Source organism: Sinocyclocheilus grahami, unplaced genomic scaffold (genome assembly GCF_001515645.1).
Source record: "Sinocyclocheilus grahami isolate Dianchi unplaced genomic scaffold, SAMN03320097.WGS_v1.1 scaffold30.1, whole genome shotgun sequence".
Taxonomy (NCBI): Eukaryota; Metazoa; Chordata; class Actinopteri; order Cypriniformes; family Cyprinidae; genus Sinocyclocheilus; species Sinocyclocheilus grahami.
The window spans coordinates 112116-230807 of NW_015505209.1; the positions used below are offsets into that span (position 1 = coordinate 112116).

The window sequence follows — 118692 nt, forward strand, 5'->3', positions numbered from 1 at the left end:
CCTTGCAAGACGTTCAGCTGCTCTGCTGTGGAACTTCAGTTCACTGCACTCAGTCAGTCAAGACAGGGGGCGGAGTTATGAGGTTTGACTGACAGTTTGAGCGAATCCAACAAGATTGAGTCACAAACACTTTTTAATACCTTTCATTCGCTAAATATATTTGTAAAACAGACAGACAGACGTAAAGGGTGACCAATGGCATTGATTTATCGAAGAACAAAAAAAAAAAAAAAATCTTTACAAAAAGGGCACTTCGGAGTGTAAGGACAAAAAGGGCATGTGCTCTGCACAGGTTGAAACCTACCTGTGCACGTGCCTGCCTGGGAGAGTAGACTACAATGCCGGCTGTTCTGACTCAAAGACTGTAAGTACGTTTTTTTATATTTAAAGCGCTTTTATATTTAATATATTTAAAGCAAGTTTCTTGGGCAGTGTAGAGTAGGGCTTGTTGTTTGTCATTTCTCCGATCACAAATGCAGACATGGTTTTATGTTTACGCGGCGCGATGCAACGCAACGCGTAAAAAGACAGTATAAGTCATTATAATCCATAATTATGTCCCCACTGGATGCAACGAATGCCTCGTTTATAATGGGTTTTCATGTTTTTGAATCATCGCTCCGGCCTGACAGGGCATCATCAGAATATGGAAAGGGGCGTAACATTTCCATCACACGCTTTAGGTATTCGGCCAATCACAAAGCACTGGATAGCTGGCCAATCACAGCACACCTTGCTTTTTTAGAACGAGGAGCTTTGTAAAAATCGATGCGTTTCAGAAAGGCGGGGCATAGAGGAGAAACAATAATGTACAGTATGTGGAAAATAATGTGTTTTTTGAATGTTAAATAATGCTCTTTTTAGCAGCATTATATGACCCCTTTAATACACTGTCTGACTATGTATGATTATTCAATAAAGTCATTGCCCCATTTGTAATCAAGCCACCAAATGATGTAACTTCAAGAGAACTGTAGGGCAATGAGTGAATTTTCTTTAGTTTAGACCTTTCAAAAAGTCAATAAATCCCTCCTGCCCTACCCAAGCCAACTCAGCTGAGGCTGCAGAGAGATAACAAGGTCGATATGACCATCCCAGAGGGACATATCAATAACTTCCATTCCGAAATCTCGGGTGAGGCCGTCCACATCAGCTGACCCACATTTTACACATGAACAAGCAGCTAGGACTCATAAACATGCTCATTAAAATGAATAAGACTAAGACATTTGAAATCTGATCCTGGAGACAAGAGATTCCCAGTTCAAATATACAAAAGATATAGATGTTTGTTTTAAGAGGGGAGAGAAAGGGGCACCAAAGTGTGGAGACAATGCAGTGATTTGATTTGTCCTTGTGTTGTCTGATGCAAATAAGGCTCGCTCACAGTCACGAACAACCTGATGATGCATACAAATGTCAACTCCAATATTCTAAATATAAGAGCTCATGGATTATCAGAAACCAGCACTCTTTATATGACAGCATAAATGCATTAATGTTCATTATTTATGTTTCAGTCTGAACACCGGAAATAATCTTTGTTCAAATGTTTCAGATATTGACATCCGTGACGTGAAAACTCATAACTCCCCAGGCTACAAAAAAAAAACAGATGAAACCTGTTCAGTCCTCTTTAGGATGAATAAATGGAAGAATCTGTAATAAATGGAAGAAGCATTATAAAAATGACATCCCTGGGGGAAAAAAAGACATATTTGTAAGGATAAAGAATTAATGACCTTTATGAAGTTTCAAGAAAGAAACAGAGTAAAAAACAATAGAATAAATTGATTTATTGACCATATACCAAACTCAAATATTGTTTATACACAAAAATATTACAGTAAAAAGTTCACAAGCAATTTACACAAGTCTCTTAATAACACAAACATACATGCATGTGTCGCACTTTCTCACACACTCACAAGAAAGTGTTCTTAGTCCTTCTTTGTAATCTTTTGGTCTTTCAGGCCTGCAGGTCTGTAATTTTCCTCTTTCTATAGTTGATAACTAGACTAGAGGCAGTGAGGTGAGAAGACCGGCCCTTTTCCCACAGTTGGAAACTGTTTAGTCCACTCTGGCCTGCCTTAAACAAGCTCCTCTCTAAACAGTCCAAGCGTTCCACCAGCGCTGATGTGTCTTCATTGTAGGTGTTCTGGGACGAGTCCATGGTCCGACGGAAACGACCGATGAAGGTCTGATAAGAGAGATGGGGATAGTATATAGATTTTATGGAGGCATACATAGGAAACAGGGACAGTTGCAAAATAATTCTCTATTTTTTTTTATTAGTTAAAACAAGCATTCAAGTCTGAAGAGCTGTGAAATAGAACTCCTAAATTTGAATAAAAATGGCAGTAGAAGTTATCAAAATAAGTAGACTTCATGACTAAAACTAAAAGACTAAAAAACATTTTGTATTTGAAATTTAATAGACATAATCGAAGAATTCAGCCATATTCTTGCTCAAAGTTCAAAGCTGCTTGTTGTATTGTAATAATCAATATACAGTACTAGCCATAATAACTATGCAGTAGACTTTTAAAGCCCTAAATTATGCCCTGAATTTTCCCTGAACTTAACATGGAGCTTTAATGGTGTTCACTGATGTAGCACTACAGAACTGTACGTCCTATTCAAGCTGGCATATCAGTCTGCCCAGCAACTGGTCAGTACTAGTAATGATTTTAAACGTACTGCTCCCTCTACTGGTTGAGGTAAGAAACAGCAGATGTATTATTACACATCCCTCAGTTATTTAACTGACATGATTTCAGCATGTGAAGCTGTGTACCATAACACCAAGCTAGCTTTCTTCTAACCACCCATTACTAATAGGTTAAGGTAAATGAAACACAACTCATCATATCTTGTATGGTTAACATATACATATTATTTAGCTTGAATTTGCATGCTTTTTTCAGCCATAATTGTGTATTGTGTGACTACCTATCTAGACATGCTCACCTGGAGGATGGTATTAGCAATCTCTGGGTTTTCTGGGCTGTCAAAATGTAGCATCTGGGAGCCTAAACCATAGTAATATGGCCCCATTTTGTGCAAGTCTACAACAATGGGATCTGCCCCGAACACTGTTCTCCAACCCTCACGATACACCTTTGGCAGCTCCACGGACAGCACTCGCCTCTTCCTTTCATACAGGCCCTTGGCCAGCCACAGTGGCATCTCCATCTTTGTGCCCTGAAAGTATAAATCAATCACGTACAAAACATATGTGATCATGGACAACAAAACAGTCACAAGGGTCAATTTTTCAAAATTGAGATTTATACATCATTACAATGATGTATAAATATAGGACAATATTTGGCCGTGATACAACTATTTAAAAATCTGGAATCTGAGGGTGCAAAAAAAATTTAAATATTGAGAAAATCGCCTTTAAAGTTGTCCAAATGAAGTTCTTAGCCATGCATATTACTAATCAAAAATTAAGTTTTGATATATTTACGGTAGGAAATTTACAAAATATCTTCATGGAACATGATCTTTACTTAATATCCTAATGATTTTTAGCATAAAAGAAAAATCGATCATTTTGAAACATACAATGTTTTTTTGGCTATTGCTACAAATATACCCAAGCGACCCAAGACTGATTTTGTGGTCCAGGGTCACACATGTACCAAAAGACAGAACCTTTTTCTCATGTAAAGTTAACATCAAACACCCATACAAATATGCCCTGGTCAGGGACTTATATTTAGGGTTGCAAAAAGGTGGAACATTTCCAGTAAATTTCGGAAACATTCCAGAAATTTTGGGAAAAATCAACACCAAACTGAATTTTTCAGTACTAATATTAGTGTTAAACAATATAATTTCTGTCCTGAATATTTCCACAGTGCCATCTGTATTTGTAACATTCTGTGGTGAAGATGACAGTTACGAAAATGAACTTTCGGCCAATAAAACAACTCGTCCTTTTAACTTGTTAACTCTAACTTCATAGGTAGCATTTTTAACAGACATAATATTTTCACTATTCTTCATACTCTTCACTTGCACCGTTGTCTCACTTGTAAAACAGTACAATAACTTTTGTTAAAACCTAGGTGATGCAAAATTGTGGATCGTGTGGGATGCTACAATTGAGCACTTTTATGAAACGTATTCATTTATAAAAGAAAATCTAAACGAAATATATTCACTTTGGTTTAACATATTTTAAACGTCAACTCATTTTTTCAAATGGTTTTCATAGATTAGCACTTCTTGACCGATCTTCAACAACAATAACATCTGAATAGCCTAGCAGTTCAATACCGTTAATGCTACCTTTATTTAACAAACTATCTTACTTTCAACCAATTGTACACAAATGTACACAAAAAAAGGTATTAAATGCTTTTATAACCGTTTTAAAACATACCTCAGGTATGTCGCGTGTCTCGCTGGATTTCTCGAGGAACCCGAGTCGCGGGAACACGCTCTCAGTCCTGCACGGCAGTCGCTCGTGAGAGAGTAGAATATCATCGAGAGAAAACAAATTCTCCTCCATTCCGATCCCCGGGGGAACAGGCTTGTAGGATTGCGAGTCCATTTTTATTGTTTATGAGTGAACTCTAAATGAGCAAACAGAGCTAATAGAAAATAAAGAGGAACATGTCAAAACAACAGCACTGTCAAGGCAGCATTTGGCGCGCAACTTCAAATGAGAAGTAATCGAGCGTCGAGCACGAGGAGCATCGAACAGACGCGAGCAGTCGATAACAGAGCGACGAAGACAGACAGCATCTCAAATTCTCTTTGATTTACAGCACACCTATACTTTAAAACATGCTTAAGAGAAAATACCAGCTCAGTTTACCAGGTTAGTAAAAACAAAACAAAAAACAGTAGTTTGGTTGGCTGCTGTACATATGTTATTAGAACATGTTAAAATCGTTTTAATCAGCAACATTCTTTTTAGAAAAAAGAAAACAATATAAAAATAACAAGAAAAGTATTTAAATTAACATAATACTACTTTCTGCATTACGTTTGTGTAGATAACATATATACTGATCACTAAATCTTTCATGTGCATTTATCACTTTGGCCATCAGATGTCGATATTTCTTTAATTTACCCACGAAACAGTCTGTAATTGCAGTGATTACTGTCTGTCAGTTAGAACTGGATATCATGGATACTCATCTAAACATAACAATAGTTTGCCAGTGGCCTGTCATTAAACAAACTTATAATATAAACATCTTATTAGTATGTTGTAAATTCAAAAGTTGTTTACAACACAATATAAGCAGACACTTAATGAAACTTTAAGTTCTTGTATTGTAACAAGTCCGTTTCTGTTCTTAAATAGAATATCTCTAAAGGTCTCAGTTAATATATTATCTCTAACTGGACTGCCACACAATTGTGTGCTTTTCATCTTCATATAAATGGCATTATATACTCAAATCCACTTTGATTTACAGCATAAATATATGAAAAATAAGTTCACGAAGAGGCAATACCAGGCCACTGTCTTCTTTTAAAGAGATAAGACAGTATTGCAGTTATAAAGGTCATAGCCAAATTTACAGAACAGACTCGGTACTCTGTTTTATTCAATCTCTTTAAGGACATAAGTTATGGTTTTATTTATTGTGATCATATCCTACGATTACTCATAAATTATATTCTCAAAATGGTCCTCAGTGTGACATTGCTCAATGCCCTGAACACACTTTGACTAAAATGTTGTTGTATTGTGATTTAGGCAGGCAGTAGGAAATAATATAATAATCATGTACTTCATGCTAATTTTAAAAAGCCTCAGGGGAACCAAAAGTAATAATTTACATCACTGTCTATGGTTGTTATGGTCCGGTAACAAGATTGTGTCTCTAAAAGATTTAAGTAAGTTTTATGCAATGCACACTATGATATTAATGATGTGGTCCATATAATTTATGAATCCAGAAATATGAATAAGCATAATATATTGATTTACTGCAAGCAATGAGTATAGTAATACAGCAGATGCGTTGTCTTACTGAAAGTTTATTTGATTGCATTGCATATTATTTGATAGTATATGGCAATTATCTAGCAGCATGCCTTATATTTGTGTGTGCGTGTGATTTTTTCGACTTTTTTTTACTGTTTTACTTTTTCCTGTTGTTATATTGTGTGTATTACTTATTTGTCAAGATACTAAAATAGTCATGCCAGTAAAGTACTTTGAAGGAAATTTGGCACATATCAGTTTGTGATCTGACAATGGTTTTCCTTCTGTCAGTAACTGTCAAATGCCCTGGCTTGCTTACAGAATACACTCGCATTTTTGGCCCCATTATGGAGATGAAAGACTATAATTTTTCTCTACTCGAGCATTTATTAGGCCTCCGACTGAATGGTTGCAAATGAAAACATGAGGAGTACCTAAATTAAATCATGTCTGCCGCCTCTGTGTTAACTTCGTTATGGCAACGTTACTGGGTCACCTCTCTGTCCTCCTTTGGATCACCAAGCGGCTGTTGGAGGCGAGACGTTGTCTGCGTGAAAAAAAAGAAAGGACACTTCTTAATAATTGATTGTTTGGGCTAGATATTGTAAATCCATGCTCGCGTTTACAACACATCTCGCCACTGTTAATCCGCGTATGCGCAGTAACCGCCTCTATTGTCTCCCAGCAGCGGCAGCAGCGGCGGCGCAGCGGCACACGCTGAATCGATCTCCAGGCAGACGGAGGGAGGACGAGCGGACCACTGGACGTATAGTCTGGACGGGCATCATGGCGGGTGTATTTTGAGTCAGTCTTCTCTGAATAAGAGAGAGCTTTTGCATTCAAAGTACTGCGGATGTGTTGTTGCGCCTGGTGATTTTGGGCAGGCTGTCCTGTCAGTTGCTTATAAGCGCAGAACGTGTTGCGTTTTTGCTCGCGCGAACGGCTTTATTATTACCCCCTTGTTCCCTAAGGTGATTATTGAGACTTTAGGTCCATGATTCGACCAGGAATATGGGCTGTTGCGTCTGCGAGACACAGCTGTTTTAGTCAGACTTGACAACCGCGGATTTTAGCGCTTGTTTTGGTCGCTTGTTTGAAGGAGGCTCGAGAAGCGCCGCAGGGCGATCCGTGACACCCTTTCCGCGACACCCCCACCCATTTTTAGCGGATACTTTTGGATGGGGGGCAAGCAGAGTACGGCGGGGCGGCCCCGGGGAGCTTTTCCCGGTGTCTCGACGGATGACAGCGCGGTGCCACCCTCGGCCCACTTCGGACACTACCGGCCAGGTGGCACGATGGGACTGCGCAGCCGCTCGGTGAGCTCCGTAGCGGGGATGGGCATAGATCACAGCGCCACGGTGCCCTTCGGGTTTTACACCCCCAGAGGAACAGACCCGGACAGAGCCGGAGGGGGGTCTGGCTCGGATCCCGCTCATAACAGGAATGGATACCAAGAAACGGGCAGCGGGCACCACACGGACGGTATGCTTTACCTGGGACCCCGGGCGTCGTTGGCAGACACTTTGCCCCTGCACATCGCGCCCCGATGGTTTAGCGCACATAGTGGTAAGTGATAATTCAAACTACGCATAAACAGGGCGCAGTGGCACAAAGCTACATCGATGCCACCACATGTAGTACGGAATATCACTTGAGGGCACGCTGCTGCTCCAGTTTTCGCGCCGGCGGGAGGGGAATGCGCACGAGACCTGTCTGACCAACGGCTGGACTTGGCTGGCGCGAATAGACGTTAATAAGCCAGGTTGCCAAATCTTACTGGGACAATTATTACAAAGGGAGGGGGACTCAATGGTTATCATCCGCTTAGCTCGAACCACAATATGTCTCTGTGACTGGGTTTTAGTGGTAGGGATTTTGTTTCATTACAGTGACTCTTTTGAATCACTTCACTCAAAAGATCCGTTTAGCGACTTTTTCCGCAGGCTGCATCGTTATGTCAGTATAGGTGGCGACCATCAAGTTTATTTTGTGTGTGTGTGCGAGCAAGTCACTGAATCAATTATTGAACCGATTCGTTAAAAACATTCATTTTGATCTCCATTTTGTCAACTCCAAAAGAGTTGCATTAAGTACATTATTTTAACTATAGATGGTTATAAGTCAACATATTCATAGATCATCTGCACCTTTCTCTTGTGAGATCGATATTCGCTTGACAAACTAAGCGAACAACAGTCAGTTTATCAGCGTAAATAAACATAATAGATGCCTAGTCTATCTTTCACGACTCATTGAGTTCATTCACATTGAAATGTCTCATTCGTTGTTGCTCGGAGACTACAGTAGTTTCAACCAATAAAATGGTCCATCACAACCAGTACTCGAAAGCTACATATTCATGCTATATCAGTCCTCTCAGACAGTCCCTTGCCTCTAAATGAAGAGACAAAAATATGAGTCAGCACATGGAAGTGAACAAGAACGATTCATTCACGACTGAAACACCATAGGCTTGTCAAGGCGTAAGCTGCAGCGCTCTGATGTTTTCCAGCTTCAGTCTCTCCAAGCCCCAAATGTGGCCTCCAGAGGAAACCTGCCAGATGTAAACAATTTGACTCAGTTTTCCCTTAAAGGTTATTTCACTGACAAATGAGGTTTCCCTCATTTTAAGGGAACGTAGCTCATGTTAACAGGTGAGGCACTCAATCTTGAATGTCATGGTGTGTGATTTGGCTTCTAAACAGTGATCACCCACAGGTTGCCAGGTTGCTACTGTGAGTTAATGAATGTCACAGTGAACACAAGAGTGGTCAGGTGCCTTTCTGAAGGGTGGGGCTCAAGGATCATGAGGGGAAATGGTTCTTGGAAAAGTACTGCCTGTTCCCCTGTGTTTGAGAGTAAGACTTAGTAAATAGGTATATTCTCATGTCCAACACTTAATGAAATGGGAATGACTCATCTGAAATGCTGACTTAAACATACCCACTCATATCAGCCCAGTTTATCTATAATTTAAAGCTGCATAAATGTGAATACTTTTACTCTGCAATTTTATTTTCCTCTTTTAAAGAGATAGTGATCTTTAGTAATCTTTTACTCACCCTCATGTTGTTTCAAACCTGTATGAATTTATTTCTTCTGTGGAACACAAAAGCAGTTATTTTGCAAATTATTGGCATTTTCTGTCCATACAGTGTCAAAAAAAATGTATTCTTCAAAAAATCTTCTTTTGTGTTCCACAGAAGAAAATAAGTACATATTGTACTGTAACAACTGGATTTGTTAAAACAGATTTGTTAAACATTCATTTTTTTTACTCTATTTTGTAATAAAATGGTGCTTTACAACAAGTATAGCCAAAAGCTACATATTTGTTCTATATCAGTCCTTTAAGACAGTAATCTATTGGTTTGATCATCCTAACTAGCAGCAGAAACATTAGCTCAACCAATCTGTTTGGCTGGCCAATGGTAGATGGGAGGGAGTGTGCAGGAAACCTGTTTGACACTCATTATTTTAGCAAATCGGTACAGCCAGTAGCACAGAACTGTACTCGGTTACTAACGTAACCTCGGTTCCCTGAGATACGGGAATGAATACTGCATCGCTAGACGCTACGGGAAACTCCTTTTCTCTGATTTACTGAAGACTTTTTTTCAATCACAGCAGTGCATCTGCACTGCCATTGTTTCAGAAATGAACCAATGACGGCGCAGCAGAGCTGCGCGAGCCTATGGCGAAGCAGCACGCCCGAGCCTGCCAAAATGGGCAGGGCATCTGGTTATATAAGCAGGTGCTCAGCATAGGATCACTGATTCATATCGACTGAAGCGACGACAGAGTCGTGCAGCATCATAGCACGGCTAGCTATGCAGTACTCGTTCCCGTATCTCAGGGAACCGAGGTTACGTTAGTAACCGAGTATGTTCCTTTTCGATACTTCACTTTGTACTGCGTCGCTAGATGCTACGGGAACCTATTCAATCACACCATGCTATGGTAGATGAACGACTTATAAGTAATTGTCCAGGGCATCCAGAAGGGGGCCCTGTAGATCAACTACAATGAAGCAGGCCATAGCCAGAGACCCGGATTCTTTTCGGGATCAAGAGGAGGCAAAGAAATGGGCTAACTCATAGAGGTCGAGCCTGGCTTTACATAATTGTTCTTAGAGCTTCGCACAGCCTCGGAACTAGATAGGGCCGAGAGCGTGCCGGAAGCTAATCCCAGACATGGGAACTTCAGTGGGTTTGAGACATAGTCAAACCCAGCAAGGATTAAATACAGCCTTAGGGTGGGAATATGGTTCCTGGAGCATTTGAGCTCAGAGAGACAGTTAAGAAGAAAGGACCTGAGCCTGTAAAGCAGGGACGTCTAGGTTGTAGAACCTGACAAAGGTGGACGGCGAGGACCAGCCGGCCGCCGCACAAATTTCTGCAATGGACACACCACTGGACCATGCCCAGGATGAGGCCATGCCTCTCGTGGAGTGTGCTCTGAACCCGATGGGGCATTGAAGGCCCAAGGAGGAGTATGCAAGAGCTATTGCGTCAACTATCCAAGGGGATAGTCTTTGCTTTGTGACCGGAAGCCCCTTGGTGCGACCACCAAAGCATACAAAGAGCTGCTCCAACTGCCTAAAGGAGGCAGAGCAGTCAAAGTAGATTTTTAATGCCCTGACAGGACAGAGCAGGTTTTTGTTCCTGGTCCTCCTGCAAGGGGGGGAGCGCAGAGAGCGTGATTCTTAACCGATGCCAAAGCCAATAGCAGAGCGGTCTTTATTGACAAAGGTCGAATATCAGCGGATTGCAGCGGTTCAAAGGGGGCCTTTGAGTGCCCTCAGAACCGTAGACAGATCCCACGTAGGGACCGTAGAAGGGCGAGGGGGGTTCAACATAGAGGCGCCTTGTAGATAGGGCTCTAGCCTGAGAAATGGTATTCAAGACACCCTCTGGGAGGTTCATAGGCTCCCATCGAGAGGCCATAAGTGTAGGGCCCACAACTTGGGTTGGGGGTGCCATATCGTCATGTTCGCATGAGAGAGGAGGTCCCGTCTCAGGGGAATGGGCCATGGAACTGCCGTGAGCAGCTGAGACATCTCTGAGAACCATACTTGGTTTCTCCAGAGCGGGCCACTAGAAGAACCTTGTGCCCTTGTTCCCTGATTCGCCTGATGACCTGAGGGATCAGGGCGATCGGGGGAAAAGCGTAAAGGAGAAGGCTGGGCCAATCGTGGGCCAGCGCATCCCTTTCCTTCAAAAAATAGATTGGGCAGTGAGAGTTGTCTTCTGAGGCGAAGAGGTCAACCTCTGCCTTCCACTCGCCAGAGGGGACGTTGCTCCGAGACAGCACGTCTGCTCCCTGGTTCAGTTTTCAGGCAGTTGATGTGCAGCTTTGTCTCTTCGCTCGACCATGCGCCAAAAGCTGGTCTGCCGTCGCACAGGGCTCCCCAACCCGTGCTTGACGCATCTGTGAAGATGACCTTCCTTTTGTGCATCATCCCCAGGGGTACACCCTGTTTGAACCATGAAGGGTCCTTCCAAAGGGCAAGGGCTGCGATGCAGGCTTGATCCACCTTGATACGAAGGCGTCCGTGACGCCAAGCTCGGGATGGAACCAGGGTTTCAGCCAGTGTTGAAGAGGCCGCATGTGAAGGAGGCCTAACTGTAGTACTGTCGATGCAGAGGCCATAAGGCCCAGCATCCTTTGAAACACTCTGAGAGGAAGGGATGCGCCTGTCGTGAAGGCGGTTGATGACCTTCCTTTTGTGCATCATCCCCAGGGGTACACCCTGTTTGAACCATGAAGGGTCCTTCCAAAGGGCAAGGGCTGCGATGCAGGCTTGATCCACCTTGATACGAAGGCGTCCGTGATGCCAAGCTCGGGATGGAACCAGGGTTTCAGCCAGTGTTGAAGAGGCCGCATGTGGCGGTTGTCAGCCGCTGTATAGCCAGGACACGTTCCGGCGAGGCTACAGCTCTCATTTGGGTTGAGTCGAAGACAGCCCCCAGAAATTAGATTCGTTGGCTGGGAATCATCAAGCTTTTGGCGTAATTGACCCTGAGCTCCAAGCACTCTTAAGTGGTTGAGGAGGGAGGATCTGTGGGCTATCAGCTCGGCCTCTGACTGGGCTAAGACAAGCCAGTCGTCGAGGTAATTCAGAATGCGGATTCCCATCTGTCTCAGAGGGGAGAGAGCCGCATCTATGCACTTCGTAAAAGTGTGTGGGGCCAGAGACATCCCGAACCGTATATTGATATGCCACTCCCTCGAAGGTGAATCTCAAGAAGCGTCTGTGACGGGGGGGCTATCTGAATCGACCTCCCGATGGCCTGTGCAGTCGTCTTTGTGGCGCGCAGGGCCAGATCGGTGGCGCTGCGCAGCTCTCTGAACGCTGCAGGGTGTTCTGGCCCAGACTCATCCATGGTGTGAAGGAGCTTTGCCTGGTACACTTGGAGCACCGCCATAGAGTGTAACGCAGACGCAGCCTGAGATGTAAGCACGACCAGCGAGGGCTGAAGTCGTTCGGCAGGGCTTCGAGGGATGAGCGGCCTTTGCCTTCCATAAGCGGTAAGCTTATATTATCTGTAGAGCTATCAGCCCCCTTCAGGCTCTACAAGGCATGAATGAGCCTGGATTCAATCAGTGTCTTACAAGTAAATTCTGTTTATTCTCACTAGGCAAATAGAAGGTTTGTTTACATGATTTGCTGGCCTACTTGCAACACATTGTAGAGAACTTTAAGCCTACCTGCTTTATTCATTTATCTCCTGTGTCCAACTTGATACATTATATTTACAGTAACTGCATTACCATTGACCATCTTTGGTGAGGTGAAGTCAGCTTTCTTTCATTCTTTCTTTCTTTCTTTCTGTTCATTAAATTTTCATTTGCAATTATTGTTATGTACATCCAAGTGAATGGATTACTAAAAAATTAACAAATATGTACTGGGTTCAATCCACTGGTTGTTGATTGGATGGAGCCAGATCTTAATGCAAGCATGCAATTGATTGTAAGAAAGGAGTGATATTTATGTAGACTAAATAATTAGAGTAGTGCTTTTTCTTATAAATAGATTTAGGTTAGGGTTTAATTCTGACTTTAAATGGAAAAATAGATCAAATCAGTGAAACAAACAATATGTATCTGAAAAAGAAAGTTATGCTAGTTGTGCAAAACTCACTGCCACACTGTCTATGGGTTTCTGAATGGTTTCTAATGCATTCTGGGTGGTAGCTAGCTACCCTTTCAAAATATACTGGAAATGTACTGAAAAAATATAATGCAATATATTAAATATGTTTCTATATATCGGAAACTAGTGCTTACATTTTTCAATATACTGCAATATGTTCATTGTCCATATATAACTATATATTGATAGATATAAAAATAGCCTACATATAAACTGTAGCAATGAAGACAAAAACGGCACTACATTTTTACATGTAATAGCTTTATTAAAACAATGAATTAAGAATTTAATGCTTGCTTTTACATAAAACTGAACACATTTTATCTCGCAATACACATTTGATATATGAAAACGTGTGGTTGTATTAGTACAATAGCTGAAAACTTTACTGAAAAGAATATAACACATTTAGGATCTTTGGACAATTGGATGTCTTGTTAAAGTCATGGCAGCATGGTGGGTGGAAAATTATATAAAGAGTTCTTTATGTAAATAAAAATACATGGATATTTATCACAATATATATTTTCCTCATAACTGAGTACATATATTGTACATACATGTTGCCATATAAATGTGAATATATATGTTAAAATATATTTACACACACAGTACCATATTTTATTACATGTACATCTATATTTGAAGGATATTATTGAATATAAAATTACATATTACAATATATAAATATATTGTCAATATTTCAATGTATGAAAAGCAGCAATTCCTTAAAGGGGTCATATGATGTGATTTCAATTTTTCCTTTCTCTTTGGAGTGTTACAAGCTCTTGGTGCATAAAGAAGATCTGTAAAGTTGCAAAGACTAAAGTCTCAAATCCAAAGAGATATTCTTTATAAAAGTTAAGAGTCAGCCACACATACCTAAAACGGCTCGTTCTAACACGCCCCCACATGTCTACGTCACTATCTGGGAAGATTTGCATAACGCTGCCCAAATGTTCACGCAAAGAAAGAACGCGTAACTTTTATTCTCGCTGTAGTTTTGTTGCCGCCGCCGCCACCATGTCATGAAGGTGCTGTGTGATTCGTTGTGAAAGCGAAACTACTTTGTTTGGCCTCTCCAAAAGAGGACGATATCGCGTTGTCATGCCTGGAGCTGATCCGTGCTGGTCGCTGAGAAAATACTTCAACTTCGCGCTGTCGATCGCCGGATCGGCTTTCACCGTGGACGAAGCCCGGGGTCGTCACATGTGGTTGCCGCAGGCATCACAATATGGTAAGGGACATAACATTTCCGTCACACGCTTGAGGAATTCGGCCAATCACAACGCACTGGATAGCTGGCCAATCAGAGCACACCTCGCTTTTTCAGACCGATGAGCTTTGTAAAAAGAAAGGCGGGGCATAGAGGAGAAACAATAATGTACAGTATTTGGAAAATAATGTGTTTATTAATGTGAAAATAAGTGTTTTTTTACCTTAAACCGCATAAACACATTTCATTACACCAAATACACAAAATAATGTTCTTTTTAGCAGCATCATATGACCCCTTTAAGTATTGTTCATTATATTGTAATATATTAACACATTATATTATTCAGTATATTTTCAATATGCAATAAGTCAAGTCAAGTCACCTTTATTTATATAGCGCTTTTAACAATACAGATTGTGTCAAAGCAACTGAACAGCATTAATTAGGAAAATAGTGTCAATAATGCAAAATGACAATAGTAAACACTAATTTTTCAGTTAAAGACAGTTCATCATTGAATTCAGTGATGTCAACATCCAGCTCAGTTTAAATAATGTCTTTGCAATCATGTCAACGATATCGCTGGATATTAAGTGTCCCCAACTAAGCAAGCCAGAGACGACAGCGGCAAGGAACCAAAACTCCATCGGTGACAGAATGGAGAAAAAACCTTGGGAGAAACCAGGCTCAGTCGGGGGGCCAGTTCTCCTCTGACCAGACGAACCAGCAGTACGGAAAAATCAATTTAAGTAATTAAAATAAGTAATTAAACATATTGATTGTTAATACAGAGGAAAATATATTTTATATAGGTTGTTGCTAGGATGTTCTAAATGGTTGTTAATGTGTTCTGGGTGGTTGCTAGGGCATTGAATGTTATTATGTCCTCAAGTTCATTTGATATTCTGATCCTATGATACATGATTTTTTTTATTGCCTGGCAGGAGAATATGATATCTTAGAAAAATAGCACACCTCTCCTCAACAAGCCGCACAACTTGAGATGTCATTCATGTTTGTAACACAAACGTGTGGGATGAGTTATGGACTGGAAAATAAGTATGAGCAATCGTAGTAGTGATGCTTTTCTTAGCAAGTACCACTAATCATCAATAATTGCCTTTATTTAAAGAGTAAACACTGGTGATTTAAAGTTGACTCATTGATAGTAATTGTAGGCTCATTGTGTTAGTAGCATTGTTTAATTTCCAATTAGAAAGTGGTATTTCTTGCTGATCTTTTTGTCGAAATTATGAATTCCATTCTTTGCTGTCATTGCAGTCTTCACATACTGTAGCTAGTTTGGTTATTTCAAAGCTGGTCCATTCATGTTAAAGCTGTAGGGTTTGTGTTGAAGGCTGGTCAAGTCACCTATTTGCTGCACACAAGCAGATTAAAAGCAACAGTAATCGCTCTGCTAAAAGTGCTCTGTTTAATCATTATTGCTCACCCGTTAGAAAACTGAGTAATCATTCACTGGCCTTCGCTGCTGCATGTTTGCTGCTTTTAAAGCAGCCCCTCATATCACAACGGAAGTCTTTAAGATGACATTTTTTAAGTCAACATCAACAATTTGCGTTAATTACAACCAAAACAGAGTGTTACGGTGCTGGTTTTAGTGGCAAGTCTTTTAGGAATGTTGGGATTGTGGAACATCTGTGCTGATCTGTCTGGCAGCAGGATTCAAGAAATATAGGTCACTCTCTCAAATTATTTCTGCTTTTTCTTTGCCTCACTGGTCTCTCTCTCTCTCTCTCTTATAGCTCAGGGTGTAATACATTTATGCAAAGACACAGATGCACATACACATGCGCAGCATCTTACTGACACAAAAGGAAGTCACAGAGTTCCAAAAACCAAGTTCTGGTAGTGTCTCTGAAGTTGATTTCACGGGATATTCGGCCATGTTGAGTGAAAAAATGTGAGGGTCCAGCAAATATGAGGGGTTTTGAGTAAATAATTTTTACCATATGTAAATATACTGAATGTCAGTTTGCTAGATTTAGAGGGTCCAAATTTATATATATATATATATATATATATATATATATATATATATATACTGTGTATATATATATAATGATTAATCGCGATTAATCGCATTCAAAATAAAACTTTTTGTTTGCATAATATATGTATGTGTACTGTGTATGTGTATTATGCATATATAAATACACACAAATACAGTATATATTTTGAGAATATTTACATGTACGTTTGTATATTTATAGTCTTATATTTTATATTGTATATAAATATAATTAATTTTCTTAAATATATGCATGCATGTGTTTGTATTTATATATACATAATAAATATACACAGTATACACATATTATGTAAAAAAAAAAAAACTTTTATTTTGGATGCAATTAATCGTGATTAATTGCTTGACAGCAACTATATATATTGGGTATGCCAAATTATTGTTTTATATATGTGACCCTGGACCACAAAACCAGTCATAAGGGTCCATTTGTTTTGATTTATAGATGATCTGAAAGCTATAAGCTTTCCATTGATGTATGGTTTGTTAGGATCGGACAATATTTGGCCTAGATACAACTATTTAAAATTGAGGGTGCAAAAAAATCTAAATATTGAGAAAACCGCCTTTAAAGTCCTTAGCAATGCATATTACTCATCAAAAATTAAGTTTTGATATGAAGAGTTCATTTTTCAGAAATAACGTATTTTTTATTGCGCATTCCAAGTAATATCGATCAAACTGCAGTTGGGTTGTTTTGATTAAGTAATAATAACTTAAACAAATACAGGTAATTTACAAAATTAAAGTTAATTGAAAGTACAATTAACAATTAATTTTTTTTACATATTAAAAGTTTGTTTTATAGCAAAAGCAGATAACTCCAACAGTCGTTTTTTGGCAAAAGCAGATAACTCCACATTTCATGTTTAAGTGTTTAAAAAGTTTAAACACTCGTATAATCTTTGTAATCTCCTCAGATGACAATGTAGATGCCTGACAAACCTGTTGTTGTTGTTGGGATCATAAACTGTATGGATGTGATTACACGCAATACATGGAGCTTTTCCCTCATCATTGTAACGTGCTGCTTTTGCAAGGTTCCGTGAAAACCTTTCAGCTTTTATTTTCCTTTTTCGCCCTGAAGAAGATATCACAGATTCATCAAGTTCGTCGAAATTATCCATCCTCGATCACTTTTAGTCAGCTTTGACAAAACTCCTCTCAGCTAGCTAGCACGTCTTTTCAAAGTGAAAGTAGCCTTGTCACCTGACCTGAATACAGCGCGCTGATTCGCTAAAATGGACTTATCGGCTTCTGTTCAAAAACAATAAGGGCGCTTGTCGGCTTCTGCAGTAAGACGTGAACTTAATATCCCAATGATTTTTGGCATAAAAGAAAAATCGATAATTTTGACCCATACAATGTTTTGTTGCCTATTGTTACAAATATACCCTGGTTTTGTGGTCCAGAGTCACATATTATGTATATAATAGAAAATAATAGAAAATATTATATTGCATATGCTATTGTAAATAAAGTATATAGGGCATTCATCTATCTATCTATCTATCTATCTATCTATCTATCTATCTGTCTGTCTGTCTGTCTGTCTGTCTGTCTGTCTGTCCATCTATCTATATATCCATCTATCCATCTCAAATTGACAATTCATTTTTATTAAAGAGAAATATATTGTATATGTTAATATAAATAAACTATATTTATTTGTAAAAAAAAATTGATGAGAAACAATCTGAGGGTTTAAACTTAGGGGTTTGGGGTATGCCAAATTGTTGTATGTATTCTATATTTTTATATAATATAAAATAATGGGAAATATTATATTGAATATGCTAATGCTAAATAAATTATATATGATGTTCGTTTTATGTAATTTAACATCTTTTTTTTTCAAATGTTTATAATTTAATACTTATAATATATATATATACAGTATCTCACAGAAGTGAGTAATATGATTTAAAGTTTAACATAAAAAGAGTGTTGTTATAATAGTGAGGACAAAGGAGGACCGTAAGGCCATGTTCCCTTCTTTTTATTTAGTTGGACAGGAGTTATCTGTGGTGAATAAGGTCAAATATCTTGGTCACATCATGAGAAGTGACCTGTGTGACGATGATGACATTCAGAGACAGTATTGTAAATTGTATGCACAAGCTAATATGCTTGTTCGTAAATTTAGCATGTGTACTGATGATGTCAAAATAGCTTTGTTTAAAGCCTATTGCACTCCACTGTATAGCTAAATTTAAAAACAGTAAAGTAAAATTTAACAAGTTGCAGGTTGCATATAATGATGCATTGCGACTTTTATTAAAAGGGTTAAGGCAGTGCTGGAAAATAATGGTGGGCGCGCAAAATATTGACACTTTGGGCCCAATTTGGACATTTTCATTTAGGGGTGTACTCACTTTTGTGGCCAGCGGTTTAGACATTAATAGCTGTGTGTTGAGTTATTTTGAGGGGACAGCAAATTTACACTGTTATACAAGCTGTACACTCACTACTTTACATTGTAGCAAAGTGTAATTTCTTCAGTGTTGTCACATGAAAAGATATAATAAAATATTTACAAAAATGTGAGGGGTGTATTCACTTCTGTGAGATACTGTATATATATATATATATATATATAAATCCCAACTATTTCTGGCATCATGTTCAACCCCTATTCTGAAGTCAAATGTTTACTCAAGTTTGATAGCATTGCCATTGAACTTCTACACATATCCCCTTCTCAGTGCACAGGGAGCAGTGTACACTGCATAGGGCCCCTGTGAATCAGAAGGCAGCTACACACCACAGAGTTGAAGGAGGTCGGCTGTTGCTGTGACAACCCTGTCGCTTGCCACCGCTGTTTTCAGGCTGCAGTCTTACATGCGGCCTCAACAAGCCTGCCTCCCCCACAACACTCGCACACTCATTTCAGCGAGACCCAGAGGGAGGGAGAGCGAGCGCGAGAAACAGAGAGACATTTCCCCCCGCCCTGTCACTCACACATCCTGCATGTAGCGGCTCCTGTTGGAGGCACTGGAGAAAGTGCTTATATGGACATTAGATGTAAATTATTTTCTTGTTATTTCTTGTTGTTGTTATCCATGTTGTATGTTGTTTTTGTATGCTGTTTTATTTTATATGGACCTTTTTGAGTCTGAAATAAAGATATCATTCATATCATTCATACACCCCTCACATTTTTGTAAATATTTTTTTTATATCTTTTCATGTGACAACACTGAAGAAATGACACTTTGCTACAATGTAAAGTAGTGAGTGTACAGCTTGTATAACAGTGTAAATTTGCTGTCCCCTCAAAAAAAAACTCAACACACAGCCATTCATGTCTAAACCGCTGGCCACAAAAGTGAGTACGCCCCTAAATGAAAATGTCCAAATTGGGCCCAATTAGCCATTTTCTCTCCAGTGTCATGTGACTCATTAGTGTTACAAGGTCTCAGGTGTGAATGGGGAGCAGGTGTGTTAAATTTGGTGTTATCGCTCTCACTCTCTCATACTGGTCACTGGAAGTTCAACATGGCACCTCATGGCAAAGAACTATCTGAGGATCTGAAAAAAAGAATTGTTGCTCTACATAAAGATAGCGTAGGCTATAAGAAGATTGCCAAGACCCTGAAACTGAGCTGCAGCATGGTGTCCAAGACCATGCAGCGGTTTAACCTGACCCCAAATTTTGAATAGTAGTATAGTTATTTATTTAGAAAAAAACTGTATCAAATTTTTATTTTTATTATTGGCTTATCGGTAGCAACCATAATTTAAAAATCAGTGTATCCCTAGTAATCTCACATGTGTAGCTTTAAAAGAGATTTCAACAGTATCTCAATCTGTGCTTAGGTTTGCTAAGATACCCATCATAAAATTCAAACATTTCTGATCACATTCTTCCAGGACCAAATCATCAGATCTGTGGTATTATTCACAATCATTTTATAGCTCTGTCCTTTTTTTTTTCAGGTGGAGGCAACATAAATGAAACCGCTCCTGAGCTGTGAAATAGCAGCCATTGAGCAATTCAGATTTCCTCTGGGATTGTATAGCATAAACACTTAAAATTGATATGTTTGTGTATAACCTACAAAGTGATATGGAGGCACTTGCACACACACAAACACTTGTGCTGAATAAGCTAATACACAACGCCCTCGCAACTAGTGACAGGGAATGCCCTTGACTCGTCTGCTCTCGAATCCGAGGCTTCAGATGGCAAAGCTGCTTGAGGCGGCATGCAGATGCAGGAATACTGTCCTGATGGGCACTGCTTTAAAAGAAGCTGTCATGCTGTTTTCTTGCTCGCTTGCTCTCTTCCCTCCTTCGACAGTGCTGTGTCACCATGTTTACGTCCTTGTCTCGCACTTCTCCAGCACTCCTCCCCTTTTCCCTCGACTCTTTCCTTTCAGAGTGTTCTTAGACTAATAATACAAGTATACCATTGATGAAAGTGATATATAAACCAACCAACAAATTTCAAAATCCCATGTACTTTCCTCATAATTGCAGAATCGATTAATTGTGCATAATTTAACAGTATTTGTCATGTTGCTTGCTTTTAGTGAATAATTAACCCATTTGGTCAGAACATCAGAGCAAAAAGTTTTCAAATATTTTGGAGTGAATTGTTTTACCAAATGTCGTGTAAAATAAAATGTTGAATCATGTAATCATGTATGTAGAGAAAAATTAATACTTTTAATAAAAAGTCCTTCATTTTATTATTTATTCATATGTATATATTTCATGTCTTTAATACATACAGGTCTATACATCGTGTTTACTAATTTATGATATAATATATTGTTAATATATTGCAAATATATGTATATTCCAAATGTATTTAAATCTACGAGTATCTGTTTTCTCATAATTGCAGAATAAATTAACTGTGCATAAATTAACAATATTCTTCATGTGACTGTTAGTGAATAATTGGCTGATAACCCACTTATAAATATTTTGAGTACATTTTTACTAAATATTGTGTACATACATATTTTGATATGTATGTATTGTAGTAGGTAGTTGACAGGAGAAAAGTTTATATTTTGTGCTTTAAAGTATTTAAACGTGCATATATATATATATATATATATATAAAACGACTATTTTTGTAAAATAATGTTCTAATCTGTATAGCTTCATTTATAGTTTGCTATGCAGTAATTTGACACTGTGGTCCACAAACATTCAGAAAAGACTCCCTCATCATCAGCAGAAGTATCAATGCCAGGGTCATCATGTCAGGCCAAGAGGATAGACATTTTGAAGTAGATATGTGCTGCTAAGAACTGAATTAAAATAGCATTTTTTTTTTATAATATATATATGCGTATATATATATATATATATATATATATATATATATATATATATATATATATATAGTATTTTTGAATATATAGACTTTAATATATTTCATATCAGTAATAAATCTAGGCCTATACATTATATCTATCCATTTATGATGTAATATACAGTATTGTTAATATGTGCAAATATATGTATACATGTGTATGTATCATTTATTTATTGTATATTCTATCATTTATTATCTATATTTATATGTAGATTATGTATATCTATGTTTTATTATAATATAATATATGGCATTTATAACACTGACCATAATATCTAATATGTGCACACATATTGCATCTCTAAAATATGAATTATGGTGACGTCTTAGGCTTGTAAATCCCACTTTAAACATTACATCATAGAAGCTCATGTCTGAATATAGATTCTGTTGTTTGCTCTACTGTTTGCACAATGCTTGCAGCTGTTCTAATAACATCCATTGCTTACCAAACACTGTTTGAATAGATGAATATATTGGTTGGAAAAAAATATATTGTTGCTGGATATTCTCTATCACAGACCTGTACCTGTTTAAATGGCCTCTCTTCTTTCTGTTTGCTGTCAGAGTCATTGTGTGAGAGACAATGTACAGAAACCTCACCTTAAGAAGAGTACTGCCATTGTATCAGTGCAGATGTGTGTTAGCTGTGTCGTCCTTTTCTAAACCCGAATGAAGGTCAGGCTGGGAGAAATTAGCACTGCTCGTCAAGCATTAACTAAAAGGGGGGAATTTTAATGGCAATGAGACATTAAACACCAAGCTCTCTGACTTCAGCATTAGAGATGGTTCACTATGTCCCCAGAGTAGTTATATATTTTACAGATCAATATTTTGTAATGAAAGAGGCTGGCGAGTGAAACCGAGCTTTATGGTTCGGCTTGCAGTGATGGATGTGTGTACCGCGCTAAGCTGTAGTGCTTTATGACAAATGAATGGTCACAGGAAGTCATCGTTGTCTGGCCAGTTGCGGTTTCTAGTCAGTCCTGAGGCGCTTAACACCTTTTAATGGTTTGACCTGTTTTTGTATGTGGTTTTCTGCTGAGTCATGCACTGTTTCCTGCTTGCACACTGGCCTGTTTGTCTTTGACTATAGTTCATTTCATAGCTTTTGTTTGTAACATCATGATATATTCCTATCTGCTTCATATCAGTGTATTCTGATAAGCTGTCTACAGGCTGCAGCTCACTTGGTGGATTTTTTAAGACATCTCAAACTGTTTGTTAGTTGTGCTTTGGGTCCTTCCTGATGCAGTTCTGTGATGTAATCATCGAGTCCTTTACAGACTCATGCTGCAGCTGATTGATTAAGCATCGCTGGTGTCTGTAAATGGCCTCATTGTAATCAACCAGTTTGTTTGAATACTGTTTAGGAAACACTGATCCTTTCAAGACGCCCTGTGAAGAGACACAGATCAATACTTTGATTGAGAGTTGACTAGGGTTATTATCGCAAATGAAAACAAAGGTGCAAATTTTGTGTTTTTTGTTGTTCTTAGTGTTAATAAAAGCATACAAAACTACACAGAATTACATAAAAAATTAATATATATAATTATATAATATATTAATGATATTGATACATTTATTTTGTTAGATTTTTCAGTTTTTTATGTTTCTTACACTCACCAAGGCTGCATTTATTTGAAAATGCAGTAATACAGTAATATTGTGAAATATTGAAATATTATTACAACTTTACACATTGTATTTTAATATATTTTAAAATGTAGTTTTTAGTGTCACATGATCCTTAAGAAATCATTCTAATATTCTGATCTATCTATCTATCTATCTATCTATAATATTCTGATTATCCATCCATCTATCATATTCTATCTATATATCATATTCTGATTATCTATCTATCTATCATATTCTGATTATCTATCTATCTATCTATCTATCTATCTATTGGAGGTGTAACAGTTCACAAAATACACGGTTCGGTTCAATGCGATACAGTGGTGTCACGGTTCGGTTCGGTACAGGGGTAACTGGTTAAGTCGCAATGTTGGAAATATTTCTGTTTTAAGCCATGAAGGCGAGCGAATGGATATCACATAAGCAACGTGCAAACTTCGCGCAAGAATTATGCCAGTTAACATCTTAATCTCAGTCAATTCACTATGCAGAAAATGAAAGTAAAAACGGAATGACGGAGTAATGACAGAGCTTTCGGCATCTGACGCCGAATATTCTCTCAGAGATGATGAGAGATTAACATATTTCTACTTCAACATATCATATGCTGATAACGGTATATAGCTAACAGTTTTTTTATTCCCTTAATATTTCTCTTGTGGCCCGTAGCCCATAGTGAAAAAAAAGACAAGAAACTTATTTTGCGTTAAACAGGTTGTTTTTGAAAGCTGGTGCTTGAAATAGGCTAAAGCTTTTTATTCATGGATTTTTATTGATGACTGCTGAGTTAATATTTTAATTATAGGTCTATATAATTCGTTGTATATAGACCTGCTTTAAAATAATTTTTTTTAAACATTTTAATTGAAGAGTAAATGGCCTAATCTTTTGTTTTCCTCGCAATGCGTTAGTTATGCGGTAATATTGCGGGGCAAATTAATTATAATTTTAATTTAATAATAAAAGTAACTTCATAATAATAATAATAACAATAGGCCTAATAAAAATAAGAATGTAACAGGCCTACATTAACTGGAAATGCCAAATCCTCTTAATATTGCCAATAATTGATGTTTTTGACTATATCTCTGGCTATTGTAGATACAAGATCATTGTCTTTCGACGCACCCCAGCAAGGGGAGGTTATCGCGGGGCCGCTGGGCAGACAGCACGGTGCCTGTTACGTCATTTGGGCTGCCTTGTTGAGCGCAGTGGCACTGAGAACATTATATTTCACACACTTTAAGCTCTTTTATTTTCCAAATATAATAGGATTAGTCCAACGAATCGTTCGGTTTGTAATGCGTACCGAACCGAAAGCCTCGTACTGAACGGTTCAATACGAATACATGTATCGTTACACCCCTACTATCTATCTATCTATCTATCTATCTATCTACACACATATACTGTATATGAATTAAAATAGTTTTTAATTATTGATTTTCATTGTTTTCTGTATAAACATCTAAAAGAACCACAGTTCATTATTTGTATATTGCATTGGTGGGTAAATGCAAAAAGAACAATTTTCTTTGAATTGATTCGCTGAATAAGGTCCCAGGTTTTCAATTCACTGTTGGTTAGTCTTGGGAATTTTGGTTAGTAGGAGTCTGGCATGAGCATCTGTCTAAAAGACTGGAATACACTACACAACTTTTAATATCTGAACAGATTTTAAGTGTATGGGCATCATACACTTACCGACTTTGTAATAGTCACAGAGGAAAAACTGGCCATCATACACTAAACGTCTGAAGTCTTTGGCCATCGTACACATCGACTTTCTATGAAATCTGCCAACACAAATCTGCAGACTGGCTCTGACTTTTAGCAACTAGCGTCAACTTCTCCAGACTGTAAATCGGAGAAAAATGTGTATTCCAGCCTTAAGCTTTTTTACTTCTTCATCTTCAGCCGTGGGGAACGGAGCAAGAACTATATGCGGAGGTATCATCAAAAATGCATGGATATCAGACGGAGCAGTCGGCTCGGCTTGAGGAACTCGTCTGCTCGAAGGACGAGAGCCAGGGGACACTTTAACAGATTTCAACTCTATTTCAGATGCGTGCGGAGACACGGCACAACAAGATGCTGCTCTCCGAGTCTCGAGCCTGGATTGTTTTACGAGTTGAAACGGATGTTGATTTGTGCTCCAAGTGAAGGACATACAGTGAACAACTTTGATATAAAAACAACTATACAACAAGACTTCCCAAACTGAAAGAAATTATGTTTTTAAGGTGTTGCCCGATTGTAATCAAGGCTACATTCAAGTTAAAGTGTCTTTTTGACCATTAGCTGTCCCCCTTGACCACTAAAACACACAACAGCGGCAATTAACCCACAAATACACAAAGTTCCAAACGATCGGTCTCCCATTAATGTCCTGACTTGAGCCAGAGCTCATTAAGACCAATAATTAAGCCACGCACTATGAGAGCAAATGGCTGGTCTTCCCAGCAGCCTTTAGGATTTCACTGACTGAGGGGCCCATGGCTCTATTCTGGCCTTTTTACATGGACTCTTCCCCTCATCAGAGCCCCAACCCTGTTTACAAAGGGTTTACAACTCATGCTGCCTGGCATCTGAATTCATATTTAAGTGACAGTTCACTCAAAAATGAAAATTAAGCCATTATTTTTCACATGTATTCATCCAAATTCAGCACAAGTCACTGTTTTCCATTCAATTACAATGAATAGAGTTTTTTGTTTGCACTTTGTTACAGCACGTGTACTTATGTGTACTTACTTACCTAAGAAAGTAGTGGGTAATATAAGGTAACATGGGTTAAGGTTAGTACCTAGTTATTATTTATTGTAATTACTATAACAAGTACGTAGTATGTACATGTGGAACAGGACTGTAAAATAAAGTGCGGTTACAGTGTAATTATACATTTAATTACTGAGTAGTATTAATTAACTACATGTACTTACTATATGGTTTGGTTTAGGATTAGGGTTTGGTTTAGGGTTAGTTGCATGTAATAAAATATTTGTTATTACAATAGTAAGTACATGTAACCTGTAACAAGTACACCTTAAAATAAATTGTTACCTAAACTGCTGTCATTTTTAGCTGCACAAAGGAATGTAAAGTACCATAAAAGTAGTCCATATGATTTGTGTGCTATGTTATAAGCCTTTTGAAGTCATGGGAAACTGAAGTTTGTGTCACTAAAAATCTTCTCAACAAAGGTTTTGAGAAAAGTGACATTGTCCTATTCAAATTGTTCTTCTTAATTAATTGATTGATTCTTTCCTTCTCTTTAATCAGTTTTTTCCTTCTATATAACTTCTTTCCTTATGTATAACATCTAACTTCTGCATTTTTGTTAGAAAGTTGTATTATTCATTTTTATATTTTGGTTTAATAATTTGGTCTTTTTATGATTTAAAATGTTTTTTCCACTCAATCAGAATTCAGTTGACAAAAATGAAGAAACTGAGTTCACAAAACTAGTTTGAACGATTCTTTCACTGTTTAGACTCACTCAGTTCTTGAGTTCAATTCACTGACTCAATGAATCAGTCTCAGCAAGACTGGAGAAAGATTATCAATGAAAAATGATTTTTCAATTATGGTCAGTTTCTAACAAAAAGCAATCAGAAAACCTTAATAATTGTGTACAAGTCCTATGGACCACTTCTGTAATATTTTTCCATCCCTTTTCGAAGCTTGAAAGCTTCAGTCCCCATTCATTGTTATTACATGAAAAGCAGTAATCAAGTCAAAAATCATAGAACGTTATACAGGTTTAGAACATGATGAAGATGAGATTATATGATTTTTGACATGAAAACCTCTTGGAAAGCACCATTCCACTTGGACGTGGTAAACTGAGGTAATTTACAAATAAGTTTAATAAGTCTAATGACTTGATCTCATAAGCTCATTGTCATTATGGCCGGTTGGGCATGAAAGACATCTGGTCTGTTTGTTGCTGCCGTGAGCTGCTGTTGATATTTTCGGCATCATGTGATACTTGCGGTAGTGGAGACAGTTGGCCTCTCTCGCATGTGCGACTCGAGTTCTGCGTGTTGACAGATGGAACCCCGTCGCCCCCCTTTAGTAGCTTTGTTTCAGTGAATCACACCTCTACGGAGATGGGACATCCCTGTCAGAGATTTCCACACCTCCATTTTCCACTTCAGTCTTCTGTTACAGCACGTGTACTTATGTGTACTTACTTACCTAAGAAAGTAGTGGGTAATATAAGGTAACATGGGTTAAGGTTAGTACCTAGTTATTATTTATTGTAATTACTATAACAAGTACGTAGTATGTACATGTGGAACAGGACTGTAAAATAAAGTGCGGTTACAGTGTAATTATACATTTAATTACTGAGTAGTATTAATTAACTACATGTACTTACTATATGGTTTGGTTTAGGATTAGGGTTTGGTTTAGGGTTAGTTGCATGTAATAAAATATTTGTTATTACAATAGTAAGTACATGTAACCTGTAACAAGTACACCTTAAAATAAATTGTTACCTAAACTGCTGTCATTTTTAGCTGCACAAAGGAATGTAAAGTACCATAAAAGTAGTCCATATGATTTGTGTGCTATGTTATAAGCCTTTTGAAGTCATGGGAAACTGAAGTTTGTGTCACTAAAAATCTTCTCAACAAAGGTTTTGAGAAAAGTGACATTGTCCTATTCAAATTGTTCTTCTTAATTAATTGATTGATTCTTTCCTTCTCTTTAATCAGTTTTTTCCTTCTATATAACTTCTTTCCTTATGTATAACATCTAACTTCTGCATTTTTGTTAGAAAGTTGTATTATTCATTTTTATATTTTGGTTTAATAATTTGGTCTTTTTATGATTTAAAATGTTTTTTCCACTCAATCAGAATTCAGTTGACAAAAATGAAGAAACTGAGTTCACAAAACTAGTTTGAACGATTCTTTCACTGTTTAGACTCACTCAGTTCTTGAGTTCAATTCACTGACTCAATGAATCAGTCTCAGCAAGACTGGAGAAAGATTATCAATGAAAAATGATTTTTCAATTATGGTCAGTTTCTAACAAAAAGCAATCAGAAAACCTTAATAATTGTGTACAAGTCCTATGGACCACTTCTGTAATATTTTTCCATCCCTTTTCGAAGCTTGAAAGCTTCAGTCCCCATTCATTGTTATTACATGAAAAGCAGTAATCAAGTCAAAAATCATAGAACGTTATACAGGTTTAGAACATGATGAAGATGAGATTATATGATTTTTGACATGAAAACCTCTTGGAAAGCACCATTCCACTTGGACGTGGTAAACTGAGGTAATTTACAAATAAGTTTAATAAGTCTAATGACTTGATCTCATAAGCTCATTGTCATTATGGCCGGTTGGGCATGAAAGACATCTGGTCTGTTTGTTGCTGCCGTGAGCTGCTGTTGATATTTTCGGCATCATGTGATACTTGCGGTAGTGGAGACAGTTGGCCTCTCTCGCATGTGCGACTCGAGTTCTGCGTGTTGACAGATGGAACCCCGTCGCCCCCCTTTAGTAGCTTTGTTTCAGTGAATCACACCTCTACGGAGATGGGACATCCCTGTCAGAGATTTCCACACCTCCATTTTCCACTTCAGTCTTCTTTCCTTCTCTCTCTCTCTCTCTCTCTCTCTCTCTCTCTCTCTCTCTCTCTCTCTCTCTCTCCATCTGTCCCCAAGGAATGCCTGAAAATAGCAGCCTAGGGAAAAATGGGTCAGGCATCATCATGGGTTCCTGGGATGGGATTTGGAGGCTGGGGTGTGCGTTACGTGAAGAGTCAGGAGGCGGAGAGAATCGAACCTGGGTTATATTAACAGACATAGCTGCCTTCATCCCTACATTTACTTTGTGCTGTGTTTTTACTGACTTTGCATTTTGGCTCTGTTTGGATTCTTGGATTCTCACTCTTTTTTCCTGGCATGGCTACTTTTGTTCATTAGACTATCTGCACCTGCTTTCTTTCACTGAAGTTCACCCAAAAATGAAAAATTTATAATTTTTTACTTACCCTTATGTCGTTCCAAACTCATTTGCTGATTTTTCTTGCTGTTTAACACAAGAGTACGTTTGAAGACTTTTTTTTGAAGATTTTTATGTGGCCTGCCAACATTGTCACTGGCCCCACCACATTTTTAGCTATGTATTTTTGTATATATATTTATACTGCATATTTACACTACTGTTCAAATGTTTGAGGTTAGTGAGATTTTTAAATATTTTTGAAAGAAGTCTCTTGTGCTTATCAAGGCTGTATTTATTTGACCAAAAATACAGTAAAAAAAAAAAAAGTAATACACAAAAACTCTAAAATTGTAAATATTGTTACAGTTTAAAATAACTGTTTTCTATTTGAATATATTTTAAAATGTATTTTATTCATGTGATATTAATGCTGAATTTTTATCATCATTAATCCAGTCATCAGCATCACATGATCCTTCAGAAATTATTCTATTATGCAGATTTGCTGCTCAAGAAACATTTCTTATTAATATCCATGTTGAAAACAGTTGTGCTGCTTAATATATTTGTTGAAACAGTGATACATTTTTTTTCTGTTTTCTTTACTGAATATAACCGCATTTATTTAAAAATATAAATATTTTGTAACCTCATAAAGGTCACTATTGATTAATTACTCATTTATTTACTAATTTATGTTTTTATACATATTTATATTTTGTACTTTACAGTTTTGTTTACTGCTATAATGTAACGCCATAAAACACTTTTGCAGGAAAATGATGCATATGATGCAAAGCATTACTGATTAATTTGTACTTTCCTACCAATAATCATGTGACTATTCTAAGTCTTTTCAGCAAAACAGGCTTGAATAATTAAAGACATAATTTTTGCATTTGGATGAATTATTTTTCTTTAATGATATTGCTTTTTACTACCTCATTTAAAACAAAAATATAAACAAAATTAACCAGAGATCATATGCAGCTTATGTTTCAGGCTGCTCCCACAGGGCAAACAACCTGTCTTCTTCACCCTAAATAATTATCAACACATGCACTGAAATAATGTAAAACCGCTGTAAATTAGATTTTACAATGCTCCCCTCAAACCAAGGTTCCACATCATGAACACAAAGAGCTTCTCTCGGCAGAAATCCAATCAGGTTTTTCTCTTATGTTTACAATTTCTAAAAATCCCTCCAGGCAATTGTGAAAGAGCTTCCTATTCAGTACTTATTCCTAGTTCTTCATGAATACTGAGAGCAACTTGTATTATACCAGTTCTGTAGGTTTTTCAGAACTATAATTTTCTTGGTTTCGAGTCTTTTCGTCAAGGCCATGCCCTCATGTACAGTACAGTACAGTTTCAAAACCACACCTGCACCTTCTCCAATGGAAGTCCCCAAACACACCAGCCTGTGTTTTATATAGCCGTGCTGACATGGCATGTTTTCTTATAGTTTGTGAACATAAATTCATTTATCAAAGCCTGCTAAGGAACAACATTTTAGCTTGCCACTTCTCACCCTAGAGTTCAATGCATTGGGAAACATTGACACGAATCATGCGAAAAGGGCCGTAGGCTTTGCTGTCTGTCTAAAACAAGGCCTGTGGGCTTCATGGTGGGATGTGAGGTGCCAAACAGAGTCTCAATGACTTGCCACTGCGACTGTGTTTATGAAGGACACAGTCCAGCTCTGTGGGACTCAGTGTGTGAATGTCTTCCCCTACGGGCCTGCGGTTGATGTCAGAGGACAGGGTGTTAGTGGAAGCTCCCTTTGGTTGCTGATTTGATGCTAGTGTTGTGGTTTATTGCATAATAGACTGGTTAGACTTCATAGGAACTTAATGGTGATGAAAACGAGGCTGTGAGGAATAGACGTATTTATAATGGCATGCACCATAAAAAGGACCTAGATCAAAACTGTTTTAAGGAGTTTTTGTTTTACTGAAAGTTTTTTTTTTCATCAGCTGACCCACTGAACACACTGTAGTTCCCTCCTTCACAGCCTTGTTTTCATTTCTGTCAAACAAGTGAAATATGTGAAATATGGCGCTTCAGATTATGATTAAATAGTTACATTTTGTGACCATTTTTACTGTCGATGTGAATAGAGGTCTACAAAAATGCCCCCCTGAAATACAAAACATGAAATGTAGAGGCAAATTTAAATTAAATTTAAATTAAAGGCTTGGATCTGGGCATAATGTTGCCATATCTGCTGATATTATAATTTATTTTAATTATTTAATAATATACAATTGTGCAATACTAATTTCCTATACTAGTACATTTTACTTTTTTCCATCATGTAGTGCTCAAAGAAGAAAATCTTTTTAATAATACTCTTGTGTTATTAAAATTTGTAATGTAATCTTTAGCAAATCTCAAAATGAATATCCAATGTACATTAGGATTTAGTGAAGCATAAATTCACCTGATTTTCATTTTAAGTGTTTTATTTTTTTATGTAGATTACAAGTTGTTTTTTATTAAATACATTTTTTAGATTTTAGATTTTTTTTTTATTTAAATTAATAATAGTTTTATTCAGCAAGTATGCATTAAATTGCTCAAAAGTGACAGCAAAGACATTTATAATATTACAAAATATTCAAATTCTGTTCTTTTGAAATGTTTATTCATCAAACAATCCTGAAACAAATCGCCGTTTCCACAAAATTATTAATCACCACAACTGGTTGTAACAATGATAATAATAAGAAATGTTTTTTGAACAGCAAATTAAAATGATTTCTGAAAAATAATGTTACTCTGAACACTGAAGTAATGATGTTGAAAATTCAGCTTTGACATCACAGGAATAAATTACATTTTAAAATATATTAAAATAGAAAACAGTCATTTTAAATTGTAATAACTTTTAACATATTACTATTTGTACTGTATTCTTCATCAAATAAATGCAGCCTTGGTGAGCATAAGAGACTTCTTTCAAAAACAAAAAAAATCTCACCAGCCTCAAATAATATTGAATTTTAATATCAGCCATTTATGCATTATTGGACTGTAAAACTCGTATGTCAGTCTGAAGCTCTTATGACGCAGGTAAGATACGTGTGACTGACCCCAGGCTAAGAAAACTGAATGTTTGCTTGCTGATACCAGCCTAACATGAGCCTTATGTAGCTGCCGATGTTATAATGACATTGATGTATGTGTTTGTAAAGTATAAGTTCAAGTTAAAAAAGCTTTGTGTCAACGAAGTTACTAAAAGCCAAGCTAATGCATAGAAACATAACATGTTTCGCAGGATTATGGCATTGGCAGTTATCAGACTGCTGCATCACTGTCACAGCTCATTCCACCGCCTTTACTGGTTTATTGCTGCTTCAAGAGTTCTGACAATGCTGTTTCCTCCTTCCTCTCCAGGATTTAAGTGTCCTGTCTGCTCCAAATCAGTGGCATCCAATGAGATGGAGGTTCACTTCATCATGTGTCTGAGCAAGCCCCGCCTCTCCTACAACGGTAAGACACGCCCCCACTGTCCCCGCCCCCTCTTATTACCGCAAACTTCAGAGGTATCAACTCAGTATCTTTCCTCTGCACTATTTTCCTTCTTTTTTGAGTCACTGTATCAGTTTATCCTTTCATTCTCCAATTCATTATTTTCTGTGACTCCATTCTGGGGCTGAAAAGAGTCTGTGAACTGTAGATGACCCCTTAATCTAGGTCTCTCTCTCTCTCTTTCTGTTTTGCCGTGGGAAACCAAGGTCATCACTGTATATGACGTTTTATCACCCATTTTTTGCTTTCTCTTTTTTCTTCTAAAGAGTTTCAAGGCATCTGTAGGTTGTCGAATTACAGTCAATTTTTCAAAATATTCCTCTATGGATTTCTACTTCAGCCATGTTTGATATCACTGCTCATATTGTCCTAAAGATATTACTGAATTTGTATCGCATTAAAGTTCCGTAATATGATGGATATCTGAGTAAAACAGAATGTTCAGTGGGAAATAAATAGGGCAATATTTTATTTTTTCCATTGGGTTTTCATTGAATCCTTTCCTCAATCATGCCAATGTTAAATGTAAGGGTGTATTAAATATTAAATATGAATATTATTCTTCCCATGGTTACATCAGATAAAAGGTTGTTTCTGAGGCAGAGAACTTTTTTTTTTTTTTTTTTTTGAAGATTGCATGAACTTTTTCTTTGGAAAAAGTTTAGAGCTTTGATGAATTGTGCTCAATTAAATGTTTTTATTAAGAATAAGGTCAACTTTGATTACATTTTATCTTTTATGCTTTGGTTAATTAATTTAAAACTGAGCCCTAAGTTCAAATAAACTGACTTCTTACATCTTTGAAAATTTCTAATATATTTTTTAAATGATCTTATTAAGAACAAGATTTTTTATCATCTTAACAAAGTATATAATTTTTATACTCTATAAAATAAATTACAATGATCTAATTAATTTAAATCTAGACCTATTATCTGTTACCTATAAACCTATTTTATTATATTAAAATAATTTATATCTTTTATTTTTTTAGTTCATTCATTTTATTTTTTTAAATAAAAATATTTCAATATAAAAAAATTGAAATAAAAATAATTGCAATTTTAATAATTTTAAAATACATTTAAATACATTTATTTTTAATTGTATTTCATTCTTTTCTTTCTATTCTTTTCTTTTATTATTTTCAACAATCTAAACCTATTTTATTGTATTAAAATAAAATTTAGATCTTTCATTTTTTGTTGCAATTTTAATTATTTTAAAATGAATTAATATAAATAAAATATTTACATTTTCTTTTTTTTTTAAATCTTAACCTATTATCTTATATGAAAATGTTTGAAATCATATATTTTACATGCTTTTTATTAATTTTATTTTATTTTTAGCAGTCTAAACAACTTTTTCTTTTAAATCTGTATAATTCAAGAAGTGCTGCAATACACTGACAAGCAACACTAGCTCACTATCTATTCTGTGAGCTTTTGGATCAGTCAAGTGCAGCTTTGCAGGAAGATGGCACACATGACTCGTTGTAGTGACCCGATGAAATGCGTATGGGGGTAGAATTGTTGCTTAATTCCAAATAAATAGATTATGATCCACAAATAAATAGAATGAGATCCACAAATAAATCTTAAAGTTTCACAAACATGAATTAAATTCACAAATAAATAAAATGAGATTTGCAAATAAAAAGCATATTCACAAATATATATTTATGTCACAACCACAACTTTGCCTGGCATTTATTTGTAAATCGCGTCCTGTGCATTTGTAGATAGCTGCACGCATTTGTGAATCGCGTCCTGTGCATTTGCGAATTGTGAAACATTTCTTGCGTCAAGACGTGCTGACAATCCACAAATACGTGGACTCCACCCACCGTCTACTCAAGCCAATCAGATAACAGCCACATTCGCTGACCAATCGTAGCACGATCTCGCTATAGCCAATCACGTTTCACAATTCGCAAATGCACAGGACGCGATTCACAAATGCGTGCAGCTATCTACAAATGCACAGGACGCGATTCACAAATAAATGCCAGGCAAAGTTGTGGTTGTGACATAAATATATATTTGTGAATGTTTTTTATTTGCAAATCTCATTTTATTTATTTGTGAATTTAATTCATGTTTGTGAAACTTTAAGATTTATTTGTGGATCTCATTCTATTTATTTGTGGATCATAATCTATTTATTTGGAATTAAGCAACAATTCTACCCCCATACATGCGTAGTCTCTGCTTGTAACAGCTGTGTTGGGTTGGATGGACGTCTGACTGACAGCTTCCTGACTGAGGGACAGCTGTCCAACACAGCCTGAGCTATAGGTGACCCGCAGCGATCTGATCTTTACTGGTGTCACATGATCTGTCTTCACAAAAACATTCATTTAATGCCTTTTGGTTTACTTGTCAATAATTATTGAGCTAAAACAAGGCTTTTAAATGTACAGGCACCTTTAAAAGAAAATTAATACATGTTATGCATGTTAATACCAGTTGTAAACAGCAAGAACACTTGCTTTCCTTACAGTTTTGCTTCTATTTAATCCCTCGTTTTATCGTTTTTCCACTTACTGGCCCCACCATGTTCAAGTTAGTGATATTACCAGACCAGAACACACTGGAGTTAATCTTATTTCCCACAATGCACTCTGTCCCATTGTCAGCTGCAGCCAGTGACAGTCACACGTCAGCAGATCTGCTCACTGTAAAAGCCACTGTCTGTGAATGCAGTACACTTTGCTAGCCTTTTGACACTGCGGTTTGTGCCTGCTAGCCCTCCATTTCCCTGTGAACTCTAATCCACCCCAGTTTGTATTGATTCAGGCAGGGAATAACCCTAGATGTAACCCTAATGCTAGATGTAACATTGGACTAACCCTGAACTAATACATGTTTTACCCCAGAGGAGATGGCAGTCACAAAATAATAGATAGTTATTATATTGTGTTGTCCTCTACAAAATACAGCACTACTTTATTGTGATGTCCAAAGTGTTTTTTTTTTATTTTCTGAAACATTCTGATATTAACATCTCATTCAGTCAGTCAGTTGGAGGGTTGACCTAAGGAATGACTTGTTCACTGAATCAATTACCAAGTGCAAAACTCATTCTCTGAATTGTTTAGTGAAACATTAATATTTATAGGTGCAAAAAGTAACTGTACTGTAAGAGAAATATAGTGTATATACAGGGCTCCAGACTGCGACCAAATGATCGCATTTGCAACCATTTTTTTCTGCCGGTGCGACTAATTTTTGTGAGCGGTCGCACTGGCGCGACCACCGCGTTGTCCAACTCATAAGCGCTGCCATTTCTGTTGCATTTGAGAAACATCAAACGGCAAACGAAACGAAAGCTAAACTAAACCGCGCTACGTTTCAGTTGCACAGCGCGGACCGTTTATCTGCTCGGACCGCGACGCAAACAAACTTGTCCGAGCTCAGAACAGCTTTACTCAGGAGCCAAAGTTAATTTCGCGACACTGTTACTGCACAGATGCAACAGTGCTGCGAGATCCAGTGAGAAGCGTTTGAATTCGCCGCACAATGATAAGGTTGCTGCGAGATCTAGTGAGAATCATTCAAATTCTGCACAGAATTCTCTGTTATATATATTTCCAGCACTTTAAAGCTCTAAAATGATCCAGTTTGAATGTTTTTTTTAATGGGATGACCAAAATATACTTTGTGGTAAAAATTTAAAAAAAAATACATCAAATCACAATTATAACCAGTAGACAGCAGCAGAGGAGCACTTATTGGCTTATTAGTCATTCATTTCTACTTTTTCTCTATATTTTGAAATTATAAAATCACTCTTATAAAATATCAAATGATCAAGAAATCAGATTTCGTCATAATTTTACACTTTTTAAGAAAAGTCACAAAGTGCCTTGAAAAGCAAACTTGCTACTAAATCACACATAATCACTGAAGTTGGTCAGTTGCATATACTAGAAGAATAATGGTACATTTAATAAGAGTGCAATATATACATTTTCTATATAAAAATTAGATTTTGCACCTGTTACTGTTGATAATAAACTCAAGCTTAGTGCTTTACTGTCAAATCTGTATAAACAATAAACAAAAGAAAAACAAGAAATTAACATGAACTATTATTAGTAACTGCACTTGCAAAACAGTAGTAATTTTATGATTAAATGATCTATCTATATTTTAATACTCCCACACACCACCCCCAGCGCTACCCAATCTGCTCCTGGCACCACCATCTGTAACTTAGTGGAGCTGGTGCCACTGCTCTCAAATGTTAGTCTGGAGCCCTGTATATACAGTGGGTACGGAAAGTATTCAGACCCCCTTAAATTTTTCAGATCAAAAGGGTGCTTCTACTAAATACTGAGCAAAGGGTCTGAATACTTAGGACCATGTGATATTTCAGTTTTTCTTTTTTAATAAATCTGCAAAAATGTCAACAATTCTGTGTTTTTCTGTCAATACGGGGTGCTGTGTGTACATTAATGAGGAAAAAAATTAACTTAAATGATTTTAGCAAATGGCTGCAATATAACAAAGAGTGAAAAATTTAAGGGGGTCTGAATACTTTCCGTACCCACTGTATAATAATATATGAATATATAATAATATAATGTGAAATATAATAATACTGAATTAAATAAATTATCTCAGAGTGTTACAGCTGTCACTGTAAAGGATTAAAAGAATGATAACCCATTCTATCTTTAAAAAATAGCACATAAAAATTTAAGAACAACTTTAATACTCATTACTGAACAGCTTTATCTGTTATGTGGTATTACTTGTTTTAGGTGATTTTGCTAATTTCTTCATATTATTTTAAATCAGGAATGATGGATTTAAAGTAAAAGTCTAAAGGTCTTTGCACACCGAGTCCGAAATCTCATATTTTCGCACGTTAAAAAAATAAATACGACCTCATGTTGTGTCAATCATGTTTACACACTGCCTCCAAAACTTTCGTCTGTCATAAAAAAAATTCGGATCCGGAAATTCGGATCAGGTTCGGTTTTCTGCGTTTTCGCATCCATAGTAAGTATTTTGATAGGAAAAGATGACGAATATAAAAAAAATAACAAAAAAACGTATCCGAACATTTCAGACTGAGTGTGCAAGGACCTTAAGTGAGAGATTTAAGTATTATTTAAATTATATATATTATTTATTTAACTATGGGATAGATTATAATTATAGTTAACTGAATCGTTTAGTTTGGCAACAACTCATCCGTTGAATTTTACTTTATTGTCATATTTTTTATCTTATATAAAAAATAATTGCAGTTTTGAAATAATTTGTAGTTTAATTGTATCTAACCTATCATCTTAAAATAATTGTGATTATTAAAACAAAATAAAAATATTAATGATTATTAAAATACTTTTTCTTGCTTTTAATTAAATTTTTATTTCATAAAAATTAGATATTAACACATAATGGGCCCTATTTTAAGTGCAGGTGCACTTAGGGTGTGTCTAAATCCACTTTTGCTAGTTTAACGACAGGAAAAAACAGTCTGCGCGCCTGGCGCCTGGTCTAAAAGGGTTGTCCCTATTGTCTTAATGAGTAATGGGTGTGTTTTGAGCATAACGTGCAATAAACCAATCAGAGTCTCATCTCCCATTCTCTTTAAGAGCCAGTTGCGCTCGTGCCATGGTGGATTTGCTATTTGCACGACGGAATTTGCAAGTGCAAAGACAGAACGCGTCTCCAGATATGAAATGGAGCTGTTCGTGCGCGAGCAAATAGGTAGCCTGAGACATGCAATGACGATCCATTATGACATGTAGGCATTTTTATATTTATTTAGCCTACACAATAATAATCTTTTACATTGCAATCCTTTAATTTTTTATATTTGGCATGTTTGTGTGCTGCTGTGCGTCCCTGTGTGTGTTTTTGTACAACATCTGAACACACCTCGTTTTCAGACCAGCACGCCCATGGGCGCACAAATGCATTTGCTAGTTAAACAACGTGGCGCAGGACGTGAAAATGACAACTGCGTCAGGCTGAAACTAGCAAAAAACACTTGCGTCACTCGGCTCGCGCCTGGCGCAACATTGCGCCGGGTGTATGATAGGGCCCTTTATCTTAAAACTTAGCACACAAAAATAGATTATAGATTATTATTCACTGAATCATTTAGTGTGGTAACAACTCACCTAATGAATTATTTAGAGTATTTATTAAATTCAAAGCTCACTTTGAATTGAATTGGCATACTGAGTCAACAACTTACCAAACTGCATATCAGTACACCCTGTGTTATGGTATTTTTGCTAAATTGTTTTAATAAATGTTATTTAGATTTTTAAAAATTACTTGTACCAGATGGTAGGTAGGTAGGTAGGTAGATAGACAGATAGATAGATAGATAGATAGATAGACAGACAGACAGACAGACAGACAGATAGTCAGACAGACAGACAGACAGACAGATAGACAGATAGATAGATAGTCAGACAGACAGACAGACAGACAGACAGACAGACAGACAGACAGACAGACAGATAGTCAGACAGACAGACAGACAGATAGACAGATAGATAGATAGTCAGTCAGACAGACAGACAGACAGACAGACAGATAGACAGATAGATAGATAGTGATTTTTCTTTCAGCCATGAGACCATGAAGAAAACATTGTGTAGCAGAAATGTTATTCTGCCCTCTGAAAAACTCTCTCTCATCTCCCTCCCCATGTGAGAGCTAAATTTAACAGCAGGTATTAAAATATCATCATGCATAGTCCTGGCTTGGAAAAGACACACTGGTCAGCTCACATGAGCTCTTCAGAGGGTGATACACACACTTACACACACAAAACTGCTATCAAAGTAATAGCGTTAACATTTCTGACCCAAGAAGCTCAGACACAAATTGACAGCTATCTAGCGGAAAGAATGGGGAACATGATTACCTACAACTTGAACTGAAAGGCCTAACCAGCGACTGATCTCTCTTTCACACACCTGTCCATTCCTGTAAACTAGTGCAGCTCATCTGAGTCATCGGCCCTAAGAGGATAACAAGCTCAAGTGCAGGAGGGTGTGCGTCCTCTTGTCGTCCAGGGATGTGCGAGGGAAAGGACAACATGTTTGGCTTGCCGGGACCAGCATCTGGAAAATTGCAACAGCGTTTGAGAATTTTTTGAAGAGCTAGAATAGTTGCAATATTTTACATAAATTCCTTCATAACTCACAAACAACTACACATCTATGTATTATATATCTAACAGAAGACACATTTATATAGCAAAAAGTAACTGTACTATTAATACTTAAGCATTATAATGAGAAATATAATACTGAATTAAATAAAAGATTGTTAAAGAGTGTTGCAATTGTCACTGTAATGGGGCTGAAGGGAATTGTTTTTGTTATTTTGTTAAAAAAAAAAAAAAAACATAAATCTAAGTGGGACATTTATTTAATTATTATTTCAAGTACATTATAATTATTTGATTATTTAAAAATAAATTAAATATTTTAATTATAATATACAGTAGTACTGTAAGATCTGGGCTGCGTTTCCCAAAAGCATATAAGCATATAAGTTGATTGTAGAATTATCTTCATTAATGGAGCTACGATCAACTTACATTTACGATGCTTTTGGAAAACACAGCCCAGGTCAGTAAGATTTTTTTTTTGTATTTATTAATCCTTTTATTCAGTCAATGTGCATTAAATTGATCAAAAGTGACAGTAAAGACCTTTATAATGTTACAAAATGTTTCTATTTCAAATAAATGCTGTTCTTTTGAATTTTCTCGTCATCAAAGATTTTATTATTTTAATGTTTTCAACATTGATAATAATGAATAATGCATGTTTCTTGAGCAACAAATCAGCATTTTTGAAGGATCATGTGACACTGGAGACAGGAGTAATGATGCTGAAAATTCCGCTTTGTCATCACTGAAATAAATTATATCTGTTCAAATATATTAAAATAGAAAACAGTTATTTTAAATTGTAATAATATTTCACAATATTGCTGTTTTACTGTATTTTTGATCAAATAAATGCAGCCTTGATGATAAAAAATATATATAAAAAAAAACAATTTAACTTTTAACAGTATTGGATGTGCAATATGTATGTATGTATATATACTTAACATATTTAAGTTTAATTTCAGCCTAACTTTGAAGAAATGCAGCATGTTACAATTGCCCCGGTCTCTCATACTGCGTCGCCTCACTAAGCTGATTTGTATTTGGAGCATATGTCTGCAGTCTGTTCTCTATTCATTCCTGCCATCATCTCCTGTTTTTCCCAGCTCACCTCTTCTTGCTTTCCACCCCGTGTCGTTTTCTCTCCCTCCATCACATCCTCTCTAAACTGCAATCTATCTCTTGTCCCGTCTGCCTGCTCCCTGCACACAAAACAATAGAGCTTCATCTCCACATCTCCACCTCAGGTGCTCTACGCCACTTTTTCAGCAATGCAGACAAAGTTATTTTGTTATTGTTCATTAAACCTAAACTGAATTAGAAACCTGAATAAAAAACTAAACTATTCAGGAAGAAACAGCACAAACACATTGGTGACACATCTTTGAGGTGGTTTCGCACTTCTGTAGCATGAGATTCATCCCAAAGCATTATTTGAAACTCAGTTAACCCTCAATCAACATCCTGCTTTTGCTCAAACTCCATTATCCTGTCATGATTCTTTAACGTTCTGTCAGTATTCACCACACTCCTCACCTTTACACACACAGAAACACACACACAGGTGTTTCCAGGGGAAGCTGTGCACGTTATACGAAAGGAAGTGGTCTGTCTCGCTTTCTGGCGCATTTCCTGTGAAGAAGACTTTTACTGGAAACTAAAACAGGCTGAGAACTGTGTGTGTGTGTGTGTGTGTGTGTGTGTGTGTGTGTGTCATTAAGCTGGTATGGGCATGCAAGTCAAACCGTGTTGGGTGTTGCCCTTGAGCTATTAACAGAAAATGAGTTCACACCTCATCATCATCTCTCCACCACAAACATACACACAGCAATGAAGCATGAGTAATTGTCTTTAACTACTAGTTATGCTAACTGCCAACTCACATCACTTAACCAACCGTTACTGTGAGTGAGAAAGTGGAGGAACGCTGTAAACTGCATTTCATGCGTCTTTACTCACCGCTGCCCCCTGCTGGCAAACAAGCAGTTTTGAATAATGCACTGTGTGTATGTGTATGAATCTGCAGTATCAAACATCCCAATCAGATATAGGTGGTGACATGTTGTTGCCACAGTTGTGCTGCAAAAAAAAACAAGGCTTATGTGTTAAAGTCAGTTATATTGATTTTATAAAATGGCCAAAAATATGATAAAACAGGAGTTTTCAAATGGGATCTATGTGCTACAAAAGGAATAGTTTTGTTTTTACTGTATTTTTAATTTAATAAATTTAACTTAGGTGAGTATAAGAGACTTTCAAAATTCTTTCCCAACACAAATGACAGTTTTGAAGAGTAGTTAGTGTTTTTAAAGGAGGTTTTAGAAAACTATATGGAAATATGGTTATAAATAAATGAATATCTACATAAAATCTACATAAAAATAAAAAAATAAAACGTTACATATATCTAATATTTATTTTAATACAATTATTATTATACAAATGTTTATTTACACATAATTTACATTCATTTATTTATAAATGTATTTGCATATAATCAGGGTCATAGCACCAAATGTCGGGCCCCAGTCACACAACCAAGGAGGTAGGCCCCTCACAACACAACGCCTCATCAATCATATTAATAATAATAATCAGTATATCATTTTGGGCCCCCGCTCGCCAAGGGCCCCTGTTACTCAGTTCCACTATTACCCCCTGTCTGATGCCCCTGCATATAGTTTTTTTAGGCAAAAAAAAAAGTTTTTTAAATGTAATGCTTTTGAAAAAAATATACCCACCAAGCTTGCATTTATTTAATCAGAATTACCGTAAAAACAGTAATGTTTTTTACTTCAATTTAAAACAATTGTTTTCTATTTGAATATATTTTAAAATGTAATTTTTTTAATGAATTTTCAGCATCATTACTCCAGTCCAGTAATCATTCTAATATGCTGATCTGCTGCTCAAGAAACATTTATTTATTATCAATGTTGAAAACGGTCAAAAGTTTTGTGAAAACCATGATAATTTTTTTTCAGGATTTTTTGATAAATAGAAAGTTCAAAAGAACAGCTTTTATTTGGAAAAATAAATATTATAAATATTTAAAAAAATAATATTTTGTACCCGTTTAAATGTCTTTACTGTCACATTACATAAAATTTTTTTGATCAATTTAATGTACCCTTGCTGAATAAAAGTATTCATTTATTTTGAAATATCTTACTGACCCCAAACGTTTTGAACAGTAGTGTTTATACATCAGTATTTTAGGTTTGCATCATGTGCTCATTGTGAGTGTCTGTGTGTGTGTTATAGATGACGTGTTGTCAAGAGACGCAGGAGAATGTGTAATATGTCTCGAGGAGCTACAGCAGGGAGACACCATCGCTAGACTGCCGTGCCTCTGTATCTATCACAAAAGGTAAGATGGACAGCAACGATACATTTTTATTGCACAGTTTATATTGTTAATGTCTTTTTAATCAGCACCAGTGCTGGTAAATTGCTTGTGATAATGACAAACCTCCTTGTGTCCAACCCTGTGTCAATCTGACAGGAAATGTTACAGCTTTTCGCCAGTCAAATGAACGACAGTCCCAGCTGTCAGATTGCCTGAGAATTTAAATTCTACTTTTTATGCTGAGCATGAAACACAAACCTTGTCATGTCCTATATATAATTATGTGATTATGTAACTATATGATTGACATTTCATGTCTGTATATTCTGTCTCAGCAGGAGGCTTCTTGGTATTGAATAGCACACTCGTTGGAAAGTCTTTATGTTTCAAACAAGTGACACTTTTAAGTGAACCGATTGGCTCGCTGATGTGCTCTTGCAGCTCACACTTGAGATGTTTTCAGATGTTGAAGCACAATCAAACAAATTTGCCACAAGCAAGTTATATGCTCAGTCCTAACCAGGCAAGGCACAACAAAGTGACAACCGATAAATCCTTTCATTTCTAAGTTGATCGTAATATTTTTGGACTAAGCAGCAGCAACCGGCAAGACATTTGTTGACATTTGCTTGCATGGTTTCTATATCCGATCCAGAATTCTGCTTTACATAGCTGTATATTAACATCTAACATGTTGACGGTGATTTAGTCATTCTGCACTTTTAGCGAGGACAGCAAAATGATTTAATGCTGCAATTCATTGTGACTGTTTAGGACACTGTGATAATCTTAATAGCCATTAGTAGAATCCTTTAAAAGCATTATGCTAATAGAATTGTGTTTTTCTGATGTAAATAGCTGTATAGACTCCTGGTTTGAGATCAACCGCTCCTGCCCTGAACATCCTTCAGACTGACCTCCATCATCTACTTCTGCTACCACTGAGAAAGGTAAGGAACAAATATTCACCTACATGCCAACATGTGTCTCAATAATCTGATATTTGTCAGTCATTTTGTATTGGAATGTTTGACTTTGACTTTAATCAAACAGTAATTAGCAGCATCTCATTACCTCAGTGCACCATTTTTAAATAGACTATAAAAAGCAATTTCCAGAGTAGCAAAACAGTTTTGTTTTTTGACAGGTTTTATCGTAAACGCGCCTTTACACTTGTCAGGAGCATTTTTAGACATGTAGTAAATGTGAAAATACCACCTTTATAAATAAAATTGTGGTCACAAAGCTCTAGAACTCAGACAACTTTTGTTGTTGTTATTATTATTAATTTTATGCACTTTTTTCACACTTAAGTTCTCTAAAAAAAATCCATGTCTCCGAAGGTCTAGAACTCAGGCCACTTCAGTAGCATATTATTATTAATGTTATTATTGTTAAAATATCACAATTAACAGTAATAATATGCAAATGTGAGTTTTTACACTTGTGTCCTTTAAAAAAATTCAACTTTCACAAACATCTAGAACTCAGACAACTCTCCTATTATTATTATTATTATTATTATTGTTAACAATAATACTTAAAGGGACAGTTCACCCAAAAATGAAAATATTGTCATTAATGTCTCATGACGTTTCACACCCGTAAGACCTTCGTTCATCTTCAGAACACAAATTAAGATATTTTCTTTTTATCATAGACAGCAACGCTACTGACACTTTCAAGGCCCAGAAAGGTAGTACGGACATCATTAAAACAGTTCATGTGACATCAGTGGGTCAACCGTAATTTTACTTTTTTGTGCGCAAAGAAAACAAAAATTGTTGAATAAAGTTATTTTTTGTTTTCTTTGCACACAAAAAGTATTCTCATAGCTTCATAAAATTACGATTGAACCACTGATGTCACATGGACTATTTTAACGATGTCCTTGCTACCTTTCTGGGCCTTGAAAGTGTCAGTTGCGTTGCTGTCTATGATAAAAAGAAAATATCTTAATTTGTGTTCTGAAGATGAACGAAGGTCTTATGGGTTTGGAACGACACGAGGGTGAGTAAACAGAATTTTCATCTTTGGGTGAACTATCCCTTTAAGTAATCAAGTTATTTATTTATTAGTAGTAGTAGTAGTAGTAAGTTGGATATTGCATATATAATACTATATAGTTATTATTTTTATTTTTACATGGGGTTTTTTTTCTGTAATTTATTGATTGGTCCAGTATTGAAAAGCAATCTGGTTAAAGCTTTAAATTTGAGTTTCTATGTTTAAATGTGCGTTATACTTCACCCACACCACTGACTTAAAGCAAAACATTCTCAGACTACCTTCCGAGACCCTTGACATAAACCAAGTGTGAAAACACCCACAGGCTTCTTATAACTCATATTTCTTCATTGTCTCTTTTCCAGTAGTAGTAGTAGTAGTAAGTTGGATATTGCATATATAATACTATATAGTTATTATTTTTATTTTTACATGGGTTTTTTTTCTGTAATTTATTGATTGGTCCAGTATTGAAAAGCAATCTGGTTAAAGCTTTAAATTTGAGTTTCTATGTTTAAATGTGCATTATACTTCACCCACACCACTGACTTAAAGCAAAACATTCTCAGACTACCTTCCGAGACCCTTGACATAAACCAAGTGTGAAAACACCCACAGGCTTCTTATAACTCATATTTCTTCATTGTCTCTTTTCTGCTCACTTCAGGGCACTTTATAGACCTGAAAAAAAAATCTCAATCTTTGTGTTTTTACAAAGATCTAGACTACCACTCTACTAGTGTGTTATTTTATTTCTGTAGTTTCTTCATTGACATGGTATTGAAAGGTGGTCGGGTAAAGGCTTCAACTTAAACCTTAAACATGCTTGTGTTTCTATGTATAAATGCACTTTATACGTCACCCACACAGCTGACTTACAGCAAACAACGCTTAGACCACCTCCCGAGACCCTTGACATAAACCAAGTGTGAAAACACCCTCGGGCTCAGTATGACTCTCATATTCCATCTTTGTCTCTTTTTCTCTCACTGTAGGGCACTTTATGGACCTAAACCTGGCACAAAAATAACCAAATAAATCAATCTACCAACCAATTCGATCGAAACCTACAGAAACGGAAATGTGTCAACTGAACCACATAAAAGCGTTCATCCAGCCAACACCATCATTACCACTTGCAGAATCCCAGAATCTCCTGCCCGCTGTGCTAGAGACTGCTAAACTGCTAACCGGCCCCTTCACGGCAAAACCACCAACACCGGATCTCTGGTTTTGGAAAACGTCTCGCTTTCTTGCCCCCTCTACGTACTCTGTGTTCTTATCGGCGTGTGTGTTCAGTCTGCGTTCTGACCCGGTCCTCTCTCCTTGTGTATGTAATCAGACGGAAGGAGATGGGAAAGAGGGGGCGGGGCAACACGAGGGGCGGGGTGACAGAAGGGATGGGGCATATGCGGAAAATAAGTAGGAAGTAGACCACACTTTGCAAACTGATCCAGAGGCCATACCTGTCCTGTCAAACGATGCTGATTATAGGGGTGTGGCAGGGGGTGGGGTTTCACACCTGGTTCATGGGAGGAGTTTTGTGTGCGCGGTTCACTCGTTAGTGATGTGTTGGACAGCCGGTGGACGTAGATTTACTTATTCTGTGTGTGCATGTGTGTGATCATGTGTCCACAGGCAGGGAAATGTGTAAATTGTGTTTCCTGTTAGTGCCAGAGGAAGTCTAAGACATCAGCATGTGTGTTGGGATGGGGGTTTACGGTCATAAACGGAGAGAAAGATACACTCTCGGTCTGTCTTCAAATGTTTACAATTCACGATAGATGTCTTTCCCCTACGGATTCTGAAACGATAAGAAGCTCAAAGCTATTTTCCTAGTTTCATCTGCAATTTTTTTGGGCAGTTATTATGAAGCGCTGACCATAATATTCGGACAGTTTCCCTGTAAAAGCCTTGAGTATGTGTGTGTGTATGTGTGTGTGATTTTGGCTTCTGTCCATCCTCCCATGTTTTCTGTATGTGACCGACCAGCTTGCGTCTGGTAAGCTAATGTTGCTTCACTACTGTATGTAAAGCCCAGATATACTGGTGTGAATCTATTACAAGATCATTTCTATGATCTGCATTTACTTTTTATTTTTGAAAAATCTGTGAGAAACCTCACAAGAAATCTATTTAACCTTCAGGATGCCTCTGTCTACTGTATAAACAGCAAGCACTGTTAGAAAATAATGTTGCTGAAATAGTAAAAAATAAAAAAAGTCAAAACAAATAAAAATAAAAAAAGAGAAAGGAGTAAAATGAAAAAGGTAGAAAAAAATAACCGCAAGAAAATATTTGACAACCTATTACCTTTTGTGTTGGATAGAAATAGAGCATTTCTGATTTTTTTCTGCTTTGTGCCTGTAATTGAGGGCATACAAATACCATCCATCAAAACAATGGATAAAAATTTCGCCTCACCGTGTAAAACAAATCAAACAAATAATAAAAAGTCAGGTAGCGTAGTACCATCTAGTGCAGCATGGGCTGCGGAAAGTGACTCGCCACTCTCGAAACCCATCCTTTTCTTATTTTTGTATGTTTTTCTTTTCTTTTTTTTCCAGGGACATGAACGGATGCCTGTTTTTAGGAGGTACAAACTAAGTGTCTGATGATTTTGATGTGCAATCTGTGGGACGAGTAATAATGATGATGATCATACATATAATTAAAACAAGATGAAATAAGATCAGATGTTGCTTTCTTTTATTAAGTCCACTGCAAATACACAAAAAGGGTCAAATAAATTCAAAAACAATCACTCAAGAAAGAACAAGAGACATTATTTTCAGTTTATTAAAATGTATTTTCTGCATCACATTTAGCTTGTTTTGAGTTCAGCTTCACAGCTTCTGTTTTTAGAAGCAAATATATCCATAGAAATAAATATATTCACAGAAATGTAGAAGGGCAAATGGCCCAACTAAACACAAATTTGTTAAGGCATAATGATTTCACATTCATTCATAATTCAAAGTGGTGTGAGATTGTCATGAAAAAAAGCAATAATTATTTTTCAAGGCTCTGAGAAAATTCCGCCCTGTACATTAATACTGTGCATTCACAATAATACTACATAAATAAATTACCCTTTAATATTCACACAAGGAGCTTAAATCATATGCACTTTTCACAGAAATTATGTTTTGCATGTGAAGATTTTATAAACACTCAAGTCTAAACTATTATCATTCTTAAAATCTAAAACAAACCTCATTCTCCTGACATCTAGTGGTCAGAAAGCCTAGTGCAGAGTATCTTCTATAGTGTTCTGTGTTGGTTTGCATTAATTATAACACCTTTCCAGGATTCATGAGGTTTTTGGGGTCCAGGGTGGCCTTGAGGCCCTGCATGACCTCTATGGCCAATGGACCGACCTCTTCTCTGAGCAGGGCCCGCTTTCCTAGACCGATCCCGTGTTCACCAGTACAAGTTCCATCCATCGCCAGTGCCCTCCTGCATGGTGAAAGACAACAAGAGAATGAATTCATCCACTGTAATTGTTACTGGCAATAAATAGGGTAAACCAAGTAACACATCTGGCCATCTTGATCAATTAAGAAGCTTGGAATCACTAGATCTGGCATTGTTACCCCAAAAAACCTCAGTGTGGCTGGCAGACTGGAAGAACAATTTTAGCAGCCTGCAACCACTGAAAGACCAAAGTTTCCTCAGGAAGTAGAATCTGTGCAACTGAGCTGTCTGTCCAGTCCAATTCATATTCCCAGGTGTTTCCACCTCCACATTCTCCAACTGAATGATGAAGACTCCCTGGCGCAGCAGAAATCCAACTCCTACTCATCTTGTTCATGCAGGTTCCCACTGTTCGACGGGACAAGGTACACCTTGTATACTCGAACCACAATTTTTGCTGCAATAGGACAAGTCTGAATTATTTTTTAGCTTTATTAAGACTGGAATATGCGTTGTGATAAGATGGAACATGCCATTTTTGCCCAGATTTGCAGTCTGGAGGAACTGATGCTAGTTGCCGAAAATCAGAGCCAGTCTGTAGACACTGGGCAGCTGGGAGTTGACAGATTTGAGAGGAAACTGCATAGTTTATGATCAGTGTTTGGGAAAGATACTTTTAAGAGTAATGCAGTACAATATTGTGTTACTCCTTGAAAAGTAACTAATTGTGTTACATAGTTACTTTTTATGGAAATTAACATATTACTGTACATTACTTTTGCATAACAAAAGCCAAAAGTTATATTTTTGGCAACTGTAAGGGCCCTTTCACACAAAAGTGTGAAAGTATAAAAGTATATTTAATTGAAAGTAATGTATTAGTTTACTAGTTACTTGAAATAAGTAATCTGATTACATAACTAGCATTACTTATAATGCGTTACCCTCAATGCTGTTTATGATGGGCACAGACTCTTGATTTTTTTTTGTTGAGGAAATCAGACATGATTAATCTTTTGATAAGATTTTTTTTATTTTAAAAGACATTGTTTTTGACAGTTTCTTGTGTTAGGAACGATTTTAAAGTCCTCAGTCGTTTAGTGTACGATGCCCAGTTTCCACCCTTTACTTGAACCCAGCACTTTCCTTTAACAGGCAGATTGGTATTGAAGTTAAATTGATTGAACAGGTTCATCTAACTTGGCCTGGTCAAGTTCCTCTATACTTCCAGGTAGTGAGCCTGAAATCAATTTCATCACATTGTTCTGCTTAAAGGGATAGTTCACCCAAAAATGAAAATTCTGTCATTAATTACTCACCCTCATGTCGTTTCAAACCCGTAAGACCTTCGTTCATCTTCGGAACACAAATTAAGATATTTTTGATGGAATCTGAGAGCTGTCTGTCCCTGCATAGACAGCAACGCAACTGAAATGTTCCCAAGTCCAGAAACGTAGCAAGGAGATCTGTAAAATAATCCATGTGACATCAGGGGTTCAACCGTAATTATACGAAGCTACGAGAATCATTTTTGTGCGCAAAAGACAAAAAAATAACGACTTTATTCAACAATTCGTCTCCTCCGCATCAACATAATGACAGAATTTTCATTTCTGGGTGAACTAACCCTTTAAGTTTCCACACAAGTTCAACTCAATAACATTTCTTCTTTCAGAGTATTCACTTCAGTGTGCAAACACTCCTTTGGCAGTTAATATAGCTATAGTTTTTGCAAACTTGTGCTTTTACAGTTACATCATGTCTGTCATTCACTAAAAGGGCAAGTCCAACTCCATTTGCTCCTATCAGGAAGAACTCTTGAGTATCAAGTCAGCCAGGTTTCATTGAAGCAAATGAGATTGCAGCTTTTTTCTTCTCTTTGGCTGCTGGTCAGCGCCGATCACTCGTCCATTGTATCCGACAGAGACTGCACTTTACCTGTAATGACTGTAGGCAGGTAGGACTTTTATTATTTGTGCTCGTTTCCAAAGCCAGACACTAGACCCTCTATGTCTGTCATTGTCAACAAACGCTCTCCAAATGGCAGAAGACACTTTGAGAAATAATCCTGGTATTGATTGCTACACAAAACAAAACTGACAATGTACACAAAAGCTGCAGCCAGTCCCTCTCAGCCGCCTCAGAAGATCATTGTAAGGGAGCAAAACTGCTGAAAGGAATTAAATAGAAGTACCTGGCTAGTCTTTCAGTGAAGGAGTGAACCCTTTGCACCTCGTCTGGGTCACTGGGATCCAGTACTATTAAACAATGGAAGTTTCCATCGCCCACATGACCTGCAATAGGACCTACAGTAGGAAAAATGTAAACATATTTTATCAGCAGTTAAAAGCAGTTCTCAACACTAATGAGAAAATCAAACTTGGTAAACTACCGGTAATATTGTTTCTGATTAGATCTTCCTTTGTCTCCACTATAATCTGAGGCAGTCGTGAAATTGGCACACAGACATCTGTTGAATATGCCTGTAAGAAAATAGGTACATTTTTGTAAAGTGTTGAGCTCTGAATATGTTCTACTTTACTAACTTAATATTCATAAAAAGCTATTTGTAGGCTGTTTACTTGAAATAGTTTATAACTGGCTGTGTGGTGCTTTCATAACATTGCTCTGTTTGCTTGAGCATTCTGACCAGCCCAGTATAGCAACAGGTTCAGCCAATGGTGTGAGTTTGGGGCGGAGCTATTGGTTTTGCTGACCTATGGCAGAATGTTTGGGAAACCAGTTTGAAACAGTCATGAATGATTTTTAAGCAAATAAATACTGTATGAACAGACTGGCTGGAATAAGAAATAAAAATATTTTATATTATAATTATTATTATATTATTTTAGTAAATTATAATATAGTTATTATTATATAACTTTTAGTACATTTTTGCTAATTAGATCTTCTTTAGTCTTCACTGTAATATGAGGTAATTGAGATCACTCAAATATGTAAAATATGCCTGGAAAATGTGTGTAATTTTTTAATGTTAAAAAAACCTTGTCCTATTACAAATTTAAATTCATTCCCAACAATAATTAAGCAATTTGTTGGCTAGTTTTCCTTAATAAAAATGTGTTTTGTGGTGCTATCAAAACATTACTGTTTGTTTGAGCATTCCAACCAGCCTAGCACAGCAACCGTGGCTAAACCAATGGCTATCTGTTTGGTTGACCAATGGGAAACCTCTTTGATAACAGTCATTCTTTTTACACTGCACTATGCAAGACAGCACAAAAATTAAGCTCAAAAGCATAATTATAATTGCATCAAGATAATAAAAAGTCTGCAAAGTGTATATTCTAATTTACAAGAAGATAAATTGCACTTGTCGGAGTCAGAATCACGTTGCAGTGAATGTTCCCACCTTACATCCAGGCCTCAGGGCCAGGGCTGCGTACCACGCATCATGACGGGCTTTCCATAACCGGCCACGAGTCTCCTCATCTTCTGCCCAGGCGAAGTCTGAGCCTCCGTTATCCCGCGTGATCTCCTCTGAACACACAGAACATGAAGCTTTCCAGATGACACGTTCTTTCACATCTATTGTTTTGCTTTCGTAAAATACTGTTTCTGTAGAAATGTGTTGTTTGGGCCTATGTTTTATCCACATATACCAGTGATGGACACTTGCTCCTCCATGCCTTTGGAGCTCCCGTGGAACTCCAGAAAGAGGGTGGGAGTGACCGCATAGGACAGGTTGTTGAAGCGATTGCATGCGTTTATCATCACGTCGTCCAAGAACTCTGCAAATGGAACGTATCAACAACGATTAAGTCTTGTGAAGCCTTTGTGTGTAGAAAGCCGAGGCTTAAAAATCGATGCCTCACTGCAGCCTCGATTTAAAAATCTAAGAGAGCGGTCATGCCTGATTACTCTTAAATTGGATGGAGCTACTGGTGGAATATTTTTCCCTGAGTGGACTGCAAAAGAAGAAACACATTGTGGTTCTGAGAACCAAGCAATTCATTAAACCCTTGAGTGCGTTCGGTGTTGACTATGAATAAAGGACGGTGTTTCCTTCTAAATTAATGTTTATGTTATTGCAGGAGGCTTCAGTGAATAGATTAGAATGAAATGAATAGAGTTCTGCACTAAATCGCACAGGTAGGCATGCATGTAGTTTCGAATGCCACAGTCTGTGACTTTACAAGTGCACAACACAGGAGACCAAGTGTTCTTTTGTTACGTTAATGCCAATCGAGGCAGCAAACTAAGCACACTGTGACCATGTGCTTCAAACAATGCTCACCGATACGGGCAATGGGCACTCCAGCTTGCAGGATCTGAACGGTGCTGTCCACTGCTGATTGGACGGATGGAAAGGAGCAGACAGCCGACACCATACTTTCAGGAATACCGAACAACCGAAGCGTGGCTTTGGTAATAATACCCAAAGTTCCCTCCGAGCCCACAAAAAGGTTTGTTAGGTTGTAACCGGCAGATGTCTTTCTGAAAGGGTGTTGCATCAAAAGGGGAAAAATCAAATGTAGACAACAAAAGATTTAGTTTAAAATATACTTTGATTGTCATTTTGCAGTCATACCTTGGACGACGGCCCTTCCCTGCTGTGTGGAGGACCGTTCCATCTGCTAGAACCACCTCCAGGTTCAGGACGTTCACGCGCATCGTGCCATAGCGGACTGCGTTGGTGCCTGATGCACTAGTTGCAGCCATGCCACAGAGAGATGCGTCAGCACCTGGATCTGTGGAAATACATTTCTTAAACATGAATCATTTCCAATAATATATGGCAAATATGGCTAAATTAAACATTTAATTAGGCTTGAATTATTCTATGTACTCGAACATTCAATCAGTGTTATTTTAATATCAGATATTTAGTATCCTATACAGGTTTTGTTTATTTTGAATTAGATTTTGTTTGTATGTTCTATTTTAGTTAGTTTTAGTAATTTTGTTGAGTTTGTCTCATTTGTATTACTTTTTTTTTTAAATATATGGCTATATACTTTTATTAATTGTTATTTATTAGTTTTAGTTATTTTAGCACTTAAAGTTAAACTAAATAAAAAGAGAAATGTTGATTTTTTTTATGGTTTCCGTTTTAGATTTAGTTAACTATAATAACCTCGCATCCAATCAATTTGATTTATGTGGTCTACTTTGTACTCATAATACACAAGGATTTGACTGACCGACGGGAAACCAGAGGCCAGTGTCACGCAGGTATGAGTTCAGGCCTTTGCGTGTCACACCTGGCTCCACCGTCACATCAAAATCCTCTAGGTGAAGATCAAGAACCTGGTCCATCTTTCTCAGACTGAAACACACTCCACCCTAAGAAACACATAGTACACAAATATGTAAACTTTTATATATATATATATACAGTATATATATATATATATATATATATATATATATATATATATATATATATGAATGGGTGTTTACTTAAGAAAATTGTTCAGAATAGCTAAAAATATGGTCAAAACTACTTCTTTTTCCTCTAATGAAGATTGGGCCTGAAATCTGACACTGTCAAATTCTTGTGTCTATTCTTCTCAACTGGACAAACCTTCAGAGCACCAACACCTCCCTCCAGTCCTGTCCCTGTGCCAAACGGGATCATGGGTAGTTGGTGGTGGTGACAAATTTTGGCAAGAGCACTAACCTCCTCTACAGACCGAGGAAACACCACCACATCTGGTGGTTGGCATCTGACACAGCAAGACAAAATACCACAAATATATAAATAACAACACGCAAATCAAATTTAAATTTAAATAAAAATGTAATGTATTGTATTCTCATTTATTTGAATGGAAAATTTATTTTGAGTTGATTGGCTGGTTGTGAAATACTGAGGATTGATTGATTGTGCCTGAATATCATTGCTGTGGATGATTATTTGTGTCTGGGAGAAAAGAGAAGTGGGGAAAATTAAGTTTCTCTTGAATGCTGAATGGGCCCAGAAAGTCGATTTAATATTTTACTCACTGCTTTTAATGATTGACACAGACGCTGCAGTCGGTTTATTTGTAACTGTGGGCGGAGCTACTGCTGCACTGTTTGCATATGATTAAGAGGCAGGTGACACTGAGGTATGGCAGTGAAATCTCACCTGTGCACAGACTCGTCCCTGCCGTGCTGTTCTCGGACAGCTGAGCCCACAGACACCCCTTCATCTCCGCTAACAGAGCGAAACGCTGAAACGACCCGCTCGACGACTCCAGCCTAGAATAACCAATGTGAGAAATACCTGCATGACTCTCTGGTAACACGTAAGTTAATAATAAAAAAAAAAAATGTAATGTAGTTTTCATTTTTTATATTTATATATTTTAAAATAATAATAAAAAAATGTATTGTTTTAATTTTGAGGGGAAAATATTTCGATTTTTATGTCCTGTACTTTATTATCCGCGTAAACAGACTGTAGCCCTTGGTGACCACGTCTTTATTCTATTTCTAAGAATTATGTAACAATAAACAGGAATGATCCCAGACTTACTTGAGCAGAATATGTCCTGCACCTCCCGCAAATAAACGGCAGCCGTGGAGAAGAGAAGCGTAGGGCTTGCATGAACAAGGTCATTTTCTACTCCTTACAAAAGTTACGAAATCACCAAGCTTTTATACATAGCGTCAGTTGTTATGTTTATATAAAATTTTCTTCCGGATTAGTATAATGGCGTCACGCTTCGTCTGAACCTCAAGCCCCGCCCCTAGATTAGGAATTCTACTATGGCGAACGCTTAGCTTATGAATATTAATTATTTAACATGACGTTCGCACGGTAGGTTGATCTGATTTGCTGAAAAGCCGAATACGTATGAATATTAATTAGCTTGACTTGGTGCTTCAGGGAATATTAGCCTAACGTAATTCGTATTCATAAGCTAAACCTTATCATAGATTCGTTAGAGAATACGTTTATTTTCTAGTCTCAGGAATGTTCTATCATGGTAAAGTACTGTACACGCGACAGTGCTATATAAAACCATTAAATTTTTGCAATGTAGTTTAAAAGTTATTAGAGGAGCCACAAGGTGGCAGTACTACATCACACAGGCTGTTTTGTCTCTGTTTTGACAATTCAGTAGACATCAGCATCATACCCATATATATATATCATGTACCCAGTATGTCCAAAATGAAATAATGCAATATAGATACATATTTCTTAAGAATTTCTCACAGTTTATTTTATTTTGTTAGGCTACTTATTATAAAATGGTATAAAACAATAACTGCTTCTGCTTTTGACTTCCAGTAGACTATAAAACTAATAGGCCTACTCTAATGCACCATTTCATAAACTAATCTAAATTAAAAACACGTCCCAAGACTTAAGACTATAATTAGTTTTGAAATTAGACTCAAATTTGAACTTAAAGATTTTTTTCTTCACTTATGCAATAAAATGAACAAAAATAGGCCACATGGGATGTTGTCATTGTTCGAACTAGCATTTTGACAGGTCATATAAATCCACAATACCCACATGATGAAATTGTGCAAGAGTATTCATATATTTCAAACTAGAAATACCCCCAGGTACTGTAAGGTTGAGCTAAATCAGTTCAGTTGACCTTTATTAATTTATCAGTGTACTTGTGAATCTACATATTAATGAACCCTCATATGCAAGTCTAGATGAAGATCCGGTGGGTTTTGCAACCTGCGTAGATCGAGTTACGCCATTGGTTCCCATAGTAACCTGTGTGTTCTCTGCCATGTATGAACGTCATTTGTTCCCCATGGGGAGAGTCTGTCTTTCTCTCCCCCTAATAGTTACATCGTGCCCGTGTTGACTAACACAGATGAAAGCGTACACTCATTGCAAAGAACTTCCAACTTGATCATTGTCAAACCTGTTTCTAATAAAACCCCCATGGATGTGGTTTGACCAACGCTTGTTCTTGACGTAGTAAATATGTAGAGATGAACAATGCAAGTAATTTTAGCTTATAAAACTGAGTTAACGGAAGGGCTTGTGTTATTCATTGTATGCAATTTTCTGATTGTTTAAATGAGACTCAGACAGACCTTTAGTGGTGTTTTGATGACAGCACAGTCTCCTTGACTCCAGTGTTTTGAGGATGTCAGTCAGTCAGCTTTAAGGAAGTGAGTGAACGGAATCTTGATCAATTGCCCCAGTCTTCTGGAATCTTAAGAATGTCTTCTGTTCTGGCTTGTATATTTGCCACTATTAACCTTCATGGCCTGTTGAGACTGATTCTACGTCTGGAGTCCCAGACACCGCAGTGATGTAAAAAGAATAGTAGTAATTCCCAAATGAACCTCTTATGTCCCCTTTAAAATCTTTTAATATACTATTCTGACCTCATAAAAACCCATTCAGCTGCTGTCATTGAAGCTTTAAACTTTGTTGTATCACAAAGTTGGCATGCACTTCTGAGACGTGCACAGGGCAAACACAGTGACCTGATGAGTTTTCTGTGAAGCTCCATAAATCTGCACTATAAAATGCTACAAATTTTAGCGAATAAGATGGTAAAAGTGCCAGTTAATGGGTTTTTTACAACCCATTTCTTTATATGAAGAAATGTATATGTAGAAATAGGAACTGACAGAATTCCACAAATCATCACATTTGTTTAGATTTTGTTTAGATACACTAGCCTACATTCATAAGTGTTTTTTTTTTGTTGATGATTTTGTATGCTCATCAAGGCTGTATTTATTTGTTCAAAAACAAAGTAAAAACAGTGAAATATCATTACAATTTACAGTTTTCTAATTTAATACGTTTTGATTACTCCAGTCTTCAGTGCCACATGATCTTTCAGAAATCATTCTATAACATGCTGATTTAGTGCTCATAAACATTCATTATTATTACCAGTGTTGAAAATGGTTGTGCTGCATAACATTTTTGTGGAAACAGTAATAAATGTTAGTGATAGATTCACTGATGATTAGAAAGAACACCATTTTATTTATTTTTGAAATCATAGCACATCAGCTGTCTTAACCGCGGCTTGTGTACTGCATCATCACTGTGTCTGTCACGCGACTCTGTTGCCCTTTCGGGGTTTAGTTGTTTTTTTTTACTGATGGTAAAACTAAGGACATTATTAACTGTCTTGATATTTATTTTGAAAGCTGACGCTCGCGATTATGGTAAGGGCCATTACATTTCCAACGCATGCTTGTGGTGTTCGGCCAATCACAATGCACTGGGTCAGCTGGCCAATCAGAGCAGACTGCGCTTGTCAAAGGAGGGGGCTTTGTTGAAAACGACGTGTTTGAGAGAGGCGGGGCATAGAGGACCTACAATAATGTACAGTATTTGAAAAATAATCTATTTTTTTAACATTAAAGCATGTCAACATATTCTGTTCCACCAAATACACAAAATAATGATCTTTAAAATAGCATCATATGACCCCTTTAAGGTCATTAGTAAATTTCTTTAACTTTTCACTCACAAAGAGCATTTCATAGCTCATGAAATATTAATTGTAGATTTACAGTTCATTATATATATTTAATAATTTTAATATGTAAAATATGCATTATATATTTTATGTATTTTATGTGCTAAAATACATATAGTTCTATATATTTCTGGCTCATGAGGTATTTAAATGTATAATTAAAATTGCATTTATTATAGTTCTATTAAATATTAGCTATAATGCATAATATATTTCTAGTTTATGAAATATCTAAATATGATTAAAAAAATACATTCATGATGCACACACACATTTCTTTCATTAGCATTTTCATTATTTCAGAAGTATTTCATGAGCTAGTATATATATATATATATATATATATATAATTTCTAGTTCTTGAAATATTGAAATTTGTGTGTGTGCTATATTATATTTTTATTCAAATTTGATGAGCTAGAAATTGTTCCATAAGTGTGGGAATCCTGTGACAATTAAAACTGATAAATAAGAAAGATGCATTGAGGAGCCAAGTTGTTATTGTTGAACTGAGAGGTTTTGTGGAATTTAAATGGAATACTAGGTGAAATTCTTAGTAATGTGATCCAAAGGATGCTGGGTAAAGCCATTAGACTGTTATCTATGTTATCTATCTTCCATGCATCAAATACTTGAGTGTGTGTATATATAGCATGCAGCCAAAATCCTAGACTCAGCAGTGTGTTTGTTTGTGTGCACATGCATGTGTGTGAGCATATGTGAAAGAATATGGTGTGTGCGCGTGCTGGCAAACTACCAAGTTTGTGGGTTTCATAGGGATTCTTTTGTGCCTCAGATTAAAAAGGAGAAGACGTGTGCGTATGTGTGTCACAGTAGTGTCCTAAGACACATCAGCTCTATCACAAGGCATGCCTGAGGGAATCATGACAAGAGAGGAGCGCAGGTCACCTAGATCAAGTTTCACCTACATTGTAGAGACCAAATTTCTTCCAATTGGCTGTGATTTTTGTCACGCAACGCAGCAGATTTGTGTTTATAGACAAACTGCATGTTAACTTATGTGGGTTTAGTTTTAAAATTTAAAACTTTGGAAGTGGAAAGGGAAAGACAAGTAACAAAAAGAGCGTATAATAAAGTCACCACATGGGCTTTGTACTAAAATGAAGCAACCTCAACGTCTACTGCCTATATAGACGACTACCTTTTAGCATCCTGTTAGCCATGTAACCTCATAAGTGACGAATTTGTAACATTTTACATCAGCAACAAATAGCGCACTATAGACTTGACTTTCACATTTTTTCAATAGAGTTCGCCATTAGCATTAGCAAAGCTAAATGCGATATTCTAAACACTGTCCACAAATATTAGGTAAGAAAATTATTTTAATAAATAATTTATCATAATTATTTAACAAATAAAATCATAATAAATGTGAAAAAAAACTTAGAGACTTTTTTTAAGATTAACTTTTAACTTTAGCGACTAGGGCTAATTCATAGAAAGCCGTCTCATGCGCAAAATGTAAGCTCAATGGTCAAATGTGTCCGTCCAGTCATGTTTTCATGGAAAAGTAGACCAGTGGAATACAAAAAAATATGTTTTGTGTGAATGGCCCTTGAGTATATTTAAAATTAAAATTTCTCACGTTGTACTCAATCTTCAAGCTAATTGCAATGCACTCTGGGATTGCTTTCCCAGATTCGACACTCCCTTTGAATTTGGACTAAATTTGGTAACTTATGCTGCATTCATGCCATGTTGTAATTAATTACCGTAATTTCGAGAAGACAACATGTGACGTTCTACTCGGTGCTGTTCACGCCCTCGGACTCGGAATTATGCGTAACACTATCAACGCCTAAATAGGCTGAATCTGTGGCGTCAGGTGATACAAGTCGTAGCTATCAGAAAATTTCCAGTTTATTAGGTGTAATTAGGTGCAAGTTCTACGAGGACGTGAACGCTTTTTACATTCTGGAATATCATAATTGCGACATGGCGTGAACGCACCTTTAGGAGGCAGATACCTACCTTTTTAGAACGGTCAGGAATGTGCCCTTAAAATTCTCCCTCCTTAGGTGGCTTACTAGGTTTTGGAACACTGGATCTCATTCGCTAATAATTGTGTGGATTATTTCGTATTTGTACTCACAGGAGAACTTCTCACAAAATTTTTTGGCCCAATTTACAACACCTGTATAAGCATATGAATTTGTTCTTGATTTTGTTATTCTAAATGAGTGACCGCGTGTCTGAGATTAGTCCTAATTGCGACATGGCGTGAACGCACCTTTAGGAGGCAGATACCTACCTTTTTAGAACGGTCAGGAATGTGCCCTTAAAATTCTCCCTCATTAGGTGGCTTACTAGGTTTTGGAACACTGGATCTCATTCGCTAATAATTGTGTAGATTATTTCGTATTTGTACTCACAGGAGAACTTCTCACAAAAAATTTCGGCCCAATTTACAACACCTGCATATGCACATGAATTTGTTCTTGATTTTGTTATTCTAAATGAGTGACCGCGTGTCTGAGATTAGTCATTTGCATAAAACCCACCCAAACCATTTCCAAAGGCTTTTCGAAGAACCTTTCATTTACTGCTTCTAGTGACTATCAGTAAACATATGACGCTTTGTAAAGATCTAACTATCTAAATATAAAATTTCATCTTAAGTCTAAGGTTTAAGATTTTTTGGCATACGTGTGCTGTAAAGTTTTTCTTAATTTACAATAAATGTTTAAAATTAGACACAAATTATTAAACGAAAACTATTTGTGAATCATGGTTGTTCGTGAAAATTATTGTACGCAGATTTCAGACCCACTCTCTAAATATGCGCATGTTGGTGCTAGTATATGAATTTTCCTGAAGTCCAGAGGTTGAAATGTTTTACCGTTTGTGCAAGTGTGCACGTTAATGCACTTTGAACAACAGGCACGCACGCTCCCACTGCGCCACGCTGACCTCACAACAATGAATGTTGCATGATGGGAACATGGGGAGATGAGATCATATCTACAGGAAACCCCATTATATTCTCCCCAACTCTGCATCTCTTTCACATCTCTTCACTCTGCTCGTCCATAAGCCCTCCCTCCTCCAAAAGCGAGAGCAGGATGACTCATCCTTTCACACCTCTCCCCTGGTGCCTCCTGTCAGACCGCGAGCCTCCTGACAGCCCCGCGTACGGGTTTGTGTGTTTCGTATCGGCGTACAAATGAGTCAGGGTCTGTTTTCTTGCCTTTGATGACAAAAAACGTCACCCTCACCCAGCGTCTCAGGCAGCGGACATTTTCTTGCAGAAACGCTGAGCCTGCTGGATTCCCATCTCGCTCGCAGGAAGGCGAGGAAATGCCATGTCTGCGTATGTTAGCATGTATGCATCTTGTGTAACTGTGAGAGTCATCCTAAACTACGGATGCTGGGTGTCTGCCTGAACGCTATCAGAAGGAAGCACCATGTGTGCTCCCTGCTCCCCTTAGGAAATACTGCCATGCTTTGTAAATGATAGAGCTGAACATGGAAAGGGTGGACAGCCCTATCCTTCCTCAATATGGAGGCCAACCGGTCTTTGTTACATCCTTGTACTCTGTTTTTGCTCTTTCACTTGTCATCTGGCTCTGTTTTTCTTTCGGTCTCAACCACTAAATAAATACATCTCACAAAAGGCAACGAAACATCAAAGTTTTGCTCACCAGTGTGTCAGAAGCAGGAAGCTCTGAATTAGACACAAACTAACACGTGAATCATTCACCCAAAATTAAAATTCAGTCATTTAAATCACCCTCATGGAATTACAAACCTCCTTTTCTTTCTTTCGGGGAATGCAAAAGAAAATGTTATGAAGAATGTTCACGCTGCTCTTTTTTGGGTGAGCTGTTGCTTTTAAAACACAATGTATCATCCCATGCAGGTTTTTTTTAACAGAATGTGTATGTGGGGCATAAATATTTGCATATGAGATATTCGTGAATATTAACATTTTTGTGTGTAATTGTGTACCGATCGACCACAAACTCTCAGTCCATCAGGGCAGGTTATTATTAGCAGCATTGATTTCAACAGACAAGAAAAGCTCGGAGTATACTTCATTTTCATGTGTGTGCTTGAGTGCGAGCATGCATCATTGTTATTACAATATTTATGCACTATTATAATATTTATTAATAATTTGAATTTTAGTTTTAAAAATGTTATGTAATTAAAAAATTTTATTTCAGTTTTAATCAGTTTAGTGTTTATTATTATTTTTTATTTAACTTATTTTCAGTTGGTTGCCAAGTCAAAATTTCACCTTATATTTATATATATGAATTTTTTTGTATTAGTTTTGTTTTAGTTAACAATAACATGGGCATCATAGCAGCAGTGCCCTGTTCAACCTCTATTATTGGTCATTAACTATTCAGATCCTTTCACTGTTTCTTCACCATCTTTTATCTTTTTTGTTTTGTTTTTCCACAGGTGATGTCTCAGTAGAACTCCAGTTTCCTTTAGCTCCCTCTGGTAAGAGAGCCCAGTCCTTCAACTGAACCTCCACTGCTTGATCCAAAATGGCTGCCACCAAAAGCGGTTATGAGGGCAAGATAGCCGGCCTATATGACCTAGACCGCACACTGGGCAAAGGCCATTTTGCTGTGGTCAAACTAGCCCGCCATGTGTTCACAGGCCAGTTAGTAGCAGTCAAAGTCATTGACAAGACAAAACTTGATGACTTAGCAACCGGCCACTTGCTTCAAGAAGTCCGCTGCATGAAACTCGTCCAGCACCCCAACGTAGTGCGACTGTATGAGGTTATCGATACACAGACCAAGCTGTACCTCATTCTAGAGTTGGGCGATGGAGGTGACATGTACGATTACATCTTGCGTCATGAAGGCGGGGTGGCCGAAGACATGGCGAAAGTGCACTTTGCGCAGATCGTTCGAGCGATCGCCTACTGCCATCGTCTGCACGTTGTCCACAGAGATCTGAAGCCGGAGAATGTGGTGTTCTTCAGGCAGCAGGGGACAGTGAAGCTGACCGATTTCGGCTTCAGTAACCACTTTCAGCCCGGGACCATGTTGATGACCAGCTGTGGTTCACTAGCATACTCCGCCCCAGAAATACTGCTAGGCGAAGAGTATGACGCTCCAGCAGTGGGTAAGTGACAAAACTGTCTTTTTTTGGACATTGCACCTCCTACAGATTCTTCTATCACAGTTTTTTCTTCTTCTGTCTGTTTCCAAGTGTGTTGTTTCATTCAGCCAGTCAATCAGAATGCATTTAAAATCCCTGCATAATCACATTTGAGCCAAATTCCCATTTAGAATCACCCACAAGATCGAAAGATTCATAGATTTTGAAGATTCATAGTTTCAAAGATTCATAGATTTTAAGATTTCAAAGAATGAAAGATTCATAGTCTCAAGGGTTCATAGATTTAAAGGGATCGTTCACCCAGTAATGAAAATTACAAGATTACAAGATCTCTCATGAACACGTGTATGACAGTTAGCGGATGCTAGAGATTATGGTCTATAAAGTTTTAAATATGGATATTTTTCTTACACAAATGCATTGCTTCACTTCAGAAGGCCTTTATTAACCCCAGGAGCACTTTTTATGATGGATGTTTGCACTTTTTTGGGTTTCAAAATCTTCTAAAAATATAATAAAGTGTTAAATCAACTAAACTAAAGCAAAATATATCAATATGTATCCAGTAAACAAACAAAACACAGATCAAAGGAAACAATAAAGAAAGCACAAAAATGAACACAGAGAGAACACCGCTTATCAGCGGCTGGCTGGACAGTCTAGGTGTTTGTCATCAGTGACAGCAGATATGAGAAGTGTTTTATCGTCCCTTTTGATACTTTTATTTTTCGATTATAAAATGCAAATTAGCAAATTATTAAACTAACAATGTAAATGTATGCATTTTGTGACATTTTTATTTTATTTTATTTTATTTTTTAATTGGAAGTGCCTAATGACGTTTGGCTAGCACCAAAAATAGAGACTTAATCAAAAACATCCTGAGCTGTTATGTTTTTACATTTCGTGTGCTAGTCTGTTTATTTCAGCATCTCTTGTGAAGGCACGGCAATGCCCGTCGGCTGACACTGTGGCCCGCTGCCTAGCAGTTTAATCAGCTCCTGAAGTTTGGAATGAAAGTGTAATTTTCTTGGATTCTAGATGTCCGAATTTGTCTAATAAAATTCAGTTGATTTCAGTATAAGGATTTTAAAGATTCAAAGTTTCAAAATTCAAGATTCTATAGATTTTTAAAAAAAAAGATACCTTTAAAATAAAAAAACCTAGGATTCCATATTAGAGATAATTTTCAATCATTCTAAAGATAAGATTCTAAAATTCAAAACAGTGCATTTCTACTATTATTTAATATCTACAGTACTATAGGCTATATATTTTATATAGATATAAAGATTCTGCTGTCTACTATAATTGGAATCCTTAGAATCCTAGAATCTTAGAATCTGAACAAAACCTCAAGTCTCGAGACATTTCACACAGTTGTCACATTATGTAACCTCAACACAGATCGACACACAGCAGTTCCTTGTTAGCCTTCATTGTGTGCAATGTGTTTTGTGTAAACTGTAGTCACATGGCACTCACACACAGAGAGGTGTGCTGCTCTTAAAACTGTGGACACACAGAGTTATCTTGTTGTGACTTATTTTATTTTAACAAGATGGAACAAGATATAATAATAACTCATTTCTGCCACCTCCACACATAACATTATTTGTCAAGGCAGGTTTTCTTACAAGAATCAATTTCATGTTATTTTTGTGATGGATAAATGCTAAAGAGTTTAATTAAGAAAGTCGGTTGAGTACTAAAGTTAAGGTTTAGATATAATATTAATGCACTTATTTAATCAAGGATATCATGATTTTTATGCAGTTTAAACCTATAGCCCTTTGGGGTCATATTTCTATTCATGTCCAACCAGATGTATATTATGTAAGCATTTGAGTGTGCTTAAAAAAAAATGTGTGCCTTTCAATAGATGTTAAATAACAATACGAGGCATGTAGCGCTCGTGTCTGTCTGTCTGTATCTGTGGAGGAACACACAGTGAAGAGAGGGCTTATTGTTAGAGCAGTTAAAGACACTGCGTGGACAATGCTGTCTCTCTGGACTGTCTCTCACGCTGATCCTTTGCTCTGATTCACACAGTAGATGCTCTTTCACACAGAATTTATCCTCACACACACACACACACGCACTGAGAACAGCATGTCAGATTTTAAGCTGTTGTTTAAATGGGAGAATTCAAGAAGTCCACAAAGCCGTTTGCACCACACTCTTTTGTCACTTCATATTTTATTTATTCGTATTTAAAACATTAATATACAGCTAATATTCTTAATTGTGAAACTGTTATAAATATTGGATCCTCTATGAATCGTGTTATAGCCATGGGTGTAATCATGTCTTATGTAAAGTAGTGATAGATGTGAACATTTCGACAAATGGAAATTGTTGAGCATTTGAATGGAATGTATGTGTGTTTTTAGAGATTTGTGGCTAGTGAATGATGACGTCAATACAATTCATGATTTAAAAAGTGGATGGAGGAACTGAATTATTCAACGCACTGAAGAAGGCCGTGAGCCGAAACATTTTTGTTTAGCCCTGCTAGTGATTAATCTAAAATATTTTTGTGAGTTTAAAGTAAAGACATTTTTGGGTGAATTATTATAAAAAATGTTTAGTACTATATTATTGTTGTTATTATTTAAAAGATGCATAATTTAATAATATATAATTTAATGTTTTAATATTAAGGGGTGTTATTATTAATGATCTTTAATGGTAATAATAAATGTAACACGTTAATTGTGTAATATAGTATTTCGTTTTATTAGTAATTATGATGATGATGATGATGAATTAATCAAGGTGGGTCATAAGTGATCCAAGGCAAGGTTATTATTATTAATTAAAATTAAACCATAATAAAAAAAAGAAGAAGAAGAAGAAGAAGAAATTGTTCGTTAAATAATAAAAATACCTGAAATAAACTAAGTGAAAATTAGAAAAGGTTTTTAATATATTTTATTTTAGATTGAAGGACTAAAATAACTCTTAACTAAATGAACTAATATCATGGGATCTAATGTTTGCATTCATCCTCTGGCCTTTTCTGATTTTCTGTATTCACCAAAATGAAACTCCAAGAATATCACAGTCGTATTTAACTGCTGGTCAGGTCAGCACACTAGACCAAAACTATAAATGAGCACATTCTCAGTACTCTTTCCTTTTGAAATCCAAGGTTAAATGAAATGTTATGAATATTAAATAAGTGATCTAACCAAGGAAATCTAAACCGATCCTATTATTTTAAAATCATCTTATTTAAAAGAGAAAAGCTTAGACCTCTCACCCATATTTGTACGTTTGTTTTTTTTCCCACACACTCTATACATATCACACAAGTAAAAAACCGTAAAACAGGAAGTTTGTTTTCTTGGAACGCCACCGTGGAAAAGTATGCCACTAAAACAAACACGTCTCTTGTGGGACTTACTCGCCCCCTCTCTTTTTCATGTCTTGTTCACACTGTTCTTGGTTCATGATGTTCTGTTAGACTTCCTGGGATCCTTGGTTGACACAGAGGTCAGAAACACATCTATAGATTCTAGAATGGTGATTAATGATTGGTTAAGTGAGTTAATTATTGTCTGAGGACATGCATTAAGACTGGTTTTATTCATGTTTTAGTTTCACTGAACCTCTCTTCGTGTATTAGTTAGTTTTGATTGTGTGAGCAGCATGTCACATGAGGTCCGTGTTGGATAAAAACCCTTGACATATTTCTTCCTCTTTTCTGTACAAATCCTATTACACTTCTCTCTAGGGGTGTAAATATTTACTCTGACAACTGTTTGATTTGGTTATGATTGCATCTTTAAATCATAGTGATATAGCACTAATATTAATATAAATAAATATATATATTGAAATAAATAAGAAATATTTGAGTTAACATCTGCTATTGTGTCTTTCAGATATCTGGTCACTGGGTGTGATCCTCTACATGCTAGTCTGTGGACACCCACCCTTTCAAGAGGCCAATGACAGCGAGACCCTCATCATGATCATGGACTGTCGCTACACTGTGCCAAACCACGTCTCTCCAGAATGCAAAGAGTACGTATGTCATCCGAGCTTTGATTTTCCTCAGACACACACAACTAATAAACAGATTTCTCAGATTTAATCCAGAAGGCTGGAGGTTATTGTGTATTTATACACTGCTTTTTCATTATTAAATTTTTTTACTTGAAGCAAAATTGCATTAAAGCAGCACTATGTAACTTTTGGCGCTCTAGCGGTTAATAAACAGAACTGCACACATCCCGCGGAAGAACATTCCAACCGGAGCTACTTCTCAAAGTGTATGTCTATGGCGATTCATGCAGGTATGTGTTACTCTGCAGCGGTGACGACCCGACCAGGCTACAATAGTCCAAATATAAGTACTTATTATAAGTGTACCGTAGTGATTCGGAATAAGACAAAAACTTGGTTTGGAAGATGAATTCATGATGTACTCGCTCATTATATACATTTTGCACATTTTGAACACAGAAAAAGCTACACAGTGCTGCTTTAAATATAAGACTTGTTTACCGACAACATATTTTGTTTTATTAGTTCATTTTTCTTACTCCATTGGCATTTGTTATTTTCTTCTTTAAAACATGAACCTCATTACATTTATGCATAAAACAAGAAAAAACATTTGGGGTATGAATTTAATTTAAGACGTATTATTTGGAAACAAGTTACAACAATGTTATCTTAAGCCAGGGGTGTCAAACTCCGTTCCTGGAGGGCCGGAGCCCTGCAGAGTTTACATGCAACCCTAATTAAACACACCTGATCCAGCTAATCAAGTCCTTAAGGCTTATTTGATGTTTTGTGTGTTGGAGCAGGGTTGGAACTAAACTCTGCAGGGCTATGGCCCTCCAGGAACCGAGTTTGACACCCCTGTCTTAAGCAATTTTGCTCCTGACATAAATTAAACTTGTTTTAATGTATTCACCGGGAAACACGACAGAAATAGATGTTTTTGTGTTGATATCTAAATAGTCTTCTCTTCAGCATGATAGTAGTTGGGTATTATGTAACAAGTTTTATTAAATCTGCTGAGTGTTTTAATCGGGGTCAGCAGATGTCATATATCAATGGTCTTTTCTTTCCATGCTGGTGCTGTTGAGTTCACTATTTCTAGAAACCAATATTACCAAGGACATGACCCTGGTAAAACCCTTTCCACAAAGGCCTGATCTGATGCATGCCCACAAAAACATGCTTGAGTAAATAGACTAGTTTTTAAGATGTCCTTGACAGCCGTGTGCCATTGGAACACAGTGTTTTGTTGTGGTGTTTTTTTTCTCTGAGAACTGGCAGGATGTAGTCTCTCAAATCCTCTCAAACACCACTCCCTCACACTCCAGTTTGTACCACATTCATGCTAAACTTCATACCTACATGTAGACCGGAGCCCATCTGAACATACTGTACTTGATCTGTTTACACCCACTTGTGCCAGCCAATCACAGGTTGTGGTTCTCTAAATTACGCTTGAGCAAGCCAATCAGGCTTCTGTTTGGATGAGCAAATGTTCTTGGAGGTTAGATTTAGGAGCAAGTTATGACAGACACACAGAATTTCCATCCTTGGGCTAGGTGACCGATAATGAAAGTAACAGGTCATGGCAACTCTTTTTTTTTTCATAAGGGCCAGATTGATTAGATGCACTTGACTTCTTAACTAAGCTTTAGTATATTATTTGAATCATAATGTCGTATTGCTCTTAAGAAGGCTTGGACATGATTTGGAATTTGGATCTGAATTGAAATGTTTTCAGATAAATTTATAAGATCACAATTTGGGGTAACTTAAAGAATTCTGGTATTTATTTGAATTTACTACAGTCCACCAAAAACATTTATTAAATATGACATTTTATTTCATCATCGTCGTCATTCCTGCTGAAAAAAAATAAAACGTATTACTAAAAACACAACTTTCTTGTAATTCCATTTTCTTGTATGTAAACTTTAATCATAACATACAAAACATTCTCAATTCACTTCTAAATGGCGCACAAGCCTGCTTTTAAGTGTGTTCACCGCAGCTCTATAGTGACCAGTTTTTACACAAGGCTGCCTTTTGTCAGAGTGAAGTTATTTTGTAAGTGGGTTTATTCCAGGCTGTTTGTTGTCAGAACATCCCCGGAGCAACAGCTCTCAGGCTTGAGTTTAGGTCTGAATCAGTCAATTGTGCAAGCGTGTGTGTGTACTAGACACTTAGCTGCACAGCCAAACATAGTGATTGGGTCACATGATCTCCACCACAATCAAAAGCTTCCTTTAATGGGAAGGGTTTTCTTAAAGGAGAACACTTGAGTCTTCAGGCAGACTTTCATCTTGCTGTTCACCTTTTTTCCTGCCCTTCTTCCTTACGGCTATTTAAGGTCTTGAGGTTAAACACACCAAGAGACTCTGATTATGTTCAAGGGCAATGGAGCATGTGGGATTATAAACACAAATACTCAAAGAGAGAGACCTAAAAAACACACTTCGCAAGGGAAAACATCTCCCCCTGCTGGTCATCTGTGTGAGATGCACCTTTCAGAAATGTGTACCAGTTCCGCAGTGAAATAAAACACTCAAATGCCTTGAAACAAGCTGGGTGCAGTGCATTCACACATACACACACAAGCTTGGATCGCAAGAGTTCCAACCAATTCCGTATTATTTCGTTCGCCTCACTGAAGCACCAGTTCTCTGCAGGTGCTCATGAATATTAATCAGCAGAAAGATAAGCACTTCCTTTTCATTCCGTCTCCTCTGATGGCAAGATGCGCCTGTTCAATCATCGCCTGTCAGCTAGGCAGAGAATATTTATTAAGATTGCTAGAAAAGGAAAGTATGAAAATTGTAACTAGAGTGAGACCTAAATGAAGTGAGATGGAGGCAAGAGTGATTAAGGGTGACAAAATCAAGCCTATTTGTGAAGATGGGATATTTCTTTTTTTCCCCCGACAGAAGGTCATGTCTGATGTTCTCGTTCTGCTCTGGTAAAAAACGAATAACAATCTCTCATCATTCTCTCCCTCTCATTTTCTCTTTTTCCTATCAGTTTGATTTCACGTATGCTGCAGAGGGATCCGGCTAAACGAGCATCTCTGACAGAGATAGAGGGCCACTCTTGGTTGCAGGGTGTTGACCCTTCGCCTGCTGGATACACAGCTGCTCCGCTCACCTCCCACCGCAGTTTGTTACCCGAGGAGCACGAGTTCATACTGCAGGCCATGACCAGTGGCAGCATTGCTGACCGAGATGCTATTCAGGAGTGGGTATCTCTTTTGTTCTTCTTGGATATTTTCTTTTGGTCTCAGAATATCCTGGCCTCTTCAGAGTTGCATCATGTAAGTTGTTAATACAAATGCTTATTTTGTGATAGAGCACTGGAGGCTGACAGATATAACCACATCACAGCCACGTACTACTTGCTGGGAGAACGACTCCTTCGAGAAAAGCAAGAGCAGTCAAGTCTATCTCCTGAACAAAGACATACACAGTAAGTCCCAGTATTCTTAAACATATCATAGATCATTTTGAATCTGAAGGTGTTTTATCCTCTTAGGTGGTAGAGATAATCTTACCACATAACCCTTGGTACATGGGTTCCTAATACTGAGTACTGTTGTTGGCTCTGTTACAGGCGACCCATGTCAGAACCATTGGACTTGGTGAGCCAAGTTCCCCGGACTGATACACTAAGAGGAACACCTCTAGGTCCCTTAGCGCCTCTCGGTTCTCTGTGTTCCGGCTATGTCCGACGTGGTGTGAGTGAATCTGGGGACCTGCTGGCTCCCAAATCCAACCGTCATGACAACTCCTTCAGTGACTTTTGCAGCACGGCTCCCTGCTTGAGCCTCGGTTTGCGCCCTCTACCTCCGGACCAACCTACTGTCAAGAGCCTTGGAGCCTTACAGCAGATCTGCGAGGAAGAAGAGGATGAGGATGATGAAAACGAGCAGAACAGGGATGAGATGAAACTTGAGGTGGCACCAGGTAAACTGGATCCTCTTCTTTCAACAGATCTCTTGTTGAAACCTTCTAGAACATCTTTGCAATCGGAGACTCAGAGGAGAACAGGGAGGCCGTCTTGTAAAGTGATGGGAAACTGTGAAACTCTGGCTGAGGAGGAGGAACTTGAGGAAGGGTCGGAAATCACGGAAGTGCAGAAGAAGCCTTCAGATTCAGTGACTAACATCACTTCTGGCACTATAGAACATCAAGGACAGATGCCCCCAAACACTGAAGCCCATGTGGAAGAGTTAAACCACACAGAGCAACCAGGTAGAGGAAGGGACAAAGGTGTTTTCACCCACCCTAGCTTGTCTTTAGATGAGCAAGAAGGAGAACAAATTCAAGGTCCAAATATAGATGAACCTCCACCACCTTCCAGACTAGATGTTGTACAGTGCTGCTGGGGACAGCGTGAACCTTCGAAGGACACGCTAGAAAACAACAATAACACCCTAGCCAAATCTCGACTGCTTGAAGTTGGGGTGGTGTCAACCCCTTGTGGTTCCCCAAGGTCCCTGCCAAGGAACCACTGTGTGGACCTGGGTCCCGATGGGGTGGAGATGCGTAAGACTGCGGGAGAAGTCGAGAAACCTGAGGAGGTACAGCCTAAACCACAAAAAGGCCTCCAGGGAACCAGGGACACAAATACTGACCCTGCTATCCGGGCCGATCCCAGCAAGGTCAAGAACGTAAACTTGCGAGAACGTCTGCTGCAGTTCCCGCTCTGTGAAAAAGCCTTGTCCTTCAACATCCAGCCCACTTCTAAAGAGAAGCTCCTCCCATTTGCACAGTACAACTGCTGCCATGTGTTGTAGATGTTGTATCCCGAGATCAAGGAACAAACTGATATCAACCGAAACCCTCCAACCTCTACAACTCTGGAGTTGTTCAGATAATTAAAGAAAAAGTGTGTTCTCACCTCATACTGTAACCTCAGAGGTGCTTTTCCACACAATCTACACAATCTATATCTTTATTTTCTTTCCCAACCCAGCATTCCTTGCTGCTTTCCTGTAAAACAGTTAACCTCCTGGCAATGCTGTGTATACGAACACCTGTATCGACTGACACTGCTCACTATATTCTGTGCTATCTTAGAGACTTTCATTCGAAATATTGTATGTCTTGCTAGCGTAGGAGCTTTAATTCAATAACTTCTCATTTTGCGCTGTAATATCTTTACCACAATAAGAGTTCCACCGAGTTTAGTCATATTACTAAGCGAGTGGGTGAAGACCATGCTTCAGAGCAGCACATAATAAGCCAACACAAGAACAGACAATGAACAATCACAACAGTGGATGTTTAGATTTAAGAACTAGCTGTCCAGTCAGTGTAGTAGTGCTGACAAGTTTTTGGTTTTCGTTTGATGTATTTTTGCAGGCAACTGTGAGGCAATGGTCTTTACTCAGAACTTGTAAGAAGTTGCATGCTGTGGCATTGTTGTTTTTCCCCACACCACTGTCTCATGCTAGCATGTTTACTAGCATCTTTACCCTCAGGCAGTGGGACAGGAAGCAGAACACTTTGCCACATTGATACAGTGACAGTTTGGGAGCATGGTTATGAGAGCATGCTAAATTAAAACAGCTTAGCATAGCATTAGCATTTTGTGAGCAGGGGACTGACCAGGGAAAGATGCTAAGTATATCTGTATATTTAAAAAAACAAAAACAAGAAGAGGGCTCAAACAGAGATTATTCTGAGAGATTATGACGAGAGACTTTTTGTGAAATGGACATAATATTACACAAAACAGAAGACTGGTCTTCCTGGAGCTATATTTTAGAGTTTGTTTTAAAACTGCTAATTCTTGGAAATATTATGAAGCTTTTATCAAGTATTAGAAAGTTATCAAGGGTTTTTTCGAAAGATGGTGACTAAGACACTTTTTTTTTTACATGAGATATGCGAGGGAGATTAATTACATAACATTCTGTCTATTTTTGTTTAATCATCTGCCTCTGGGTGCATCTTTAACATATGTTGTAAGGGGATAAGCTGTTTGAAATATCCAGTCATGTACAGTATATATATTCTTTTGGGCATATTATGCTATTGGTAGGATGTATTTTGACCCTTGCACCGTATACATACCAAACATTTCAACCCTTCCATTTGAGATCTTATTCAGTGAACGTAGCAGTTTGATGACACTAGTTTGGTGACTGACAAAAAGGTCATATAGTTTCTTGTCATAGTTGTAAATACATTTGAAGAGCTGTACATTAGCTTAAAATGTACATTGACAAAATCCAGCCTTCGTATGTTGCAATGGCATGAGTGAAGCTAGCGGTTACTGTTGTTTTTACTTCCTAAACAGCCTAAACACGTCACATAATCATTTAGATAGCAAATGTGACTGTGGTTTCTGTTACTTTGGTACTCTAAAGGATGTCAAAGCTATTCAGTCACTTCACATGTTCGTAATTTTCTGTGCTATACGTAGTGCACTTGTCACCGGTGAATACATTTTTTTTTTGGTCACACTGTAGCCAATGAAAGTGCAAATGTCAAATACACTTATTTTTGTTTGCGAAATCTTGTACCACAGATAAGCTTGACCAAATGCACAAGAATAGATAATGTAAGAGGTGCTTTAGGGAGAGATAGCAAGAAATATAGGCCTATATAGACAAATTACATATCCATAACTTTTCGAATTTTCATTCCCATTCTATGTTTAATCAATCAAGGAACAGCCATCCTGGCCTAGGATGATTTGTAAGTACAACCTTCTGGACAAATCAGAGGGCAGAGTGATATATACGTAAAACCAGACATGCACTATATTTTCGTAATCAGCATTTTTATTTTCTTCTTATTTTGATGTTTCTCATTTGACATGGGTCTCCATCCTTCAAAGCATCTGTAATCACTTTACAGCGAAAGTCGGATTTGGGTTTGTTTATAGTCCCATTGACCCTTACTAAAACTATGACTGTGTCTCAATGAGATTAATTTATTTTTATATTTATTTATTAAAACTGATTAAACTGCCACTTGTGTTGTCCTAATTTTTATTAGAATTAGAGCACTAGACCACAGTGATCCTCATGTATGGCTGTTTATTGTATGATGTGGTTTTCTCAGTTTAAAGCCATTTGAATATTTATTATGTTTCTTCAAGGCCACTTACATCACTTAACATTTGCATAACATATTCAGTGAAGCAAGCATTGGGTGGTTTTTAATACCAGCAAAATCAGCTGTAATAATACGATCACTTTTGATGAAATGTAAAAATACAACCGAGGACAAAAAGTTAAAATCATCACAATATATTAACAAAAAAATCAGGTAAAACAAATATACAAACAAAACAACAGCAAGAAAAAAAAATTCCATAGTAACTGTGGTGAACTTTTGTTTTAAAATCATGAATACAGCACAATACGTCACCATGTTTACCCACTATCATAATTTTATTGCCCTTGACCATAATAATCTCTTTTCAGTAGTTTTCAAAAAGGTACCACTGACGCAAACAATTTATTAACTTGGGCTGAAACACCCTGTAAACTATAAAAGCTATCTTTGGTACACTGTGCCATATGGTATATTAGCAAGCTAAGTATGACTTTATAGCCAAGCACCGCCCTTCTTGTGATTGTCTCTATGGAAATAGTCTTTGGTTACTCTTCCATTTAGGCCTTCAAAGGGACTTTGTCCTCCACACGAGAGCGCATAATCCTCTGTGAGACAGAAAATTATATTTAATGACATTTCCGGTTATGTAAACACTCCATAACGTACATTAGATTTAAAATAATTTGTTGGTTAATCACGAGGCCTTTAGTCTTTGATAAGAAACTAGATTAAATTTTGCAATAAAGTAATAAAAACAGATTGCATTCTGTCAGCATTATTATCAACTTTGGAAAATAGCTAAAAAGGCCATTTCTTTAAGGATGCTCTTGCTAACGATATGCTAACAGCTAAAACTAGCATAATGGTTACTGCTACACTTTTTTCTTACCTTTGTATCTAGATAAAGCTTGTTAAGCAAAATACTAGCATGCTAAAATGCTAACAGTTAACAGTAGTAGCTAAAGTTACCTGTTTTTTAAGCGCTTGCATGGAGTGATACTCGATTTGTTCTCTCTTGATTCGGACCCAATCCGGTTCATCAGGGATCATGATGGCCAAAATCATCTTCACCATGATCAGGGCATGCTAGAGGAGCAAAGCAGCGTAAGAAACAACTAAGCCACAATATTCATTCACAAAGAAAGCATGCTGGCAGCCAGCTAATTCACTCCAGATAAATGCTAGTACAAGTGATATTATGAGTTGGGAAGATGTATTTACAATGTTAGGTGCATTCAAAACATTTTGGTTGGAGCAAGTTGACAATGTATCCTTTTAAGAACAGCTTAGCATTAGCATTTTGTGAGCGTGGGGATTGACAGTGATACAAAAAAAACAACAACAATTTTGCTTGTAATTACAACTTTGTGGTGGTGTTCATCTGTGTTCAAACACAATCTTTCCAAGACAACTTGAACGCACCATTAGTCACATTGATTTAAAGGGATAGTTCACCAAAATCCTGGTACACAAAAAGAAAATCTTGACATTTTTGTCACAACAAAATTGCAACTTTTTTGTTCTTTTTTTAAGCTTGTGGTCACTAATTTAATTTTTGGACAGACTAGTTTTCAAGGCTGTACCAAAATCCTCTAACCTCCACAATGACGGCAATGATGAGAACTTTGCTGCTGCTGAGACCGGCGTCCTCTGTGAATTCCTTCACATGTGGCGACAGAAGCAGCAGCCAACAGTTAGACACGACTGAGATGAAACTCAGCACCTCAAACGCCGTCTATAAAAACGACAAAGACACACATTAGAACTCAGTATCATAAAGCATTTTAAACATCCATATATACAGGACAGATCCCAATCTGACCTGCCATACACCCATGTTAGGCACAGGGGCGGAAAAGGGCTTGTTGAAGAGCTTGCAGAGCTTGTAGGCGTCTGTGCGGATCTCTGTGAGGTTGTTGAGCAGTAATAGAGGGGCAGTGATGGGATAAACACAAGAGAAAAGGCTCAAGTAGCCAAACTGAACCAGCAGCTCGATGTACTCAGCAAACAGGCCCTAAAGAGGAACAAGATTGAGAATTTAAGGAAAATGGGATTCTTGTATTCTTGATATTTAAGCTTATTTGATTGCTACTCACTGGGAAAGCCGGCAGACTGCCCTGAGCCTGGAGATGGTCCACCTCTGGATCATCTTCCTTCAGGTTCCTGTCTGCAGATGTGAGGAAACGGTCCACCAGGAAAGGAACCACCACCTCAGTGAACTGATTCACCACTTGAGTCACGATCAGAAGAGAGGAAAGCCTCTGAGGAGGAGATCACAGATATTGTGTTGAGATAGAAATCTTAGGATTATATGTGAGAAGGGTTTCTGAGGAAATTCCCACCTTGCGCAAAAGAGGCATGTCCTCCTTGAAGAAGGCAATGTGGAACAGCACAGCAAAGTTATTAAAAAAGGTGAACTGAATGAGAGAGAGAGGGACAGATAAGGCACATGGGACATTTTCATTTAGTATTACACAGTCCTGCAGAATAATTCTGGTCTAGACAGATACAGCTATCAGAATTTAAAATATGCTTGAGATCTTTGAGGTAAAACACCTGCTATGAAACACACACTAACAGGTCATTTAGAAAAGGTGGTGGGGAAAAAACATATGGATATGTAGACAATTATTAAACTGACCACAAGGACTTTGGTGGTATGATGATAGTCAAAAGATGATTCCTCCCTATGATTTTCTGAAAGGCAAGAGAGTTAGTAATATTTAATATAGTATAACATCACTGTTATACGTACGTGTGTGTGTGTGTTTTCTTATTTATAAACTTAATTATTATTATAAATAATTATTATCAATATTTAAAATATTAATAAATTAAATATTTAATATATTTTTAATAAAGTAAGTTATTTAATAAAACTGTCAAACAATTGTAATTATGTTTTATATATGATATAAAAATATATAGATTAATAAATTATGACAGAAAAGCCAGAAGGAACATTTTTAATATGTTTATCGGGGGTCTATTTTCTATATATAAGTTAAGAAGCAATAGCTAATCTGAACATCTCAAAGCAATGTGCATTTTTATTATCTCTACAAAAAACATTCTATTGTTTTGACATTCTATGTACATTTTTAAAATTGTATTTATTTATTTTTAAGATATTTATAATAATAATAATTATTATTATTATAAATATAATTTTTTTACAGAATATTTAGCAAAATATGAAAAGATTATATCACCAGTATATCATATTTATATTATAATTATGTCTAATAATTTATTATATTATGATATATAATTATAGTAAGAATTTAATCACAAACCATTTAAATTAACATTAATAACATTAATCAGGTTCTTTTGCCTGATCTTTTTCTTACCTGCTTCTGTTAGCTGCAAGGCCACGTTGCGATATATATTCCCCAGCACATTAGTGTAGACAATATGGCCTATAGAAGGGAGATATAGCAAGGCTGCTGTGAAGTATGATCCAGATGCTTTGTGCCAGTTTGAGACCAGGCGCTCAAAGAAGTAGAAACCTGCCATCCCCATGACCACCAGACCCAAAAACACCCCGACCACAGGCATTGACACCAGACCTATCCTAAGCCTCCTCTTCCATTCGGGAAACAGCGGCTCCAGTCTGCCCGTGACCGGATTGGTGCCGAGTTCTCCATGGAAACCCGGTCGGGGCTCTTGAAATTGTTCAGCTAAATTGAAAGTGCCCCAGCGATAGGATAAAGCTGCGCTCCTCCTCTTCCACAGCTCCATGAATACCGTGGACCACAGCATGCTGAAGACTGCCTGCACCATGTAGGAGCTGACTGAAGGCTGGTCATCGTCGTCCTTCGGCGGTGCCAGCGCGCTCTCAGTTTTATTTCCACTGGAGAAGTTTGCACTGGGGAGGAAAAACGTGATGAAGAGGCCTAGGATGGCTGGAGGAAACAATGACAAAGTGTAGAAGTCCAGGAAGCTGAAATAATAGGCTATAGTGCCCCCAAAATAAGCGTGGATAGAGTCTGTAGAGAGAAAGTATGATTTATCAGTGTTGTAAAAATAAAATAATTGTAATAAAATACAAACTATACTCAATTTAGTTATTATATTTTAATATACATTTTATTTTAATATATATTATTTTTATTTTTTATATATTATTTATATATGCAAACTATATTTATCTATCTATCTATCTGTCTGTCTGTCTATCTATCATCTATCTATCTATCTATCTATCTATCTATCTATCTATCTATCTATCTATCTATCGTTTTTATAGTTATAACATATGTTGTTATATATTGTTAAGACCTGATTTCCTATCATATAAAGATATAGTACAGATAAAAAAAGGAAATGTTTCAGTTTGTCAGGGATTTCATTTTTGTGAGAATATATATATATAGATATACATATATACATCCTCTTGAGAACCAGAAATAAAAAGCTTTGTGAATTTAGTATTTTTTTCATGTCATTACATTGTTTAGAGCATAAGAAAAAAATGGTAAAATAACATTTTTGAAAAATTATATTTTATTCATAAGTTATGCTATGTCCTCTGTAGAGGACACCAGGACTCAGTTTTTCTCAAAATAAAATGACAAGAGTAGACATGAAAAGGCAAAAACAATGGGAATTGTTTTTTAAATCACCAATCAATTTTTAGGTTTCAGGATTTTTTTTATAATTAACTTTGTTTAAGGATGGTTCTCAACTATGTTATAAAATATGTAACAAAATGATTTGATATACCATTTTGCTTTATGCAATATGTGTGTAAAAATTCCATAAACTGGTTTTCTCATTAAGCACAATGTTATCTATACACTGTACCTTATTTGCATATTAAAGTGCTGTTGGGACAGCATGTTGAAAAAAGAAGTGTAATAATGGGAGTAGTAATTGGCCAGATTTTCATAATAATATCTAGTATTTCATAAGAATATTTATATATAATTTGTTTTCCTATTCAATTCTTTTGTCTCCCAAAATGTATAATAAACATGATTTTAGTCCTGGCGTCCTCTACAGTGGACATGTATGAAAATATGTCCTGTTTCATAACAGGAAGTCATATTTTGATTTGAAACCCCATAACATTTTCCTGAGATGTTGATTTATGACAAACAATTAGAAAATTAATCAGATTTAAATTATAATTACAAAATATTATCATATTTCCATAAGGATGAACAATTTTATCACTAAATTAATGTCATTTTTAAAAACCAGGGAGAGGGAGTGGTGATGGTGAAACATCATTTGGTATCTCTGGAAAGCCCTGAATGTGCCCTGTACAGGACATCCAGATATATATATATACTGTATATAATATATAGTATATTATTATAACAGTACAGATTGTTTTTTTTTATTATGAAAGTAAGAATACGTTTCATATGCTTCTTCCTTGTATCATAACATACAATACTGATAGTCTTACATATAGTCTTAAATTAGAGATGCACTGATGTTTTTGTCCAATAATCGGTATCAGCCGATAAAAGCAATTATTTGCACTAATCTTGGCCGATCGTTTAAAAACATCTGATGATCAGGGCTGATTATTTCCTGTCAATCGAAAGGCGGTGGAAAAGCATGTCAGACTGCAACTTGCAAGAAGAATGTTTCTTGTGTCAAATTTAGCACTGTTCAAGTTAAAGTAATAACGTGTTAATGCTGGTTCTATTTGACCCTATGAATGCCCGTAGTTCAAGCCAGATCACCGTAGCCGTTCAGTTCACAGTGCAGTGCGGAGCGCAGTTTCTTTCCGTTTTATACAAGCGATAGCGCGAAATACACATGAAGGAATATCAGAAGGTATGTTAAAAGAATACAGTACAGCTTACCGAAATGGATGGCTCATGTAATCACTCAATCAGCATTTCAACCAAAAGAAGACGTCAAATCAAACAGCTTGTAAACAATAGCCTGTCACTTAACGGTGCGTTTACCTTAGGAAAGTTATCGGTGTTCACAATTTGTTAGGTAAACCACTAGAGGCAGCTTATTTACTAAGTTTGAATAAATGTCATCAAGACAGATTTTTTAAAATGAAAAATACCTTATGTTCAATTGTGTTTTATACAGTCGTTTTTATTTGAGCGTGATTACTATATCAGGAAATAAATAGGCTACAGTTGAATATAATACTTTTGTGGTTACTTGTAACCAGTGTTGGGGCTAATATATTACAAGTAACGCAAGTTACGTAATCAGATTACTTTTTTCATGTAACTAGTAAAGTAACGCATTACTTTTTAATTTACAAGAGAATATCTGAGATATTTTTTCAAATAAGTAACGCAAGTTACATTTTTTTTCAATTTATTGACTGACAGCTCTCCTGTCCCCATGTTGAGAAATCAGAAGATGTTACTGTAGTTCTAAAAATAAATATGAATATGCATTAATTCATCTCACTCACAAAAAAAAACAAAAAAACAGATTCAGTATTCCTCAAAATTAATAAAAATAATGCAACTCAGAATATGACGCAAACCTGCAATAATTAAATGTTAAACAACACAAATATCCTTTATGTATTTAATCCCATTCTATTAACCGATATCTTTGCTTCTGGCCTTCGATGATCCAGTTCAACCATACTAATCAGCAAAAATTACTCTAGACAAACATTTGTTTTGTTTTTTTTACTGCTGAAGTGTGTTGAAATCTTCTGCATTCTCCTGTACGGACGTAACTGTACTTTCCCTTCAGCCTGAGGCTTATTCATTTAACTTCTGGTGTGAAAAGGCTTTTATATTTGCCAAAAATATAACTTTTTTATTTTAAAAACAAACAAGCAAGCCCTGTCCAGATTTAAAAAGTAGCGCAAAAGTAACGTAACGCATTACTTTCCATAAAAAAGTAACTAAGTAACGTAATTAGTTACTTTTTAATGGAGTAATGCAATATTGTAATGCATTACTTTTAAAAGTAACTTTCCCCAACACTGCTTGTAACCTCTGATATTAGCTATTTACCAAACAAGAGGGTTCCCTGTATAGGCTAGTTTACAGCATTAGTTGGGAGAGATTTTTTCTCTCTAAGAAAACTAAACTATCGGTACCATCGGCATATGTCTTCCTGAAAAATCGGCTATCGGTATCGGCTGAATGATTTTGTAAAGGTCCATCTCTAATATATATAATATATGTGCCTAAAAAACCCAGGTGTACAGAATTTGAAGCTTCACACTGTGAAATTAATTTTATAATACATTTATGATTTCTAGTCAAATTACTTCATAAAGTTTTATTAGTGCCTCCTTGATGGCCATTAAAATGAATTAAATGGTCCTGAACAAAAGATAATTGTGTATAATTTAAAACCTGATGGGGAGGCATGTTTAGTTATGTTATGTGATGTGAATGTGTGTGTGTTTGTACCTAAAGGCTGCCCCCACAGACTCTTGTGAGAGTACCACTGCTTCCCCAGAGCCGACAGCACCTTCTGCTCATGAAGAGGGGTGATGTTACGAATCACGCCTGCTTTCTCCAGCTTCTGTACTGCAGCACAGACAGAGAAACCAATAGATAGATAGACAGAGAGAGACAGGACATTGCCATATTAGGTTTTAACTATGGAAATACTACCATTGGATTAGTAGTCTTAGTAGTCATACTGCATAGAATGCACTGTATAATGTCTGCTATTTTATAAAAGTACAGTACAGTATTCAGTAATGTGCATATTGTACACATTGTACTGCAAGCTGCAAAAATAGTATGAGTAGTATAATAGTATACTAATTTGAACATAGCCAGTTGAAAGTTAATATAATTATCTTTACATCATATTTAATGCAAAATGTCTTTAATTTTGTCAGTCCAGTCAAACAAACAAAAAAGCATGCTGCAACTGCTTCGTATACATACAGATACTCACAGATGCTCTCTCTGGCTTTCAGCTTCCCTTTGGGTGCTGGGATTCCTGGGATACGCTGGTCCTCCATGGCTCTCATGGAATCCAGTTCATATTTGATGATGTACTGCCTCTCGGCCAGCGTCAGGAATTGCTGCATGTTGTCTGAAGAAACAGTCAAGTAACAATGAATTTTAAGCGAATAGCATTAGCCATATGCAATATGAACACTCCGTATGTACAGTGCTCTCTCCCACCTTCAATACCACGACTGAGGTGCCCTTGAGCAAGGCACTGAACCCCCAACTGCTCCCCGGGCGCTGCAGCAAAAATGGCTGCCCACTGCTCCGGGTGTGTGTTCACGGTGTGTGTGTGTTCACTGCTGTGTGTGTGTGCACTTTGGATGGGATAAATGCAGAGCACTACTTCCGAGTATGGGTCACCATACTTGGCCACGTCACTTGTCGTCACTTGTCACTTGTATGTTGTATTTTTTTATTTGTTGGTGTGCCAGCAACTGGTGTATTGTCTTACCACATAGTTAAAAGTATTTTCTTTGGCCGTCATCAGTGAAGTATAAACTTTTAGTGCATAGTAGAAAAATGCTAATTGAGATGGAGGCATATTATTTAATTGATCAAATATTCACCAATGTTGCAAAAGTTGTCACGGTCCTCAAAGGAGAAGGCCGTCATGTTTCCATCCTGGTAGGTTTTGCAGAGGCCCAGGTCCTCAGTCACTCTGAGAAGGGTACAGCGGGGGGCCGCCACAACTATCATGTCTCCTTTCATGTCCTCACCGGGGTGAACTAACAGCTGAGCCCCTAAAACACAGCAGGGAAGAAGGATACAGAGTTTTAAAAGTGTATTTAATATTCCTACTAATAGTAATAGTATTAATATTAGTGTCCTTACCTCCAGCCTTCACAGGTGCAGATATCACAGACATGATCCACTGTTTGGTGATGGGCTGGATGTTCTCAGCCAGCTGGATCAGAACTAAAGGCTCAATGTGGCTGGAGATACAGCAGGGGCAGCTGACCCGGGACCAGGAGCTGGGTCCTGTCATCTTGGCCGGGGCTGAAAGTCCCTCCTGAGGTTCCTTCTGGGACGTCATGGTGTCCCTGTGGAACTGTAACCCATGAGACAGTATGTATATTTATTGTTGTTTACTGTGTTTTTGCATTTTGCTATATATTTCGTAATAGTTTTCAAGAGTCAGGTGCAAAACAGGGACTGAAACTTTACTTTTATGTGAATTATGATCTCAGTATTTATCATTAATATGAAATGTATTATTATTATTATTAAATCTAAATATTTTTTGTTGTTAATAGTCTGCACTTTTCAAGAGTCAGGTACAAAGTGGGCTAAAACTGAATTTATTATTTTAATTATTATTATTTATAATTAAATACTATAATAAGTAGTATAAACAGTATTTTGTTGTAATTTCATATTTATTTATTTATTTCTTTTTGCTCTTGTTGAGAAAAGAACAGCATTTGTTTGTTGACAATGAAAGTTTGTTACCAAACATCGGGTCTAAATACATTTAAAACAATTTATAGATGTATTATATTTATCTTATAAAACAAGTTTTCAGTCAAAAAATAGATTTAATTACTTTTCTTTTTTACATTGAAGTCAATATTGATACAGTGATGTGAAAAAATTTGATTTTTAATATATTATTTTAATTGTTAGACAGCTGAAAAGGTCACGACCTCTTAGGCCAAAATCATCATGATACTGACATTTGCATGAACTACTTTTCATGCTAGGATAATTTTATGTTAAATAATAGTGAACTTGTTTTTGTTAATTAAAAAAAAATTTATCTTATAAAACAAGTTTTCAGTCAAAAAATAGATTTAATTACTTTTCTTTTTTACATTGAAGTCAATATTGATACAGTGATGTGAAAAAATTTGATTTTTAATATATTATTTTAATTGTTAGACAGCTGAAAAGGTCACGACCTCTTAGGCCAAAATCATCATTTTAAGGGCGATACTGACATTTGCATGAACTACTTTTCATGCTAGGATAATTTTATGTTAAATAATAGTGAACTTGTTTTTGTTAATTAAAAAAAAATGTTGTGCCTCTAATACTTTAAAAACATATTAAGCAATTAGTGGAAAGTGCCTATAAAGAGTGTCTATAAAGAAATAAACAATTTTTTACAACTGACCCGCAAGATTAAAGTCCGAAACAAATAAAGAAACCAATGGAAACAAAATACACATTCAAATCACCTCCTGTAAATGCAAACACGTGAGTGAGTTATCAGATATCTGTCTGTTTGAAAGACAATAGACACGCTCATACCAAACAAAACACCCTTTTACAGTATCCACACAATCATCATGTACTGAACTACATAATTCCAGCTAATGCAGAGAGCTTGAGTGAAACATAGCATTGAAGACTGAATGCACAAAGTGCTGTCAAATAAGGGCACAGCCTTTGTTTACAATGACAAAAGTTGTACTTTAAACCCAAATGAGAGTGAAACTAAAACATTAACAGGAAGTGAGCGAGTTGCAGAACGCGAGAGAAATATTGTAGATAGAAAGGTAAAGGTTCTGTAGGCTACCTGTCAAAGCCAGGGGACCCTCTTCTGTCGGAGCGCTTGAGTTTTGTTGATGTTCACACCCCCTCCAGTGTGCTGTTTCAAACAAATTGAAGAGTGAAAATCTGAAAGCCAGACTGTACGGCACACTTCTAGGATGGGTTGTTCCCCACTCTCACCCTGTTCATTCGCTGCTTTACTAGGAGAGAAGAGGAATGCAGTTGAACGTCCCAGCCTTTAGGGTGTGGAAGGACATTTTCATTTTTTTCTGATGGTGGATGCTCTTCTGCAGTATGAGCATATCTGGGTCCTACTGCCTGCCATGTTTGTTTTTGAAAATAGCATATGGCTAATCTATAGGATACTTTACAAGTAAAGTATACGCCATATATGAAATGAACTATAACCAATATATGGCATACAACACACTTAGCGTTATGAGTGAGCATGTGCAATGGACTAAAGGGAGTAAATTAGTGTCTTCTTGTTTAGTACAGTTTTCACTCTGTAAGCATCAATTTAGCTTTAGCTTTTGTTTTGTGTGTGTGTGTTTTACAAACAATTCCAAAATTAATGCACATAACTAATAGTTTTTTTTATAAATAAGAAAACATTTATAATATAAAAATGTATTATAAATATACTATTAATCATAAATATATTATTCTAATTACACAAATACTATTTAAAGTATTCCATAGAAATATTAAAATACACCATGTAATAAAACTAAAATTAATTTGTGGTAATTCATTATTTTATCGTATTTTTTTATTTTAGTTCATTCATATTCACTGTAACATCTTCAGTAATTCACTTTCTTTTCAAAGAAAGACTTTGACACCTAATAACTTATTACATTACTGATATCCTGTAAATGTGTTTGCTCATTTTTACAACTTGTGAATTATCAGGCAGTTTTTATTACTAATATTTTGCTACTAAAACCACTGAGTGGGTGGAGACATAAAGGTGGATGAACTGGATTGACCGCTTTGTAAATACATTCATGCAAATGACCAGAAGAGCTCGTGCTTCTCTAAAGAAACAGTTGGCAAGCCTTTATGTGCATAAACTGTGTGTATTGCTTATATAAATAACATTTATTGTTCAAAAGTTTGGGGTCAGTAAATTTTCATGTAAAAAAATGCATTTTAGATGAGCATGGGGAAACAATTACAGTAAAAACATTTATATTTATTTAAAAGATCTAATAAATGCTGTGTTTTTTTTTACTCTAATCATTAAAAATATATATTTTTTAAAAATGCATCGCAGCTGTTCTCAGCATTCATAAGTAAGGCTTCTTGAGCAGCAAATCAGTATATTAGGATGATTTCTGAAGGATCATGTGACACTGAAGACTGGAAATTCAGCTTTGCATCACAGGAATACATTACGTTTTAAAATATATTTAAGCAAAAAAAAATTATGAATTTTAATTCACAATATTTCTGTTTTTACTGTACTTGCATTGTAAATGCATTCTTGGTGAGCATAAGAGACTTCTTTCAGAGTACAGTCTTTCACACTTTTTTTTTTTTTTGCTTGCCTTTGTCTTTTTCAAAGTAAAAACACCACAAGATGTCCTCAGAAATATACAGTTTATTTACAAATACAATTGCATTTGCATAGAAATTAAAAATTCCAAAATAAAAATACATAGTAGTAAACAGATTTATTAGAGGCATCTACAGCTGAAGATTTTATCTGAATTAAAAGCTCGCAATGTGATTACAAGTAAACAGATAAATATATTGCTCTGTTGACTTGCCTCAACTGAAAGCTTTCTCCTATGACATAGGATCTGTCCAGGATGGTGTCACAGTTACAAAATAATCAAAAATCATTACAACGTCCAATGCATTTGATTAGTTTCCTTGTGCCAACAGAATCATGGTATGAAGAAAAGCTCTATTCAAATGTCCTTCCATGTCTTTGGCGGAAACATACAACCAATTGGTTCGGAAGGAGCAGGAAGGTAGGCAACGCCCCTAAGGCACATATCAGGATCATTTTTACTTAAATATCATATATATATATATATATATATGAATCTGAAACATTAATTATGCTCAAAATGACTGTATAAAGCTGAGTTACATGTGGTCACAGCTTTCCTAGGATATTTCCAACATCATTAAACCATTTAGACAAGACATAGGCAAGGGCTAAAATGAGCAGGAAACAATACAAGTGAACAGATCTGCCGTATGAACGGATGAGAGATCAGCCGAGGATATTCTCGCTCTCCTGACGCCTGGTCAGATGCAACAGATCGTCACACCAGATGGAAGGGTTGTGCCGGCTAGATCTACATTAATAACGACGACAGAGGATTTCTACAGACCCTCCACCCTATGACAGCTACGGACGGCTGGCAACCCTCACCGGCAGGAGAGGCCCATACACCCCGCTTCACGCCCTCACCATGAGCTCAAAGTGCCAAAAGCCAGCTTCAATCCTCAATAACTTAATATCTCACTGGATATGTAACATATTACTCGAGGAGCAGCTACTTGTGATGTCCTCCGGATCCAGATATTAGAAAGTCGATTGGCAAAAAAACACCTCGAAGTGGGTGAGATGAGAAAGAAAAGCGAGATCACCAGAGCAGAATGAAATGGGTGTGATGTCACAATTTGGGCGGCGCAAAGTTATGATTGACAGCTGGGGGAAGAAAGAGATGATCCGTAAGCGGTTGCAGCATCAACACTGAGAAGAATTAAAGTATCTGAGACTTTCCTGAGTTTTCCTTAAAGGCAATGGTGCACTTGGCCACCAAAAGGACCTCCTTCTGCTAGCCTTCAGCTTCTTAACACTACGACTAAGAAATCATTTCCACTCGCACCTTCACGCACCGTCCCACACTTACCGGTCCCTGTCTATACATCTCTTTACTTTACATGGATGGGCAAAAAAAAAAAAGTGAGTTTGATATTCTTGTGCCTCTAATAAAAGACATTTACAGATTTCATCCAACGTTTTGATTCGTCAGTACATTCATACATAGTATATAAATATTTATATAGCTTGAAATTCTATGATTCTGTTTGTTTGTTTCAGGCACTCCCCCTTCTCTAAATAATTTATGATGATGATGATGATGATGATGGTGAACCTAAGACTAATAGCTGGTAGCAGCAGCAGGGTAAGACACTGTACCTAACACAGTGAAAAAGGGAGAGGCTTATGGGAGTTTGTTTAGGAGATTTTGATTTGGTCATTGTGGCAAAAACAGGCTCTTCTAAAACGTCTGCTCGGGGATGACTGTGTTGAAGGGGTAGTCCCAGAATGTGGTGGTGATGCCAAAACCTGGGGGGAAAAAATACAGGATGAACAGAAGGTTTTAAAAAGGAGAAAACAAAAACAATGCAAACAACAGGTTAAATGTAATAATGAAATGCAATTAAATATTTTAAAACATTAAAATAAATATTTAATATTAAACAATATGCAATAAATATTATTCTTTAACATAAATCTTTTAAATGCCATAGCCCTGAAGACGTACACACACACACAATTTATAATACATTTTCAAAATTATTTCAATTAATAATATTATATTTAATATCAGCAATATTATAATACTGTTTTACTATTATTTTATATTGTACTATATAGAGTGCTCATATATATATATATATACATACACACACACACACACACACATACACACACACACAATTTATAATACACTTTCAAAATTATTATTTCAATTAATAATACATTTAATATTAACAGTATAATAATTTATATAATTTATATAACATTTTTATTCATTTAAATACTAATATTAGTTTAATTTTTACATTATATGGTTTTATATTGTACTATATTTATACATCATATACACACACAATGTATAAGAACAATACATTTTCAAAATTATAATTTCAATGACTAATATATTTAATATTGAAAATAATAATAATACTTGTACTATTATTTTATATTGTACTATATAATTTATACATCATATATATATATATAATTTATAATAATACATAATAAATTTTTGAAATGATTTCAATTAATAATATATTATATTTAATATTAACAAAATGATAATTAATACATTATTATTATTAATTAAATTGGTAATATTTATTTAATCTATATCATCATTTTATATTGTACTATATACCTTATACACACACACATACATACATATATATATATATATATATATATATATATATATATGTACTTAGTGTGTAAATAGCAGCATGCAATACAATTATTCAATTTAAGTTTTTTTTATAAAAATTTTTTTAATAGGTTTTCAATCAGTCTTTATGTATGGACTAGTAGGGACATTTACTCTTTTTAGGTATGTAATTTACTCTGCAAACTTGGGTAGCATAAACTATTAAACAAATAAATAAATAAAAAAAATGAATTAAAAACACTTTAAATTACTTTTTTTGTATATAGGGTTAGAGTAAATCACTATTATTATTATTTACAGTGAACATTTTGTATTCACTTAACCTGGCACTGGTCTTAAGCTCATTTGTGTAGAGAGATGCCCTAATGCCTGGCATCTCAAATCTCATGTCCTCACCTGCTCTTTGGTGTTCAAAGTGGTGTTTGACGTGGTACGCTTTCAGCCCATACAAGTAAGAGCCCTTCCGTGGCGAGCCGTAGTGCAGGTAGTAGTGGATCATGTCGTAGACCACGTATCCACACAGACCCCCCACGAACAGGGAGGTTCCCAGACCCTCAGGCAACATCTGCCTGAGTATCAGGTAAAAAGCACCAATGACGATGGCGGCCAGACTCGGAGGAAACACCAGACGAGAGCCGTCAAACGGAGACTGATGGGTAAGAAAAGACAGTTAGGTTGAGCTTCATCAATATCGAATGAATTATGTCAATTCATCTACTCAATGAATGATTAATGAATCTCAAGGATCGAACAAAATCACACACCTTGTGGTGCTGACCGTGCAACAGGAAGTGCAGCATGATGAGGTAATAATTGTGGGCGGGCGGGCGCATGTGGAAGACAAAGCGATGGATGCAGTACTCGATGAACGACCACAGGAACATGCCGAACATGAAGATGAACGGAAAGCTGTACTTGTGGACCAGAATGGAGTAGTCTACAAAGTAAACGTGTAAAATAAAAAAAATAATCCTTCCCTAAGATCATTTACTTATTAAAGGGATCTTTAAGTAAGTAAATGAGTCCAATTAAATATTTTAATATAAATGAAAATTAAATAAATAAAATACTAAAATAAAACTTGTGTATTTTAGGTAAATCAAATAAGAATGTTTTAAAACACACTTTACACACACCTGATGTAATAAACAGTCTTGTCCTCTCTTGTGCCAATAACGTGTAGCAGTACCAGCTCAGATAGATCACCAAAGGCATCCATACAATTGGCACCATGTACCTACAAACACCCACAGCAAAGTTCAAGTATCTGTTCATTAACCACCACTCACATATAACATAGCAAATCCTGTAGCATAATATTACTAGTGTTGAACTAAACAAACACAAGCAGCCAGAGGTGCTCAATCCTGAAAAGTGATTTATCTTACCATGAAGTCTTTGTGTTGGCCTCAAAAAAGTCATTCCCAAACAGCCTGATTGGTCTGTCCACAGGCTGGTGGACCCACGTGTCATATTTCTCTCCAAGATATCCGACCTGCCAGCCCAGTGGCTTCCGCCAGTCTACCAGATCCTGTCCGGACAATACAATTGATAACCGGGTTATTCTAATAGTATGTATATACTATTAAAGCATTTTGAATTATTTTTATATTTTAAGTTTTAATTTTAAGGCTTTTTTATGTGCAATTTTGTTATGCGCTTTTGTCATTTATTTAATAGTTCTGTTTAGCTTTCATTTATTTTTATTTCAGTTCTGGTTTTAGTACTTCAGCTTATTTATTTCAGTTGCCAAGGCAACATTTTATTTCATTGAAGTTTTTCATCGAATTACTAACTTCATACTAACGTGGCATGTATGTTACCTCACTCAACCCTTTATTGCTATCCTATTAAATATCCTGTTCATTTTCCTGCCATTGTATAAAATTTAAGAGGTCAGGAAGTACTGCGCATCAGTGATGTTAGTTTGCTGAATCATTTTACTGTTCCTTGTTTATGGTGCAAACTTTGACCAGATGCTTTTCCTATGTTCTCCACTAGGGGTCACTATACCAGTATAAAGCAGAGGAGGTGGGCGTGTCTAAGGAGTTAATATTGGCCCAGGACCTATACAGGGAGCTGCAACTCGATGAGATTCAAAGACGGGAAGCAGAGGCCTTGAACTCAAGGTGGACTGAACCTGAAGTCTATATATGCGTGGTTCTGTGCGTGTAATTTATGAAACCGTTTACAGACATATTTACACCTCTCCAGAGTCACGATGTAGTGATGGGCGAGTGACTAGTCAAAGTACAAAAGGTCATTGCAATTCAATGACATTATCTAGGGCCCAATTTAAAAAAAAAAAAAGCTTGATCATAGCTCTGATTTAGTCAGTGTTATTTACATTTAATATTCCATAACAGAATACCAAGAACAATCTCACCATAACCACCCACTTGATTTGTTTTGTGGAATGGGGAGGAGGACAGAACAATGTATTCAGGTTTAATTCTAGGAAATGTCTGTCACATCATCAATAGGAGGGCATGTTAGGACGAATTAACGGCTTTTTGCTTTACAGCAACGCTGGAATGAATGAGAGTGCGGCAATAAACCGGTGCCGAGACCACATTCCTGCTATAATGAACCCAGAAATCTGGTCTGGACTGGTTGCCTAGCCTGTCTGGCTTACCACTTGGACTTGTCATAGTGATATTCACATGTTAATTGTTCTTCCTCCGTCATTCTTCAGCCTCAGGTGTTACATTACAGGCCAACACATAACCTGTGCATCAGGCTTAGGCATAACAACCAGCACCGTAATTAATGCCGTAATGAAACTTTAATTCAAAAATAATACAGTAACTTCATGTATTATTTATCATTTAATATTAAGAATTTAACAATTTTATCATATCAAAATTAACTTCATACCAACACACTCATATGTAAAAATGTTTTTTAATTATTTAATTATTTATTTTTCCTGAATTACTCAAACTTTTTCCCCAGAATTTACTACTAAATTACTAGTAAATAAGGAAATACTTCAACTTCACACACACATGCATATATTTATTACTAGTAACGATGGCACAGCGCAGTTCTGCAAAGGGGGTCAGTGCTCTCTAAATCGTTGACCCTGTCTGTCAAATTCATGGGATTTGAACCAAACAATCGATGCTTGTGAAAGACCTGCATGCCTCTGATAGAGCGAACAGGACATTCACACACAAAAAGAGGGCTAGAGAAGTATATACACAAGCATTTTTCATTGTCAGTGAAGCACAAAAGTACTCTCACTTTATCCAGCTTGCGGCATCGTACAACCACATGAAAAAGGAAGTCTTAAAGAGATAAGTCTTAAATGATAATCACCGTACCAGAAAGACAGAGCAACAGAAAGTCACCTGCTCTGTTAGTGCTTCACTTGTTGGTTCGAGTGAAAAGAGGAATGGCTGCTTGCGGTTTCCTGTCATATGAACTAAAGCTTCACTTCCAGATGTCAAGCAAACAAAAGTGTGATATGATTAAATGACTGCTCTGGATAAATGCAAGTTCAGCTCAATCACCAGCATCTGTGGCACGTTGTTGATTACCACAGAAAGTCATTATGAGTATGAATGTGTAAAATGTTTTCGTAATGTCTTAAGGAAGTAATATATATTTAGATTGGTAGAGCGTCGTGCCCATCACACATCGATCAGATGCGTTTCCCACGAGCTATTCACACAGGACACGCAGCACTACAGTGAAAAACATTAACTAAGCTAAAACTAAAGATAGAAAAATTCTAGATAAACTAGTTGATCTCACTAATCAACTATTTAACCTTATTTGTGTAAAAAAAAAACATGCACAGAAATGCACTTACAGTGAAAGTCTATGTATGGTTGTGCATAACTTAACACATTTTTTATGTTTGTTCTGAGAGAAAAGTCTTTTTTCGTGATTGTAGCTTGTATTTCAATCAGGAATATGCTTGTAACTCCAGTTCGTCTTTCACTTTCGCATACCGTTTCTTCATCGACTTTGCTGCACTTATTGATGGCCGAGGTTTCTTCTTCTTCGTCTGTGGTGCTTTCTGGGATCTTCTTCCTCGGTCTCAGAGTCTAGAACAGAAGAATTGGAACAGTTCAGAAAAGCTTGATCCTCATGATCATGTTTAATGTGGTGAGATTCATCCCTGTTCATTTTGTGTTGTCATTTGTTATGAATTTTGTTTGTGGTACTGTATATGTGATACGTGGCCTGATATGAGATATTAACCTGTCCGACAACATAGGGAAATACCGAGCTGCAGCTAGTAGCTTCTGACTGCTCATGTGATCTCAACATGTCAGCCACTATGAGGTGACCGGCTTTGTGTAAAATTTAATTTTAGTAGGCTACTAATATGACTGAAGTCTTCATGTTATGCGAGTGTACATAAAAAAACATTTATTTTACTTTTTATTTGTTTTTTTACAAGCACTTTTCATTTCTTAAAAAGATAAAAAGGCTTAATTACTAAGCATAATTTTTTTTTTAATTATGAAAAAGTATTATAATTAGCCCAGGGGACATTACGACCAGCACATTAACTATTATTAACATAAATATTTTAATTAGGAAAAAATTACTGTGTAGAATTTTAATGTTAATAATAATAATAATAATAATAATAATAATAGTAATAAAACTACTCTTATTTACTTTGATCTTTATTACTGATATTTTACTTGAATAACTATTTGAAAACCAATAATATTATATTAGTATATTAGTTGCGGCATTCTGAAATATTTCTGGTAAAAGTTGAAAAATTATATAGTAATATCCCTTCTAAGTCGGACCTGCTGTTGTTCAGAAATCCAAAATCAATAAAATAAATACTAACAAAAACAAAACACTAAATACTTTCAATAAAATAACCAAGCAGAGATAGTGTACTAGAATAAGGCATTCGTTAAGACTCAAGTCCCTTGTAAATCAGATCTGCTGTTGTTCAGAAAACTAATTCTAATAAAACAAAAAATATCAGTGACAGTGTACTAGAGTAAGATTCAAATCTAACAGTAAAAATGACAAAAATATGGCACATATAACTGTGATTATAAATATGACAAATAAGCTTTTCACGTCATAGATAAAACACACACCTACCCTCATCGTCATCATCATACCACCAAAGTACACAACGCCTTATTCACATGATACACACATCACATCTTGGACCTCATCCCACAAAATGGAAGAGCTTCTCATTTCTCCATAGGGTCTCTCACACACACACACCCTTCACAGATGGCTAAGTTTGGAGGGACGGGTGAAATATTAATCAGGTCTCGCGTCACACCATACCATTCTAAAATTAACGTTAAAAGAGGTGATTAACCCTGCCCCCTTTCACACCTGCACACACACACACACACACACACACACACGTCCATGGCAACCTAACACCTAAGCCACACCATACACTCGCCATAGAATTATAGTTATAGAGGTTGACGGCTGTACTGTTGCTGTCTGTGTGTGACTGAGGGCCCCTGGGTTATTACAATTAAAACAGTGCAACTCAGAGGTTACATGGTATTGAATATTTACACAATTGTATCCAGACCTGCATGTGATTTCAGTACAATATATTTCAATAGAATTCAAACATACATTATTCATAAAGGTCTAAATATCTCTATTTATTGCATTCGTTATTGACCTGTAAGAAAGTCGCACTCTTAGCGATTATATAAAAATTCACTCTGCTTAATTATTCTTATGAAAACCATCAATGAATGGGAAAATTGCTTGCGTTTCATTAAGGTGGCCTTTTTAGTGCAGAAAATGCAGGGTCGTAGCGACTGGTCAAAAACTGTGGTCTGGAGAATCTCCATCAATGACATTACTTTACAGGGTCAGGTGCTTTGATGGAGTGATTATGTTGTTTAATGTGCTTGAGAAATGGTTTTCTCCAGTGCATTACTTATTTTATTGAGAGTCTTATCTGGAAATGTTGTAAATACAATGTCATGTGGGTATTTCCATTGTACAAAACAGCTTGTCCTAACAGCAAGTAAATAACAGGTGAAAGTTTCTGCTAATGTAAGTAATGATATTTGTATTAGAACAGTAACATTAATGGGATTATAACAAAAAGAAAGAATTGGCAATAAGTGAGTGTGTAAAAAGTAGGCCACAGCCCTGGTTTTATGACCTTCAGTTTAGGTTTGCTGAAGACCAAGTCAGTATTTGTGACCTGACCACATGTTCCATCCTGTTTTTTCAGTGTGTTCCCTTTCTTTTTCTCTCAATAAGTCTTTTCCCCACTTTCCATCATCTATTTCTGCATATCACAGTTATAAAATCACCATTTGTTCCACACCACTTTCCACTGAATCAGTTAGATATAATAAAATATAATTTCTTGTATAATAAAACAGGCCTTCACTAGAACTAGTATACATGGAAATTAATTAATATACAATGTATGATTAATATACAGTGAAATAAGCCTCATGAAGCTCACCAAGGTTGCATTTATTTAATAAAATACAGTAATATTGTGAAATATTATTACTATTTAAAACAAAACAAAAAAAGTTTAATATTTTTTTGCATCTCATTTTGCTTATATTGTGATACATCTTTCTACATACACAAACACACACATATACATACAATTATTATTATTTTTCATAGTGAAGTGGAAGGGGGCTTCCCCCACAACAAAAAACAATTCAGTAAGAAATGATGAAAACTGCTCAAACTAACTTTTAAAAGCAGACAAGCATGACTAGATGACTGTGTGTCCAAACATCATACACACATGCAAACCCATCTTTGAGTGCACTTCTGTTGACACTGACACCAGCTAGGGATTTTTCCAGAATGTTTGACCGATTCTTGATTTTTTACGATTTTTAACTAGTCAACTTGAAGTCTTCAGGTTACTTTTTCTTTATTAACCCTCTAGTTAAAGAAAATTCTATTCCACGTGCAGCACACATGAAGTTGTCAACATGATGTAAATGTTAAACAAATCACTTGTTAAATATCTTTGCAGAAAAGATGCAAAAACTACAACTACATATAACTACGAGGAAAATTCTTTTAGAAAATCTCAAAAGTCAAGGTAAATTCAAATTCAAAATGACTGAAGGTATAACACCAGTAGACTTTATAAATGTTCTTTAAAAACAACAGCAGCTTTCAGCCTGTCACCATGATGCAAACATGAAATATCAGACATACAGTAGTAGTTCTTTACAGGTTTTTTTATTTGAACGCGCTGCTTTTCCATTGTTTTTTCTGTGTAAACATGGATGTGTTTGACTGTTGCGCTCGCGTCTCTTGCAGTGTCTCATGCATGAAACGCCATTCTAAAAACACTGCACTCAAGTTCAAAGAAGTTCACTCCCATCTTCTTGCATGTTTTACCCATTCCACTGCCCGCAGTCACATCTTTGTCAAAACAAAACTGCTGTGTGAATGGCGCCTAGCGCTAAATTTATGGTCCTTCACAGAGAGGTTAATCACGTGCGCCGACATGCGGTTGGATCGTTTTTTTTTTCTCTTTACTGTTATCACTGGCATATTGTCAAAGTGTCTTATTCTAACATTTGGTAATATTTCTATTCAAAATCGCGATTCCTCGATTTCTAAAAAACTAAATCATGGCAAAACAATAAATTCGAATTAATCGATAAAATCGGGAAAATCGCCCATCCCTAACACCAGCTAAAGCTTACTCAGAGTCAGTCCATGCTGTTGTCACACTCAAAATAACATCCACTTTAATGCTTAACTTGCAGCTTAAATAACGCATACAACAATTTATAAAAATACAGCACCATATCAAGTGGTCATTTCGATTTATTGCACCTACACACCCAGCACGCAATATGCATACGTGACTGCTGGGGTGTTTCATGGTTTACAATGAGCCACGCCAATCATTAGCTTGGAAATACACACAAAGCAAAAGAGGAAAAGGGAATTAACACTTCAATAATTAGCATTCATTGGTTGTTAGTGACACAAAATTAACGGGTCTGAAGAATGCAAATATATATAAAATCAATTTTTATTTGAATTTTTTACACCCTGAAGAAACCATTTTCACACAAACGCACACACAGAAATGAACTCCAAACTAGTGCCTAGGACAATACACAAGGGATTCCATCTAGAAACAGTAGTTATAGATACAGTACCTGTCAGAGCACTGCAGTTGCTGAAAACCTGCACGACAGGCCTTTTGCACAATACAAAACAGATTAGAAAGCAGCGGTCAGACGATACGATTCAATCTGGCATGTACTTGCATGTTGACATCTTGATTACATACTTTCAAGTGAACAATTTGTATAGTATACATAGCACCCAAGTGCCAAACTTAGAAACTGTCAAAAAGTAGATACTATGTGGTCTTGATAAAGTCCATGTCTTTTTGGGTTGTTTTTAAGTTCATGGTCAAAGAGCCACTGCAAATTGATTGTGAATGCCAGCAAATCATTTGCCTTTACAGCTCAGAAATAGTGTTGTATTAGTGGGTGCATGTGCGCGCGCGTTGCATTACGACCAGCACATGTGATACGAGATGTGCGTTGCCCTTTTGCCGAGGTGAACAAGGGTGCTGAAGCGAGACAGTGGAGGTGTAGATATGAGCGTGACGGTTCAGTCATGTGTGGTCGCTTGGCAGGTGATTTAGCCAACTTTGGCAGCTTCTTGTGCAATATGCCTGCAGCCTAAAGCTTAGGAAAAGCAGGTGAAGAAGTCTTTAGGAAAAGCAGGGTGAGATGCATTTTGGTACAGTGCAAAAGTCCTTAAAAGTAGGGCAAAATAATACACAGTTATCTCAGGGTTATAAGGAAGAAAATTAGAAGGAAACTAGAAAAGCTTAGGTAGGGTAAGACCAATTAGTTACATTAGGCCTAGTTACAAACATGTGAGACTTGGAATAGGGTTAGAACAAGATTCAGTTGTTCAAAAGAGACAGTAGCTGTAGGGTTTGTTAAGGTTTAATCATCCCATGATGCAGGTGGCTGGTTGGGGGTCTATCAGAGTTCTCTGATCTGTGGTGCAGCAGATAGTTTGAGCTCAACAGGACTGTGGGGGAAAGAGCCTTCAAAGGGATCATGTCTAGATGGTAAACCTCATTCTGTGAAACTCTTGCTTCGAAGGATAAGGTTGCTATTGGACACCAAATAAACAAAGTAGTTGACATAACATACACATGCACTTTTATTTTACACAACATCAAGATCTTAGGCTGAATTTAAAAGGTTAGTGCAGCCAAAAATGACAATTCTGTCATTATTTACTCACCCTCATGTATATGAGTCTTGTACCCAGCATGCTCCTCTCCTGGGGACCGTCTGGTAACTTGATGCAATTAATGAGCAAGCAAACCTTAGTTACGTTAGGGACCGATTGTGACCGAACCATCTGCATATAATCTATCAGTGACCTATGTTATAATCTATCAGTGACAACTTCTAAGCACCTCCTGCAATTGGACCTTCGGCTCCCAAATGCCTTGCGCTCCCAAGGGGTAATTTGCCAGTCTGACACAGCCTCCTTGGGGAAAGAGAATGGAGGGTTATAAGGCGAATAGGTTTGATGACACTAGAGCAACTAAGTACGGAGGCCATCCCTGTCGGCATAGCAGCCGGCAGTAAACACTTCTCACACCAGAGGATACCTGTTCATCCTACAGCCTTGTGGTTATAGGCCTACTTGGATTATAGCATGAACTACACTGGTCCAATACGAGGTTCTATCACAACCACGAGACAATATTATGAAAGGAATTTCAGTGAATTTCACTGTATTGAGCATTCACAACCAAGATGGCCCTTGGTGAAGGCTGGCATGCTGCTTTGTGGCTGAAGCCATGGAAAACAAAAAGGCTATTGAAGGAGAAATGATATTCATTTCCTCAGAAAGGAAGCATTCCAGAGATTCATGCCTCTGCCTTGTACGTTCTTCTCAAAAATTAACAGGCAACTAAACCATTTCACTCTGACTTGGTGAGATGTTCACCAAAAGGTTTCAAATGGACTAGAACTACAGCCTAAAATTTGACTTCTATTATATCAAGCCAATTTACTTTTGTATTGAGACATATTTTTGAATAAAACATATTAAATGGAACATTTTCAGACCAGAGTTTGCAGTCAATCATGAAGGAAAACTAGCTGGAACATACAGCAGGTAGTTGGTTGAAACATAAGAAGCCCTGACATCAGCTGAATTGGTACATATTAGTACCATAATAGTCATCAGCCAATATTAGATACATTTTATACTGTATCATATTTATTATTTTGAATAATTAGCATGCACATTTACATTTTACAACCTTTTCCATTCTGACACTTTAGTCTTAGAAAAAAATTTACTGTTATTAAATGTTATCTTTTGCTAATCTCAAAATGAATATGCACTTTTCCACACTGTACAGTATAATGTTGTGCCTAAATTTGTTTAGCATTTATAATAATTGATTTTAGTATTTCAATTGTAATTTAGACAAAATAGTAGGCCTATGATATCAAAATATCTGTAATTTATCAGTTATCAGCCATAACATGAGCATAATTATGGCCTAATTTGTATCTGCAAATCATTTAGATGAAAAATTATGAAAACAAATATACTATAAAATAACACAAATGCAAGTAATAGCACAAGTATGAAGAAATACAAGAAAATGTTGGTTCAAAATGAAGAATCTGGACCAGTAAGAAGTATTTTTTCTAATTATAAGAAGTTAATCAAATTCCTTTTGTTGTGGGTCGTGCTGGAGTTTATGCCACTGCATAGACAAGACAGACCGGTTTGATTGTGTCTCTCTCTCACTCACACACACACACACACACACACAGTCACACACACACTCATTTACACATTCTACATTCTGAAATATCCACCCTTCTTCTGCACTTTGAGCTTGTAGCCAGTACATGCCTCATATCAAGATGTTTAGTACAGGCATAATGGCAATCAAATCCTGTCAATACCTAACAGTTTTGTTTATATGACTAGATATGAATAAAACTAACAATTAAATGAAAATAATTTATATGCACGTAATGTGGAATATAAACGAGACTGGATGTCTTTTAAATATGATTGTTTATATAGAGGTTTATTTCACCCGCGCGCGCGACGTCCACGAGTCTCTTTCAAAGGCGTTGTGACGTCACATGCGCACACATTATTTAAACAGACAGAAATGAGTACTAACATCAATATAAAACAGTGACTGATTAATGAAAGTCGGTTTAGTAACACTGTTCCGCTTAGACTTTTTTTTTAAATAGAATGAATACTCTAAAAACCTAGTTTTACCATCAATAAGAGCACAATATAAAACCTTAAATTAAAATAATAATAATAATAATAAGGAATTTCCCCACTATACTTTTAATGTTCATTTCACTTTTCCAGTGTTGAGGCCAGTTTAGGTTTTATTGTAGGGCGTCACAGTTTCGTCTCAGGGTGGCAGTATTGTTAAGTAAATAAACAGATTTCACAAACAAGTTTAACATTTTCCATGTTTTTACAAATTTAAAAAAAAAAAGACATTGTTTAAATGCAGACTCAAAACTCATCTGTTTAACTGTTTTAAATTCATTTTAAATCAATTTTTAAACCATTTTAAAAGTTTTTAAATTCCATGTTTTATTATTGTGATTATTTTTTATGATTATTTTACTTCCTTTTATCTAAAGCACTTTGAATTACCATTGTGTATGAAATGTGCTATATAAATAAACTTGCTTTGCCTTGATCATTATTATTAATAATATTGTTGTTTTTGTGTTCTTTTTTTAAGTTTTCATACTTTGACATATGAAGCGCTTTGAACTGCATTTATAAAAGATGCTACTACAGGTACATCTAAAAAAATTAGAATATCATGAAAAAGGTCAATATTTTTGTCACTCATTTCAGAAAGTGAAACCCATATATTATATAGATTCATTACACATAAAGTGAAATATTTCAAGCCTTTATTTCTTGAAATTTTGATGATTATGGCTTACAGATAATGAAAACCCAAAATTCAGTGTCTCAGAAAATTAGAATATTGTGAAAAAGTTCAATATTGGAAAGTCATGGTGTCACACCCTAATCAGCTAATTACCTCAAAACACCTGCAAAGGTTTCCTGAGCCTTTAAATGGTCTCTCAGTCTGGGTCAGTAGGCTACACAATCATGGGGAAGACTGCTGACTTGACAGATGTCCAGAAGACAGTCATTGACACCCTAAGGAGGGTAAGCCACAAAAGTTCATTGCTAAAGAAGCTGGTTGTTCACAGAGTGCTGTATCCAAGCATATTGATAGAAAGTTGAGTGGAAGGAAAAAGTGTGGTAGGAAAAGGTGCACCAGCAAAAGGGATAACCGCAGCCTTGAGAGGATTGTCAGGCAAAATCCATTCAAGAATTTGGGGGAGCTTCACAAGGAGTGGACTGAGGCTGGCGTCAGCGCATCAAGAGCCACTACGCACAGACGAATCCTAGACATGGGCTACAAATGTCGCATTCCTCGTGTCAAGCCACTCCTGAACCAGAGACAACATCAGAAGCGTCTTACCTGGGCTGTGGAGAAAAAGAACTGGACTGTTGCTCAGTGGTCCAAAGTCCTCTTTTCAGATGAAAGTAAATTTTGCATTTCATTTGGAAAGCAAGGTCCCAGAGTCTGGAGGAAGAGTGGAGAGGCACAGAAACCATGTTGCTTGAAGTCCAGTGTGAAGTTTCCACAGTTAGTGATGATTTGGCCTGCCATGTCATCTGCTGGTGTTGGTCCACTGTGCTTTCTGAAGACCACAGTCAACGCAGCCATCTACCAGTAAATTTTAGAGCACTTCATGCTTCCTTCTGCTGACAAGCTTTATGGAGATGCTGATTTCATTTTCCAGCAGGACTTGGCACCTGCCCACACTGCCAAAGGTACCAAAAGCTGGTTCAATGACCATGGTGTTACTGTGCTTGATTGGCCAGCAAACTCGCATGACCTGAACCCCATAGAGAATCTATGGTATATTGTCAAGAGGAAGATGAGAGACACCAGACCCAACAATGCAGATGACCTGAAGGCCGCTATCAAAGCAACCTGGGCTTCCATTACACCTGAGCAGTGCCACAGGCTGATTGCCTCCATGACATGTGCGCATTGGTGAAATGCAGTAATTCATGCAAAAGGAGGCCCAACCAAGTATTAAGTACATAGAAATGAACATACTTTTCAGAAGCCTGACATTTCTGTTTAAAATATCCTTTTTTTTATTGATCTTATTTAATATTCTAATTTTCTGCGACACTGAATGTTGGGTTTTCATTATCTGTAAGCCATAATCATCAAAATTTCAAGAAATAAAGGCCTGAAATATTTCACTCTGTGTAATGAATCTATATAATATATGGGTTTCACTTTCTGAAATGAGTGACAAAAAATATTGACCTTTTTCATGATATTCAAATTTTTTGAGATGTACCTGTATACATAAATTTACCTGTGCCCCAATGATGAATGCCATTCATTTATTAAACTTGACCATTATTTTCATGTTTTTATCAAATTCCCCTCAATTCAAATATCCATCAGCTAAACACTAATAAGCACACACGTAACCCATGACCCGTTGTCATGGTATAGCAGCGTCATTGTCAGAAAATGTATTTATGTTTGTAAGCGACACAAAGCTTCTCTCCCATGAGCACGTCGACCAATTCATAGCATGCATTGTTCTTAGAATGCTCCTTTGTTCCCTCCTACTAGACTCTAAATTTACCCAACAGAGACAAAAGGTAGCGTGATAATTAACTGCATGTCACTGCTGTCGAGGCCCTGAAACGCGAGACACCCTTTGCCCATTGTTGTGTCCAGTTTAAAGCAGCGGCGGAGTGACATCACTTGGTGATGTCAGGTTCAGAGGGCGGAACTGGACCGCCGGGTCCCCTGTGATTGGTCACATCATGTGGCACCTGGGAAGACAACAGGTATAAGAGATGAATGCTCGGTCAAGGCGGGCAAAATTTTACGCATAATTCTGCAGCATCCCTGGGACGCCCTGAACTGAGTTGGTTACCATGGCAACAGTCGTACCGGTGAGTATTTGAAGATTAAGAGTGCTTTTTTTTTTATTGTAGTTGAGTTGATGATTTTTCACTTTTAAGAATTTAAGATGACTTCACACATGGTTGGAGTTCAATAACAGATGGTCCAAACAGAAGAAACAACATCTTGTGCCGCACACCTGAAATTATTTTGGTGATATTTGGAAGACGGATTTTGATTTTAGATGCATTTTTGTCTTTTTTCGTGAAGAGGTTGAGAGTTTAAAAATTGATGACTATTGAATACAATAGTGTCTCTGGTGGTGATACTAGTGAAATAAAAGACATGCCTTGGATCAGTTAACATGATTAATCTTATTCTCAGTTCAGTTAGTTTGAGCTTTCTTTGTTCTAGACTGGGTCATGTTCTGTCAGCGCTATTGGTGTGGATGTATCATGTCTGTGCTCTGGGCTGATCTGGTGTCAAGTAAAAGAATCTGTGTGTATTCAAGCTTGTTGTATAGAGTTTGTGTGTGTGTGTGTGTGTGTGTGTGAAGGCTTTGGTTTCTTAGGATGTAGTTAATTAATTGTGTTCTTGGTTTGAAACCAGTAGCTTGGTGAAAGATTTGTTATCAACTGGTTAATTGATATAAAATATATCCAAACCTTGATTTCAAGGAAAACTATTCTTCTTGTTTTTCTTTCAGTGTGCATCCTGCTATGGCAGCAGCAGTGTTCAGCTCTTTGGGAGGGGGCCTGGTGGTGATTACATGTCCCTTTTCAGTTACAGAGGGCCCAGAGGGGCCCCTCGACCACGTCTGGCCTGCCACGCTCCAAAGATGACACTGCGTCAGATTTGTCGCATGTTGCGTATAATGCGGCAGCTGCGCAATAAAGAAGCAGCAGCAGAAGCCAGGTGAGGCTTACATTCCCAAATACTCATAATAAAAGGGGTTGTTCACCCAAAAATCTAAATTCTATCTTCATCTATTATCTTCCTGTAGTTCTCAACCCATGTGACTTTTTTTTTTATCTGTGGAAGACAAAAAAAATAACAAAAAGAGTTGTTTAGCAGAATTTCCAGGCTGCTTTTTCATTCAGTTAAATTAAATGGTGACTATGGCTAATCCAGATTCATTTTCATTGTACACACAAAAAGCAATGCCAACATTGCTAAATATTATTAAATATAAATGTGAACAAATATAAATATATCCCTTTTTTGCAAGAAAGAAAATTTATGATTACAGAATTTAAATTTTGTGATTTGTGGGTGAACAATAAAATATTAATTAAAGTATATAATTATATATAACACTTAATATTTAAGTATTTTATTTTATTTTATTTTATGATTCTTTGAATCATTTATTTGTTCAAAACACTGATTCATTCAATAACAAAACGTCTTTATTAATGTGTCATTGAAACATTTACTCAACTGATTAATTTGCTCCTGAACACCGATTAATTCAAGAGCGAAACATAAATGGAGCCCCACAATGCGCACGATTTACTAATTCATTCCCTCTGTTTACTAAATCGTGCAAACAATTTACTAATTTGTTTCTTCGTTTTAAGTAAATTGTGTGCTCGATATAAGTATACATTCCCTCGTTTTAAGTAAATAGAGCGCACAAAATAATAATTTGTTCTACTTCCTGTTCGGAATCTCATAAACCTGTTGCTGCTGTTATGTTATGTTATGTTATGTTATGTTGTATGTTATGTGTTATGTTATATGTTATGTTATGTTATGTTATGTTATGGGGAGAGACACTTTAATTGGGTTTTATTTTGAGTTGGGAGACATTCTCAAAAGCTTTGCAGCACTGCATGGAATAATTGTAAGTGAGAAGCATCTACATTGGTTTATGAGAATGCACACAGGACGTAGAACGAATTATTTTGTACCCACGATTTACTTTTTTTCCCCTCCATGTCATGTGCAGGTCTCTGTACATGTATAGGCCTACTTAAATGAATTATTAAGTTAAAGTGAGCTATTAATTATTAAGTATATATTATTTAATAATTCATTTAATAAGTCATTTTAACTTAATTCACTATTCACACATAATTTGTCAGTTACTTTGTCTATTTTTGATTCACCAGTAAAATTGTTCCAAACAAAGCTGCTGCAGTTAATTGTAAACATTCAGTTCATCAGTGCAGAACAAACTGCTCATTGTTTTAAAGCAAATCTGTTAACTGAGTGATTCAGTGACTCGCTTTTAAAGACGTTTAGCTTCTGAATGAATCAGTGTTAAGGAGCAAATAATCGGTTGAGTAAATGATACAATGACTCATTCGTAAGCACGTTTCGTTCCTGAATGATTTGGTGACCTACTGGTGTAAACTTGCAGACTGACAGTTTGTATGCAATGTGCACAGACAACACAGAGGAGTAATTCAAATAATGAAAAGTCCCACTGCTGTTTGTACTCATCAGGAAGTGTTGGATAAAATAAAATAAATGAATCAACTGATTGTTATTTTTACCTTCTGTGTTTCTGATTTTACAGAAAACAAGCCTCTCCTCCCAGTTCACCTATGATCAAATCGGATAAGCGTTGCTTACCCGCCTGCTTTCGGCGTAGACGTAGTAACAACATAAAAAGAGTGAGTTAAGCATCCAGCATCTCCAAAACCTCCCAACAACTTCAGCCCTGTGGGAGTTTACAAACTGGGCAATGGAGCCAGACCTCACTCTACACAGAAGACGTAAAGTGAGGGACCAAGACATCGTTCTACAATCTTGTTAGATTCTTTTGTTGGGAGGATTTAACATGCAACAAATCTGGTTTTAATTGGAAAGAAGCAGCTCTTTAGATGCCCCGAGTGCTGGAACTCTACATATCTTACATTTCATAATGACACAGGAGAATTTCTTTTTTTTTTTTTTTTTACATGATTCTTTTTTGCTTGGACATTTGGACTTGAAATGTGAAATCTATGAAATTCCAGTAGGGTCAAACAGTTTTGTGTGCTTCTATCTGTAATTAAACCAGGGGAAAGTCCTCATCAGGTGGGAAATACGACACAGCTATTTGTTTGTTTATTTATTTATCTGTTTGTTTGTTTCTGTGTGGGATGGGGGGGCCCAAGGTTCCCTCTCTCTCAAAGAGGTGTGATGGAAACTTAGCTACCGGTGTGCATTACCGTGTTGAAACTAAAACTGTGTGACAACATTGTGAATTTACTGATTTCCTATTTATATGCATTTGAATAACCATTCAATAATAAAACACCTATGACTTCAAAAGTTGAGTGGAGTTCACTTGATTCAGCACAAATAATCATTAACTCAGCTTTAGATACTTCCACAGGTTTATCTATACGCTTAGAAGTTTATAGCTTGTTTTTTTTTTACCACATAAACAAGTCACGTGCATATGACTGACCATAAGACAAACAACAAATAGCTGAACAAAGGGAAAATCCCAGAACTGCAGTTTTCAAAAATCAAAGATTATTATATTTGCAATGTATTACCTCTTTTTGGAGAATGTTTAAATCTTGACCACTTAAAGTAATTATTTAACTGCTAAGAATTGTTCAGAAAAGAGAAATGAAAAATATTTAAAATTGAGGCAAAAAATTTAATTTCTTATGTGGAAAAGAATGCACGAATAGCAAAAAATTAGTGACCGCAGTGGTCAGAGAAAAACAACTTAAATTTCAGCCTGTTGCCCACACAAAGCTATCATATGGCTTCAGACGACTTGTAATATAGTGCTTGAGTCACATGAACCTCTATTATGAAGAATCTATGGTACTTCAGTAGCTTGAAATCCCTTGGTCACCATCCACTTTCATTATACAGTATGAAAGAATGTCGCATGAAGATTCTTCAAAACATTTCCTGTTTTATTCCACAGAAGAAATTTAAGTAATCCGGGTTTAGAATGACATGAAAGTGAATAAATAATGTCAGAAATTTTATTTTTGGGTGAACTGTTCCTTTAAGTGGTTAAGCTCACCTCATGGTTCTGCTGCTTATGGCTTTCCACTGACAAACGGCAGGTGGGTTTGTCATCATCACCGCTGACCGGACATCACAGACCGTGGTACAACCAAGCAGTGCTGAAAATTTCATGGCGAAGATGTTTTCAGAAAGTGAGCTGCTGAGGAGTCAGGTTGTAGGACAGGAAGCAAGGGATCAGGTGTCCTCTTGAGCAGGAAGTTTATCTCGCCTTCACGCGGCCTCACTCTTACAGTAGCTGTTGGCCAGTAGTCTGAGGCAAATGAACTGATGCTATAAATAAACACAGTTTAAAAACAGTCAAGTCAATTCAATATGACAAACATGAAAATGTCAATGGCACAGAGTCAATCAAAAACCTATCAAAATAGGGGCAAGACCCTTTTGGGGTATGGGCGTGTTTGTTTTGGTGATTTCAAATGTTAACATTGGCTGCCAGAAATCGCTTACCCCACCTTTAACATCTGGTGCACAAAATGGTGACTATTTACCTAATCACTAGGTTGGATCGGATCTGGCTGACTTCTCACAACTTTTAAGGTACTACCAAAACACATTAGACCTGTATTACCATAGTAACACACATTGCTTTCACTTATTGATGGCATCATACCCTCGGCCAGCTGGAACAGCAGATTCCGCCATAATTGTTGCCTGGGTTGCGTACGTATGTGTGGGGCAGATCTATCAAAATAGGGGCGAGACCCTTTTGGGGTATGGGCGTGTTTGTTTTGGTGATTTCAAATGTCAACATTGGCTGCCAGAAATCGCTTACCCCACCTTTAACATCTGGTGCACAAAATGGTGACTATTTACCTAATCACTAGGTTGGATCGGATCTGGCTGACTTCTCACAACTTTTAAAAATCTGGGTGCACTTTTAACTAGTCTGTCTGGAGACAAAGTTGTGTTTACTATAGGTACTGGGCCATAAATGTGCTTTTAAAGTCAGTGTAAATGCAATTCAGGGTGTTGTTTCTACACATAAATGCTAGAAATGTATTGCTGAAAACACATTACAAAGACTGTGAACAATAGCTACTGAATTGTGGAGTTAATAGTGACACTGTTAATAGTGTTCATCGTCTGTTTGATTACGTCATTAACTGAATTTGACCATACATTTCTGCCATATGTAGGCCTACATCAATCTGACATAGTCACCATTGATAAGCTACTACTAAATGTATTGTAGAAACTTAATTTTCTGTAAAGCTGCTTTGCAACGATTTGTATCGTGAAAAGCGCTATACAAATAAACTTGAATTGAATTAAAAACGTTAAAATTGAGTTAGACCCTTAAACAGTTTTTCACCATTTTTGTGTTATTATTATAACACCATAATAACTAGAGAGCATTAGCATCAGTCGTCCCAGCCAACACAATTTCTTGTGTCCAAACAAAGCCATGTTGCTGCTGCTGTTTTTCTTCCACTGACCTCAACCCTTGCCTTGCTCTCTCATTGGCTGTAGTTTGTCACAATACCCTAACACCATGTGATGTTGAGTTGGCCGACCGGTCCAGATATTTTGCATGCTAGATATTTGTTTGGAGTCAGCGAGGCGTCGGTGAGGCATCAGCGAGCCTCTTTGATGCGTCATTGACTAGTTCACACATTTCCGAGCGCTGATCACCCGCTGATTTTTCTCCCTTTCACAGCCCGACTTGTCGGCAAGCTTGTTGACTTGCAAAGCAGGCTTAAATCAGGCTTAAAATCCTGTAGTGTGAATTTGGCTGTACAGGAATATACAAGTGTAGTCAAATTACAAGTGTAGGTCCTGTGTAATTTATGCCATGTATTGTACATCGCGATTTCAAAATAAAAGTTTCTGCATGTGGCAAAATATTAAAATTTAATGGATTTAGACGTCGTTTAATCACCCTGTAAAGTGAAACGTCACCAGTTGGCACCGTTGGCGCCCTCTGCAGGTATTTGTTTTAATACATAATGTACTTAAGTTGGTTATATTCATATTATGTATAGGCATATTACATTATGTATTTTAGCAGTGTTGTTCAATACAATCATGTAATTTCTTGGTTTTGATATTTAATTTGAGCCAATTATTATTGCCTCATCTTTAGTTTATATATAAATAGTCATAGTAATGCCTGGTTTTCACTTAGGTCTATTTGTGTTACTAAAAAATATCAGATTATTCAGTTGTCAAAATAATCAGTAGATTACTTGATTACCAAAATAATCATTAGTTACAGCCCTAGATTAGTTAAAATATTTCTAAAAACAACTGCATTGTTTTACTTTTTATAATTAAAAGACAAATATTTTGTCATTGAAAATTTCTTAAAAATAGTATTAAAATATTATCTCGTTCTATTGAAACAAGTATCTGTATTTTGTCTCATCTCGTGAGCTAAGTTTATTGTCACACCCCTAGTGTCGATAAGCGGTGATGTAGCTCATAATTTTCCAAGTGTAAAGCTTTCATTCTTCAGGTCAACCATATATTCATGAAAAAAATCAGTTTGAATAAAGAAAGCAATAACTTTGTCTTAGTATCCTTTTAAATGTTAAAGTTGCCACAGTCATTGCATTCTTTGCATGTGCTGTGCTGCCCCCGGAAAAAAGTTCAGGCTCAGGATTTTTTTTTGCTTTAACTCCTGCAATTGACAACGTAACCACGACGTCATATGCACGTAATTCCCTTACCATCCCATTACCAACTCACAACGTCGTCAGTACGTCCTCCTAACGTAACAAGATAACCAAGAACGTTCCAGATGCGAGATTTTCCCCCCCAAACCAGTTGAGCGTAAACCACGCCCCCTACGCGAAAACCCCACCCCGCAGCCATGACTCAAGTCTCTAGCTCGATTTCATTGGTCAACCCTGTTACGTCACCTGAGAAGAAGTTTGGACATCATAACCACTGATTACTAGTCATGTCCTCTTTTGGAAGGCCAAACAAAGTAGTTTCCCTTTCGCAACGAACACACAGCGTCTTCACAACATGGCAGCGGCGGTGGCAGCAACAATAAAGTTATGCCTTCTTTCTTTGCGTGAACATTTGGGTGGTGTTATGCAAATCTTCCCACACCGTGACATAGACATGTGAGGGCGCGTTTAAACGAGGCGTTTTAGGAGGGCGTGGACAAGTCTTAACTTTTATAAAGAATATCTCTTTGGGTTTGAGACTTTAGTCTTTGCAACTTTAGGGATCTTATCTATTCACAAACAGCTTGTAACACTCCAAAGAGAAAGGAAAACTTGAAATTGCATCATATGACCCCTTTAAGAAAAATACAGATTTTGTTTTAATACGTAACACTTTTACATTGTTGCGAATTGGTGGCTAATTTGTATCAGTTCATACAATTTCAAATAATCTTTTCTTATTTTAGGGAGACTTGCTTTGCTAATGCTAATTGTGCTAACATTCTGTTTTCTCAACAGCATGCCTGTCTGTTATTATGACATCAGTGATTTCAGATTTCCCTGCTTCAAAAAACAAACTGTGTTTGGTTGCATGACTTGCATGTCGGTTAGATTATGTCTTCCTGTCTAAGCAGATGGTACCTAGCCAGAATAAGCTTTCAAGCAAACCACAAAATATGTCAATAATCACATGTCTGGTTTCATGAGACTAATGATAGACCAGTCAACAAAATCTCAGAAAACAATATTTTTAATGCATCTGTCAGCTTAATAACCTTAATATTTGATAGTGCAGCTATACTCTAGGAAAGAGGTTTGGTGATGAATCATAAGTCAGATGATTGTGTTTCTCAATCATTCTGGGTAATCAATCCTTCTGTTTGCTCAAGCTAGATAGACTATCAATGAGTCATCTTGTAAGAATGTAGTCAGCAGACTAAAAGTATGTTTGGACAGCTTCTGTCAAGACAATGTTTCTGGCATTTTTCAGTTCTTTCCAATTCCATCCTCACACTACAATGAAATAGGAATCTCCTCCATGTTGGTTGGCACCAACAGTCCCTTATTTTCTCAAAATGACTTCTCTTATTTCCTTTAAAGGGATAGTTAACCCCAAAAGTTCACCCTCATTTCATTCCAAAGCTGTATGATTGTCTTTCTTTTTGTGGAACACAAAAGAAGATATTTTTATAAATGTTTTTGGACCTCATTGACTTTAATTGCGTGGACCTCACAAGTTCTTCTTTTGTGTTTGCAGAAGAATAGACATATAGGTCCGCAACAACATGAGGGTGAATAAATTGTCAGAATTGTAATTTTTGATTATTCTGTCATTAATTACTCACCCTCATGTCTTTCCAAACCCATAAGACCTTTGTTCATCTTCGGAACACAAATTAAGATATTTAGGTAAATAGGCAGTAAGGACATTGTTAAAATAGTCCATGTGACGTCAGTGGTTCATAAAATTGTGGTTGAACCACTGATGTCAAATGGACTATTGTAACAATGTCCTTACTGGCTTCCTGGGCCTTGGACATAGTAGTTATGTTGCCGTCTATGCAGGATCAGAAAGCTCTCAGATTTCATATCTGAATTTGTGTTCCAAAGATGAACAATTGTCTTATGGGTTTGGAACGACATGGGGGTGAGTAATTAATGACAGAATTTTCATTTTTGGGTGAACTATCCCTTTAAGTGACCTTTTGGAGTTTGTTTACCCAACCGTACTCCCATTCATCAGTGTAATTGCTGGATGTGGTTTAAGTTAGCCAAATTGACCCAGGGTTCCTTTCACCTCCAAGTATGACCATCGGGTGTGGCAGAAGTTACATAAGGCCATTACTGAAGTCACTTCATCAAATGTTAAAACATAAAGGTCATGATGAGACGGGTAATGTCTCTAAACCTCATTTTCATTTCACTTTGGTCAACCAAAACCAAACCAAATGGCTCTGCAGGTTTTTGGGCTTGAAATATTCATCATTTTTATATAAAAGCATATGTATTTGAAGTCCTGTGAGGTTTCTGCTTGACATACATTCTCTCAGGCCTCAATCTGATATGAGATTCATTCGGAAATATTCATGTCAGTGTCACGCATGAGGAGCTGTTGGTCAAAGTCAGGGCCACTGAGGGCAGAAGTAACCACATAAGGCCTAGACATGAATAATGATGAGTCTCTCGGTTTAACACTGAAATTGAGAAGAGGGTTAAAAAAAGAACTATAAACACAGGTGAACAGTTACCTGTGGAGGTAGGTCGGAGCCATGTGGACTGCACAAATCAAGGAGGTCTTGGAGAAATCGCGTCATCTAATGAGCCAGCAATGGACACTTGAGCCCTTGGTGTCACAAAGGGCTGAGACGCCTCCCAAAGCACCATTAGTCCTCTGCCTCACGTGTGTTGTCGCTCACACCAAAGACTGCCATGTAAAACTTGTCTTGGTAAAAACGGAACAATCCTTTCTGTTGTGTTTTACAAAGGCAAAGTCTTTTGGAAGTTTTGAGTCTATACAATTGTTTAAACTCTCTGAAGAAAAAAAGCTTTATTATGAGGTAGCCCTTATTGTAAGGGCAAAAACATCTCTACAAAAGAGCTGCTATGATGACGCAGAGGAGCGTGGGAGCCAGAGCCAATTAATTAACCTGGCTGGCAAAAGGAAAGATATCGCATAGCCAAAATATTGCTAAACATCACAGATGAAGAGATCATATTGCACACAACATGAGCCACAAACCTGGTCTCACACTCCATGGTCAACAATGAACTAAAGAAAATGAGGATTTTGTTTGACAAACTTAACAAAACCATGTTTTGCGTCACATTTCACTGTGCAACTGAAAATTCAGTATAATTAACATTTTAAAAGCAGATATCTAATAGATTTTTTGTTGTTTTTACTCATTTGCACTGTAAGGAATACAATGGTCATTTTAGACAGATTTACTCTTTTGACTAAAATATTCCATTCAACAAAAACAAGTTCAAAATGAAACCAAATATTTAAACATTATATAGATTAAGGACATTTAAGACCAACATGTGACATCTTATAATATAGTTAATTAGTACACTACTGTAATACAATGCTGCATCATTTAACATTGTTTTAGTACATTGCTATGGAAAGAATGTATTCACATAACTTCAAATTCATGCGTATGACGATCGTGTCATTTTCACAAGAATTTAAAAGTTGTAATCTTATGTTCAAGTTATGCATATATCTGATTAATCTAATACAAAAATTTGTTTTTTGGTTTTGGGTCAATCAAAACAATATTCTTGCTAGATTTTGTAATTTCTTGTTGTTTTCGCCAACAGTGTGTTTTAATTTTTAGCGGGTTGTTCAATTACCTAACCTTGAAGGGAAAATGTGAAAATTCTCTCATTGATTTCTCACCCTCATGTTGTTCCAAACCAATAAGACCTTTGTTCATCTTCGGAACACAAATAAAGATATGTTTGATTAAATCCCAGAGTTTTCTGAGCCTGCATAGACAGCAACGCAACTGACACGTTCAAGGCCCAGAAAGGTAGTAAAGATATCATTAAAATAGTCCATGTGACATCAGTGGTTCAACAGTCAATGGGCTCCAATGTTGTTTGGACTCCAACATTCTCCAAAATTAATTTTTTTGTTTTGCAAAGAAGAAAAAAAAAACAAGTTATACGGGTTTGGAACGACAATGAAGGTGAGTAAATGAGTAAAATTTTCATTTTAGTTAAGACTATCCCTTTAAGTATGAGAAACAGCAATTGCAAACACCACAAGTAGGCACACATTTCAACCCGCAAATTAACAGACAATAACAAGGCACATAAATCTAAATAAAAATCATTTATTTTCATTAATATAGTAATCAATCTACCTAGAGCAAAGAAATAAAGGTCCACCATGCCACTTTATTACTACAGTATGTGGAGGCTGCGCCAAGGTCTGAATACTGAACAGACGGACACACAGACCAATAAGGAGAGAGGGGGCGGGGTTCATTCTGGTCTCATTCTCCATGCCTAGTTTAAGGTGGGAGGGGCCAGTGTACTTGGGGGTGGAGTCGAGGATATATTCCTTTCATCTAAAAATTGGGAGGAAAAGCTTTGAAATCTTCAAGCTAAAGGAACAGACCTGTTATAGAAGGGCAGACCAACCTTGACAGACACAGGAAAGCTGAAATGTCTGTGTTGGTGTGAGTGTATGCGAGTGTGCATGTGTGTGTGTGTCTGAGAGACGAGGTGTAACAGGTGCTGCTTAGAGCAAACTTTCACTGTACACTTGAAGAGGTTTCAGACACAAGGGATAAAAAATTGAGGTAACAAACGCCTTCCTTTTCCGGGTCCTGAAAAACAACAACAACAACAACAAAAAGACAGTAAAATTTAAATGACAGACAATATAAAATGCTTCACAAAAACAAAAACCAGAACTGTGGATTCTGTGTAATTCATAATTAATTCATTTTATACATTCAAAGATTAAAAAATATATATATCTGGTTAATACCAATATTTCTATGTGAAAAATAATTTTAAAAAATACTACAATGAATATTTGAAATGCTACAGCAGTGCTGTTAATGTTAACAAAAACTACAAAAAAAATCATTTTCGTTCATTGAAAAAATAAATAGAATATTTCAGAAAAATCTGTTGAATATTAAAATGACTAAAACGGAAAAATTAATTAAAGCTAAATCAAAATATTAAAAATGAATAAGCACATAATAAAATTAAACCAAAATGAAAATATAAAAATAAAAGGTAATTTAAAATATGAATAAATACCAAAATAGTATATAAATAATAATAAAAATAACACTGACGTACAGTATGAAAATAGGTATTTGAGTTTCTAAAGATTACATTTGTCAGATTACTTTATTAAATTGTTAATGTTTTAAAAAAATAAACAGTTAATCTATATTCAAAAAATATGCATGTACCATTAAATATTGACTGAACCAATAAATAATAAATAAATAAAAACACTAATTAAATCTTGAGACCTGCTCTCATCGGGGTGTGTTGGTTCCACTTGACACTATGGTGCCATCTGTATTAGTGTGAGACTGCTCCTTCACCACGGGATCTAAAGACACAAATGATGCGTTTCAGGATTTTTCGACTGCTTGTTTTGTCTATATACACTGTCAGCAGTGAGGTAAGCTAACTGACAGAAATAAGGGTGCTCCATGGCCTCGGTGGCGGTCAGTCTCTGCTGATGGTCGTAGCGTAGCAGCTTGTCGAGAAGGTCCAGAGCCTCTGGACTCACCAAATGCTGGTTCTCCGTCTGCACAAACTGTTCCCAGCGCTTCCGTGTCTGCCTGTGGGATACAGCAGGTGAGTTTTAATAACTGGACAAACTTGCATAGTAGCAGATTGTCAGTATTGGTATTAAATCAGTTGGGTACTTGGTACGAGTGTCATTTTAGTATCATTTATATACTATTAAAATATAAATAATTTGAATTGTTTTTTTATTTATTTAGTCTTTTTTTTTTTTTTTTTAACTATGTCTATATAGTTTTTCTTTTTTTATTTCAGTTTTAGTATATTTTAGTTATTTAGTAACATCAAGTAAAAAATCATATAACTAAATGAAAATGAGAAAGGTTGCCTTGGCAGCTATCTGAAAAAAAATTATTTACGTTTTTAAATATTTTTCATTTTATTTCAGTTAACTTTTCTTTTATTTCAAGGAATAACGTTTTTTTAATAGTTTTAGTTAACTATAAGAACGTTGCCTCGCAATTTCAATATCCATGTACTGACCACATGTTCGGCCAGATATTATTAATAATACAGGTTACTGAACTCAGTGGAAATCCTTGGAATTACCTAATAATAACAAATAAATATATATTTTTAAATACATAATTGGTATTTTATTTGCAAATAATATAATATAATAAATACAATATATAACAAATGATATACATTTGCTTTCTATTCTTGTCTTGTTGTTGTTATTACTGTATATTAAAAATAGTTTAAAAAACTATTATTTCTGAAATTTCTGAAATGCCTCTATGACATCCTCTGCTGGTACTCACTGGCCAAGCAGGTCTTTGAATCGTGGATCCAGTTCAATGTGGTATTTGCGCAGGTAGCCAAATAACTCATCCGTCCCGAGAACTTTTGCAATCCGCACCAACTGGAGAACGAGGAAATCAAATGAAATCATGGTCACATGCTTAAGACAAAGCGTTTAGCTAGTAGCGTTAAACGCACAATATTTATTTTCATTATATTTATAAAACTGCATGATCTATTCCTGATGTAAAAGATATTAATATTACTTACCTGATCGTAGTTGTCTTGGCCATGAAAGAAAGGCTCTTTCTGAAAGATCATACTGGCCAGCATGCAGCCGAGACTCCACATGTCCAGACTGTAATCATACATCTGTACACACAATACAACACACATTTAACCCAATAACCATAGACAACCTAAAAAGAAAACAGCACTATGTGATATTCAAAAATTTTTACGGAATTTTATTCTGATTATAAAAATTACAAACTACACGCAATGATTAAACATTGGTCTAACATCAAACGTGCTACGCTTAAGGACGTGTGCGTGAGTGATGCTCTAAATACCATCACTGTTGTTTATTTCATGCTAATCTGACTGTTACTGACAGTTTTTATTGTTGTCTTTCATGCAACAAAAATCTGAGGAATGATAAGTTACATAAGAGAAAGTGTTTGTGCTGTCATAAAATCAAGGAATTATAAATTATTCTGTGTGATTCATAAAGAGGATTTTACCTGGTAGTCCACCAACAATTCTGGACCCTTGAAATAGCGTGAAGCCACTCTGACATTGTACTCTTGTGCAGGGTGATAGAACTCAGCGAGACCCCAGTCTATCAATCTCAGCTGCATCAAACACACACAAACCAACATCTAAAAAAAAACACCTTGTTTGCCAAAAGAAAATGGCACCCTGATGCCCCCTGCTGGTGTATAAATCCAGTAACTACATGACAGAGAGAACATTTGCATTCTGAATGTCTTGAATGCAGTTCAAGATGAACTATATATATATATATATATATATATAATATATATATATATATATATATATAAAAAAAACCTTCATTACCTTCCTTAACTGGTGGTCGATCATAACATTGTGGGGTTTGACATCGCGGTGCATGATCCCCATACTGTGGCAGTAGTCCAGAGCCTGCCCGTGTTTAAAAAAAAAAAACCTTAGCAATGCATACAAGACTCCAAAACAAGCCAGTGAAGCACACTTGTGAGTTTACCTTTAGTAGTTCATACATGTAAAAACGTATATCGTAATCTGTTAGCTTTTGATACAGCTCCTAAACGGAAAGGAAACAAAAGATATTAGATTTGAAGGATTTACATTTAAATGCAACTTAAACATTTCAGCTCATTTTAATTATTACACCATTGCTTGGATTCTGATTAGCCAGGAGACAGCAAAATGTTTTTGAAAAATAACTGATCACCTTAAAGGGGTCATATGATGCGATTAAAATTTTTCCTTTCTCTTTGGAGTGTTACAAGCTCTTGGTGCATAAAGAAGATCTGTAAAGTTGCAAAGACTAAAGTCTCAAATCCAAAGAGATATTCTTTCTAAAAGTTAAGAGTCAGCCACGCCTACCTAAAACGGCTCATTCTAACACGGCCCCACATGTCTATGTCACGATGTGGGAAGATTTGCATAACGCCGCCCAAAGATATATATATATATATATATATATATATAATATATATATATATATATATATATAAAAAAAACCTTCATTACCTTCCTTAACTGGTGGTCGATCATAACATTGTGGGGTTTGACATCGCGGTGCATGATCCCCATACTGTGGCAGTAGTCCAGAGCCTGCCCGTGTTTAAAAAAAAAAAAACCTTAGCAATGCATACAAGACTCCAAAACAAGCCAGTGAAGCACACTTGTGAGTTTACCTTTAGTAGTTCATACATGTAAAAACGTATATCGTAATCTGTTAGCTTTTGATACAGCTCCTAAACGGAAAGGAAACAAAAGATATTAGATTTGAAGGATTTACATTTAAATGCAACTTAAACATTTCAGATCATTTTAATTATTACACCATTGCTTGGATTCTGATTAGCCAGGAGACAGCAAAATGTTTTTGAAAAATAACTGATCACCTTAAAGGGGTCATATGATGCGATTAAAATTTTTCCTTTCTCTTTGGAGTGTTACAAGCTCTTGGTGCATAAAGAAGATCTGTAAAGTTGTTTGAGATGTCTTTGTTATGGGCTATGGTTAGGGGTAAGGGTAGGATTAGGGTTAGGTCAAATAATGTCATATTTGCATTAAAAATGACATAACTGAGCGAATTACACTTAATGACAGTTGTCATAAACATGCATAAAACCTCCTTCATATTCATGACATGTGTCATGTCATGATTATGAAGGTGCAATGTCAGTCTTACGCACACCCCTTCAAGTAAAGTGTTACCTCAACAGTTTAACTGGGATCATTTAATAACTACGGAGCTCCGAATATAATTCGAATTAACAATTCGTTTCTACGACGTCAGCAGGTTTTATTCTTTTTTAAATTAATTTATTATTATTTATTAATTTTAAGTAATAATGATTTTAATAAGTAATTACGAAATATAATAGTTCCACGATTTAGGCCTACTAAAACTAGGGAGCGAACGAATTAACGAATGAATGAATTTGTGGCAGCTAAGCCTAAACAAGAGAACAAATACTTAATTCGTGGCCATAATGTAGTCCTAGCATAAAAGAGAACTAGCCTAT

The 118692-nt window shown here is 36.5% G+C and overlaps 7 protein-coding genes across 10 annotated transcripts in view; 2 read left to right on the plus strand and 5 right to left on the minus strand.

Annotated features, from left to right (window-relative positions):
- Positions 1-1960: 1960 nt before the first annotated feature.
- Positions 1961-4769, minus strand: LOC107573213 (DNA replication complex GINS protein PSF3-like). Its single transcript, XM_016259657.1, has 3 exons — positions 4397-4769; positions 2971-3204; positions 1961-2200 (listed from the first exon to the last, which is right to left on the minus strand). The coding sequence occupies exons 1-3, from the start codon at positions 4565-4567 to the stop codon at positions 1970-1972; spliced, it is 636 nt and encodes a 211-aa protein (XP_016115143.1). The 5' UTR covers positions 4568-4769; the 3' UTR covers positions 1961-1969.
- Positions 4770-6543: 1774 nt separating this feature from the next.
- On the plus strand, positions 6544-47848 carry LOC107571997 (E3 ubiquitin-protein ligase znrf1-like). The gene is made up of 5 exons (XM_016258405.1): positions 6544-7528; positions 32732-32827; positions 43292-43397; positions 44235-44326; positions 46379-47848. Exons 1-4 carry the CDS (start codon positions 7141-7143, stop codon positions 44290-44292), a joined length of 648 nt encoding a protein of 215 aa, XP_016113891.1. The 5' UTR covers positions 6544-7140; the 3' UTR covers positions 44293-44326; positions 46379-47848.
- Positions 47849-47938: 90 nt separating this feature from the next.
- On the minus strand, positions 47939-55474 carry ldhd (lactate dehydrogenase D). Of its 3 annotated transcripts, none has more exons than XM_016258378.1 (11): positions 55285-55465; positions 54895-55007; positions 54349-54490; positions 53966-54107; positions 53353-53512; positions 53059-53258; positions 52424-52552; positions 52174-52301; positions 51193-51283; positions 50995-51106; positions 47939-48842 (listed from the first exon to the last, which is right to left on the minus strand). In XM_016258378.1, the coding sequence occupies exons 1-11, from the start codon at positions 55366-55368 to the stop codon at positions 48677-48679; spliced, it is 1467 nt and encodes a 488-aa protein (XP_016113864.1). In that variant the 5' UTR covers positions 55369-55465; the 3' UTR covers positions 47939-48676. The 3 variants fall into 3 exon arrangements, with proteins under 3 accessions (XP_016113864.1, XP_016113873.1, XP_016113879.1); XM_016258387.1 differs by lacking the exon at positions 47939-48842 and adding an exon at positions 50386-50747 and having other exon boundaries at positions 55285-55469; XM_016258393.1 differs by lacking the exons at positions 47939-48842; positions 50995-51106 and adding an exon at positions 51383-51517 and having other exon boundaries at positions 51226-51283; positions 55285-55474.
- On the plus strand, positions 54977-74339 carry LOC107571964 (SNF-related serine/threonine-protein kinase-like). 2 transcript variants are annotated; one of them, XM_016258358.1, is made up of 6 exons: positions 54977-55054; positions 62672-63349; positions 67237-67378; positions 70382-70594; positions 70706-70822; positions 70967-74339. In XM_016258358.1, exons 2-6 carry the CDS (start codon positions 62761-62763, stop codon positions 72150-72152), a joined length of 2247 nt encoding a protein of 748 aa, XP_016113844.1. In that variant the 5' UTR covers positions 54977-55054; positions 62672-62760; the 3' UTR covers positions 72153-74339. The 2 variants fall into 2 exon arrangements, with proteins under 2 accessions (XP_016113844.1, XP_016113853.1); XM_016258367.1 differs by having other exon boundaries at positions 55003-55021.
- Positions 74340-74684: 345 nt separating this feature from the next.
- On the minus strand, positions 74685-85100 carry LOC107572005 (anoctamin-10-like). Its single transcript, XM_016258414.1, has 14 exons — positions 85026-85100; positions 84871-84942; positions 83184-83400; positions 82919-83092; positions 82294-82434; positions 81795-81914; positions 77781-78419; positions 77069-77124; positions 76770-76844; positions 76524-76688; positions 76250-76441; positions 76025-76162; positions 75397-75513; positions 74685-75032 (listed from the first exon to the last, which is right to left on the minus strand). Exons 3-14 carry the CDS (start codon positions 83383-83385, stop codon positions 74985-74987), a joined length of 2067 nt encoding a protein of 688 aa, XP_016113900.1. The 5' UTR covers positions 83386-83400; positions 84871-84942; positions 85026-85100; the 3' UTR covers positions 74685-74984.
- Positions 85101-86433: 1333 nt separating this feature from the next.
- On the minus strand, positions 86434-94114 carry LOC107572964 (fatty acid 2-hydroxylase-like). Its single transcript, XM_016259404.1, has 7 exons — positions 94109-94114; positions 92980-93075; positions 90409-90551; positions 90157-90257; positions 89785-89957; positions 89417-89669; positions 86434-88161 (listed from the first exon to the last, which is right to left on the minus strand). The coding sequence occupies exons 1-7, from the start codon at positions 94112-94114 to the stop codon at positions 88094-88096; spliced, it is 840 nt and encodes a 279-aa protein (XP_016114890.1). The 3' UTR covers positions 86434-88093.
- A 19626-nt stretch (positions 94115-113740) lies between these two features.
- Positions 113741-118692, minus strand: part of LOC107572031 (casein kinase II subunit alpha') — a 14544-nt gene continuing 9592 nt past the window's right edge. Inside the window, exons 5-12 of the mRNA XM_016258437.1 lie at positions 117856-117915; positions 117689-117772; positions 116674-116784; positions 116201-116302; positions 115951-116051; positions 115073-115221; positions 114904-114986; positions 113741-114237 (exon numbers count right to left, since the gene is read on the minus strand). Of these exons, the coding sequence (XP_016113923.1) occupies positions 114910-114986; positions 115073-115221; positions 115951-116051; positions 116201-116302; positions 116674-116784; positions 117689-117772; positions 117856-117915 (684 nt within the window). The 3' untranslated portion in view covers positions 113741-114237; positions 114904-114909. The remainder of the gene's footprint in view (positions 114238-114903; positions 114987-115072; positions 115222-115950; positions 116052-116200; positions 116303-116673; positions 116785-117688; positions 117773-117855; positions 117916-118692) is intronic.

Coding starts and splice junctions, on each gene's coding strand:
- LOC107573213 (XM_016259657.1), bottom strand. CDS start 4,567: ATGGACTCGCAATCCTACAAGCCTGTTCCCCCGGGGATCGGAATGGAG. Junction 3,205..4,396: donor AGACACGCGACATACCTGAG/GTATGTTTTAAA, acceptor TTATACTTTCAG/GGCACAAAGATGGAGATGCC. Junction 2,201..2,970: donor TTGCTAATACCATCCTCCAG/GTGAGCATGTCT, acceptor CTCTCTTATCAG/ACCTTCATCGGTCGTTTCCG.
- LOC107571997 (XM_016258405.1), top strand. CDS start 7,141: ATGGGGGGCAAGCAGAGTACGGCGGGGCGGCCCCGGGGAGCTTTTCCC. Junction 7,529..32,731: donor ATGGTTTAGCGCACATAGTG/GTAAGTGATAAT, acceptor CTTCCTCTCCAG/GATTTAAGTGTCCTGTCTGC. Junction 43,398..44,234: donor CTCTGTATCTATCACAAAAG/GTAAGATGGACA, acceptor TGATGTAAATAG/CTGTATAGACTCCTGGTTTG.
- ldhd (XM_016258378.1), bottom strand. CDS start 55,368: ATGACCTTGTTCATGCAAGCCCTACGCTTCTCTTCTCCACGGCTGCCG. Junction 54,108..54,348: donor GAGGTGTTGGTGCTCTGAAG/GTTTGTCCAGTT, acceptor TGTGTTTCTTAG/GGTGGAGTGTGTTTCAGTCT. Junction 51,284..52,173: donor CCCTGAGGCCTGGATGTAAG/GTGGGAACATTC, acceptor ATTTTCTTACAG/GCATATTCAACAGATGTCTG.
- LOC107571964 (XM_016258358.1), top strand. CDS start 62,761: ATGGCTGCCACCAAAAGCGGTTATGAGGGCAAGATAGCCGGCCTATAT. Junction 63,350..67,236: donor GTATGACGCTCCAGCAGTGG/GTAAGTGACAAA, acceptor TGTGTCTTTCAG/ATATCTGGTCACTGGGTGTG. Junction 70,823..70,966: donor CCTGAACAAAGACATACACA/GTAAGTCCCAGT, acceptor GCTCTGTTACAG/GCGACCCATGTCAGAACCAT.
- LOC107572005 (XM_016258414.1), bottom strand. CDS start 83,385: ATGACGTCCCAGAAGGAACCTCAGGAGGGACTTTCAGCCCCGGCCAAG. Junction 83,093..83,183: donor TGCACCTGTGAAGGCTGGAG/GTAAGGACACTA, acceptor GCTGTGTTTTAG/GGGCTCAGCTGTTAGTTCAC. Junction 75,033..75,396: donor TGCAAGCGCTTAAAAAACAG/GTAACTTTAGCT, acceptor TCTGTCTCACAG/AGGATTATGCGCTCTCGTGT.
- LOC107572964 (XM_016259404.1), bottom strand. Junction 90,258..90,408: donor GCCAACACAAAGACTTCATG/GTAAGATAAATC, acceptor GGGTGTTTGTAG/GTACATGGTGCCAATTGTAT. Junction 89,670..89,784: donor TGCACGGTCAGCACCACAAG/GTGTGTGATTTT, acceptor CTTACCCATCAG/TCTCCGTTTGACGGCTCTCG.